Source organism: Rhinichthys klamathensis, unplaced genomic scaffold (genome assembly GCF_029890125.1).
Source record: "Rhinichthys klamathensis goyatoka isolate OS25496 unplaced genomic scaffold, OSU_Roscu_1.1 h1tg000059l_1, whole genome shotgun sequence".
Lineage (NCBI taxonomy): Eukaryota > Metazoa > Chordata > Actinopteri > Cypriniformes > Leuciscidae > Rhinichthys > Rhinichthys klamathensis.
The window spans coordinates 8,656,454-8,800,632 of record NW_026606604.1 but is presented as its reverse complement, the minus strand read 5'-3'; the positions used below and the strand labels follow the sequence as shown (position 1 = coordinate 8,800,632).

The window sequence follows — 144,179 nt, the reverse complement described above, 5'->3', positions numbered from 1 at the left end:
ACATAATATGATTCATTTTAACAGTTAGGGGATTATACAGCATTAGCCTACTTAGGCTATATAACATTTCCCAGGTCTTCAACCGTAAAAACAATAACGGATCAGTACTCACATATCTTAGATCTTTACTCAACCAGTTCAAAATAAGACAAAATTCATGTAGTCTATTTGCTGTCATCGTCCTCCTGCCACATACTCTTTTTGATAAAGACCATAAACTAGGGTTCCTTAAATCCGGTCCTGGAGGGCCACTACCCTGCAGAGCTTAGCTCAAACCCTGATCAAACTCACCTATACCTGTGATTTTCCAGTGATACTGAAGATCTTGATTAGCTTGCTCAGGTGTTTGATCAGGGTTAGAGCTAAACTCTGCAGGGCAAGATTTGAGGAACCCTGTCATAGAGTGTAAAAAAAAAAATATGGACGACGTGTCTCCACTTCCTTTCACTATAGAAAAATTAAGTCAAAATAACCCAGAAATAACAGTTGACATTGTGCACCGATTAGGTCATTTGGAGCCCGGCAGTAGTGATCCTGAGCTGGAGCTGCGGTATCACTCCCGCTTCAGCAGACTCAATCGCTAGCACAGCTGTCAATCATGACGTTACGCCCCGTTTTATAGCATCGAATAACTAACTAAAACCAAACTTGTTGAGAAAAAAAAACTAACGCTTGAACATACATCAGAATGATAAGAACTACTGATCTTTGGGAAAAAATGATTGGCAGTATAATTGGTTTCGTTTCCCATTCGATTACATGGAGAGGGTGGGGTTTATGACCTAAGCTGCAGCCAGAATAAATGCTTTGGCTTTACTTTTCAGGACGCAGCACACTTGAGCTGTGTTCGAAATCGCCCCCTATACCCTCGTTCACTATTCCCTACATTACTCCACCAATATATTTTGGAAAATGGATGGATGCATGGATGATTCAGGGCGTTATGGGTGCATTATGGGTATTCTCTAGCCGTTGAGCATACAATAGTTGTACACTCATTATTGTGGTGCTTTGTTGATTGAATGAGAGCACTCAATAATGTCGACTATGGTTTCGGACACCACTACAATTGCTTTCCCCTCAAATAGTGCGCGTATAGGGGGGGGGGGGGCACAGAATTGGTCATGCCTCGCTGGTTTGCATTAAGAAAAACACGCACACCGACATGTGAAGTTACGAATATCGAGCTCAATGGCCTCGACATTGCTGAGTAGTGGTTGAAGTAGTCGATTACTCGACTAGTCTATGCACGCCTAGTCTCGCGTAGCCAGACCTCCAGACTGACGGCTGAAGGTCTGGAATTCATTGCAGCTTTCTTTGGCCAAGGCCCGCCCATAAGGCCATTTGACCGACATGTCAAACAACCAGTTACAGTTCGTTTCGTTCAGCGTCACGTTTCGGGGCGTGGAAATGTCCCCACAACAACAGACCAGCGTGCAACAAGTCACTCAGCATAGAAAATCAAAGAAGGAGAAGAAAACTTCAAGAGTCTATGTCGTGAACCTCGCATACTTTTGAGAATCCTACGTTTAGCTGATCTTCATAAATGCTCATTGTCACTCATGTAAACACAACAGTTTTTCTTCCGCAATCACACGTCTGCGCTTTGTTTCCCGGCGGACCGAAAATAAACGCGACACTCGCGTCCCCCGGAAATCCGATAAAATTCAACCAATCAGATGACGACTTCGACATTCCTGAAGTGTTTCCAGTTAAGTGTACCATATGCATCAGACGTTTAGCCAACGTTCCGTGGGCATGACGTCTGAGGCTGAGACTAATGCACGCCCTAATGCAAACAGGAAAAAAAAAAAGGCAAATAGGAAAAAATTAAGGGAAAATTGGGAACAGAATTTCAGCAACAGAAAATGTTGCAAGTCAGATTCAAACTTAGTGTCAGAACACATACACTAACCACAAGGCCAATGCTCCCATTTGGAACAATTAATAAAAGGAGAAGAAAACGGTAACATTATATTCAAGCAATTTTTTTCCAATTCATTCCCAGGGAATTAAACCCATGACCTTGGCACTGTTAGCACCATGCTCTTCTGTTTGAGCTACAGGACAGCTTTTTGTCTGTGGAAACACAAAAAAGAGTTTTTTAAAACCTAAAATATGTCTACACGCGTGTCATATTTAAGTTATATGTATTATTTTTCGCTTTTATTTTTTGCTATTTTCAGAGCTGCATCTTGTTTGTGTATCCACAGAAGAAATAACAGCATGGATACAATACAACATGGGGTGATAAAATAATGACAGAATTTTCTTCTTTTTTGGAAACTATTCCTTTAAGTGTGCATGTGTTGAGCATACAACTGTCTTGACTTATGAATTTATGGGTGTTGACAGTTTTTATATAAAATTGCTGTAAAATGCTTCAAACAAATGTTAAGATTGGAGAAAAATTAAGATGGCGAAGTTTTATTGGAAAAATGTATCTTTTTGTCATTTGAAATTTAAGAGAGTGTGTTTCTTTGCATATGGAACCATTAGGAAGTGACAGCAATTCACAGACATGTTTGAGAGGTTCATTAGAACCGTTCTGAAATAGAGAAATCACCCAAAGGCCTAACCTGATCACCAATTTTATGATGGTTTCAACTCAACGTAACATATGCTCGACATATTCTAGAGAGCTGTGTTTCAAACAGCAGCATCTCCCAAAAGATTCATTCATCAGATTTATAGAGTAGCGGATTGAAAACAGGGAGACGAGTCTGTATTGTGTTAATGCGCGTTCACTTTTAGCTGTCTGTGACATTTTTATTAAGTTTCATGGAATGTGAGGAGATAGTCGAAGGGTTTTTTTTAATTGTGAATAGTTTGCAGATTCGAGATTTTAAAAACTTCTGGCTGGTTTGTACAAAAACTCTCCATATAGATCATTTTGAATGAACAGTCGCAAAAGGATTTTTGCTACAGACATCCGCTATTTGTTAAGCTTTTTTATGATGAAAGGCTAAAACTTTGAATAGAGGTTTCTGCTTATGCTGTATCTAAACATTGTTGTTTGAACAGTTTTGATGACAGATCTGTCTCGAGGGTTTCTCAAAGTTGGTATTTATATCTGTGCTTTTGCATGTTTTGGGGGGATATTCAGACATAAGTTGTGCTTAAGGTGTTTTACCCTCATTATCATGTCTGTGACTTGTCAAAAAGGTTGACACCTGAAGGCAATGACGGAACGAACATTTCAGGCAAAATTGTCTTTCAGAACTTGACACCATGCTGATTCCTCCCTCCAGTAGAGCTGCACAGCTCAGGAAGTGTTTGATGGTGATATAGATGGAGAAAGTTCTGAAGAAAGTCCCAGATTCACAGAGGGATTTGATTACCTCTATCCATTATCCACACAGTGAGTGATGGAGTCGCTAACCATCTGTCATCTGATTCATTTGCATCATCAACACCTGCCTGCCTGTTTATGGCTCGCCATCTTTTTTTATAATCATCTCAGTATTTTTTTTTACCACTTTGATGGAATCTGCAAATGTTTTGTTAAAACAGAAATGAAAGCACCCTTGCTTAAAGCCATGCTTCACTTCATTACGCTGAGGCGAAGCTGTTTTCATTTCACTGGCTCGAAATGGCACAATAAGGCAAGGAGAAATGTGCACTTGATTCATGATGCTTTGGCAGTGGAACTCTTGGAAATGTGTTAGAATCGCTCATGCTTAAAAAAAGTGCTTCTATTGAAACGACACTACATCATATTATTTTCAGTAAAAATTCTTGTTTAGCTGATCAACGTGTCCTTTTGTATCGGTCATGCTGACTGAAGTACAGCTGTGAGCAACCAAAATGTTAAATATTAGTCATCTAACATGAGAAAAGTGAGTTAACACAACTGACAAATCTAAAAATCAGTTTCAAAGATATTTTAATATCTGTATCTGACATTCAAGAATAATAAAAGCCTAAATTCAATCTCCTCATCATATAAAGCGATCATGTCTCTTCAGAAAATTTGGACTAAACCGCTCAATTCATATGGATTAGCTTTACACTCTAAAAAATGCTGGGTTGTTTTAACTCAAATTTGGGTCAAATATGGACAAACCCAAATGTTGGGTTAAAAATGTAATTAAAAAATGTACAGTTGAAAGATTTAAAAAAAAAATGTAAATTACATTTTTAACCCAACATTTGGGTTTGTCCATATTTGACCCAAATTTGGGTTAAAACAACCCAGCATTGTTTAGAGTGTACGATCTCTTTATGGACTTCTTGAAGCGTCAAAGTGGTAGTTGCGTAGCTTTCAATGGAGGGACAGAAAGCTCTCAGATTTCATCAAAAAGATCTTCATTTGTGTTCCGAATATAAACGAAAGTCTAACGGGTTTGGAATGACATGAGGGTGAGTAATTAATGACAGAATTTGTATTTTTGGGTGAACTATCAATTTAAGCAGGCATACGATATGATCACAGACCACTACGTTATGATTTAAATGTAACAACTCAAAAGCCTTTGACCATTCTAGAACTTTCATGAAATATTTTCAAAATTCTATTGCATGACTGAAATCCTTTTGGGGTTTAATTTGGTCAGTGTTTCAAAGAAGTGGGTCTGCACACAGTTGCCTTATTTGTTGAAAGAGAAAGGGAGAGATTTTCGCCTGAAATCTTCTTCACCATTAACTGCAGTGATAATTTATGGCACTGAATCTGGTGCCAAGAGACCATTTGGTCCTTGTGTCTGTGCCATTTTACAAAGACACACAGTCAGTCACACATACAGTACACGCACAGACATGCATTCTTTCTACATAATCACTTATATGCTGTTGTCGTTTGTTTACATTTAATAAAGGACATTTCATCATGTTTTTTTTTTTTTTTTTTTGAAATAAGATTGAAATATCTCACAATGTTGTAAATGGGCAAAACTGCAGTTCAGTGCAAAAAAATCATCATATTTAATGCGATACAACAGTTACAAACTAATAGTTTTAGCATCTGTTTTCAGCCTTAAAAAAGATCAACAGCTTTTCTATTGTTGACACTGATCTAACATTGTCTTATCAAATTTTGGACAGATTCATAAGAGTTACACAAGTCTGTGAAATAAACATCAGCTGAAATGGAGGTGTTCAACTTGTAGGAACTTGGGTCAGAACTGTGTGTCAAAAACGACTAAAGCATACCGTTCTTAATTGATTTTCGTGTTAAAATGTGCGCTGAACATCCAGGCAAAGACATTCATCAGAAATAGCCATTAACTTTACTTTAGTCTACATTTAACACAGAATACAAATGACTTTACTGTCCAACATTCGGGTTTAATGGCTGCTAAATGTGCCTGTGATTAGCCAACATCTACTTCAGACAAACTTCATGTAATTTGTCCAAATGGGAATAGGTCATACATTTTTAATATTAGGTTTTGAAATTCACATTAACGACCTACTAGATTGATGAGCTCTAGGGCCTCTTGATGTCACGCTCTCTGCCAACTAGCTGAAAATCAGCTTTAGATGGATTTGATGGTCAGGCTGAACGTAAAAGAGAATCGTATACCTGTAAAGTCCCGGCACAAAGCGAGTGAGAAAAAACCCAATCCAGACCTGCGAGTCTCTATTTAGTTTAAGTTAAGCTCGTGGGTCAAATGTAAGGGCCGAATAATAACAGAGAGATCAAGTACCCCGGAAACCTCATACTGAAAACACATTTGCGTTCCGTGCCAGGATGGGCACACTCCATGCCAAGTCTAGAAATAGGGGCGTTCATCTCAGCCAGGACGGGTGCCAAACTGACACCAATCTAATATGCAAATGAGTTGCTGGCTGATGATGTGGTTGCTTCTGTGGGGAGGATCACCTGCACCTCCTCTCACAGGACATGGTTTTCAAAGGGGTTTATCTCCTTAAACCCTCTAATTAAAATGAGAAATCCCTAAGCCACAAGCACTCATGCTAAAAAAAAAGAAAAGAAAGAAAGATTATTAGGAAAATTCTGTGTCCCACACCATCTGCGACCCAGGACTTGTGGAGTTTTTTCGGGAACGAGACGGAGAGAGCGAGCGGGAGTGGGACTAACGTATGACAACACCCTTTCTCCACCCGTTAGAGGGGTTCACACAGATAAATCAACATCGCACCAGCTCTACATTGTTCATTCCTAATTACCGTTATTATTAACAAGCAATTCATTCCAGAAACTGTCTCTGAGGCTCTCAGGTGTGAGTTACCGAGAGCTACTGAGTGAACCTTCATTAACAACTATAATCAAACAACCTCCCTCTGAAGCACGCCGGCAGAGATCTCGACATCTGTATCGCATGTTTAGCATGATCTCGGAAATGTGGGTTGCGTCCAAAGTCCTGCACTTTAATAGTGTGTGTATTCAATTATGTGGGTATTACAAATACATTTACAGACATAACAAGAACATAGATACCTGGACAAATATGTTACGCATTCCCATGCATCTTAACAGCATGCAGCCCTGGAAGTAGCCTACACAATTTGAAATCTGCCATCTTTGCCTTCACTCATGACAAAGCTGATTGGGTGATGGCACCAAAAAAATATGCATTAGCTCTTTGTTAATTATTATAAGTCCAATGCATGTTTTAATATCGCTACAATAAAGGGGCACTTGTACAATAATTATTTAATAGTTATTTATTTATATTATATTTGTATAAAAAAAAATGATTCAGTCAGAATGAACAGATATTAAATGGCTGTCAAAAGAGGAAGATGATCCTTGCAGCCAGATGGTGTGATTAGATAATTGACCAGCAGGGGCTAAAGGGCCAAGTCCAGTGACATGTGACAGGCTGCATCCAAATAGGCCTATCATACTTTCCTTCTAAATTTACATAGCAGGCGAAAACGTATATCCGAATGTATTCATAAAACAGAGGCCAAAAAGTACTAATTCAAAGCATTTTAAAATACTTGTTTATTGATATATGTTGTTCTATCAACAACCATGAAAACTTTTTATTTGGGTTTCGTGTAAAGCTATAGGCTAACGTACAAGGCCTACATTTAATTTTTTTTGTTGGAAAACAAAACCGAAAGAAAAAAAACCCCATTGTTTTCAACAAGTCAAAACAACAGTGGCGGCTAAGCTGCTTACCTGTTCATGACCATATTTTTCGGATATCCAATTTTCTTTCGTTATTGAGGAATATTTATGTCGCTAGTGACATTCCAACGCTATCTCACGACCAATTCGTACCAGTGAGTAAAATGTGACTGATTGGTCTAAACCCCAGTGACGGTTAGGTTTAGGGGCGGGGTCAGCGGTCATTCGCATGAATTCATATTGGGCAACTCGTAAAATATGTACGATTTAACAAAAATGTTTACTAATTCGTATGAGTGTGGTCGTATGAATTCGTACGAATTAGCCACCATCTGTAACCATGGACACAGCGGTGAGCCTCAAACCATTCGATTCTTCCGCGCGGAATAGGGGAGCCGATGCACAACTCACGTAATTACAAAACAATGTTCCTCCGCGTAAGTAACTTGTAGTTGGGCTTCAAACGCTAGATGGCCAAAAGTTACACCGTGTATCGAATTGAAAAGCAGGCTAGGCCCAAATTTACCAAAATAAACCATTTGTTGGTTCTTATAGCACTTACACTTAAAACAAATCCATTAAAAATATATGTTAAAATATAGTGGCCTAGGCTATTTAAAAATATGGTGCCCTAGTTCCCATGGCCTGGGATAGCAAAATGTCTAGAATTGCAGCATCAGGTCTATTGTTTGCCCACCATTAAACACCATAACAAGAATTTAGACATCAATTCATTTTGCATATAGCCTAATAGCCTGGCAGGACACATTAATCGTGTGGGCCATTCAAACTAACTGACCACAAACAGCTTTACCACTGTGGACAGATTGAATTTGGTCATCATATTTGGTATGATTCATCCTCCAATGATAGGATTTGGAACAGAAGTGTTGACATCAGAACACAGAATGAAGCATCACACGTGGACAAGGGCTATGATGAGTGATTGTGAACATGGTAATAGTAATTTACCTCCAACCATCCACACACAAATACACGCCCACAAACTCTTATACTCCCACATCTGTGCCATATACCACACAATCAACACAAGGAATTTCTTTTAACTGTTTAAATTTTAGAGTGTGTGTGTGTGTGTGTGTGTGTTTGTATCTATGTATGTATATCTGTGTCTCTTTGTGTGTGTGTGTGTGTGTGTGTGTGTGTGTCCCATACGCAGACTCGTACTGTGACCTACCAGAGAAAGACGGCTCGCTGCTGATCTGATCCGGGATGAAGTTCCTGGCGTTCAGCTGCAGACATCCGGCCACTAAGTTGGTGGTGGGTTGCGAGAGCCCTTTACACAGGGTCTGAACGAAGGTCAAGAGGTCAGGCCTCTTCCCAGTGCTCAGGATCTCGGAAAACGTCCAGATGTAGTTCTTGGCCAGCCACAGGGTTATACAACATATAGATACATAAATACATGCGTCCTAATTCAAAGTCGTCTAACTATGACTTTTTTTCATTATCATATAATTGCATATTTTAACTATCAAAAGTTGTTGATAGTGCAAATTATAAAAAAAGATTCATTTGTTAAAACTTTATAATGTTATACAGTATAGGCTATCTGTTTCCATGTTTTTGCTGTTTCACTTTTTTCCAAGTTTTTTTTTTTACTTTACATTTTATTTTAAACTTTATTCTTATGAAATCGGTTTCACAGATGTCATTGTGACAAATTACCCCATATAGTGTATGTCCCACTATGGAGAAAGAAATATACAAAGTGTCAACTAATAACTGAAAAAGAATTGAAAGAAAAAGTTTTGGTTAGGAATAAAACATTTATTTTATTGAAGTCTTATAAAAGGACTGTGGTAATAAGGCATGCGAGACCCTGTCAGTGATCACACATTTCATTTTGAACTAAAAACAAACACCGATCTAAAAGAAAGCAAGTCTTGTTGAGAACTTTCCACCGGCCTTATAGAAGCATCGAGAAGTGTTGCTGCTCATTTTTCAGCTGTTCGATCCTGACAGCTTTGTCTCTGGGGCAGCATATGTTCTGCCTCTCTGAAATATCGCCACTGTGGGGTTTATCTGACACCTCAACATCCCCACAGCAAATCAACTATCATTGCACACAATCGGTGAATGAGCATGTTGAATTTTTGCACCTGTCAAAAGCATTAATTGTTTTAAGACAACGTGATGGCTAATGAAATATTAACGCATTACTGTCTTTTTTTCGTTGAAAGCGTGAAAAGGAATCAATTAGCCTACAGAAATAAGTCTTGTGAGATCTATAGGCCTGCTACTAATATAAAGCGAACTTATAGAAAGATTGATGACTGTTATGCATTTGGCTCGGCATTTTATCCGAAAGTGGTTCACATTGCATTCACTTATTATTATCACGCATTATAGTCGGGAATCGAACTCACCACACACTTTTGACTGTGGGGTGAAATTATGACAATGCACATTCGCGGGGGAATCGCTGATTTCGGGATCCTGATCCGCAGTCTGTCGCTGTTTGGCCCCCGTCCAGCTCTCTGCTGAGAGATCCAACCCAGACAACCTTTACTCTCCTAAACCCAGTGCTGAACAACATCTCATTTTACAATTAACATTGACTAATGCGTCGCAAAGGCATAAACTAACGCACGAGAAGGATTGCGTGATTTTGGCAGGTAGGCCTAATCATAAATTAAATTCCTTTGTCCTCAGCTTTTCACAGACATTTTATGATCTCCTAGGCCAATTTGAAGGCTATACTTTGAATTTGTAGCTACTTAAATAACATAATAGTCTACATTATCTTTGTACATTTTTAAAGCGTTGTTTTTGTTCATTATGGTTTATAATTTCTAAAACGAAATGCGACATTGTATAATGTTGGTTTAATTTTTTCTTAGTCCTTTTTTTCTTGCGACACAGCGAGGTTGAGATATCTATTCGATTTCTTACAATTTAGATAGGCCTATGCATTTAATTTTTTATTATTTGCATTTGATTTTAGATAGCCATAGGCCTACATGTAGTCTATTCATTCAACAGTGTTTTCAACAGAGAACTGTATTTAATTAAACTTTATTTTACTGTACAAAACAGCTTGACAGTGTACAAAGACCAGTTTCAGTTCATTCAGTCATTTTCACACAAAATAATTAAAATAAAAATCCCGTTTGGTGAGAAAAGTCCAAATGCACGAATCCACCACTGTATACGTCCATGATATGAATGATGCCTGACAAATATATTAAGGCAGGTTTTCCTGTGACATGAGTTCACTAGAAAGCACACAGACATTTCCATTAGATTTTACATGCTTCAAATGCATTTGCTTACAGTGATTGTTCCGAGATTGTAGGCTACGCAATATCACCAATATTTATCGACGACTCTGCATTACAGAAAAGACAGAATTGCCAAACAATCTGTTGCATAATTACATCATCGTGTATTGTGATTTTCCTTTATCATCCTTCTGAAAATTATGCGTAGACAAATGCTATTTATTTGAAATATTTGAAAAATAAAGATGCTCAAAAATCAATTGTCCACATTAATAAAGTTAAATTTCACAAACTGAAATCAATGAAACAAACAAATTAATAACATACCATAATTATTTCGTTTTTCAGAATTACATCCATATATTTGTAAATATCGTCACCTACAAAGTAAATTGATTCAATAATGGCCTCTTCCTGGTGATCTTGGCGTATAAATAATAATAATAATAATAGGCAATGGTTGATTCAATTTATTTACCGACATATAAACATGTGCCTTGTGTAAAACATCACGAAATTTTCGTAAGTAATAACGAAAGTTTTATTCAAAGGAAATAAATAAATTCATGTTTTTAGTTTTTCATGTTACTTTTCATAAACGAATAAACACATTTATGTATTACAAAATGATGAGATATTTAGTCTTGTTAACACTTTTATATTTTGAACTTTGTGTGTAAACTGTTTAGACAAATTTATGTGTATAAATAAAGGGCCAGAATTATATCGAGAATTATATATTGCATAGCACCCTTAGCAATTATTGCTCTCATATTTTACTGAATGTTTATCGCAAATATTTAAATGAACTTATAATTAAATTATGCCTTTCGGGGCAAGAGACCTTATAGTGACAGATTTTTAGATCTATTAATACTCATACAGGCCATGAAATTAAAATGCACACAAACATGAAACTTAAATATCATCCGCGTAAAACACATTCTTGTTAGTGGATTGTTTTCCCATCAGACCACACATTTTGTCGAACAGTTAAAAAACAACAATTCATTTAGGAACACTGTAAGCACATCTTTCATTTAATCAAAAATGATAAATAATAAAACATCCGATTGTCCCAAATCAGAGAAGGACTTTATAAATAATACATGTGCGATTGAAAGTCCTGCATTTTCGGTCCTTTTCACTTACATTTGACTTTCTGTCATTAATTATGAAAAGTGTTTAATTCGTCTTGCACGGGGTAAAACTGGCCACGGAGATGAACGTCATAGGGGAAATGAAGATCTGACGCGCCTCTCGCGCTCTGGCTGATGGAGGAGCGCGGCGGGACCGCGCAATAGCGCGTGCCATAGTGGCAGCTCTTGCCGTATTCGATCGGCTCTTCTTGCTTGAGGGAAAAGATCCCGTTAAAGTTAATAGGAGGGCTTATAGGACCGTCGAACTGAGGGCTTCCGCATTCCGGCGAGACGCTTTCGTAGAAAGTCTCATAGGAGCTGCAGTAGTTGAACGGCCTGAAGGGTTTGACAGGATCTATGGAGGGTACAGAGGGTGTCACCACACCCGGACTGTGGTAGGTCCCGTACACAGACTCGTACTGCGACCTACCAGAGAAAGACGGCTCGCTGCTGATCTGATCCGGGATGAAGTTCCTGGCGTTCAGCTGCAGACATCCGGCCACTAAGTTGGTGGTGGGTTGCGAGAGCCCTTTACACAGGGTCTGAACGAAGGTCAAGAGGTCAGGCCTCTTCCCAGTGCTCAGGATTTCGGAAAGCGCCCAGATGTAGTTCTTGGCCAGCCGCAGGGTTTCGATTTTCGACAGTTTCTGGGTTTTGGAGTAGCAGGGCACCACCTTGCGCAGGCTGTCCAGGGCGTTGTTCAGGCCGTGCATTCGGTTCCTCTCCCTGGTGTTGGCCTCCGCGCGCCTCATCTTGACCCGGTCCACCCTAGCTTTGGTCATTTTCTTTTTCCGAGGCCCTCTCCTCCGAGGCAGACCGTTCTCGTCCTGTCCGTCCTCCCTTTCGTCCTCGTCTTTCTCCGAATCCTCGTCCTCCATAGCGTGGGAGAGCGTCTCCTCCTTTTTAAACGGCTCTTGTTTATTGACCTTCATTTCACCCACGCAGTCCCGTGGAAAGTTTGCCCCGAATTGGGTGTCCATTATGACAGGATCCTCAAACGGAAGAGTCAGCATTGTGCTCTTACTGGGGATGATGAGAAGATAATAGATCTTCTGAATCAATCAGCAGCGATTTAAAAACAACAGCCTAAACATTACCAGGTGCTCAATAAATACAATGCTGCACTAACATAACAAATAATTATCACAGAATTCCATTTGAGTGATACGGATCCTCTAATCAAATCAATGTACATTGACATAAACACAGCTGCAACAAACAATGCAACAGGAATAAAATATATAAACTTGTATTCATGTGTGATATTGCATGAGATATAAGCCATTCAAATCTGGTTAAAATAAAAGACATAGTCGTTCGGCACGGATGTCAATCCTTACCTGGAATATGATGTTAGATGTCAGTTTTCATATTTCCTTCATATGAACTTTTTTTTCCGCGAGGCGTTTTAGCAGGTGAACAGCTCGTGCGTTTTTCTCACCTCCCCACTGTTCTCCTTGTCTCGCGCTAAGAGAAATGACACTGATGCCAACTGCCAGAGCTGGTACCCATGCCATCTGCCGCTGACGTCACGTGGCACGGGTTGGTCACGTGACCGGCTCCCGGGGGACCTGTATTCCTCCCCTGATCATCTGGTGTGTGCCTCGAGCTGCGTACCACTGCAAAGCCACAAAGCAGCCTCAAACAAGGACCGACCACCAGCATCCACCATTAGAATCTGATGCCATGATAAACAGGAATGCTGTGAAGCGGTCAGGGAATGACATTTCTTAGTCTTTGCTGTTATAGATTTTCATGCAAACACACCTATAAGTGGAATTGAGACAAAAATAGTTTGTGATTTATATCAGGTATATCCTGTAAACATGGAAAAGGAATGCTGGTGAATGACAGCAAGAACTGGATGATTGATGGCTCTTGTTTGCTTGGTCAGCCTCTTCAAGGGCGTTTGCTAAATTACTGATCCTACTGTCTGTCATCATCGTACAGGCCATTTTCTGCAGTGAAGTTCACTTATATAAAGTGAAAACATCATGCTTTGACCAAGTAAATCAAATAATTAAGTTGAGATAAATTCACTGTTTGACAGTGAATAAATATAGCCAGTCAACAGGGATTCTGAGATTTTAAACAGCTGTTTTCGTTCTTATTTCTTCTACATATGAACGTAAATCTTTTTTTTTTTTTGTTTACACTCTCTCTCTCTTTCTCTCTCACACGCACACACACTCACACCATCCCTCCCCACCTCCCTCACACACAAACACAGACATCCACATTCACACCACTCAGTATGCGAATGAATCTAACGAAAACAGGTCCAGGTCACGTTTCACTCCACAAAGTTATACTGTGCATAAAGAAAAAGCTTATTTTAGGAGCATTATTTTGTTATTATTATTCAGATTATGACATTGTGATGCTTCCCCCTCAAATTATGCAGTGTATCCGGATGTTTTTTTATTTCCTTTTGGTCATTCTCATTATTGTAATATGGTTATACCATAATTTGTACTGCACTACATCTAATATTTTTATTTAAATTAGTATAAATTAAGTGCTATACAACAAATACAATTTATACATGTTACATAATATAAGTCTCTTATGCATTCAATGATCAAATACAGTAAAACAGTAATATTGTGAAATATTACTACAATTTGAAATAACAGATTTATATTTGAAATTTGGAATATATTTTATGTATTAATAAATGTCATTTATTCCTGTGATCAAAGCTGAATTTTCAGCATTATTACTCCAGTCTTCAGTGTCACATGATCCGTCAGAAACCATAATATAAGAGTTCAGCTGCTTAATATTTTTGTGGAAACTGTGACATTTTTTTAAAATTCTTTGATGAATATAAAGTCCGAAAGAACAGCATTTATTTGAAATAATAAATATTTTGTAACATTATAAATACATACACACCATACATATAAATATAAGTTAAATAAATTAATATTATAATTTTCTATAGTTATTTTTGGTAACGAGACTGATTTTTTGCATTATATGATAACTGAAGGAAAAATATGCTTAATTGTCATGAAAATAATGTATAATACTTTCCATTTCCATAATAACGGATGAATAATAATGTCCATCCTTAAAAATATATTTTCTTATTTTTTTATGTTTTGATTCATCATGTGACCTGAACATGTTCTTGACGAGTTTATTGCCAGATTCAGCCATATACACATGCACACACAGACTTTGGGTCTGGCCATCTCTGGCATCTGGCTATTTCTTGTAGCATTTATTGTCCAGAGCTTTGGCTCCTCCCACATTAAGTCCTGACACTCATGCATTCCATTATCAGTGAAAGCTCCTGCTGCTATTGAACCTGTGCCTGGCCCTCACTCATTCACATGCACACACACATTTATAATTCAAATCAGAAGCTCTTTAAAACCCCCCATGAGCTTTTATCCCTCTCAGATGGACAACACAAAAAGCATAGCACCTCATAAATGACACACAACACATTTCTGCTCCTGTGTGAGATTAATTGGCTCTTTAAACACTTTAACCAGAATTTGACAGATTTCACTGGTCCTGTTAACAGCAAGCCACCTATCAGACAGACACAATCCCTGATGCAGAGTGTTAGTCATGAGGGATCTTTGGTGAAATAGAGGCTGCTGTGTTTTTCGTTGGGACGGCCAGGTTGATCTGCACTTATCAGCACAACAAAAACATAATGAACACGGCATACAGATGCAGTTTGCTGACAGCGATGGCTCAGTCACGCATGATTGGCGGGTACCCTTGGATGCTGTTGTTTAGAAACACACACACACACACACACACACACACAGTCCCTTCTGTCCCCCTCCAAAAATGCCTCAGCTGGTGACGAGCTTTCCGGTTCAACACACACACCAACATCTGATGAGTCAAACTTCCCCATTTCAGACTAATCACTTGACTGCACTAATTGCAAATGCAAATATGCAAATTCATATTAATTAATTACTCTGTTAATTAGTTCTCTGGTCTTTTTGGGCAATAAATCATTGTGCTGCAGAAAGAAAAGGGGACAGGCCCATCCCGCATAAAAAATTTAGCATGCACACTCTGAGAAGGACTGGGCGAAAGGACCTGTAACATTATAAAAGAGCAAAGACCAAACAACAACAACACAAAGCAATGGCTGGGCCAGACACACACTCCCCTGACAGACCTGCTTTATACCCAGCAGACTCACAGTGGAGGACTGGAACATTCGGCTGACAAGAGCTGTCTGCCAGTGATTTCATTAACACATTATCAGCTTTTAAGGACAGTGTGATGCCAGGAACAGGCAGCAAATGAAGGCATGGATGTTCACACTTCAAGTGGCATGCTCACACACACACACACACACACACACACACACACACACACACACACACACACACACACACACACACACACACACACACACACACACACACACACACAGTATTAAGATCAGTAGCTCTGCTAAAGATGGTCTTTTGAGAGTTCTAGACGTCTGTTGATGGGCCTACTCGAAGCTTATCTCGAGTACAAGGATTTGATAAGGAATTACCGTCAATAAAAAAATAAATTCTAATAAAAGATAATCCCTCTCTGTTTCTTAATTTTTTTTTATTATACATTTTTAGAAAGTAATTAAATATGATCAAATATTTTTAAAATAATCAAACAGAGTTGACATACAAAGATACCCGTGTGTACGACAGCCACCGTGTTAATGGTTTGACAGTATGGTATATGCATAATTCATAATTCAGTTTTTAAAAATGAATTACATAAATTTTTCAGAGAAGGACGGACGGCTGCATGCAGAAGGACGATGTTGCTTAAAATTGCCCATTTTTTGTGAATTATGCATACATATTTCTATCAATTTCTATATATAAAAAACTAGATAGCCTACGTGTTATAAATAAAAATGAACTGCCTATATACAACAAAAAATATATATTATAAACATAGCCTATTTCAAATGTTTAATAAGTGAAATATACGTAAGTCCATTTTCCAAACCGTGTTTTTGTCTTACCTTGACTCACTATTACCCCTTTTCCACCAAAAAAGAACTGGTTCGGAACTAGTGCTGGTTCAAAGTTGGTTCGGAGTTGGTTCAACTTGCGAACCTTCTCAGAACCTGTTTGTTTTTCCACTGACTAGAGCGCCCAGCGAACGACGTCGTTACTTCACTGTGTACGTCGCCAAGCCATACGTCAAACGCTTGCAAGTACAACATTACTTTGGGATTATCTCTAACTCGTGTACCAAGAAGGCTTTAAAAACAATTGAAATATGTAAGTCTTTTAATCTTTTCCTTTGATATGTAATCTTTTATGATATGTTATGTACCCATGTCTTGTCTTTTTTTTCTTTCCATTTATTTGTTCTATATTGTGACTGTTTTTTTTCTTTGCTTACATAATGTTTTCAATAAAAAAAAACTAAAAAAAAAAACTAGAAACGCTTGCGCCAACTTCAAGCATAACAATTACAATGGCGGACTACATCGTGTTTCTGCAAATGTTTCTCCTGGCTTTGCGATCCTATATTATGGTCAGAAAAGATGTTTAGAACACATCTAAACCCGCGCCCAGCCCCCGACGTAAGCATGACGTGGTAAAAGAACGGTTCTAGTCCAGCAAAGAGTTGGTGCCGCTTGGGAACCAGTTTTCCTGGCCGAGAACCGGTTCTTTGGCTGTCGAAAAACAAAGAACTGGTTCGCGCGCAGGCACCGGCTCCGAACCGGCTCTCAAAATGCTTCGGTGGAAAAGGGGCTTATGGTATGCATCATATTTTGAAGCTGTCGGGACGGATTTAGCGGGAAGTGCATACCTTCGTCACCAGTCTGTGCGTGTTTCCGTCGTGTCAGTAAATAAAGAAAAGACGTTCCGGCTACTATAACCGCGTGTCAGATGCTTACAGTCTATGGTCAGATGCGGTGGAAGGAGTGAGGACATCTTATTTTGCAGGAGAAATCAGCTGTAGCCATGTGTACACGTCTCAAACTGTGGCTGCATCCGAAATCACTTCCCTAGTGGGCGAAAAATAGTAGGCCCTATGTGACAAAAGAAGTAACTTATCTTCCAAGTATGCAAAAAGTACCCGGAAACTTCTTCAGGCGAGATTCTGAAGTGTGGAAACGACGGACACTTTACTATCGCGTGAGGCCACGGGAGAGGATTTATGAATGGCAGTGAAGCAACGCTAACTCTGGTAGGTCACATGCATAGACTGTAAAAAATGGTCACATGATAATGACAACATGGCGAATATAGTAGGCCTATATATACACGTCCAGATTACATTCATACTACACACATTCATACTATAACATAGCCCTACTTTTTTTTAGCGGTTGTGAAGTAATTATTTAATAAGATTAACTTACAGAATAAGTTCCTACTCAAGAAAGTATGCGCTTTGGGATGCAGCCAGTCAGATTCATCAGCGCAGAGCCAAAGCACAACAAAAGTTATTACCAAAAAAAAAAAAAAAATCCTCCATAAGCAACTTGCAGTTTTATTTTTCATTTGAAAATTACGCAGTGCAGCTTTAAAAAGATGTATCTAAAGATCTTGTACAGAATTTCTTTATCAACAAAATAGTTGTATCTAGCCATCCATTCTCCAAACCTCTGTTGGTATACAGGTCTAATCTAATCTAATCTAATAAAATATTGTTAATTTGTGTAATTTATACTTATTGAAATAAATTTATATCAAGATTTTTCACAGAAGAACTTCATTGGGGCTGTGGCTCATCAACAGTTCTAAAGTTCACTTTTCTCATTAGAATTGCTGTTACATGCAACTGCATAGCCAAAGCAAAATATGCCTTTGATGTAAAATATGAACTTGTGCCATGCTTGAAAACAAAGACTTGATTTCCCCCTGTGATCTGCATGAAGAAATGATCTGCTCAGCGCCGCTGATCCACACTGTTAAGTGATTTTAATTTCACTCTTGTACCTAGCCAATGCTATAGTCCAGGGACTAGTGGGAGGGGATGGGGGAAGTGTGTGTGTGTGTGTGTGTGTGTGTCAGTGGTGTGGATGCATCGTGCCAGAAATGTTGATGTGACTGTGATTTATGTCGGAATCGTGCCAAGTATGTCCATCAGGGTGAACCCTCTCCGAGCCTCACCCTGTCCACATCTCTGACTCTGACCCAGTCTCTCAACACGATTGCTTAAATCGGATCTGGTAAGAAGGTAGATGTGGTCTAAAGCGATTTGGCACGGGTGAAATCTTTGGCATGGGTTAAATGGGTCCTACCCTCTCTTTTGGCCCTGTGGAGGCACACATTGGACCGCCGTTGTCCTTTACAGTCTCCTGCAGTCCCTTGCTGTTGTTGCCCAGTCCAGATTAGGTTCTTCTGGCACATCTCATGCTGGGCTTCTTCCTAAAACCGTCTGGCATCCGCTTGCGAAGCAACCCTGAATGTTGCGATGTTAGGGCCATATTTGGCTCCTCATGAGACCAGATCGTGTTTTTGTCCACATTTAAATGAAAGAAAAGATCCATTTTTGCGATCCGGTTGATGTAGAAAATAAAACTAAAATCTTATAAATGTCCATTTTACTAAGAAATAAGCACCACATATTTGCTTGGTGATAAGCGTCTTCATACAAAAATGCTGGACACATCCTAGATGTTTACTGGACTTTCTGCACTCTCTAGTTATTGTTACCTAAACGTTGCTGGAATGTTATGGAAATGTTATGCATTAGCATGGCCCCAGCTGCTTTTTTGCATGTCATTTCATCATTTGCCACCAGTGGCCTCTTCGGGCTGGTCTGATCATCTGCCCTGATGCAATGAGAAGCACTATAACAAATTCTGTTTTGGAAATCTGCCTCTCTTCACTCTTACCCAGAGAAACTTCATGTTTCGTCTGCTTCCTGAATTCGTACATGCTTTCATCTACATTACTTTTTGAGTCTTCAGCAGCTAATAAGACTCCCACAGTGTATTAGAGATGTTAATGATCCATGGCAGCAAGAGAAACGGCTAAAAACGTTGGTTTCTTTTAGAACAGAGATTTTAAATGCTATTCTTTTTTTTACTCCGCAAATCAGGAACAGACTGCGCGCTCATTAAAACACGCATTGGTATCTGCAAAAGACACACAAACACTTAGAAGTGTGATTCCACACAAGCACACACAATTTTATACAGATTTGTCCCATTTAGCGCAACCCGTATATTGTTCCTCAAGTGCCAAAACCCATCTGGCTCTAGTCGTTTTTATTTCGATGTACCCAATTTAACCCCAGTTGGTACCAGTGCAAGAATCCTCATGCTGGAGCCGTTTTGGACAGCGTACTGGACGGTTCACCCTCAGGAACGGACCTAAATGTCCTTGGTTTCAGCAGGCAGCTGTCCCCACTTAGGCCCTAATTTAATCTCCACTCTCCGACCCTCTGAGGCTCTCGTGAATGTCCTGGAAAACAGAATCTGGCAACACGGACTCTCTCTCTCATTCAAACACACTCGCTCTCTGAAGGGTTCCAGTGCTGATGTTTATTATGAAGGTATCTGGTATTTTTGATATCACAAACACACACTTCTCTCTAATGTTATGATATGTATATCTTTCGTTTGTAATATCTACATTTTCCATAAACGCAGATAAAAACGACACGACCAAAATTACTTAACAACGCCATTGTCATTGTTCTGCGTCTGTTGTTGCCTCCTCTGAAATGTTGTCCTGCTCTTGTTTTTAGGCAATCTGAAGGCCCCATCTGGTCAGCCTGGTGGGGTTTGGATTAGTCATGGTCTGGACCCTGTGACCAACCGACAGCCTCTCGAGGGTCTGCGTAACCCACCCACAGACAGCCTGTATCAAACTCCGTCCAAAACCAGCACAAGCACACAATGTCACATTCAGCCACCATCACCACCACCAACAATCACCATTCTGCAGAGATCAACACGTGATGGATGGAGTTCACACATAAAAGCTGTAAGTTATTGTTAAGAATATGAAATTTTCATCCAACAATATTCAATATTCCCTCTGAAGATTCAATATACTCTACAAAAAAGGCATACTGTAGGTCTATTTCAATTAAGTCAGAAAAATCACTGTCCGAAAGCTGCCTGGTGTACAAAGGTAGAGTTTTACATAACATCCCATCTTTAGACACCTTTTTAAAGGCAGCATAAATGTATCCTTCACTGACTATGATATCCCACAATCCTGTGTGCGGTTAAAAACTATTGATTATTAATTTCTCAATTTCTTATTGACACCTTCAGACACAATTTTATTAATTTCATTTATATTACATTTATTTAGATGGATTAATTACTTTATTTATAAAAACGATTTTCATTTTCAAATCCATTTAAATGAAATATTTTATTTAATTAAAATAACATTGATATTCATTTTATTTAATTTGCATTAAGTTGATGACAGTAAATATAATACATGTATTTTCTTTTTCATGTTATGACTGTTCTAGTGAGCAATAAGCACTCGAGTCACTAAATATGTGTTTGGTTATTTCTAAAGCTCACTTGAATTAGTTTTAAATCATTAGAAATGACAGTTTTTTTTAAAGCATGTCTGAAACTTTCCTTAGGATGTGATTCCCTTCATGCCAAAACACTGTCTGGGCATGTAAAGTCTCTTTGAATCTATATAAAATATTCTTTGTTCTAAATCTTTCTTCTAACAATAACACTCCACATTCATTTCTTGATGTGGAAGCCAGAGTAATTGTAACAGATGTTGAATGATTAAATTAGCAGTTGCAGGCTGCTCAAATATTCATGTTGCGTTGCGAACGTGTACCATTACGAAGAAAACCCATCGAATACTTGATTATTCTAGGCTTTTGTTTCCTTCACATAAGGCACAAATCTAGGTGAATGTGTCTTCTGTTTTCTGCGATGGCACTCGTGTGGGAGAAGGAGATGCCGTTTCCAGCACTGCATTTTATTCAGCTCTGAGATTCATGAAAGTTTAAGACACAGACTCTAAGTGATGTCATGGGAAGCATCGCACTATGAAGCGAAAGAGGGGAACTGCTCTTGTGCCCTGGAGCGGGACACTTCACACCCGTCTGCTCCAGATGTGCTCAGCGCCTGCCCCTGTCAGGATGTGTCAAACCCCCTTTTAGAATGTGCAAAGTCTGCATGGAAAGTCACTCAAGGACTTGTGGTAACAGGATTGAAATCCCTGAACATAAAGTAAGACAAATAAAAATTTATTTTATAAGCAATATTAATAACTTGTTTAACAGATCAGATACAGTGAACCCAGAAACTATTTAGACACCTAAGGCGCATGCTAAAATTAAGGAATGTTATTGCATCAGATATACATACACACACTTTGTGTTTTCATATTTTATAGGGACTTTCCATAGACATAATGATTTTTATACCGTACAAACTATATTCTATCCTTACAATAACCCTTCCCCTAAACCAAGCCATCACAGAAAACTTCAAAAAAATGCACTTAATATTATTTATAAGCTGTTTTCCTCATGGGGACCAAAAAATGTCCCAAGGACAAGGATTTCAAATATTAAATACATTTTGTCCCCATAATGTAGGGTTTACCAGGCCACACACACACACACACACACACACACACACACACACACACACACACACACACACACACACACCCAAGCATACAAAAAAGACAGAACGTCTTGTGACACTTTGTGGTTGTCAAACGTTATTGGGTCATGTTCATATTTAATGTGATGAACTACAGTTACTCTGAAAGCACCAAAACACAAGTAGATTAAAAGTAATTGAGCAAAAGTTTGTTTGTAGATATTGTTCTTTTAACAAAATATGTTCTGATAACATTAAATAGGTTAAACCGTAAACAATACTTGTTTATGTGAGACTTTTAGACGTTAAAATTTATATTATAACGTCTAAAAGTGATTGGGTTTCTTTGAGAAAACATTCAAATAAACAGTGTTCTGCCACACGCAGCCCAATCTGTGCCAGTCACCTACCTAGTTGTTTGTGAATAGTTTACTGGTCCATAGTGTGCACAGAATATTAATTCACACAGAGAAATGATCCAGTTTGCACCTTTTATCCTGGGAAAAAAAACTGCCGCACATTTGTATAGCTTAATTATGAGTGGTGGCGTTCAGTATTGAGAATGGAGGAGTCGTTTTCCTATTTCTGACCTTTAGTGACATCTAGTGATTCACAAACAGAACTGCAGTCAAGTCAAGTTGGTATAGCAACCATATAGCCAAGCCAACATTTAATAAAGGGGTCAAAATTGTCTAAATTTTTACATGCACACAACCTAGGCTACAAATAACAATAAACAGAACGCACAATATATATATATATATTTTTAATTCTAGCCTAACCTTTAAAATACATAAATATTTATAAATAATCACTCTTATAGCCTACACTCTAACAAATGATGGGTTGTTTCAACCCATATTTGGGTCAAATATGGACAAACCCAAGCGTTGGTTTACATTTTTGTATTACATTTTTAAACCCAACGGTTGGGTTAGTCCATATTTGACCCGAATATGGGTTGAAACAGAGTGTATGTGGATTGTTTTGTATGCAAACTCCTCCTCACACATTTACAGGTAAGAGGTTTCATATCAGTACTGTGAAATTGCACAAACTTCCTTTGAACGAACAGGTTAGGCAACAAATATCATGTTTCTGCATGCAGCAGCGCTCAAAAGCTGAAGCTCAATTCCTCTTTCAGTCTTACATGTGAATATTCATCTGGATTAAAGCAGAGCTCGACGACCGCGTTCACACACCGGCTTTGTGCTTCGGGTTGTTTTTCCTTGCGCTTTATTTGCATACGCGTTCTGCTTTTTCCCCTTGACGTGGACCAAATTAGAACCGTGTTTCTGTTTTTAGCTCGGGTTGATATAGTGATAAGTAACCTTAAAGCAGGCGTGCTGTGGTGGCAGCTGCTCAGTTTGGATCTCCTCCGTTAAAGCGCAGGTGAGTGTGTGTGTCTGTTGTGTGTGTCATTCTGCGGTGGATCACATCTTTATATTTTGCTAAGTTAATAGTCTTTGCTGATCATATGATTGTTTAAAAATCGATAGGAACTAATTTTCACACATGTTTTGTGGTTTCACGAAATCGTGTTTGTTTATTTATTCGAATTTGTCTTACATTTTTGTTATGAACAACATGGATTGCGCTGTTTTCATTATACGTTATAAAAAGCAAAGTTGGTAGGCATGTTTTGTGTGGGAAGAGTTTATTCAACGGTTTGCTTGCGGAGCTTTTTGTTTTACTTTTGACAGCATATTTATGACTACTTATAGGGGTGCCCAGTCCTGTTCCTCGAGATCAACCTTCCATTAAATTTCTTCTCCAACCCTAATCAAACACCTGAACCAGCTAAATATGATCTTCAGGAACAGTATTGGGCATCGGTCTTATATCAATGTATTGAAAGCGAAAGTCTAAATAGCAAATTATTAATATTAATATTCTGTCTACCAAGCTTTTTTTTTTTTTAAACCTTCATTACACAAAGTTTGGGTAAAATAATTAAGTGTTTATTATACATAATGTTACCATTTAGTAAATAAGACTCTTGTATTTAGATTTTACCTCCGGTTTCACAGACGAGGCTTAAGCCTATAGTCCTGGACTAAAATGCATGTCTGAGCTGTTTTAACTTAAATAACTTGCACTGACATATCTTAAAATATATCAGTGCCATTGTTTTGTCTCAAGAAACAAGATGCACACCAGTAATATTTATTTTCTAAGGCATGTTTATAAAAGCTACTTAAATGTCCTAATTGAACTAAGGCCTAATCCTGGATTAATTTAATTGAAGCCCTGTCTGTGGAACCGGGCCTTAGTGTTTTAGTGCCTCTTTTTTAGTGCACGTTTTGCAATGTTAGTTCCGGCACATTTGGCCCAACAAGGAAGCTTTAAATGATAAATATCCTTTTGCTTAACAGATAAAAACTGATAATTTATTCACCTCCAACAAAACTGAATCATAGTCTCAAGTCTTCTGTCTTCAAATATATGTGATGGTTTCAGGGATTCTCATTAGCTACATAAACGTGCAACCTTGTTAGATCAAATTTGATATGTTTTGATTGCGCAATGGCCTCGTGGATTAGGAACGTTTTGCAGTGCACAGAAACGAACAGGTGTTTAGGAAAGTACTTTTTTGTTTGTGTTGTGTTTTGGCCTTTTAGAACAGTTGCACCACACGTGTATATATATATAAGGGTAATTTAAATAATGTAGCATGAATGAATAATATGAATATAAATATGAAACCAAACACCTTTTTTTTCCTGACTCTCATCTTGGAGTTAAATGTATTGGTTTCTTTTAGCGTTTGCCCAGAGAAGATGAGCTCATAATGAGGTGTCTGCTCACTACAGTGGTTGTCTTTTAAATGAAGTGGACCTCATGACCACAGCGATGTCTACCAGTAAATCTGCAGCCAGAAGAGCTATTCTACAGACCTCACGGGTTAGATGGAAGACGGATCAGAGCGAGATTGTTCCGATTATCACTTCTGACACGAGTAAGTACCTGAGATGTTTGCTTGTTAGATGTTGTGCTGCTGAATGGAGGTTCATGCAGTTAGCAGCAAATGGCAACTTTCATTATTTCTCTTGATTCGTTTTTGGCAGTGTTGTTAAAATCACATTTCCATGGATCATTCATGCATCTTCACAGAAAATGCAAAGCAGTGCAGTGAACGCCCATGTAACCCTGGAGCTCTGTAATTCAGTGGATCAGCCAGAACTCAGAGATACTTTTTTTTTCTGTTTCTGGAGCAAGGTGAATGTTTCTCCTCTTTGTTTTGAACAGGGAAGTGTGATGAAGACAGCGTAGAGCGCTGGCTCACGACCATCTCAGAGTAAGAGCCGAATCTCACAAGTGTTTATTTCTCCTTCATTGTGGCTTTATTTTGGGATAAATCCTCTCTCAAAGGGTTTCAGCTGTGCTATTGTGCTATCTGTTGTTGTCATTTGAATTTCTTCCCACATTATATTCTTTAAAGCGTTTCCTCCTAGTGATGTGGTTACTAATACAGCTCGACTTCCTTGTTTAAGGGACGGTAAGAGACCAGAGGTTGTCCTGGAGACGGCAGGTAAGATTACATATATATAGGCTATATACAGTATATATGCACACACAATATATATTTGATTTTCTGAGATTGCCGGTGTTATGTAGTTATTTTACATTATATATGAATATACATTATATTTATTATAATTAATATATTTTAAAGTAATAACAAGAATATAATCTATAAAAAAATTATTAGATTTTTTATTTATTATTATTGTATTATTAATATTATAAAAAAACAAGGAACTCCCGCACACTATCAATACTTGCAAATGAGTATCAAAAAATGCCTGATGAAGGTCGTGACCGAAACGTTGCTAATGAAATTTTGATACTCATTTGCAAGTATTAATAGTCTGCGGGAGTTCCTTTTTTTTTTTTTTTTGATTTTTGACCAATCCATTTGGTCTTTTTTCCCACGCACCTATCACCTGCCGGTGTGCGATGGTGATTTCCAAATGATTATTAATATTATAAAAATATCATATCACTGAGTGATAATTCAAAAAATAATGTGTTGATTATGTTGAGAAAAGTTAAATCCAGTTGGGTCTCACAAAAGTAACTGTAGTCTGATTCCGTAGTAATCTGTAGTCTGATAGTTGCTGTCTATTTCAATTTATCGGTAGTAGACTGTTTGATAAATGTGTTAAATGCTCAAAGTATATACAGAATGATCTTGCGAAAGCCCGTTTAACCATGGAGCTCTAAACATTAATATACTGATATGATTCACAATGATTCAATTAGTCATGTATCTGTGATGGCTGACAGTGTGCTGGATTATACCATTATAATAGGTTTAGCAGGTGACTTGTTTTTTCACTTTTGTAAGTTCTGTAAATACTTTATCGTAAAACACATTGCTTTGCTTTCAGTGAAGGCTATAAGGAGAAATGAGAGCGGAGAAGATGATCTGGCACTGGGAGTGGAAGGTAAGCATTCCCTGTTTTGTATTGCTTGGATCAGTTAAACTAAATACTCTGCTGAAACGAGACATATGCGCGATATGAATGAGTGACACTGTTTGACGTCAAGGTTTGAGTTATTCTTTATAAAAATGTGGAGCATACAATGGCATATGGGTTTGTGCGTCTGTGTCTTGGAATACATTGAACTATTCAGAAGGCCTGTGCTAACCCTGGATTTTAAACATGGCAAACCTTTCCATATTTTCAAACACAAACACTGGCAAAGAGTGAGACAATCCAGTGCCTGCTGTCTTCTGCTTCAGGAAACTTCACCTGCTACTGCATTGTTTCCAGTTACACAGAAAAGATAAGGAGTAGAGAAAGACGTGATCTTTACTTTAACATGATTTACGCAAGAACGACATGTTCGTGGATCAACCTCCATATAGGTCTGGGAAGAAAACCACCCTATCAGATCAACGAATCCTATCAGATTTTAGAGTTAGCTTTTAGGGGCCTAAAACATATTCTTATCAAGTTCCCTTGATTTTCAGAGTTGGTTATGGTTATAGATACACTGCAAATAATATTCTTAGATTAAGATAGTAATGAAGGAAAGATAACCCAAGATGTAGTGTTTTTGTTTAACTTGCTATTCTGATACTATACTATACTTTCACAAATTCAAGTAATTCATCTTAGTGCAGCTTTCCTATATTTTTATTTTTAGGAGACAATAAATACACCAGGTGAGTTAGATGTATGCAGTTTTTAGTTTAAATAAGCCTACATGAAAATTGTATTTCGTAAGTCACTCTTTTCCCAGCATGCACTGGGGCATGAATAGTCAAGGTTGCATTGTTTGACTGTTTGCTATTTTCATTTATGCATTTTGTTAATTTTGTTACATTTAGCAACTTGATGTCATGTGACAATCAGGACTAGTTTGTTCCTGTACCTAAAATGAGCAGTCAGTTGATTGTTACCTTTCTCTTGTTTTACCAAGTCTCGAGTTCTGCAGGCATTGAAACATGGCATGTCTCATCAGTGTTCATGTGATGGGTATTCACATCTCAATAGTTTAAGACCACAATCACTTTGACATGCACATAGAGAAAACAAGATATTACATACATAATATTGAACAATTTAAAAACAAATAAATGGATTGAAACAACTTAACCGTTACGTAATCTACATTTTAATTATAATAATTGTTACATATTACATCACAGCAACTTGATATTAAGTTTAGTCAAGACATTTAGATTAAAGCTGCAGTCCGTAACTTTATTTGGGTTAAAATGATCCAAAATAAAATTGAGCAAGTACAGTGGGTATAGAAAAGAATCAGCCCCCTTTAAAATAATCACATTTTGTTGCTTTGCAGCCTGAAATGAAAACGGACAAATATATTTTTTGTTTTATTCAGCTGTATTTACAACTTATAACATCCAAGTAAAAGATATAATACCAACTTGTCAGAATTTTTTTTTTTACAAATTAAAAAACAGAATCACTGAGTTGGAAAAAGAATCACCCCCCTCCTAAAAATGACTTGTAAACCCAACCAGGCGTAGTTAATCACCTTCTCAATAGCACACAAAGCCAATTGACTTTCAAATGTGATTAGTTGTGGTCATTTTGATTAGCTCAGCATGAAACAAGCTCTTCCTGAAGCATTTCAGTCCTTGGTAGTGCAACTGAAGAAAACAATCAACTATGGTTGGCAAGGCATTGTCAAAAGATCTCCGGGATAAAGTTGTGGACAGGCAGAAGTCTGGAGATAGATACAAAAAAAATTCAAAGGCTTTATCAGTGCCTAGAAGCACAGTGAAGTCTATTATTAAGAAGTGGAAGGTATTTGGTACAACACAGACCCTCCCTGGGTCAGGACGTCGCTCCAAACTGGATGAAAGAGCCAGGAGGAAACTGGTCAGAGAGGCTACCAAGAGGCCTACAGCAACTCTGAAGCAGTTGCAGGAATTCATGACAAAGAGTGGTCATTGTGTGCATGTGACAACAATATCACAAATTCTCCACAAATGTGGCTTGTATGGGAGGGTTGCAAGAAAAAAGCCACTCCTCAAGAAAGGCCACATGCAGTCACGACTGAGCTTTGCCAAAACACACCTTGAAGATTCTAGGGCCACGTGGAAAAAGGTGTTATGGTCAGATGAGACTAAAATTGAATTATTTGGCCTCAACGCCAAACGATATGTCTGGCGAAAATCCAATACAGCTCACCATCCAAATAACACCATTCCTACAGTAAAGCATGGAGGTGGTAATATCATGTTATGGGGTTGTTTCTCTGCAGCAGGGACTGGAGCACTAGTCAGGATAGAAGGAAAAATGGATGGGGCAAAATACCGTCAAATTCTTGAGGAAAATCTGCTACTCTCTGCCAGAAAGTTGTCAATGGGAAGAAGATTTACCTTCCAACATGACAATGACCCAAAGCACACAGCAAAACCACACAGTGGTTGAAGGAGAAAAAGGTGAATGTCCTTGCATGGCCTAGTCAGAGCCCAGACTTAAAGGAGCACTTCACCCATTTCAACATTAATCTTTATTGAAAGTGGGTCATATATGTAGTCGAAATGTAAAAGAAATTTTGAATTTGGTGCCCTCTTGACCGAGAAAAGACAGAAAATAACTTTAGGGCGCATTTGTGTGTAAGACCACAACTCCCAGAATGCACCACGTTGCACAGCTCCGCAAGCCACTCCCACTAATCCAGAACAGCGCAAAGTCGCAAACATCAGAGAAATCACTCTTTCGTCTACTCTACAGGGCTAACGTTAGCTGCCACCAGAGTTAGAAATTCATTTCACACAAAATGTATAGTTAGTTGGCTGTGGCGAGCAGGACGAGGGACGTGAGAGCGGCGCGAGGCCGGTGGCGTGAGTGATAATGAACGACACCGGTGAGACGCACCGGTCTCTCTCGCGTCTCTCACCGAGGAGCGGACGCATAAAACGAGAAGCGACAGGGCAGATCGAGAGAGGAACAGGCCTGATTTTATGGTGTGTTTTGTTTCTGTTGTGTGTGGCCAGCATTGAGGGGCTGCTGGCTTATACTTTTGTTTTGTATTTGTTTATTTTACTATTAAAATGTTTAAATGTTCGCCGATTCCCGTCTCATTCTTCCCACAACAACGAACCCCGTTACATTGGCAAACTCATTAGCGAATTAGCAGCTACTCCTCGTTTGTATTTCTTTCTATATGGTGAATTATTGCATGATACCTGGATGTTCCAGTCAGAACATATGGGGTGCGACACTAGGATGGTTCACATCACAACACAAACGTCCGTGTGCACATAACTCCATGTCCGTGTCTGCCTCTGACATTGTTTCTAGAAGGAATTGGCATTTTAGAGATTATTTGCAGCAGACAGACTCTAGCTCGGTGTCCATAGGCGCACAGTTACAGCACGAGCACCACCAATTCGCTACAGCGCGAGCAAGCCCGGGCTTCTCGTCTGCGCCGGGCTGGTCTCCTGCGGCGGCCGCTGCCGCAGCCGACGCCGCCGCCTCTTGTTCCTCCATCAGCCTCAGCTGCTCTTCGCTATATTGTGGCTCGTATAAATAGCCACGAACATCAGTTTCGAGCAAAAGATTTTCAAAATCCTCGTCTTCCATATCGTGTGTCGTAAATTCAGGCATTATGGTAAATCAAACTCCTTGAGCGCTTGTTAGCTTAGCTTGCTGTCTTCCAAGCAAGATGGCGGATTAATAGTTTAGTTTCTTCAGGTTTAGTCCCACCCACTGATCTGTAATAGGCCGGTGGGGTGAGTGGGTCCCACGCCCTTGAATAATAATGAGCTAAAGGCTGTAGTTTTCTTAATATGCAATGAAATTTATCTTCCGTCCTATCGTGACGCGAAATGACGATATTTACGTCACGATAGGACGGAAGTAAAACACTTAAATCCTTTTTTCTCCCATCTCAGAAAAAAAACAAGCAAAATTCCACCATCATTATAATATATGACTGGGTTTCTAACAATACAAACCTTAATGCAAATGGGTGAAGTGACCCTTTAAACCCCATTGAAAATCCACAAACGGTCACCATCAAATTTAACTGAACTTGAGCAGTTCTGCAAAGAAGAGTGGTCAAATATTGCAACGTCTAGATGTGCAAAGTTAGAAGAGACATATCCCAACAGACTAAAGGCTGTAATTAAAGCAAAAGGTGGTTCAACAAAATACTGAAACAAGGGGGTGATCCTTTTTCCAACTCAGTGATTGTGTTTTTTGATTTGTTTAATTTTTTCTGATATGTTGGTGTTATATCTTTCACTTGGATGTTATAAGTTGCACTGAGTAAATACAGCTGAATGAAACAAAAACTGTGTCTGTCTTAATTTTAGGCTGCAAAGCAACAAAATGTGATGATTTTAAAGGGGGGTGATTCTTTTCTATACCCACTGTACATAACCAGCCAGTGTTCAAAACTATCTGCTTGCCTCCGCTCGATTCTAAATGGTAGATTGTGATAATGTTTTTAATTCCAGTGGTACTGGTGGATTTCCGCGGGAGATTCGAGCATGTCTTTGCGTCATTACGTCACATCTGTACACATAAAGAAGGAGTCTCGGCTAGTAGGCTATATTGCGTGTGAGGATGCTGGAGGTGGAGATTTATAGCCTTTTCTCACAGCACTTGATATAATTAAACTTATCAATTTGATGGCGGATCCAGAAAGTTCGAACGACAATCACCAGTGACAACAGATTCACCCGCTGTAAAATGCTAAAGACTTTCGACTTCGGAGTGGCTACTAAGAGACTGCAACCGGCCCATGCGAAAACAAGGATGAATATCGGAATGGCATTAAATGTAGTCACACAATGCTGATGTTGTTAACATTAACAATTTGAGAACAAAGTATAATTTGCACGGTTTGACGTGATATTATAAGCAATCGTTAGATTTAATCAGCGCGATTTACTGCAATGCTTTTTTCCCCTACGTTGGTCAGAACAAAAGAGGATGTTGCTTACTTGTTCAGATGACATTTTAGGGTGAAAATACTTATGTTGGTCATATTTCCAAAAAGTAGAATTTGTGATTCTGAATGCCAGTATCCACACCGGCTCGGCGACTGACAGGCTCACAGTCTCCTCAAAACATTGGATTCATCCGCGCTGTGCCGTGCCGAGGCACAACCCACGTAAAGTTGATAATTCCACGAATAACTGCAATTGCAAATTTCGAACAGAGATGGCGACAAAGAGGAAAAAACTACGGACTGCAGCTTTAAGTAGATTAATTCTACTTAAAAAAGCCATGCACACTATTGCCTTTATTTTATAAGCGCTATACAAACACTGATGTTAATGCAAGTACATTTCCTACTATACGCTAAGCCTTCCCATGCATGTTCCTCGTGTCCTCTAGGCACACAATGAGGTGTTATGAAAATTTGAAGAGGTTAACCTTGAGCTGACCTTTCACTTTAGACACCAGAGACTGTTACAGAAATCTCTTTTATGAAGTCACAAGTTAAGCTCTGACATGTTCTGACATTCTGTAAAACGCAGATAAGATTCTAGAGGTATTTTTCCCTAGTACTGAGAAATACTTTTTCAAAGAGAAGTTTAGAATCTTTGTCCACTCACATGGAAATGTATCTTTAGCCCAAATAGGACAAAATCTATTCAGACATTTACATTCTTGTTTGACTTTGTAATGCAGCAATTTAAGAATAAATGCAGAATATTACAAATACCGTGGTCAAATACAGTGACTTAAAAATATACGATGCATTAGCATGCAATAAACTGCAATCCCAAATTTGTTTGCTTGCTTGCCAGACATTCCTCATATCTGTTAACATTTCTGAATGTTCATATTCACGTCGACCACCTATAGTTGTTTTCTTTCCGCTCAGTGTGCTGTCTCTCTTCAGGGTTCTGTCTTTCTTCTTACGAGTGATGTTTTCTGTCCTGGGTTCTGTCTTCCTTTTCAGGATCACTTTGTAGGGAGTGTCTTGACTCTTGTCTGTTGTTGTTTGTCTCTGTTATTTTTCTAGGGAAAGTTGGTTGCCTCCTATGAATTTGTTGTTCATGTTCAGTCAGTTGTGCTGTCAGACACTCCCCTTTCTAGTGAACGAGGTGCTTTGGTTTCATAACACAATTTCAATGAAAGGTACAGGACTGAATGGACTGTTTCTCTTCGGAATCAGCAGAGATTAAACAAAAATGCTGGTTTAGGAAAATAAGTTGGGCACTTTGGATCCGGGTCCTCTTTTAAGAAGACATCGGTGTGCCCCTGACAACATGCTGAAGTACAGGTGTTTATGAGAAGACAGGAACATCAAAACAACAATGAAGAATATTGACCTAATATAGTTACTGCACCGCAGTCTGGAGGGGTTTAATTGAAAACGCAGATGTTTTCCGTCTTTAAATGAACTCTGCTTCTTCTGTGTTTGATGCAGCATCTTTATATGGCAAACGCTCTCTCAGGAATGTACAAGATATTTTGAGGTAAGAACACATTTGATATTCACTGTGTTTTATTGAGCTTGAATAACTTTGACTTTTGACACAACTTGGATCTGGCCGATATGATAAGCTGATAATTATTTGCATGTTATGGGCGAGATAAAAATCGTATACTATTTTGTTTAAATGAATCGAAACTAAATACAATCGTTTTCACACAATTTTACAGTATGAAAAATGTATATTCCTTTTGGGATTTGCTAAAGATTACATTTAACAGTATTATTAAATTATTCATTTTTTAAACATTAACTTTAAGTGAGTGTTAGATAACAGCAAAGGTAATCTAAACATAAAAATGGAATAAATGCATAATTGTAAATATCCAATATGGTACTGTTATAATGTGTATTCCTAGTTATAAGTTTTGTCTTATCAATTTCAGAATATTTTTATTAAATGAATAAAGAATTTAGAGCTCTTCTTATTTTGTAACAGCACTGTCATCTATCCACTGTTCAATTGCTGTATATAGATATATACATTGTACATCTGTGTTACACCAATGTGTGGGAAATTGCCTGAAGTGGTATATTTGTTATATGAATACATGTACATGTGTTTATATATTCTATATATCAGACAAAGTACTTTTTTAAGTGTGTATACGTGCGTGATGTAGGCTTGTTCAGGCACCTGCCAGAAACCTTAGTCATATTTCCCATGCAAATACTGAATTGTTGACATGCCACCACATGGGTTGCTGGGCTGGTTTGCATGAGGTGGAATGTCACTGATGGGGCAATGAGGCAAGAGAAGAACGATTCCAACCAGAAATGGGTGAGACGGAGGAAAGCATGCAGAAGGATTTGGATGTACAGGAAGGGCTGGTCAGCAGTGTTTGGTTTCTTTACTTGATGTTTGCTGATGTCATCCACTCGCAGGTCATCTCTAGATTCTCCTGGTCTGTCCAGGTGGAACAGTTTTGCATCGACTGTCTCGATACCATCTGATGTCAGGTCAGAACTCCTTAACCTCCTTCACAACCTATCAATCATTCACTTTAAGACTTTGGATTATTGATATTCATACCAATGTTGTTGTTGTTTTGTAGTGTAATGGACGTTTTGAACGTACTAAAGGATGACCCTGAAGAATTGTTGCTAGATTTGGGTTTTGGCACGGAGGAGCCCGACATCACTGGGAGAATCCCGGCCCGATTCCTTAATTACGAGTCCAGCGCTCGTGGCATTAGCTATCAGCTCTTTCTGGAAGCTCAGCAGAACCGAATGGATGTTGAAAATGCGGATGTCAGCAGTAAGCAAGTTTCCTCAAGTTCACACAAAAATGGAATAATGAGTTATTTACTCAACCTCATATTGTTCCCAATCCATGTGACTTTCTTTCTTCCGTGGAACTCTGAATAGGAATTTCCGTGCGATTTCTGAATAATATCCAGGCCATTTATTGTGTATAATGAAAGTGAATGAAGATTGAGCTCCAAAATGAAAAAAAAAATAAGCATCACAAAAGTAGCTACAGTATATGACTTGTTTTCTCTATATATTCATACATTAGTTTTCTTTGAGAAACAAGCCTTAAAAGACTTGGGGCCTCATTTATAAACGTTGCGTACGCACAAAAGAAGGCGTACGCCGCTCTCTACGCAATAATTGGTATTTATAAAAAGCAAACTTGACGGTAAAATGTGCGGTCCTTCACGCAAGCTCTGACCCAGGCGTACGCACAAAAACGGGTGAAATGAGAAATGGCGACACCGTCGGCAGATGGAAGAAACACGTGAAAGTGTGTGAAACTGTAGAGCGTTGTGTAAAATAAATGGCAATACTGCCTCTCATAAATAACACGAAGACTTCACAAAGCAAGTCTTACAATTAACAGCCTACACGAACACCCGTTTGATCGATCTGCAACAGAAATGCAAATTAACACATATTTGCAAAAAGAAAAGTGAAATATGTTCTGCAATAATATTGGCATGTTATACAATTCATCCTCATAAATAAGATAGTAAACAGAACGAAATAATGTACAAAACTGATATTCTCGCCAATGTGTCCGTCAGGCGGAGCAGATATAGATGCAATTAGATAGATAGATAATTAGGGAGATAGATAGATAGATAGATGTATTATTTGTCCACTGGGGAAAGTTGTTTTCATAGTAAAAATGTCCTCATCAGCTACGGAATCATGGTATTCATGCATATGCCTTGTTTGTTTTACTTTTGATAAAATAACGTATGACGTAGACCTATGTCTCAACCATTCAGAAAGCTGCAAGAAATTACATTTGCGCTGAACTATTTCCCATTTCCAAGTAGATTATAACCGACATCTGTAGCTTGTCATTTCTTTTTTATTTCGGCCACAGTCCGAGGTTGTGAGGCTACAGCATTTACGGCGTCTGCAACCTTTTGCCACTCAAGTGCCTTTTTGGCATTAGTAGCTAATGTCCACACTGTGCCCTCCAAACAACATTTTTCTCCTCTTTTCCACCTCGCCAACGACAACTTCTACTTCACATTGAGTGAAGTTACGTTTTTTTATTTCCTCTCTATGTTTGCCATGATTTCGCAATCGATGAATATTAACTTATGGGCGTTTCACGGACTATTTATGGGCAACTATGGTCGTGACATGAAGCCGCAAAAGCTGCGCTACATTTAGAATTGATTGTGATTTATTAAGGGAAAAATGCGTAGGATGTGCGTGCGCACGGTTTTATAAATCCGAATATTTCTGTGCGTACGCACGTCCTATGTGTCATCCGTACGCCACTTCTGACGCAAATCCTACGCAAAGTTTTATAAATGAGGCCCCTGGAATGTAGTGCACAAGCTGGACCACTTTTTAAATGATGATTTTATGGTGCCTTTTCATACTTTTTGAAGCTTGAAATCTCCAGTTCTAATTAATTGTAAAATCTTGGCAAAAATTTCAATTAAAATGTCTCTTTTTGTGTTCCATAGAAGAAATAAAGTCTTACATATAGTCTTACATAATATTTTGGAGCGAATTAACCTTTTAAATATCTGTTCTGCATATCCACACTCTCAAAAATAAAGGTTGAAGAAGAACCTTTAACATCCATGGAACCTTTTCAATGCACAAATGGTTCTTTTTTTTTAACTGTAAAAGGGTTTTTAGTTTTATGAAATGTTCTACAAAGAAAACAAATGGTTATTTTAAAAACTGTTCACTGAAAGGTTCTTTGGGAAACCAAAATGGTTCTTCTTTGGCCTCTCTCTCTTCCTCCCGGTGTTCAGATAGGTTCAGACAGCTCGAGGTTCTTCAACAAGTCACGACGACGTTCTCCTCTCTGGTTGGTGCTCAGGATACGGACACATCTACAGCTTCCCAGATGTCTGCAGAGGCCCGGGAGAGGAGAAAACGCATGGTCATGATTCTGCGTAGGGCCTCCAAAAAGAGCCTCAGCCAAGCCCAAACGTCACAGAACCAGCACACCATCCCTTCCGTGACCTCCTCAGCCCCATCCGGCCCAGAATCCACTGGCACACCAAAAGCAGATAAAAGGAACCCTTCAAAACGCATAAGGATGTCGGACAATAATCTCTTCCCTCTAAAAGAGGAGCAGAGTGTTAATTCGGAGACAGCTGCGCCGGTTCTAAACAGCCCGACGGCAAGAGGAACATCAGATCTTCAGAAACTCAACTTTGTCCCTTCAACTGAGGGAATTCTGCAACAACCTATTGAATCTTTCGAGCTGGAAGAGGTATTAAGTCTGCAGTGATATCCTCTGTATGTACTTCCACATTGTTCCTTTTCTAATGTTGATGACTGTTTTCCAGATCCAGAGTTTTGATGAAGGAAGCATTCCTGGGAGCTGCAATGGCCCATTGGATCCTGGAGGTGCATGTCTTTTTAAAAAAAAAAAAAATTTTAACCCTAAAACTGCATAGTAACATGCTCACAACTACTTAGAACACCTTAGCAACCACATAGCGACCACCCTGAAATTGTAGTTAGCGAGTTTTGTACAGACTAACACCTGTACTACACAAACATAAACTTTCATTTGAGATGTTCCTTTTACTTCTTGAAAAGCGAAAGTTTTTAAAGCTGTGGGTTCAAATAATTTACATGGAACCATTTCCATTTCTGATATTAGGCAAATGACTCATGAGATTGCTCAGTCATTTTCATGTGTGCAGTAGGCTACTACCTACAGTTGATGTAATGTTCACCTCAGTTCGGTGGAAAAATGAACTTGTTTGTTTAGTCTGATCAAGAGGCTTTAGTGTCCATCTGAATGCTTGTGATATGTGGCACATGCTAATGGCTCTTGGTATCCATGTAGGTGAACGAATCGGGTCTTACGTGATGAGAACAAACAGTTGTCAGTCTGATAGCAGTGGCTTCCAAGAGGAGCCCTTCATACCTGCGCTGTCCCAGCAGAACAACCCTGGACCAGAGCTCATGAAGGTAAGACAAGTTTCAGCTCGCTCTTTCTTTACATACTGCTGAGGGTTCAAGCATTGCATTAATGGTGGTGCCATCGAGTAGTTTTTATCTGCCATTATGTTGCCCTCCACCAAGGACAGCAAGCCAATTATGTTTATTTACTACTCCGTTCAAAAATTACATGAACATGAACTTGTGAAATTACTGTAGGTACTGTATTTTTAGTCAAATAAATTCAGCCTTGGCAAGCGTGTAAAAGACTTCTTTTGAAACTTTTAAATGGTTCCATTTCGTATTGCTATTGGTGCATAAATTATTTGCAGCAGCTTTACCCAGTAAAGGTAGATGTAACTAATGTGTGGAAGTAATTTTTATTGGTCACATTGATCTATAAATGCAATATATATATATATATATTAGTGCTGTTAAACGATTAAAATATTTAATCGCGATTAATCGCATTAATGCCATAGTTAACTTGCGATTAATCGCAATTAATCGCACATTTTTATCTATTCTAAATGTCTCTTGATTTCTGTTTGTCCCATTATTTTTTTCTCATTTTAATGCTCTTATCAACATGGAAAAGTGGATCGGCTTGCTTTGTATATGCCAATGTTGTTTTCAATAAAAAACATTTGCACAGTGTTCAATTTCACACTAACATTCTCACTTGGAGCAAATAATCTCTCAATGTAACACTGTCCATCAATAAAAGGGTGAAAGAAATACTGAGGAGGTCCTGATATTGACGAGGGGGCGGAGAATTCGCATCAGCTGTGTGTGTGTGTGCTTGGCCATCATCAAGTGGTATTTCAGACTGGACGTGCTGCGATGGTGATAGCTCAGTTCACAACGACAAAACACACAGATCACTTTGGTCTTGTCAATGGAACCATTTGGCAACTTTTTAAAAGTAAACTTTCCATTCAGAATCTTATTGGCATCCATTTCGCCGTCTCGCGCTCGTCATCCACTCAAAACGTAACGTTAACCTATTATTTGGCCGGCTCGCAAGCCCAAACAAGTGTGTGCGGCGTGCCTGTTGTTTTGTTTCCGGTCTAGCTAGATCTGCCTGCGCTTTGGTCGACTAAGCAACAAAACGTCCTTGCGCGGCGCAAGCCATTGAAATGAATGGGTTTCATAGCGCAGCGCCGCGCATGCCGCGTCCTGTTGCAAAAGCATGTGAAAAAACTACAAAGTTTGCTAGGCCAAAAAGACCGTTAATCTCGCGATAAAAAAAATAACGCTGTTAAAATGGGTTTGCGTTAACGCCGTCAATAATGCGTTTAACTGACAGCCCTAATATATGGTACTATTATATTCTTTGAGGTACCTTGGTAAATACCCTGGTAAATGAATATTATAATCACTCCTTAGTACTTTACTTTTTTATAAGGGATGACATCCATATTTTAAAAAGGTCACAATTTACTGTATCATGAGCGGCCTACCAATATTATCTGAAACCGTGCTGAGTTTTAGACTATCTGACAACAGAGTGTTTATGAAACCTGTTTGGAAACAATATCTGTAGCTGTTGTAGTCATTATTTTTACTGTTACATTGGTGTTGCTACTGAAGCAGGAATCACGAATTGGCCCTTTAAGGATATTTACCACATGCTTGGGTGTGTTTATGAATATTTGTTTGATTTCCTGTGCTCTTTCTGCTTTTTTGCAGATGCTGAATGCAATATCACAAGATAGCACAGAAGGTCAACAGAAGAGACCAGAACAGCGAGAGGCGGAGGATCCCTCCACATATGAACACTCCCCTACGACACACTCTGGAAAAACTGCAGACTCTGGAAATATATTTGACTCCGAGTCGGGAGAACTGAAGAAAATAATGACTGAAAAAGAATACTCTTTGCCATCAGATATTAGTAAAGTTAGCAATAATGATGTTTACACTCTAGCATACTTTGTTCAAATGGATCCTGTTGGTTATCAGACTGAAATTTATAACAGACTGCAAGGATCAGAAAGTCCAGGCCGACGCGTTTATAGGGAAGGCATGTCCCTGTTTGAGGAACTGAAATCTGCTGAGACAAATTCACGCTTGTGTCCTACTGATCTGAGGACAGATGTTATGGAAAATGAGGTGGACAGCTTTACAAATCATCTCGAAGTAGGCAAGCGAGATCCGGACATCCTGATGCAGGAATATCCGGCCTCTACCCAGAGCAAAACCGTGACCTCTGATGATACTTCTGGACACAATTCCCCCACTGCGCTTAAACTCAGGAGAGAATCTTTCTCCAGGAGGTCCCGGTCTGACGTGGTCACGGATAATGACTCAGGAACAGCACAGACACCCACAACACACACGCCGTTCACATCTGTGGACACATCTCCTCCTCACTTGTGGAACTCTGTGGAATATTCTGGCGATCTTGGAGGTTTGCGCACGCGGTCGATATCTCTGGACACGGGACTGTCGTATGAGGAGGAGGATCACAAATTGCAGGGAGCATTGTGGGCAGGGACACAGCGATGTTTCCATTGCGGGTCTCAAATCAACTACGACAACAGCTGGGCAAAACCTCAACCTGAGCTGTCCTCCAGTCTGCCTGTAAGTAGAAGTTGCTCTACAAATAATCATTATCCTACACTATGACTGACAGGTTTGAGGGAAATTCCCATTATGCTGTATATTGTACATTTTAAGTTATTAGGAATGCTCAATATATAGGTAACATATTGATTATTGGTTGATCTTTCATTTTTTTTAAATGATCTTATCAATATTGGTCAATAATAAATATTTCATTGTTCAAGCTCATTTTCCCTATTTTTATCATCTAACACTGGCTTGAATTAATCTTTTAAAACACTTATAATAACACTGTTAAATGGAATCTTTAGCAACAAGAATATTCAGTTTTCATACTGTACATTAAAAGGTGTGATGCCTAAATTAAATTGTAGCATTTATAACTGTTTAACTATTTAGACAAAATTTTATGATGCATTTTAAAACAGTTCATTTAATGATTATCAGCCATAACGTACTGTAAATCATTGTCTTTTCGTTATCGGACAGAATTTTGTTCTTGGTGTGTCCTTATGCATCAATGTTCTCATTCATGAAAATCATTCTTTGTTCATTAGAGATCGACTGAAATTTTTTATTTTTATTTTTTATAACCGATACCGATTCCAATTATGTGCAGGTTTATGTGCCCGATAACCGATATGCAGAACCGATATTTATTTACTGTTACACTTCTGTTTTTGACACAATGATTACAATACCTCTGAACTGAACAAATCGTTTTATTTTTTAACAATTTTGTCAATATCACTCCCTCCTTGCATACAAAACAAAACAACTCCTATTTATACACCAATAAATAGAGCGGTCTGAAAGAGTGCAAAAAATAAAATAATAAAGTGCACTGTTACTAGTGTCTTTTTCAAAATAAAAGCTTTGATGAGGTAAACAAGCTAATGCAGCACAAAAATAATTTGAATCATTTAACCCTCTGGGGTCCTTCGGCCCAAATGGACCCGAAGCATTTAAATAAAAAATTTTTTTTAAATCATAGCTTTATCGGAATGGTCCGAAATTTGGTGACTTTGTTGGTACTTGTTATATGAACACCCAAAAAATTGGGGACAGGATTTGAATAGTCTAAGTTGTTGTAAAAAAAATAGTCACACCCGCATAGGAAATGAATGGGAAATTGGCAAAAATGTGAAAATACAGAGTTTTTTTGCGCGTACAATCTACAAATCAGCCACGATCCAGAAAAAAAGCACACAACAGTGAAGGGGTGAATCTATAAAACATCAAGAGTGCAAAACAGACACATCCACACACACACACACACATACACACACACACACTTTTATACACATACACACTAATAAATTCAGATTACATATGGGTTTTGAATTTTTAAAATGCTCAGTTTGTCCACCAGATGGCATCCATCTCATTTCAAAAATTGCTTTCATGAGGCCTAGGCTTGACTCTAAAATGAAATACAGCTTTAAATTTTTTTTAAAAAAATTAAAAAAAATCTATTATATTCAATGGGGAAAAAATGGGTCATAATTATTGCATTAATATTAATTATAAATCATTTTTATTTTTGAAATTATCTCAAAACACCAAAAAAGAAAAGGAAAAAATATTATAAAAAACAAGTAAAAAAAAAAAAAAGATGATTTTTTAAAATAAATATTAATCCCACCCTTCCGGCCCATTTGGACCCGAAGGTCCTGAGTGTGACTCTGAAATGAAGGACCCCAGAGGGTTAAACCATTTCAACATAAAATGTTGCATTCGCAATACATAGGCAGTTTACAAACATATTTCTGCGTAACCATTTTTGTAATATGTTGTTACACATAAATTTGTTGTGCTGTTTCATGAACGAGGCCCATTGTCTTTAAATGTGGTTTCACCAAGCTCCTCCTGATTGATGTTGGAGGAGCTCCTCATTCGAAGTATAGAGTTCCATGGGTTCTTTACCACTCTTGAGTTTCCTCTGATTTTAAGAACAAATTAAGATTAAACATTTCTATTTTGGGAAAAACTCTTCTACCCCTTAAACATCTGAGATTAAAAAAAGCTTTGTGCCCTGCTTATGTTTAATGAGGTTCATTTGAATTTGTATAGTTCATTTGCATGTGTAATGGAAAACAGTAGCGAACACTGACCACTTCAGAATCTTCACAGCATTTAAGTGTACACACACGGAAACCCATTTTACGCACATCCTCGGTTACACAATTTAAAAAAAAAATAAAAAAAAATCCTTTTTCATTTTAAGTTTTAAACAAGTTTTTTTTTTTGTCTATATAATTTTTTTTTCTTTTTTTTTTTCTTGGTTTTAACTTTAATATGCTATCCCTGGTTGACCAGTTGGACTAACAGCTTATGGTACTAATGTCAACACAGTAGACCACCATGATCACATTTAACACTGGTGGATCGCTTTGGTTAAGATGTGCTGAACGTGTTCCAGCTGTTATGCTTCCTTTAAAAAACACATTTTTCCTGGTTATGGAATGTATCTCTCCCAGCAACAATATCCTTCTCTTTCACTTTCTAGTACTCTCTGGATGAGCTTGAAGACATGGTGAAATGTTTGAGGAAGTTCCGAACAGTTCTGACGGAAATTGAAACTAGACTAGAAGAGGAACAAGCATCCGTGCTCGGATCTCTGTCAGACTCCCACAGGTGAACTTTGCTGTCATTATGGATATCTCATTGATTTTATAGTGTTCCTCAATAGGGTGTAAACTGATTTTGTGTTTAAGGGAGGAAGTGGAAGATGTTTTTAGGCTACGAGCAGCTGTCAAACAGGAAGCTGGGACGCTTGAAGAGCAGTTGTCCGATCTGGTGCATCACTATGATGGTAGCATCAAAATGGTATTTAATCTACTCATATATGCTAAATATATGGTTTATAAACTAGGGCTTGCCACAGAAATTGACAAAAAATTGTTCCAAGTATTTCAATACAGAGCAAAACTCTTTCACTTTGTTACCAACCAACATCCTTCAGCAGTGAAGTGTATTGAATGGACAACAGAACAGCATTTATTTTGATCCCTGTACTGTTATGCTTATAGAAGCTGAATCGGCTCATGGATGAACAGTCACAGCTGTGCACCCAACTGCGAATTACACCCTCTAATACACCCCATTCAGAACCCACCTCGACCAGGAGTGTGGCTATTCAATGCTGCCTGCTGCCCGTGACGTCCAGTCCACAGAGATGTGTCCATCATCACTGCACCTGTCATGGGAATCAGGGAGCAGCATGTCGAGATCCACACCGGTTCCCTTGTCAAACCCAGTGGGAGGCCAATTGCAAACCAGACAGACTGGACTTAGTAGCTTTTATTAAAAGTGTAAGAAATATCTTATACCCTCATCGGGAATAATTGGATCTGACAATGGTTAACATTCTAGTGTTGTTAACTGTGCACTTTTATCTTTCAGCTGAAAAATTCATTACAACATTCGATCAACAGTAACTCACTGGAATAAGGTTTGCATTAATTTCAGTTCAGTTTCTGTTGACATTTTTCATATAGTTAATGTCTATATCTAATTTAACTAAAAGACAAAATAATTTTGGGATCTGAACCTAATTAGATTTTTTTAAGTGCAGACAAAATACAAAATGGATAATTCTGGTCTTTCCTTTGTTTTGTTGTAGTAATGCAGCCAATGCAGTGATGAAGACCTGAAGATCCTTATCAGTTTTTGAAGTGCTGACTCTTGAGTTCAGAACTAATAAAGAATCATGTATATAAATCACAATCGTGTGTCCAGATGAGTTTATATGTGCAGTGTGCACACACATCTTATGTAGCACGAGCCTCCTCCCAGTAGCCCTACGCTCTTTCCCTCTCCCTCCTTATCTCGTTGTCTGTAATAAACCACTTCACTTCATGGTGGCGCTGCACTGACCGTATAAGGAAACTGCTGCTGAAGAACTAGAGCTTCCTTTCTCCTCCAGTGGACGACACAGTGCTGGTTCTCCTGTCTGACTGGACGATGATCTGATGGTTCCTGAGACACTTTCCGAGAGTTATGGCCCAATCTCAGGAAACAGTGTCATTTGCTGCGGAAAATTTCAGTACTTTTAAAAATATTTATAAATAAAGAACGTTTAAAAACGTCAGTGAACTCAAAATAAATCATATTTTCCTAATGGGGAATCATTATAGACAGTGGCAGAGTCAGCCCATAATTAAAGTGCATAAATATTTATAATAGTGGTCTACAGTATTGCCTTCTCAGTAGCCAGTTTAATATTGGTACATAACTATAGTTTAAAAGTTAAAATTATAAACTGGCTACTAACCAATACCATTTCAAGGCCGTTACAGTAGGTTTGGCATTCATAAAATTCACAATTGACTAAATAGCCTACTGTGGCGTAACGAAATCACACATTAGTCATAACAAAACGTGTAAAAAATAACTTACCTTTTGCTTACAAACTATTCACTGTTCTGCCCTGCAACAGAGCGAACTTAAACTGGCTTGAACAGTTAGGCTACTATACGAAACTTAGCCTAACGTTAACGTTACCTGTTTGTAACATTATCAAAAACGCGTCGTTGTTACTTCCTCAAATATGTCAGAAATGTAAAAAAAATCCTTCTAATGGGCTCTATGCACGGCGGTATTTCCGGTGAAGGTCTAAGGATGCTGGATTACTTCCGCCGATCGTAGAGTCCAATGCTATACCGAGAATTTATATTGGTTTTTATACTCTATTGCTATACTAAAGAAACGTTAGTCACAAAAACAGACAAAACAGACACCCCCCCCCCCCCCCCCCTCCCTCCCTCCCTCCCTTTGTTTATGCTTCTGTGTTTATATTAAATAAACATAACTATATATAAAATTACATCTAAACGTATTAAAGTTTCGTTTCAAAGACGAGAGGACAGTATATTTTTAAGACTCTGCCATAATCCCGTTTTCCTCCGCTTTAAATCTCCCCAACCGGAAACGAAAGAGCATCCTTGCGTCAAACGCGGAAGTTATGCGTGCATATAGCCCATTCGTTGTACTACACCGTAAACTAGGGTAAATTTATCAAATAAAGTGTCAGAATTTAAACATTTAGTGAGAATGAGCCATGTTTAACGGCTCTTTCATCCCTTAGGGATCATGTGTAAAGTGCCACACTGTATCCTTATTTAATTAGACCAGGTTTTTACTTTTACATTCATGTTCTTGGCAGACGCTCCCTTGACTTATGTGGCGTTGGCATATGAATGAATGAATGTCGTGTTTAAACTGGGTAGAGAAGTGCATTAAAAATCAACAAAACCACTTCACACACTCTCCATACACACTAGACAAGGGAGGAGGAAACCCCATTCACATCAGAGGACAATAGAAAGACATCAAAGCCTGTCAGCAAACAATGTCCACATTGTTTTTAATTATTATTCATTTTCTCTTGTTCACGCTCTCCATTGTGCTAGTAATGAGAGTGTGTGGATGCGTCTTAAATTGCAGAAATGGTTTATTGTTATCTTAAATATTATTATTTATGAAGTAGGCCTAGAATGATTTGATCGAAAGCAAATCGTTTAGTGGGAATCACTGCATTGACAACATTCTGTGTTAACACAATCCATCTTAACCAGCCTCACCTCCAACATGTTCAAATCACAGCAGAAAGTGTTGAAGTAGTTTCATTTACCTCGATGACGTGCGTTCGTGGAAGCTGGGATGACTGACACATGACAAGGGCCCCTGTCACCATGACAACATGCTCTAATGGAGGCCCCTCCTCCTAAAGTACATAACCCCTGTCTCTGATCTGGCCTGCACTTGCTCCATCTCTCTGCTGCACCGAGGTATGGCCCTCTCCCTTTCTTTTAATACACATCTTTAGTTTCTTTCAGAATCTACATACATTTCAAAATATTTTAGCAAGACATTATATTATATTTAAATAAGTAAAATGTTTACAATGTTTATTCAGTGTGTTTAGACTGTTCAAAGTGTATTTTAAAGTATTGTATGTGTGTGTTTGTATATATATATGCCAATATATGCAATACTTTTAAAATATACTTTATTATCTATATGTACAGCACATATATGGCTATTTATGTGTTATGATTTAATTTTAGATGCACACATCAAATCAAAATCAATTGAAGCAAATCCTACTTATTTTAATATACTTTAGATATTTTCATTATATGTTTTATATGAATGTGATGTTTTTAAATATTATTAATGAGTATCTTACATTGCATTTGAATAAATGCAATATTAATATTCATCCGTGCTCAAAATGCCTTAAAATAAAAGTATAGATAAATAGATTTTTTTGTGTCCCAAAACCTGTTTTCCATTGCTGTCATATAATGAGTGATGAATCTGTTTCTTGTTAATTTATTGGGATGCATTTAAGTATCATATTTTGCAATGACATAATTACATTCAGAACCCAAATACCAATAACATGATCGTCATTTTGTGAAGCGAGAAGCAGCTTTTGTTGAATCAGTTTGCTACCATTCTCAGGTCTAATAATGCTTTCCAGTAAATATGACAGAGCCTTTGTCATGTACATGAGTGTGTGTGTGTGTGTTGAACACGAGCTGTTATCTGATACCTGAGCAGACTGCTGTGGGGAGCATGTCCACTGACTGTGTGAGGTCACTCTCAGACAAAGCCGAACACACACTCACCATGCACGAACATCTCTGTAAGTAGAGTATTATATCTGCATGCACAATGTTTTTTTTTAAGGAAAAGAAATACACAATGACATTGGAAGGGTCAAAATTTAGGTCAACAGCATCCACCGGGAGTAAGAAAGACGGGAACAGATGGCGACAGTCTGACTGATACATACAAACCAGTGCTTGTGAACCAGTTTCTGACATGTTCTCCCGCAGATGGGAACGCTGAAATAATGGACAATCAGAAGCACAGCTCCGAGGAACATCAGCAGGACAAACTGGGACAGAAGAAACCCCGCAGGAAAGACACTCCCGTTCTCAACAGCCCTCCACTCATACCAGGCAAGACTTTGATTTCTCGCTGTCATCTTTTCACTGTCACCCTCACGCCCTCTCCATCCATCTCTCGCTGTCTCTTTGTCTCAGTTCCTTGCGTTTGTCTTTCGCAGGCGTGAGATTGATGAAGACAGAGGCTCGAATGATTCATCAGGAGGATGAGGAGAAAGAGATGAAGAAGTAGATGCGTGTTCGAAACATTCGGTTTTCACTGTTGTTTGTGTTATTTTTGACCGTTGACTGAGCCTTCATTAAATGTAGGTTTTGCAGATATTTTTTTGAGTTGTCATGTCGTCATTTCAGTGCTATGCTGTAGAAACACAACTTAGAGTGAAGGAAACAACACTCATTTAATTACAACATTGCAGCATAAATATTGGAATGCATTCATAGCAGAAACAATGTCTGTCTACCAGCAGAACTAATACATTTATTCTGAAAGCGATATAGTATGTAACATGGTACATGTACAGGTGTGTTAGTATAAGATAATGTTTGAACAGGAGGTTACATTAAGGTAAATCTCAAGAAACCTGTCAATAACATGTTCAGGTCATATTTCACCCCGAAATCAAAAAGGAAGGTTGGGGACTGGGAAAGAAATTATATTTTGCTATTACCGTAAGCAGGTTTTGCTCCCTAATTCTCATTATGTTAATACAAAAAAGGAAAAGTATTCATACATCATGTTAGTGTTTGTTGTGCCTTTGATTAATGTTGATTTAAATAAATACAAAAATATCAAAATAATTGTATCAACACTTTTTAATATACATATTGCTGTTTTTGCAGCTTTGACTTGCCATAAGTACTCCATCAGTTTAAAATCAATTATTGAATATATATTTATATGTATATATATATATACACACACACACATAAATAAATAAATAAATATACAGTATATACTTGTATATACAGCAAGTGCTGGGCAACGATTAATCACATCCAAAATAAAAGTTTGTGTTTACATAATATGTGTGTACTGTGATTAATTATTTTATATATATATAAATACACACACATGCATGTATATATTTAAGAAAAATTTGTTATTTAGATATAAAATATTTATATATCATATAAGTAATGTATAAATATGTATATACAGTATATACATGCAAATATTTCTTAAATATATACATGCATGTGTGTGTATTTATATATACAAAATAATTATTCACAGTACGCACACATATATTATGTAAACACAAACTTTTATTTTGGGTGCGATTAATCGCTGCCCAGCGATATATATATAAAAAAATGTTGATACAATTATTTAAAAAAATATATATATTTAAAGAACATCTATTTAAAAAAAAAAACATCTTCGGGGAAACTGCTAAATTGTTTATAACAGTAATGTCACAATGCCAACAATCTTGTTGTATTGTCTTTATGCAAAATATAATTTTCTTGTTCTTTTTGATTTTGGGTTGAACTGAAATAACATCACGTTAACTACAACATCACTGCAGAACAGACCTATTGCTGTGTGTGTGCAGTGCTATCGCTGGGGTCCGGGTCACCTCCCCCGTCTCAGAGAGATGCTCTGGAGATGTCTGGCCTTGCTACGGGGGTCTGCGGGGTTGCTGTCCTCTTTCTGCGGCCGGGAGGGCAAGTAGGACTTGGCACAGTAACTGGGTTTTTTACTGTATCTGACCAGGTGGTATTTGCGGCGGGTCGTAGCTGCAAAAGACAGAGCAGAATCTTAACGAGGAGGCTGAACTATTCATATCTGTACATTTAAAAACAAAGGTCCGATATACCAAAAATAAAGACTCAAACTCATCATCTGAGCCCTTTGAGTAAAGATTTATTGTCACAAAAGTGCAATTAAGGAGCATTGAAACAAGCATGATCACATGACCACACCTGCCTAATGATTTGATATTTTTCTTTTTGAAATAAAAAGTAATGAATGCATCAACAGACATTAGTGTAGAAAAAAACAAAATTAAGATAAAAAACAATATCATGACAAATTACACTCTGGGAAGTAATAAACAGGTAAACGAAACAATTTGTGTGTATATAAAAATGTCTAAGAGCATGTTTGACTGCAGTGATGCAGTACACTAGATGGCCAACAGATGGCTGCACAGCACCATATGATTTATGTACTGCTGATCAGAATATTCTTTTATGAAAATGCTCCGTGTTTGAGTGACGGTGAAGTTAAACTGTACGTGAGGATTTCAAACCAAAAAAGTAATAAAAATAGCTTAGTTTTGACACAAACAGGTTTCCTGACAAACACGTATGTACTGAACACATGACAGTTAGCCTACTACAAAGCCGACGTAAACACTCATTAAGGCAGAATCTCATTGTGCCATATTTACTCATCAACTTCAATATTCTATAAATGTACAGCAGTTCACCTAAATAATCTCACATTCTGAGCCTAAACAAGGTTAAAAAGGACTGATATGATATGTATCATATTCCATCTGTTACCGCCTTATCATAACTCTCACTACATGCTTGATTTCTGCATAAAGCAACATGTCACCAACTCTAAATAATAAAGGTTTCAAAAGAGGGGTTTACCATAGAACCATTTTTGGTTCCCCAAAGAACCTGTCAGTGGGCAGTTCTTAAAGGATCCATTTGGTAACGCTTTATTTCAATAGTCCACTTTAGACATTCGATAAGTGACTTTGCAACTACATGTCAACTAGCAGTCATTATTAGTAGACTGTTTGCTTAATATCTGATAACACTTTATTTTGATGAACAGACATTCTACTGACTATAAGTAACTTTGCAAGTATATGTCAACTTATTCTATTAACCTGAACCCTAACCTAACAGTCTATTAATATTCTAATAAGAGTTAGTTAACATGTAGTTGCAAAGTTACTTATAGTTAGTAGAATGTCTAAAGTGTAACCAAACATTTCATTCTTAGAGTGAAGAACATTTGAAAATTTCTAAAGAAAATGTTCCATGAATGTTAAAGGTTCTTCATGGAACCATCAATGGCAATAAAGAACTTTTGTGTAAAATTAAATAGGGGGGCATTAACCCCAAAAAATAAAAAATAAAAAAAAAATCATATATAATATTCATAATATTTTATAATGGCACAGTATCAACCAATCAAATGAGCTTTGCAGACTGAACTTGAGCTTTTCCAGTAAAAAACAAATCTCTCAGATCTGAAGAAAACGTTGAAAACGAAGAAAAAAAAAAGGTCAAGATATGATTCATGACCCAGAACCAAGGACAACTAAACACGACACAAATGACAACAGAGAATAACCCACAAGGATCAGGAATTAATAACAGATTTAAGGCAATAACGCTTCTTTCTTTTTTTATCTTTCTTTCTTCAATGACTCTATAAGTATGCATTGAATGATGGCTTGCAGTGACCTCCAGTTAAATGACGTACAGACATTATAATCATCTTTGGTTGAGGCAACAGACATTTACACAGGATTTCGCTGCCTATTTATAACAGCCTATATTAGGAGGCCTTTACTTTTCTTTTCTTTTTTTTCGTTTTACATCATTTTTGTTTTCTACATTTGACCATTTATGTATGAAACTAATATACAGAAAGATTCACATGAACAGGTGCATTATACTGTGTGTGACACACACTCTGAGAAGATGGCCGGCACAGACAGAGACATAAATACCTCGCTAGGACAGTGAACTAAAGACTAATATATCCGCATGCAGCATCTAACACATCAAGATGCTCGTGCTCATACTTTATTCTATTTCTTCATTTACCAGATAAAAAAAAAAAATCCTTTTTATCTCTGTTAATTCTCAGAGATTTGAGTAAGCATGAATAGTACAATTCATCTATATTGTTCATACCAAATTTCCCTATAAACACTTCATAAATAATATAATATTTTATATACATCAAATACAAAAATAGAAGAGAATTCAAAATACAACCTAATGTCAAAATAAGTACATGTACTGCATTTTTAACGACAATGGTTGCAGAGGGTTGGGAAAAGAAATTGGCCTAATAGAATTGGCTCATATAAGAAAATCAGACAGATTTTTCTTTTAAAGGGCGGCTATTTTAATGCATACAGCAGGGTTCAAAATTCTATAGTATTTGTTCAATTTAATGCAAAAAATATATATTTAAAAATGATAATGTACTAAATATTAACAATTAGATTTTTTTCCTATGTAATTTCACAATATCCAGCTGATATAGATGCATGTTGTGCAAATCACATACGACAACATAATTTGAATATTCTATCAAAATTACGCCGTATTGTGACAGAACTGATTATTTGTGTGAATAATCAGTCTCAATGAGTTGAAAAAGTCTTCTATGATCAAAGTGACATTGATCGTTAAACTAACGATCAAACCCCCAATCACAAGAATCTCCTGAAACAGAGGACACACGTGATGGAAACTGTACAGTATCAACATCAAAACAGGACGGCAGGAACATCAAATCCACAACTAACACAAACAATGATAAAAATAAGAGGTAAATGAACACTAGTTCTGCAGACATTCTTTGACGGCCCGTTGAAGGTGGTGTGAGGGGCTGAAGCTCTCCCTCCGTTCACTGTCTGTGCAGGTTTGGCAGATGTTGCGCCGTCCCCGTCGGAAGAACATCGGGATGCTTTCCACAGTCATCTTCATGTGTGACAAGAGTTTCTAAAACCCACCGTGCGTCTCTCTGCGTTAACAAAGTCTCAGTTCTCTGATGGCCTTGTGCATCTCTGAACCAAAAGCTGGCAAACATCCTTAAGGTCGGATGTGAATCAAAAAGAGTATGAAAAAACGAATGCGAAGATTGTCCATCAGAGACAGAAAGATGTGATTTTAAGAAAGAAAACATCCTCAAAAAAGAAAAGAAAAAGATGAATAATAAAAAAGAACCACCAGGTGACAGCATAGCACAGGGTTTGGAGTCCTGCAGAAATGGAGCTGCTAGTTTGCATCGGCTGCCAGTGAAGACGAGGAGATCCCACAGTTACTGTGCTCGTCTTCAGAGTCTGCAGAGGAGAGCAGATATTGGCCACATTTAGAGCTCATGTTCCACAGCTCTGACTGATGGGACAGGGGAATGAGGTGATACCACAACTCACATGCCACGAGGTCAGATGGAGGGAATTGAACTTATTTTGATGAATGAACTGGTCTCTCCTTATCTACCGTTTGCTGCTGGATTCATAATGACTTTTAGGGATACTTCAATGACAAATGTATTCTATCATTATGCCGTTCCAAACCCACATGATTTTCTTTCTTTAGTGGAACACAAAAGGAGTTATTTTGCAGAATGTCTTGGCTGTTCTTTCATACAACAAAAGTGGGACTAAAAGCACCAAAGAAAGCACGGAAAACTATTAGTCATGTTAGGACATGCAGCAAACAATGATGTTTGACTTTACATCTTGAACGGTGGATCTTGTTTTGTTACAGTATGTTTGAAAGCACTCCAGAACAAGTACTTTTTGTCTTATTTTCCAGCTAAATGTATATATAAAAGTCCTTGAATCAAAATACACCATCGTTCAAAATATTCTTTATAATTAGTTTTGTTTTGTTATTCAGCAAGGACGCATTTAAACTGTTCAAAAGTGTCAGTAATCAGAAATTTATGTTACAAAAATGTATATTTCAAATAAACACTGTACTTTTGAGCTTTCTATTCATCAGAGAATCCTGAAAAAATAGTATCACGGTTTCCCACAAAAATATTAAGCAGCACAACTGTTTTCAACATTGATAATAATAATAATAATAAATGTTTCTTGAGCATCAAATCATCATATCAGAATGATTTCTGAAGGATCATGTGACACTGAAGACTGGAGTAATGATGCTGAAAATTCAGCTTTGCATCACAGGAATAAATTACATTTTTAAATATATTCAAATAGAAAATACTTTATTTTTGATTAACTAAATGCAGTGAAAGAAAGTCATACAGGTTTGGAACAACACAAGCAGAGTAAATGGTTTCCTTTTTGAACTATTGCAAGAATGAGAAATGCAGAGGTGGAAGAAAATGCATCAAGGTGTCAAACCAACATAATGTGTTTTTTTTTTTTCTGGGAGGAAATGAACCTGAAGTGACTCTCCTGCAGTTAGCGGCTGAATCCCAATCGACATACTATCTGTTCTACCTACCTAAAATCATAATAATGTTGAAAAAAGTATGCTAAAGGTGCCTGGATAGCAAACTACTTACATTGGATTTTTAGAGGATTGTATTCCTGGATGTTTTTTGGATCAGTGTGACTCCCAAGATGATAGTTTCTCTGATGTGTTATGGGAGTGCAATTTTATGATGCTGTAGTCAGTGTAGTACACTGTGTCCTACTCCTAACCAGATTCAACACAATAAAAACTCAATAAAAGCTCTTCCATAGTAATTTGAGTTTTTGTTCTAACCAAGAACAAGACGATCTGTGCGCCACTTATTTTAGACTTCTGTCATAATGATCTGGGTAGCTCCGCCCTCAGTGAAATCTCATTGGTCAAAACATCAGATATGTCCTCATTTGCTGTAATTTTGGTTTTCAGCTTGGACATGTTTATACGCCTGGTTAGAACACAGTGTTCATTGTATAAATTAGGATTCAGCCACTATGTGATGCAGTTAATAGCCGTTAAAGGAGTTACCGTCTGATCTCTTGCTTTCACTGTCGTCACTGTCAGGTGAGTTCAGTTCCTCGTTTCCTGACATTCAGATAAGACACGCGTCACTAACCGAGTCTGCTTATGGCATACAAACAGACAAACAAACAAAGAAAAGACAAGTGCTTTTCTAACATAAGCACCCATTTCGCCTGCTACACTAACTATTTAACAGCATTATTGCTCTCTGTTTTTTTCCTGCAAGGTTTTGTTTGAATTTGTCAAGTGTGCCCTAAGTTGCCAAAAAAACTAAAAACTTTTTTTTAGCTACAGTAAAAGATGAACATAAATGCATATACAGAATTCAGAATACTGTAGCACACAGTGCTTTCAAACCACAATACAAGCTACATTACAGAGTAACATACTAGTAAGTAACTAAGTAGTATACACTAGTTAGTACACTAGTTTGAGGACATTAAAGGCCCCGATATACTTCAAGCGAAAACGAAGAATGAACTGGTAATTTTTAACAAAATCAGGCCAAAACAAAGTTCATATCGGGAGTTTGAAAAAGCACACACTGGAGAGGTGCTTTATAGTAGAAAATGAAGTTGTAATTCTAATCAAAAGTAAAACGGTCACTGTTTTTTATGTTTAATACGGTAAAGCTGCTGCTTTAAAGCAATCTATTGTATAAAGTGCTATATAAGTAAACGTGACTTGACTTGACTGGAGTGCCGAATTACAGAGCTTGTGCAAACAGATTTACATCATATGCTTTCTTAACTGCTGTTTTCTCACTACTGTTGTTTGTGCTGTATTGTGTGGTATTGAGATGAAAGCGTGCATCACATTTTTAAACATTCATCTAACGGCACACTCAGAGTGGGCAGCGTTGGGATGTTCGCTAATAGTATACCGCTGGTCACGTATTTTGACCTTCTTTTCACCTTTAAGCAAAGAATGAAAAGGAACTTTCTTTGCCTTGAGTATATCGGGCCCTAAACAGTAAACTACACATTAAATGGCAATCTATACACCATACTGCATCCTATAAATATTGTGTGTATTGTATACACTATAGAGTACACTCCACAACATTGACCACTCTACACATTATGAGAAGAAGAATTAGAGTGCGCTACAAGTATACTAAAAACTATTAAGAACAAAGCCACCTTATTTCCAACATGTAAAAGTTTGGATGCGACAGTGCTTGGTTACAACACAAACAATGACAATGGTAAGCTAGGAAAAAAGTGGTAAAGCAAGTATAGTATAGCTTATGATAGTAATAGACTGATATATTGGCATTGAAATATTGTTTATCAGCATAGTATGATAACAGTTCTTTTCCAAAATCTTGTTTTGCTTTTTTTTTTTTATATTAATTTTGAGGAAATGTTTTAAATGAATTAAAATTTATTAGGAAATATAAAATTAAATAAATACAAATTCTGACATTATTTACACATATAAATGTAAAAAACCCGAAATATTCTATTGTTAAAATTCAACATAGTATTTTTAATTATTATTTATGTACTTTAAAAAAAAAAATATTTACTTCTGCTATCATCCAGTCAGTCTCTAGATATCGAAATTGGCCATTATCATAACCCATATCAGTCAACCACTAGTTTATTTCATGTATAATGTAAATCAAAGGTCACCAAGTACTCTAAAGTATCAGTCAGTACAGGTGTTTTGGTTAGGACACAAAAGGCACCACATTTTGTTAAGAAATATGAACATAATATTGCAAATAACAGTAATTGTAAAGAACTGTTGTAAACTTTGACACTCACCATTGTGTGCTCGCAGAGTGTTGTCCGTGTCACTGCTGGTCTCGGGCTCTTTGGCATCAGACGCTGGTGTTTGAGCCCCATTCACCCCCCCTGGGTCTTTATTGCCCTCTTCCTCTCTGGGCTCCTTGTTATCAACTGTAGCTTTGCTTGAATCTTCTCGATCTGTCTTTGCATCCTTCTCTTCTCTTGTGTCTTCCTTCAGTTTGTCTTGAGAATTCACACTCGAGTCCGTGTTGATTTTGTCTTCTGTTTTAGTATCAACATCTTTGCTGTCACTGCTGTGTGTGTCTGTGTCCGTTTTCTTTTCTTTCTCCTCGATCTCTTCCTGTTTAGCCTTCTCTTCTAGATCTAACACACACAAATGCAGGTCCTTATTACTGAATATGGGTGACAGGATTTGTCGTCGCACTATCAGGCTTCTGATTTAAATACACTATTGTTCATATATGGTCAAATACTGACAATTTATTTTTTAATGTGTTTGAAAAAAGTCTCTTTATTTGATCAGTATACAGATTGTACTATTGTGACATTATTATTAATTAAATGTCTATTTTAATATATTTTAAAATTTATTCCTTTGAATAATTCCTGAATTTTCCAGTCTTCAGTGTCACATGATCCTTCAGAAATCATTATAATATGCTAATTTGAACATTTCTTATTATTATCAATGAGAATCAATGTTGACTCCCTGACGAAGGCTTATATGCCGAAATGAGTCGGAGTGTTTTAAAGGTTTAAGATGACCAAGCCATAACAATAAAGGCTTTTTAATTTTTCTTAAGAGAGTGCCTTGGAGTTTCCTGAATTTTTGCTACATTATTATAATCAATGTTGAAAACAATTTTCCTGCTTCATATTTTTGTGGAAATCATGATCCATTTTTTTTCAGGATTCTTTGACGAATAAAAACGTTAAAAGAACAGCATTTATTTGAAATATAAATCTTTTGTAACATTACAAATGTCTTTACTGTAACTTTGATCAATTTAATGTGTCCATGCAATTTCTGAAAAGAAAAAAAAAACCTTACTGACCCCAAACTTTTGAATGGCAGCATACATAAATTACAAAAAGAAAATAACAATGCATTCAAAATGTTAAACTATATGATCCACTCCAGTGTATTCTTTGTATTGAGCCAAGAGTTCAGTCTGTGATGTATAGATCTTCTTTTGGTCAAATATTCAAATCAACAGAACAATCTTTTGGAATATCCTTGCATTTCTCCTCTCCTACATTTGCATAAGTATGACTAGAAATGAATGAAACAGGATGTATAATGTGACAGCAAGTTAATGCTATTGCCAGAAAACATTTTTTTTTGGTGATAAAGTGTTCCTCTGAGCAAGGGCGTAGGTTTAGGGGGGGACGCTAGGTACTAGTCCCAATCAATATTTTGAGGTGACAAATTTGTCCCCACCAATATTTAGCAAGCTCCTTTGAACTGCTATTTTGATATTTGCGCTGCATTTGGATCTTTGCGCTGCTATTTGGATCGATTCCAACGGCCAGGACGACTACAGTACAAGATACGCCGTAATTTGATTGGCGGCGGGGTATCTGACAGGCAGGCTACACGCGCGGGCCGGGACTACTTTTTGTGCTTGTACTCACTGGCAGCGAGCGGGTGGTGTGTGCGTGTGTGTGTGTGTGTGTGTGTGTGTGTGTGTGTGTGTGTGTGCGCGCGTGACGACGCCGACGGTAAGTTACCAGGGCTGTCTCTCTGCCTGCCATATACAAAGGCCAGAGTAAAACATTTTAATATTCCGTTTTTTTTGCCCCTTTTTGTACTTTGTAGATCAGCTATGTCACCCAAGAAGAAGAAAGGGGACATACGAAGCTTTTTCATAAAGAAGAGTGTAGGCAAAAATAACTAGCCACACAAATAATTAGCAGTAGTAGTGACTGACCAGGCTTTCAAATGCAGATTCTACTGTGGAAAATAGTATTAACTGGTGATCCTGGTTACCCAGGATATTGTTACAGTTAAACCTAGCTTCTGCAATCTTTCACGGTTAGGAGCATTAATTAGGGGTGTGCAGCACAGATAGACTCATAGAAGTCGCACTGTCATGATAGACGTTTGCAAGTCACTGAATGTTAATTAGCCTACCTTAACTTAGAATCTTGCAGTCATAAACAGTGGATCATCTGAGACATTTTTCGTTTCTACATTCTGTTTATGTAATGTATTTGTAGTGTAGCCTACTTGCTAGACACATATGTGCTGGAAAAACATGTTGGCAATGTTAAAAAGGCAAAAGTTAACACTGTTGGTTATTCAAATATAATGAATCATTATTTGATTGATAATATCCAAATAACAATATCTGGTAGGAGGGTTAAACTTGCTAGCCATAGGATAGACAACAGAATTAATTAACCATTTTGTATGCAGGAAAGACAGCATCAAACCACAACAGATTTACATTTATTCATTTAACAGACATTTTTTATCCAAAGCGACTTACAATTGAGAACAATAGAAGCAGTAAACCTAGGATAACAATATGCAAGTTTTATGACCCTTCCCAGTTTAATCTAATGCACTTTTCTTTTCTTTTTTTTTAAGAATAGAATATATCAATAGAATTTGATATAGAATAGAAGGGTCAGGATACAATATAATGAGATGAAGTAGATTCACTTCTGTATTGTGATATTCTGTATTGCCAGCAGTCTGAAATGACGAAGGAAATCGCCATTAAAGCACTGTTACTTATCTTACAACAAAATAATTCCCGCCGGGGGGGGGTTGTGTCCCCACCAAAGCTGAGACCAAACCTACGCCCATGCCTCTGAGATCTGCGGTCACGTCGTATGTCACTCCACAGTCATAATTTAATATTACAACATTTTTAATGTACGGAATATGTGCCAAATGGGGATCAAGAGTCATGCTATGAAGGTTCATGCTTGTTTATTTGTTAAGCTTGAATATTTTATTTATATTGAATTCATTTATATTTCTGAGACTAGATTTTAACAAGATGAGTAGTGCTTGCCCTTGCATACAAAGGTATTGTGAATGATGTGTGGTTGCCCTTAGTCTTAATGATTTTCTGGGGCCGTATTCACAAAGAATTTTATCTTAACACTAGGAGTACTCCTAAATCGCACTAAAATATTTTAGCTAGGAGTTTTCTCTTAAAAGTTATTCACAACGCCTTTCAGACCTACTCTTAGTAAGGAAAAATGACAACTACTAAACTAAGAGTGAGTCTTCGTTGCTATGGATGACGTCAATTCTCATGCACGAGCAATGATCACGGTGATTGGTTGTTAGATGACAGGGCCATCATGCGGAACATAACACAGACGCAACAAATCATGGAATTACGACATCTAAATATGTCTGTGTCCTACACAAAATAATAATAGTAATGTCATCGAAATGCATAATGACATGTTTGTGCAGGCCCCAGTGAAGTGTAATTCTAAAAAGGCAGAGAGAGAGAAAAGTCGTGAATTAAATTAAATTAAATCAAGGTAGCCTAATACCCCAATGAAAACCACCACTTGCCTAATAATGAAAACCGACACTTGCATTAACACTTGCTTGGTTAATTGACATCCTATTAGCCTAAATAGACTACTTAAAGCAAGGAAATGTTGCTCCTATTGAAGTAATGTAATAGTTGAATGACAGTGGATTATGAACTCGCCAAAACGGAAAAGAAAGCCCAACTGGACGCAGGATCAGTTACTGCTGCTGGCCCAGTTGGTGCTGAAAAAAAAAAAAACATAATAAAAGTGAAATTCGGCACTAGGATATCAAGCTAAACTAAGCGTGAGACATGGGAGAGGATTTGTTTGCAGATCAATGCAGCATTCCCGCTTGTGTCGCGAACCCCGGACGACTGCGAGAGGCGCTGGTATGCGCTACGATCCTTTGTGAATAGGTCTTAGTGAGTTAGGAGTCCTCTCGACTTCTTTTAAGCTGTCCCAGACTTAGGTGCTACTTTTAGGGCTAAAATGCTTCGTGAATTACTCTTAGTGAAAAAAATTAGGAGTCCTAAAGTTAGGAGTGACACGCCCATTATTTTTAGGAGTTGGTCCTAAATTCGCCAGTTAGGAGCCACTTTTAGCCTTAAAATTCTTTGTGAATACGGCCCCAGGTCTCTAGATATGGCTTGGATCCATCTTCAAACTAGCTGCACAATTTGATGTATCATTTATGTGTGTTCAGCGTAAGTTACAAGCCAAATGTTAATATTTAGTGTTAGGGGTTTGTTTAAATCCCCAACCCTTAGTCTGAGCGGCAGTAACAAGCAGCACTAATAATTTACAGTGCAACATCTCGATTTATCTTGATATGAAAGTGTTTTTTGGGGTGTGTGCGTACATGTGTGCGTTTCTACCTTTGGCGGCTTGTGCTTTCCATTTTTCCCGGTTTTTATGCACTTCCTCGTTCCAGGTGACTTTGAAGGTCTTAAATTCAACAGCGTTTATGGAGCAGTTATGGGAAGTGCCGCCCTCCGAACCAGTGCTTCTCACACTAGACCGTTTCCCATCCGACGGGATGTTATTCAGACTGCACAAACACAGAGACATGGTTTATTTAGCTTATTTAGTAAATGTTTGTCTTTGGATTATATGAAAGTACATCACTTTTAAGTGTAATGTAATTAGTTGTCAAGCTGATGAAGGATACATTTTGATCAGTCGGTTTCATTTTTGATTTAGATCAATTAGCTGATAACTCATTCAGATTGATTTGTGAACCTCTTTTACTCACTGACAAGAGCCGACTTAAAATACTTTTTTTCCACAAAGTTTCAATTTACACAAGAGCAATATCTTGTTGGTACAATATTTTTGATCAGAGCGGATCTTCAAAAATATAATTTCACTGTAGAAATTGACTTTGAACACAGTATGCGTGACATGTCGTTTGATTACCACAGAAAATTATTTCCAGTCGACTTTTTCGGACTTTTAAACTGAAGTTCAGTACGTAATTCCTGTGGCTGGTTTTTGCTCCATGTAAACATTCCATTTCTGCTATCTTTATTATGCAAAATTACTGGCTTTACATGGTCATGAAAGAACTTTGATATAATTTTGGATAGACAAAGCTAATACGTGACTATCAAACCAATCTCATGTTAGCATGTATACTAATTCTTGTGTGTATTTTTTATCCCTGTGCAATACCTCATCTTCTGTTTGTTTTTTTATCTTCTGTTGTAAGTTAATTACTGTACACATGACTTTTGCTTGTTTCTACAAACTTATTTGAAATGTGAAATGTTTTACTTGTTATAAGTGTAATGCTTCTTTGCAGAGAAAAAGTATTCCTTTGCCATAAAACAAATAAAAAATACAGACCCCAAACTTTTGAATGTCAGTTCTTTAAATATGGAGCTTTTAATAATTGAATAGTGCAGCGCTGTTGCCGCTCACTCAATTGTCCTCACCTGGAGCGCCTGAATCCAGCCAGGCCAGAAGAGGGTGAGGCCTCTTCGATCAGCGGAGTCACTATTTTATCAATCATGTCTGTCAGCACAGTGAAGGTGGGCTCCACAATGAAATCAATGAAACCTGTTAGAAAAGTGAAACACAGCATTATAATACAGGGCATACCATATCCTATTAATTCACACACAAGCCTGATCACTCACCGATCTGAGACTGGGCCACCATGGTAGACTTGCGGTCACATAAAGGAGAGAAAGAAAGTCCAAGCTCTGCCTCCTTATCGCCCTGTAACACAAAGTAGAAGAGCACAAGCACCAATTAGCATTTCTGATTATGAAAGCGGTTATTTAATAGATTTGAACATTTCTGGTAGCACTTTATTTTATTCCTGTTCTGCATGTACATACTATGTACTTATTATAGTTATTACAATAAGTGGGTAATAGTTCTGAAACTCACATATTGTTTACATAGTAAAATAACTTTTATTTCAAAAGATCAAGACTTCTCATGATATGACCCCTTTAGTACCTGACCAATCCAGACGAAATAAAGATTTTGGTTCATTGCAATTCAACTGGAATCCCTTGTGTTCAGCTCAGCTGCATTCTCATTATTCCTCTGAATCAGCCCATAACACTTCATTTGCAAATATCATAGATAATCCTGAGAAACGATAGCTGTAATTATCTTTGCTATGATTGTCTTTAGGCCAAATAATAAAGCTACGACCTCTAAAGAAAATAGGCTTTTAACAAATTACGTTCCACAGGATGTTTTGCAAATCACACCTTTCACGGTCATCACCAATTTCCTTTAGCAACGCTGAGCGATATTTCATCCCGACCCTGAAATTACAATTATAATTTCCGTGGGGTGATTTACCTGCAATGAACTGATCAGTTATTAGCCTAAACGTCGATAAATCATATATTCAATTTCACTCTTGTAGGAACACCAAGATGGGACCGGTGAGATATCAAATCAGACAATGGCAAGTTAATTGGTTTGGCATAATAGGAGAGATAATCATGTCTTAAAAACACACTGTTAATATCAGAATTAGATCCGTTCTCATTTAGCAAGGAAACTGAACTCTACCGCATTGTATATTCAATCAAACAAGAAAGAAAACGTACTTGAGAGCAATTCTGAATGAATTTCTACATCTTCATAGAGATGCAAAAAAGCTGATGGAATGGAGTGAAGCAGCCGAGATTCAAATGTTGAGGTTAGAATGCGGGAAATGGATGTTTAGAGGAGATTAATGGGATTTTTACAGTGGCCGTTACAGGCTTGGAATGCAAAATAAGATTAAGACTCAATTTGAGATTAGATCAGAGTGCTGATGACCACAGAATGGGAATATGGACGATGAAATGACAGAGCAAGAGAGAGAGAGAGAGAGAGAAAGAGAGAGAAAGTGCTCACTGTGTGATTGAAGAACTATAAAGATGTCTACGGGACACTGTTCTCAGCTTCAGACAGCACGCCCACAGGCCATTCACGATGCATTTTGCACACAAAAATAGCAAGAGCTTACTCAAAAGCTCAATCGCCAGTCTGATTGTGAACACAATTTCCGGGAGTCGGGGTACACAGGGTTTTTATAGGCCCACTGGGAAACAAAGCTGTGTTTACAAGGTATTGGTCTGCTGCAATGATGAGCACTTTCTAGGAAGAACTAGGATGGATTTGCGGCAAATGAAATTCAGATCAGAGACATTTAGAGTTTAGTTTGAGGCACTTACTTTGTAGCTATAGTAAACAGGATATCCTTGAGGGCAACTGTAGATTTGAATATTTTGATTTGTTTACATATATTTACTGTAGTTTATGTATAAATTATTCAGCATTTATTCTTGTCAAATCAAGAAGAAAAAGAAGAAAACGTATTTTGCATTTGGATTTTTTTCCCCCCGATAGTAGTTTAAAGATAATTACGGGCATTTTGTCCTCAAATTCTAATTACCTTAATGCAATAAATAAATAAATAAAATTCTCATCACACTGTTACAGTGATAAAATGATCCTGTCTGGACACATTTATATTATTAAAATAAGAGTGCATTACATGAAGTAAAACAAATAATACCATATGTATAAATACTTTACAGTTTATTTAAATGAATATCTTTATTTTATATTTAATTGATTTAATATATTTTATATATATATATATAAATGTGTATATATATATATGTACATATATATATACATATGGTAACAAAATTGGAGGAGTGGAATCAATTATTAATTAATTAATTATTATTAATAAACTGTTAATAATTTAATGTATTAACTTATTAATATTTTAATTACTATATAATTATTTAATTGTTAATTTGTTCAAGTATTAATTCATATTATATCAGCATATTATATATATTTTTAATTTTTTACATTTATTTAGTCAAAATATAATTTCCTTTTTTCTTTCTTTTGATTTTGGGGTTCAATATGACCCAGAATAAGTTTGATAAGACTTATATGCTTCTATAATTAGAATATAAGACGTTACACTGAAATCCAAAGGTCTCGGGACACTGACCTGTCTGAAGAACTCCTCCAGCAGTGAGGTGGTCCAGCGGTGGTGCATGTTCCAGTTTTTGGCAGGGTGGCTGATGTCAGCGGTGTGCAGTAACAGGGATAAGGCCTTGGGTTTATCAATCCTGCAGAGGACAGAGATGTTCAGCCCCTCAGAGCTGTTATAAACACTCTGTCCAACCTCTCATTATGTGGATATGAATATCTGTAGATGCAGAAATGTTTTCGAATGAACAGTGTGTGATTATCTTCCTCCTCGTTACCCTGATGTGTGTGACCGAACTTACGCTTCTGGCTGCTGGAGGAAGTTCTTCATGGCTTTAATCTGCTGGAAGTGACAGGACATGTCAGTGGCCAGGACCATCTCGACCACCAGGGCCCTCAATTCTCTGAGAGAAAGAAAAGTTTAAGTAATACTTTACAGCACGTTACATTCAGTAAAGAACTCTCGTCTTATCAAGAACCAGTTTTGATGTACATGGTTTTTGATTTGATTTAATCTTTTGATTATATATAAATACATATATTTTGATTTGATATACATTGTACACTCAAAAATATTTTACCTTAATCTGGCACAGGACAGATCATACATTTAATTTCAGTCATAAAATAATTTTCATGTGCATTTACTGGATTTTATGTAATATAGGTTCTTCATTTAAGCATATTAGTTAGTTATTAGCTATTATAGGTTCTATAAAGCAGGGGTTTTCAGACTGGGGTCTCCCAGAGGGCCCTTTTAAATATTCTATTTTAAAAACATATTATATTATATTCATATATTTTAATATACATTTATAAAATAAAAATATTGTATAATATTAATTTGACATATTTATCATGATATATTATTCACATGATAAATTTGATATTTTATACATGAAAATATATAGCAACCTTTATTGGATAAGAAATGGATCCATTGCAAGGGGATGATTTTATTTAGTGGTTTATTGCATTAAAAAACGTTTGAAAACTCCTGCAATAAAAGCACCCAAACTAGAAAATAAGTTCATTGTGGAACTTCAAAAAAGTTCTCCTCAAGCAAGGTAACTGATTTAGCTAATTTGAGGTTTGCCACACGTTTCTAACCTCCAGTCATCTTTCGACAAATTGTAGAGGATGTTCATTTCATCGTCTTCCTGCAGGAGGCGATATGCAGCGCTCACGTGGTGGTTTTCCTGTACGGCGCGGTCATTGTATAGTATGGCTGTGTCGGATCTGTAAAACACAAGTTCTGTTCAAGGCCACTGATGTATTGGGTCTGCTGAACTGAATGAACCTGGTGTTTACTTTCAATAGTACCGGGTCTGTATGTGGAAGTTGTTGGTAGTGCCAGTGTGTTCGTAATCGTGCACAGCCGCGGCAAACAGCATAGCGAAGATCTCTAACTCAGTTAACCAATTCTGGAAGAAAGGAAATAACAAGAAAAATGCTGCAGAAACAAGAAAATCCCTTTAGATTCACAGTTCAATTCTGATTCACAAGCTTGATTTGATTCCGATTCTTCTGGATACATTTCAGCTATAATGTCCATAAAGTACAGGATAGTATTTGAGACTGATTCAAATCAGTAACTTGTCTTTTTAAACTATTCATTAAAAGTTATAAGAGTCGGAATCAGACTCCACTGCTTGCCCTGTATATTCTTGATTCACTAAAAAGGACTGGCTCAAAAGAGTAATTTGTTCAGGAATCCGACTCCAATGGTGACCCTTTACATTTTTGATTCACTAAAAAAGGACTGGCTCAAAAGAGTCATTTGTTAATAAATGAAACTACACTGGCTGTGTTGTAATGTTTGTTTTAAAGTGCAGACTTTGAGGACAACTCAATAGAAAGACGTTTTTGTGCCTTGCGACCACCCTAACAATCAAACACCAAAAAACACTCCAAACACCTTTTGTGTTAAACTTTCTTCAGAAAATATAAAAAACCCACTTCGTTATCAGACAGTTTAAAGCCCAATTCCGTATTCTTCTATAAATAATAATATCATTCTGCTGAACTGAAGATAAGCATACAGGAAACTAAATTATATTAGTTGTTCTTCTGCACATATATTCTTCTGTGCATAACATTATATTGTATTAGCACTAAATCACCAAAGAGCCAGAATAACAAAAGGAAATCATCAGTGGTGTAAATGCTAGGGGGCAAATAATTTGTCAGAACGCCATGTGAAGTCCACACATCACGGAGAGGTTAATGAGCCCGCTGCGGGAGTGACAGGAGCGTGTTTTGAGGCGTCGAGGGAGATTAACTTCCTATCGATTGGTATATGAGCGGCATCATGAAGTGAGAAAGGACTGTTCTGAGGGCCCCAACCTCAATAAATACCTCAAGTGCAGTGTCAGGCTTAATAAAACATACTTCAACAGCTCAGTTCACTAGAAATAATAATAATAAACAACCGAGGGGACTCGATGTACATGATTATTTTACCCAAGCACACATAAACATACACAAATCCCCGATGGCAGGACTGTTGATTAAATTCATACAGCATAGGAGACTTTTTTTGGGAAGAAGGTTTCTGGCGGTGCAATTCTGGACTTACAACCATGCCGGTCTTGAGCAGAAGGTAATGCACTGTCTGGGTGACGTCGGCAGCGTGGATTAGGTTATGGTATGGGTTTCTGTATTTGCTGTAGCCCACCTCCAAGGCCTCCACAAAAGACACCAGAGCAGAAACAGGGATCTGAGGAGATGCACAAAAAGGCCTTAAAATCGGCATGAAACAGAAGTTGCGATAGTCTATTCCTCCTGTATTTCTAAGTGAAACTGCTTCTCAAACAAGAACAAATTTAGGGTGAGAATTGGTTTTGTCAATCAGGAATTGATTGGATTTTCGGATGGTTGTGGTTTGCTATTGGTCGATCTCATGTGAGTGACAGGTTGCCCCGCCCTCGTGCTAGTCATCAGAGAAGAGAAGAGATGTCGTTTTAAGAGGTAGGGGAGGTATTTTGTTTAAAGATTACGAGGGCACATGAATAATGATGTGCACGGTAAATCATTTTTAATAAAATTCATTAAAAAATAAGAATTGTCAATTTTGATTTCATGGTGACTTTAGAATAACAACCCACAGTGTCAAATAGCCATTTGTAGATGATCATCTGGATGTTGGTTCCTTTGCTATGTAATGTCATTATTATGGTTAAATTCAAACATGCTGTAAATGTGATTTCAAAAGTGATGGTAAATGATGGTAAATGTAAAAATACATCAATCTTTCGCATGACCTTATTATTATTTACTCAGATCAACAATACCATGATATAACAAAGGAAACCACTCTGAGATATAGTTTTACGGTTTGAAATCTTGAACTTTTGGTCTTATAATGAAAACAAAAGAGAGAGCATCTTACCTTAAAGCGATTGATTAAATCATATCTGGTCAGAAGTTCATAAAAAATAAATTTCAGTGAATGTTCTGAACTGGCATCATTCAGTGTGAAGACGTCAAACGACCACGTGTCCACATGCTAGACCAACAACAAAACAGACAGATCTGTCAGTGTATTAACATCTTTACCATTATTATCATATCAAAACAATCAACATTTGTATTGTATCAATACATTTTTTAACATGAAATACACTATTGCTCAAAAACTCTTGAGGTCTGTAAGATTCATTGATGTTTTTAAAAGAAGTCTCTTATGCTCACAAGGGCAAGGCTGCATTTGGTTGATTAAAAAACAGTAATATTGTGAAATATTATTACAATTTAATATAACTGTTTTTGAGCATATTTTAAAATGTAATTTATTCCTCTAATGGCAAAGCTGAATTTGCAGCATCATTACTTCATGATTCTTCAGAAATCATTCTAATATGCCGATTTGGTGCTCAAGAAAAAGCATTTATTTGAAATATAAATATTTTGTTACATTATAAATGTCACTTTTGATTAATTTAATTCGTCATTTCTGAATAAAAGTATGTTTCATTCAAGAGAAAAAAATCACACTGACTCCAAACTTTTGAATGGTAGTGTATATAATCGTGGATCATTTTTAGTAACTTCCCATGAGGAAAGAAAAATCATAAATGAGATCTCTATACATCTTCTAAAGCTATGAAAAAGGCAACTTCATCTTATGATGCCTATAAACGTGATAAGATGTTCACAGTCCCGGAGTCTTACAAATTGCTGCTTTTGCATAATGTAGTAATACCAACCTCATTTCTTTTTTTATAACGTATAAATTACTTTCACCTCCCTTATAAACAGGGTCTATGATGAATGATGTGTGATTCTATCAATCTATACTTCAATCCTGAGTCATGAAATGAACCAGTAATAATACAGGAGATTTGGTCCACATTATGGCCGCCTGTGGTTTATCCATTAAACTGCGTTTTCGATTTTCTCTCTCTCTCTCTCTCTCTCTCTCTCTCTCTCTCTCTCTCTCTCTCTCTCTCTCTCTCTCTCTCTCTCTCTCTCTCTCTCTCTCTCTCTCTCTCTCTCTCTCTCTCTCTCTCTCTCTCTCTCTCTCTCTCTATCTATCTATCTACCTCCCTCTTCTTCATCTCTCTCTCTCTCTCTCTCTCTCTCTCTCTCTCTCTCTCTCTCTCTCTCTCCCATCCACTCTGAGTTTGACCCTCTGTTATTTCATCTCATCACTTTCAAAGAAAGTTCTATGTAGGTTTGATTAGTTGGTTGCAATGAACATTTGCAAAATGCTACATTAAATATTCACATCCTAAGATTGGAATATTTGTCCTGCACTCTGTCTCAGTCACGGCTCAGAGCTTTCCATAGCTTCAGGCTATGTGCGGCGATATATATGCAGATCCACTGACTGCTGTGAGATCAAGAGAGAGAGAGAGGCCAAAATCCTGCTGCGAAGCTACCAGGACATCCAGTACAAACCTGCAGCCTCATTTATAAAACACTCGTACAATCACATTTGATCTTAAAATCGATGTATTTGACTCTATTTTAAAAGTGAGGCAAAAACTGACACGAAAATGTTCTTATACAACCTTTTTCTGATGACTTAAAGTGATGCAAGTGAGTAATTCAAGATATACAACATTCACTAGCATTCAAAAGTCTGGGGTCAATATTTTTTTTTTTATTCAACAAGGGTGCATTAAATTGATCAAAAATAAAGACTTTTATAATGTTACATCATAATTCTATTTCAAATAAATGATGTGAAAAACTCTTTATATAAAACGAAGCCTAATTAGTTTCAGCTCATTATCTTCATTTTCTATTAAGATTAGGTGGACGGAGCCAGCAAATTTCTGCTATTGTTTGACAAGAACATCTGTATTAGTATTCTGTTAATTAGTCACTTAGCAGACACTTTAGACATTTACAGTACTTGCAGATAAAGCAATCCGACTTGCTTAAGGGCATGAGACTTATAGCGCACTGCAGGAGATCTCTATTTCATTTCTAAAGTTTGAACCTCTGCCCTTTGTGATACCAGCCTAGAGGCTTCACCACTAGGACACCACATTATTCAGTTCATTTGACTTTTATCCACACACCTCAGAAAAAGTTTCTGTGTCATGTTGCGTGTGGAATTTAAACGGGTTATGTTTACGAATGCTGGGTGTTCTAAAAATCTAGATATTTATCCCTAGCTTTACATGCGTCACAACAAAAATTTTATTATTTCATTTAAGTGCCCCTATTATTCTCTTTTCAGTGTTACCGTTCACGCAGTGTGTAATGTATATCAAATATATCAAAGTGCATGACAAAGTTATTGTATCCTAAAAGAAAGAATCGATTCTGAAATGGCAAATCCAGTCTCACTTCCATAAAAAATCCACGTAGCTTTGCAAAAAAATTGCATAATGCCAGCCTATGGTCTTCATTGGCTGCCCGCGAACGTCTACTTAGTGCTTTGACCCGTCCTCAAACACTGTGGTTTTAGCTGAGAAGCAACATGTTGTAGCAGCATGTCGTGTTGTCAACATGTCGAGAAGGCACTGTTCTGTTTCATTCTTACTGACCGCCAGAGGCAGTGTAAACACTATGGATTATCGCAGCGCCAGCTAGATAGGTCGAGAGAATATACCAACAAAGTCAAGTGGCGTGACGTATGCTGAGCCCTGGAGGGTAAAGCTACAGTAGCTCAGCACTCTACCTCTTTCGCTTTCTCGCCTAGTTGAGATAGGTTGTATTGGTTGAGTGACGCGCTGTCAAGTGCAGCTTACAAGAGCAGCGAGATCCGTCCTCACAAGCTGTGACAGCGCGTGTCTACGCTCTTTCAAGGATTTGGATTTTTTCAAGGATTTGGATTTAAATTAACGGCACTTGGTGAGTTTTGTTTTTTCATATTGCTTCGTCGGTAACACTCTGTGCCTTCTCGGTGCAATCCGGTGGCTTGTGTTTGCCGCGCTATGAGCCGGTTCTGGCAGGCCGCCATGTTCTTGTTCGGTCAGACAATACCTCAACAGTGTTCCATTTGAACCACCAGGGCGGCACGAGATCCCCAGGTCTCTATGGTTGACTCACGAGATCCTGACATGGTGTCAGCCACGACTCGCTTCACTGAGGGCAGCTCATATTCCAGGAGTGTGCAACCAGACAGCAGATGCTCTTTCCAGGGATCAAGTACATCCAGGAGAATGGAGGCTTCATCCAGATGTAGTGCAGGAGATCTGGCTACGATTTGGAAGAGCAGAGGTGGATCTTTTTGCTTCAGAGATGACCACCCACTGTCGCTTATGGTTCGCAAGGACAGAAGTGTCGAGCCCCCTGGGCCAGGATGCGCTGTCTCACGAATGGCAGAACTGCCTGCTTTATGCGTTTCCACCTACCCCTCTGTTATGGGAGACGTTGCACAGGATCTCCCTGTGCAAGCACAGAGTGTTACTCGTGGCACCACGATGGCCAGCCAGACCGTGGTTTCCTTTGTTGCTGAGACTTCTGACAGGCAATCCATGGAAGCTTCCCCCCAGGAAGGACCTCCTCTCCCAGTTGGAGGCCAGTGTCTGGCACCCGGACCCGGCTCGTCTGCAGCTTTGGGTCTGGCCATTGGGTTAAATCCTTCCCTGGAGCATTGTGACCCTGCTGTTATTCACACAATCTCTAATGCTAGGGCTTCTTCCACACGACAGATTTATGCTTCCCGTTGGAAGCTTTTTTCTGCATGGTGTAAGGAACGGGGGCTCGATCCTGCAACATGCGACATTCCGCGTGTCTTAAGTTTTCTTCAACGTTTACTGGAGGAAGGAAAAGCAGCTTCCACGTTGAAAGTGTACGTTGCTGCAATTTCTGAATATCATGTTCCAGTTGGTGACTCTTCTCTTGGCTCTCACCGTCTTGTCTGCAGTTTTCTGAAGGGCGCACGCCGTCTGAACCCTGCTCGGAATCCTCATTTTCCTGTGTGGGATTTGTCACTCGTACTTGCATTCCTGTGCTCACCCCAGTTTGAGCCCTTGCAAAATGTTGACATTAAATGGTTGTCCTTGAAGACTTCTTTTTTGTTAGCTATTGCTACTGCGAAACGAGTCAGTGAGTTGCACGCGTTGTCTGTTAGTGAACTGTGCTTGCGTTGGTTACCGGATGGCTCCGGGGTGGTTCTACGACCCAATCCTTCTTTTCTTCCGAAGGTCCTTCTTCCTCAGTTCATAAATCAGCATATTGAACTGGCCTCCTTTCAGACTTCTTCAGGGTCCGATTCAAGTGCCCAACTCTTGTGTCCTGTTCGGGCCTTGAAGTGTTATGTGAACTCTACTGTTCAATTTAGACGGTCAGACCAGTTATTTGTCTGCCATGGTGGTGTAAGGAAAGGTGCTCCAGTGTCGAAACAGAGGTTGTCGAACTGGATAGTGGAGACCATTACGCTGGCTTACAAGGCGGCAGGGAGACCACTGCCCTGGAGACTAACTTGCCATTCCACTAGGGCCATTTCATCTTCATGGGCTGTTTTTAGAGGAGTTTCCCTGGTGGATATCTGCACTGCTGCTACCTGGGCTTCTCCATGCACGTTTGCCCGGTTTTATAAGGTCAACGTTGCTGCTCATCATGCCGTTAGTTCTGCGGTTCTTCTGGAGCAGCCTTAATTTCATCAGGTGGGTGGCATTCCTCATGACTATGTTGGTATGTGTCATCCATAGTGTTTACACTGCATCTGGCGGTCAGTAAGAATGAAACAGAACGCTAGTTACGCATGTAACTGTGGTTCTGTGAATTCTGGATGACCGCCAGAGTTCTCTGTCACTCGTAATGCGCGAGAAAGGCGTACCGAGGTAGAGTGCTGAGCTACTGTAGCTTTACTCTCCAGGGCTCAGCATACGTCACGCCACGTGACTTTGTTGGTATATTCTCTCGACCTATCTAGCTGGCGCTGCGATAATCCATAGTGTTTACACTGCCTCTGGCGGTCATCCAGAATTCACAGAACCACAGTTACATGCGTAACTAGCGTTTTCTGCACTGTGAATCCACTTCCATATTTTCATATTCCAAAGAATGAGGACTCGCACTGGAATTGATACATTGTTACTGTTCGTAGCACTATGTATCAAGCGCCGAGGAAGCCTCCGGAGCTGAAGTTCAAATATGCTAATGAGGGTTTCGTTTCCAACACACGCTGTAATCTGTAGACCAATCACAACAGACTGGGTTATCTGACCAATCAGAGAAGAGGAAGCTCTCAGAAAGGAGGGGTTTAGAGAGACCGAATCCATTATTAAACCATTTCAGACACTGTGAAAAAAGAGGTGATCCTTCAATGTATATTATTAGAAAAAAAGTGTTTTTTGGACATTGGATGCATGTAAACCTACTGTAGCAGACCTCCAAACTAAATTAGGAACGTTTAAAATAGAATAATAGGGGCACTTTATTGTTTTATTTCAAATGTATTTTTTTTGACCATGTGAGAAATTCTGCATACTGTACTGTTCACAGCATAGTGTAATACTACAGGTGTATTTGCTATTCCGAACACAGCCTTAGAAGACAGCAAGAATTTTAGAATCACAATAGTCAACAGAACAAAATAATATTTTTAAAAGATTGTAGACTTATTACTGAAACGACTGTTCTGCCACAAATTGTGATATATGTGAGAAGCTGATAGGAGAACAGATGCAGCTGATAACAGCTCTGAAATGGCATTCTTGATTGAATAACAGCAGTTTGCTCGATGTACTGTATATACTGGACTATAATTTCATGTATTAAAGCGGAATATTTTGAATTTGCTCTTGCATTTTGCCTAATACACTAGCATTCAAACGTTTGGTGTTGGTAAGATGTTTTAAATGTTTTTGAAAGAAGTCTCTCTTATGCTCACCAAGACTACATTTACTTGATAAAAAATACAGTAATATTGTAAAATGACTGCTTTCTATTTTAATACATTTGAAAATATAATTTATTCCTGAGATGCATTACTCCAGTCTTCAGTGTCACATGATCCTTCTGAAATCATTCTAATATGCTGATTTGCTGCTCAAGAAACATTTCTTACTGTTATCACTGTTAAAAAACACTTGTTGCTTTGTGATGTTTTTGTGGAAACGGTGATCTTTTTTTAAACCAAGATTCTTTGATGAAGAGAAAGTTCAAAGAGAACAACATTTATTTGAAGTAAAAACCTTTTGTAACATTATAAATGTCTTTACTGTTACTTTCGATCAATTAAATGCGTCCTTGCTGAATAGAAGTACTAATTTCTTTTAAAAAAAACATCTTACTGACTCCAATTTTTTGCTATCCACAATAATGTATGATATTTATTTTTCCACAGTAATTTAAAGGGGTCATATAATGGTAAATGCACTTTTACAAGTTGATTGTACTGAAATGTGTGTTGGCAGTGTCTGTACACAACCATCATAAAATGATAAAAATCCATCCAGTGTTTTTGTTTTAATCTCCTTATATGTTTTCCCCTGCCTCAAATCAAGCCGTTCGACCTTGTGACGTCACTCCCACGATTGTTGATTGACAGGAGCGTTTCAACACAGAACCGCCCTCGCTCGTGAGGGAGCTGTCAATCATAGTCCGCGCAGACAGGCGCGGTCATTGTTTATATGCTGGAGCACTGTCTATGAGCAGAATGGCGTCTAAGCGATTGTGGTGTTCTGTTCTTGGGTGTAATAAGGAACACAGTCATTTTAATGTTCCTAAATCCGAACCGCTGAAGACGCAGTGGCTGAGTTTGTTTTCGAAGGGATTCCCCACGAGCAACGTCAATGCTTTCATGTTTGCGCGAATCATTTCTCACCAGACTGCTTTATAAACGAGGATCAGTATAAAGCTGGATTTGCTAAGAAGCTGCTCATGAAAAAAGGATCGGTACCAGATATTCGTGTTCCTGCTGCACCTCCAGAAGAACTGAAGTGAGTGTAACGTTTTATTAAACTTTATATTAATATATTAATCTTTGCAAATCGCCAGCTGCACGCTTCACAATGAATGCGTCTAAGGTTTACGCTTAGGGTACATTACAGCATGTTTTCTATGTATGACGTTCTCAATATAATTCATAATCCCACGTCTATACTGAACAACGCGTTATGGTTATTGTGTTATTGTGTTACAAATGGTGTATGCACAGAACAGAGAGGCGGGGTGAGCAAAGCTCATGATCATTTAAAGTCATATTCACTGAAACGGCGTGCTGAAAACAGAGCTGTTTTTGACCAGGTAAAATAAGTGTTTTCTTACAATACTAATGAGAATTTTTAATTAAAGTATATTACAAACTTTTAATTTAGACCCTAAAGAATCATATTAGCTTGTACAAAAATGGCATTATATGACCCCTTTAAATGTATCGTGTGTGATTTTGTGTCAAAAGGAAATGAAATCCGTGTTGTCCACATATACAGCATCCTATAAGACAACTATCTGACTATACCAAAAACCGTCTAAACTCCCTCTGTCCTGTCCAAACCGCATGTGTGTGTGTGTGCGCCAGGTAACCCAGCTGGCCGAGGGAAAGATCAATTGTTCACTTCGGTTGATTAAACAGGGCTGTTTGCCTGGAGACAAACCTTTGCCTTGTTGTTTCTCTCGTAAGCTATTATGCATTCAAAACGTGTCGCATTCACACGTTTCGCATTCATGCTGTGACCAGGTTGCGCGTGTGTTTGTGCATATGTGCATTTGAGGGCACAACCTCGAATCTGATTGGGCCGCTTCATTACCTTCAAGGCCGTGATCACGCTGGGCGGATAGCTCAGCCCCACCATGTTGGAGGTCCGTCGGTACATCCTGTCAGAAAGAGATAACACACTTCTGTCAATGTGTGAGAGCTTCTGGGAAGTGAAAAAAGGGGGAAAATCCCTTGTTTTTCTCCAGATGCCCTTTAACATTAACATTTTCGGAGCATGCCGTGCTGGAAATATAACACAAGATAGGAAATGCACAGCAGGGTCACAGGTCAGTCCAGATCAATCGATCCAGCCAGTCAGTCCCTGTTTAAAATGTATCAGCTCTGGATCAGTTCTTTGAAAGTATATAGGGTTTAAATTGGTTTACTTTATACTGGTAGCCTTGGAAAACCTCATACAAACCTTTCTACAAATATCCCAGCTTGCACTGCGTGCACAATGCTGCGAAATCGCGGCTTCTCCTCCGACCGTCTTAACATCAGCCCCATCTGACGTGTGAAAGTTGATGCCAACCAATCACGCACTTCTGAGGGAACCGAGTCGGACTGGATGTCACTGAGCTCATCTTCTGTATCCACCAACCGCCTGCAGAAACACACACACACACTCAAATATAAGACACGATTGCTGTCTGAAGACACTAAATGGGTAAGTCATGTCACTTCCGATCACGTCAGATGAAATTTCAGCCAAAACGCCTGTGAGCAAAAGTGATGGATAAAAATATACAATTCCACTTCAAAGACAAAGAAATACAAACTAACATATCTGATCACCTAAACACAACTTACATATGGAAGCCCATTTCTGCCATGTTAAAAAAAATCATGATTTGGTAAATGATAGCTATGATATAAAAAGTAATAATTATAAGATAAAATGCATATTATTACATTGACTCAAAATTATGACACAAAGTCATAATTGTAATATAAAAAGTTGAAATTATGACAAAATGTCAAATTTATGGCAAAAGTCATAGTTACAGGTATAGTAATAATTTCAACTTTGTCATAATTATGAGTCATGTAATAATTTAGTTTTTGTCATAATTCCCCTTTTTTTTTTATCTGTGTTTGAGTTTTACTATGATTTGTTTTTTGAGTCAGTGAGTTGATCATTAGAACCCATTAGTCAGATTCACGGCTGAATCATTTAAACTGGTTTTGTGAACAGAATCAATTTGTTCAATGAAAAGAAAAAAAAAGAAAAGATTTAAAAATTTGGACATTGCCAATTCTCTCATAAACATCCCAAGAAAAGGGTGGATGTCAAGTCTTTCTGCTAATAATTACTTTAATTGTGGTTTGTTCCTCTCACAATGTTATAAATGGGAAACACAATACAGCATAGAGATGAACTATAGTATGTACTATATTTATGATACTTTTATGGTGTTTTACATCCTTTTTGAAGACTGAAAGCCCCATTCATTGCAATTGCATAGAAATCAACAACAACAAAAACATGTACATTCTGCAAAATGTTCCTTTTGTGTTCCATGGGAAAAAAAAGTCAAACATGTTTGGAAAAACATGAGGATGAGTGAATAAATATAGAATTTTGTCTTTAATTTGATGCATGGCACATTTCCTTCTCAGATGGTGGCCAAATTTTCAATTTTGTCTAAAAAACTGAAACAAACACATTAAATACTGGAACACTCATTGCAGCGAGAAGACAGCATAACAGAACTGCAATCCGTCTTCTAGCTTTATTTTAAATCAACATAGGGGTTTAAGAGCAGCTTTAGAGATTAAACTATCTAACGCACTCTAGGAACGACGCATACCTCTGACACCTGACATCTGACCCCAAATGTGATGATTTAACATGTGAGGATATTCACAATGTGCGTGTCAGAGTTGTGCTTACCTAGTCTCTTCAATATAGACAGACTCCAAAACGGATGCAGCATATTCTAGGTTTTTCTTCAGGTCCACAACAGAAGCCTCACCTCTCTCCAACTGTTTCACCAAACATCTCAGCCTGAAATGGAAAAAAAGACAAAAATTGATTAGGAAAAATGTTATATTTGGATGTCATGGGCCTTTTGTCTTTACATAATAAAATAAATACAATAAAATGTAGATTCAAACCAAGTCTTGATGTAGATCGGATTAAAATTTTCAGTGTGCTCATCAGCTTTTTGCAGTTTGAGGCAAGTTTAAGTTTTCAGTAAAGTCTTTAAAAGTCAGTCTAAGCCCAAACTGTGAACATACTGTGTTTGGTTTGTGGCTACCGAATGCATTTTAGACAAAAAAGAACAGATTCATCCATCATCTTTATTGCTAAAGATGATAAAAGAGCTCTTTATTGCTGAAAGTCTCCAGATTCTTTTCACTACTCCGAAATGAACTGATGTGAATAAGCTGAAAGTCTAAACCAACTGAAAGTGTATTATAATAAAGATATACTGCGAAACACCTGCTTTGTCTTAGTTTAAGGTCCCCTTGCTAAATGAAAGTTATTTAGGCAAACATATTTTATACTTTTTAAGCAGCATTTTTTTCTCTGGATTCCCACTGGTCATAAAATGAGCAGCATGAAGTGCGCTAGCTACATGGCTGTAATTCAGTGAACAGTATGCGTCACTGTTTTGTTTATGAGCAACATAAAGCATCTCTGAAGTGATCTTCACTCATGCGGACAAAGGGCCACATCAAAAGGCCAACAGTGATGTCCCAGGTGTGAGCAGCAGAGAGACATTTTTCTGTATGGGTCTGGGTGTTTGCATGAATGGAGAACACAGGAAACAATTTGACCCAATTCCCATCCCAAATGACTGGACCACGCGAGCCAGAGCAGCATGCAGTGATGAAGCAGGGTGAAATCATGCAGTTAATCCACTGTGCACTTAAATTCATAGTTCTGTTCAATCATGTGCTTTTCTAGAGCAGCAGCAGGATTCTGCAATCGGAATCTGCTGATTAACTTTTGACAGGGCACTGTTCATATTTTTGGACATGGTAGCATGAAAATTCCATTGTATTCCTCAGAGTTCCATGTAAATAGTATGCGATATCAATATGCAAATGTTTGATTGATTGTATATATGATAATACACTGAAATTCATATACTATTGTATTTACAAAATACATACTACTGTAAATGTCCCCTCTAAACTTGGTAATACCATGGTACAGGTCCAAAAATCATGTTAAAAACAAACATAAAAACCCAACATTGTAGTACAATGGTAACATGGTATAATTACATGGTAATAACATGGTAGTACAATGCAACATGTCTAAAAATCATGTTAAAAACTAGTTTAAAAGAATGTCAACATTGTAGTATAATGGCACTTTTTGTGAACACTGAATTTTAATACAACCACAAATAAAAATAACATATACCAGTGTTTATTCCATACTGGTAGTAATGAATACGGACTCGACCAGTTGATATCTGAAAAACTAAAAGCACTTAATTTGTTTCTTTACTTTTTTATTGTAATATTGATTATTACTTTAAAGTGTTTATTTAAGTGAGAAAAAAAAAAAAGGTTTTGCTAACCAATTAGCATTAACATTTTTTTATTATAAAAAATAACAGTTCTGCGACAGTCCTGATACTGATAATAAAAATGGAATAATAAAATAAATGAATAAATATTTACATTGGTCAGTTTGGGAGTAGCTTAAGTTATGTTCATTTCTACCAAAAAATGGCACCTTGTGACTTTCCTCTCAATGGCCTCCTGTCTTATCTCTTCAAGTGGTTGGCAGCTGTGTTATTTGAATGAAGTGCTCTCGTTCAACTGAAAAGCGTGACGTCGGAACCAGGGTCGAGGACGCGCTGTTTGAACAATGTTATCAAAACAGACGAGGCAGAGCAGAAACACATTCCCCTGGTTCCCCAAGGAATCCCCTGCTTCAGACAAACACACAATCGATGCACCAATTCAATGACATCCCATTAGAGGATTAGTACTTCCTAGAATCTGTCTGGAGCAGAAATGATAAGAGCAAAAATTCTTTAAGCGAGCACGTCCGCTCGGCCAGGACTGCACAATATATGACCTTTCTAATACAGAGAAAGAGCCAGATTAGATGCTTATGATTAAACCATTAGACCACGGGATCAGATTTAGTAAGCATGTTTCAAATGAAGGACTGCATCAGAATTATGGGCTAAAGAAATTGAGGGACGTAAATGTGTTTTAGCCATGATTTCTGAGCTCTGTAATGTCTGTGAACGGGATACGCTGAAGCTGAAACGCATCAACATGTTGCAATTTCCTTGAGCTGAATCCTACAGGGAAATTGACTTTTAATGTCCATCTAACAGACAGGTGTCAACAGGGAACTGCTTTTATTGATTGTGTGTTTTTGTTCTTAAAACGGCATGTGTTGTTGACAAGGATGGATTATGATGTCAGCACACGCACTAGCACAACGTTTTCTACAGCATAATTTGAGTTTACTATAATCGTACGGTGGCTAACATCATGCAAAATTTGCAATTGTACTAATACACAACTAATGGGCTGGTCTGAGTATTTCAGAAACTGCTGATCTACTGGGATTTTCACACACAACCATCTCAAACTGGTTTCTTGACAATAAGTTCACTATACTCAAATGGCCAACACAGTCACCAGATCTCAATCCAATAGAGCACTTTTGGGATGTGGTGGAACGGGAGATTCGCATCATGGATGTGCAGTCGATAAATCTACAGCAACTGTCAAGTCAAGTCATGTCAAGTCAAGTCACCTTTAAATAGCGCGTTATACAATACAGATTGTTTCAAAGCAGCTTTACCGGGATAAACAGAAAAATAACGATTCAATGACGCAAAAAAAATTCAATTCTGCAATAAAGCAGCTCTAAAAAGAAAAGAGTGTCACAGATCAGCTGAGGTCAGTTCGGTTTTCAATCAGTTCAGTTCAATGACTGTAATAATATGATATACATAATACATAATATGATATAAGTTCAATGTCATCATGTCAATATGGACCAAAATCTCTGAGGAATGTTTACAGCACCTTGTTGAAGCTATGCCACAAAGAATTGAGGCAGTTCTGATAGCAAAAGTGGTTCCAACCCGGTACTAGCAAGGTGTACCTAATAAAGTGGCCGGGGAGTGTATATTAAGTGCATTGTTATGTACAACAGGACTGTGCGCATGCAATGCGTTGGCCAAGCATTCGTGACTGCATTTGCATATTTGCATTTGCACAGAGTATGTGTGTTTGGCCAAAGGCGAACTTCTGTATGCAAATATCATTCCATTCAATGCTCATTCACTGTCATATTTTGTCTGACAGACTTACAAATTCTGTTGTACGAACAGACCAGCAGTGATATCACACACTAGGCTTCCTGTTCATTAGCGGCTCCTAATGAGCATGCGTGCCGATGACTCATCATGAATGTTTGACTTCTGATAAACTCCAGCCTAATGGGTTAAAAGACTGCAATCTCTTAAAGAAAGACTTCTATGCACAACTCTATAGCTCTATTACAAAAACTTATGAGCTTCCCATAGACAGCAATTTCCAGCATTCAAAAAAGGTAAGCAACATTAATGGTTTTGCCTCCTAAGATAACTTTTTTTAGCCAAATGTGTGTGTGTGTGTGTGTGTGTGTGTGTGTGTGTCTGTGTGTGTAAATTAGTAAATAATAAATAAATATACTTTTTAATTTATATATATATATATATATATGTATATGTGTGTGTGTGTGTGTGTGTGTGTGTGTGTGTGTGTAAATGAGTTTTTAATTTATTATTTAAACACATATATATTCAAATATACAATATAAATAATATATTAAAATATGATAAACATGTATAAAAATAGAAACTTTAGTGTATATTTGTTAAATAGTTTATTTAATTTATCATTTTTTTCTTGTATATTTACAGACTTGGATGGGAATAACCTTGTCGTGTAAGTGCTGAAGTTTGTGCAGAGGCTCCAGATCTCAAAGGCGTCACAACCAGATTGTTCAATGGAGTATCTGATACAGCATGAACAGGGAAACACAATTAAAATGCAGACCTCTGGAGAGACGTGACGATGTGTGGGCTTCCTTGTCTGCCTTTTTTCACCTCTATGACACCGCAAGGTCACTTTTAATCCTTCCTTTAATCTTGTCTTCCACCTTTTCCTTTCTCTTTTAATGTATTACACACACACATACACACACACACACACAAATGAATTAACTCACATTGCCCGCTTTGCCAAAAACCAACACATCCCCTCATCCTTTCCACCCTTCCCCACGCTGAGAGATCTCCATCTTTCTCTCTCCACAAAAGGTCAGTGGACGGTCTGTTTTAAGGTCAGTCATTGAAGATATGAGCCATTATCACACTTTACTGACTTCTAGAAAATACACAAAAGCTGCTGAATGTCTGAGGACACAAGATTTGGTCAAGACGTCCATTGAACTGGCAGACGTTTCCTTCTTGAAATAGACACTCATATCTAAGCAATTACGAATTCTACTTAGGAAGTAACTTTGATTCACAATTAATTCAAAAAGAGTTTGACGTTATCATGTTGCAAACAGCAACTGAACAAAGTAAGACTAATTTAACATTGAAAAAATTATATTGGAGGAAAAAATAAATAAATAAATGGAGGACAAATGTACATAGAAAAGATTTGATAAAATGAAGAATGAAATTTAAATAGAATAAACATATTTACTAGTATTTAATTATTTAACACCATTTCTCAAAAATCTCTGAGAATTTAAATCTCTGCTACAATGCTGTGCATTCGTTTTTTGTTTTTGTTTTATCAGTGTGACTGTAAAGTTGTCTTGCACAGAACAGCATGGCTGCATGATGTTATGTTGTTGATGTACAGTAATGGGGTTATATGGTAATGCATGTTGTTGTGAGTTTTTTCTCACGGGGGACTGAATGAATGTGTTTGTGCTGAGTGGACTGTTTACTGTGACCTTGACGGAGCTGGTGAGCTCAAACTCTGTGATGCAGAACATCACGTGACTCTCTCGAGTTCCGGCACCGCTGAGGTTGCTGTGGTGATTTGCGATGCGTCAGTCGACTGGCACATGTAGCATTGAAACATATGTGGCTTCCACAGGGGGGCCCAAATGCCTTCCTTCCGCATAGTGGGGGACGGGACCACAAGGATATGCTGGTAATCAGGTCATAAACGATCAGTGCCTAAATCTAGAACCGGTCACCGGATGTGGTTTTAGAAAGGAAGACAGGTCAGCACCCCAATTTCCCATTAGTTCTTTAATTCCAATTCACAACTAGAGGCCCACAGGCAGGGCCGGCTCTAGCCCTTTGGTTGCCCTAGGCGAGATTGATTTTTTGCCAAAAAAAGAAGCAAATTATGACTTGAACTGTAATAAATTGTTTATACAAATGCTAAAAAAGAACGTTCAAGGATATTTCAATCTTCCTACATAGTTGCATTGTTTAAATACATATTATCTGACCATGTAACTTGTAGTAGATAAATTACAATTACTACCACCACTACTATTATTACTAATCCATTAGGCTGCTACAAGGCTAGGGGGGTACGGGGGCATGATCCCCCGTAAGAAAATTTTGTGCATTTTAATGTTAAATTCATCAATCTGGTGCACTTTGAGAGTTCAAAATTAAAAGCTCCAACCCATATTCAGTGTTCAAATTAAACAAAGAAAAATTCAAACCTCTTTTAGTTAGTGTCTGTCTACATTACATAATAATAGTTATAATATTAATCCCATGATAATACTCATTGTAAAACAATGCACTGAAAAATAAAGGAAACTTTCATAAGTTTTGTACTAATTTCTATACTAATAGAAAGAGTATTTTTCTGTACTTCACATTAAAGATGTGATTGGGCCAGCCCAGTGTCAATCAAGAAAACAACCAATGGGCCGCTGATCTACGCGTTTCATGCGGTGTCAGAAAAAAAGCTTCTTTTTTTTACCAATGCATTACACCAGCACTAACCCAGCGCCGCCGATTAAGCAAAACAAAACGAATGGGCTATTTCTATTTTAGCCCCCGGCCGCTTTTTTGCTTTATTTATCTTTTTCGACGACAACTCACTACTCGTGCCTGTTCGCTCAGCGCTCACGGCGCCCACGCGCGATATTATTGGAGGGGTCCCCTGTCAAAATTCTATGATGAAATCTTATGAGGGCGCCTACTCCGCTACACATACCGGTATACCCACTTTTTGCGCCACTGGCAGGCTTATGTAATTGCTCCACTCGTTGCAGTGTTAAAGAAGTACAATAAAAGCGGAAAGTTCCTTACGCGGCTCTGGCGCCCCCCCTAGGGTTTAAGGCGCTTGCGCCCTTAGCATTTGCCTATACTGCCTATGCCACGGGCCGGCCCTGCCCACAGGGACAAATACTCAACTGGGCCAAAGGCACCAGAAACCGCTTGGATTGAGAACAATGACATAATATTCTCCAGTGACTCCACCTTAACCTCCAAAGATCAAACCGACAAAATAAACAACTCATAAGCCTTAAAATCTTTTAAACCTGTTTGGTCTCAAATTTCAACAGCTAACACTTCTGGCTTTATTTCTGGCTACTTTGATGGGAAAAAAGAGGAATGGGATTAGGAAATGTTAAATGCCAGATTCACATTTGTGCTTATCTCAATGTGTATTAAAATAAAAAATAAATATTCAAGTTAACCAAAAATCAAAAGAAAACCCTACAAAATTTTGAAATCATAAAGAAAAAAATTATAGTAATTTTGTTAAAAAAATAAATATAAATAAAATAAAAAATTAGCTAAGCACCTCTCAAATTCACATTTATGTAAAAAAAACGAATTAATTAGTGTAATTATTGCAAATAATCCTGTCCAAAGACAATGAACTAAAAGTATTGTTAAAATTAAAATCAGCATTCAATACAACCATGATAACACTTTAACTTAAACTTTATTTACAACTGAAACAATATATGATAATTTTCTGCGGTTTAGTGAAGAAAATGACATTTCTCTGAGAAAATCTAAATAATGGGGATAGTTCACCCAAAAATGAAAATTTTGTCATCATTTCAAACCTATATGAGTTTCTTTGTTCTATTAAACACAAATCAAGATATTTTAAAGAATGTTGGTAATCAAACAGTTAACGGTATAGCCATTGACGCCAGTGGTGTAGTCTAGTTTTTTGTAGTGAGTATACTGTGATATACCAGCCCATCCCCCCCCCCACCCGCCGCCGCCACCACCCAATTTTCTACTGTTTAGTGTTAATCGCTATCTAACTCAGCCAGTAAAGAGCTACATTTAGCCTTAGATGTTATATGAATATGGTCCCTGAAGCACAGGTTTTATCAGCTGACAATTAAAAGACTTAAACATTATGAGCACAAATAAAAATTTACTTTTTAAAAACGTGTGTGATATTCCTTTAAAATTATGTTTTAATAGATTTGATTATTATTATTTTAAAAAGTACATCTTACTATGCAATTTCTTTCATAATTCCCTCGAGTTACTTTATTTCTCTCTACAAACTTTTATTTTGGTGGGTTGTAAATTAAAGACATTTGAGCTTCTGTGTGTTTTAATAAACTATTATTATTATTATTATTATTAGGCCTACTTGAAGTATACTCTACTGTGCAATAGTAATATATTTCTGTTATATTTTCATCAAGTTATACAAAACTTTGATTTTGACAGGTTGTCATGAAGACTAGTTTGTGAGTGTGTGTATATGATACGAATGAATGACGATAGTTTTATCAAATGAAATGGTCAAATTCTTGTGATGTGACTCTCATAAAAGCTCTGCGATGAAGTTCAAAAGTGTGCATGTCCTCCACATAGACGCTGAAAACACAACGCGTTCCGCGCGCTTCAGTGTGTAGTAGAGCACACATTGAGCGCTCATTCACAGAAACACGCAGAACATGCTTTAATATTCATAGACACTTAGTAGGCTACATATCGAGATTTGATTCATTGTATCATTACTTTTGATTTGTTCATTCAAAAATGGCCAAATTGCGTGACGTTACGCTTTACAGCTAAGTTACATTATTTTGTTGGTGGATTCCGCGATTCGATCCGTGTCGCTGTGCAAACACAGACGTCATGGCGGGCGGGCGGCGGGGTGAATTTATGAATGAAAGTTCTTTCACAAAACTATGTTGTTACGAATCCTCACGCTTTTTAAAGAGGGTATACGGAGATCTTTGACATTTCCTAGTGGGCATACGGAAATCCTTGACATTTTCTAGTGGGTATACGGCGTATACCTGCGTATCACGTAGACTACACCACTGATTGACGCCCATAGTAGGAAAAATAATACAATGGAAGTCAATGGCTGCTGTCAACTGTTTGGTTACCAACCTTCTTTATAATACCTTATTTTGTGTTTAATAGAACAAAGAAACTCATACAGGTTTGAAACAACTTGAGGATGAGTATGATGACAAAACTTTCATTTTTGGGTGAACTATTCCTTTAATGGTCCCAAAAAAGGCTTAGTTTCAGAAACATGCCCATGCACTTCTCTAATCTCAGTAGTGATAAATCTTTGCTCACCAGACCAGAGATGGATCTGAACCTGTCAGCAACAGGTTCAGTGTGTTAAGCCTCTCCAAAACCAAAAGCATATGGCGGATGAAGCAAGAAAAACGATGTTGGGCTGATCTTCTCAAGCTCATCGGGTTTAAACCTGTCTGTGAAGCACAACACTGTAAAAGCTTTATAAACCCTTTAATCAGGTTGGGAGAGAGCAGGACTAAGTGTGCCATAATCCCCTTTAACGGTTCTCTAATTGGATTCTGGCAGAATTACTTATGTGCACATACAGGATTGAAATGATGTCAGTGGCTCCAATAGCTTCCGCAAACTGAACTTTGACACTAAACCAGTGACCAAAAAAACTGAATGGATGTAATCCTGCATGTCTATTTTAAAAGACGAAGAGTTTCCATCATTTTGAAAAAAAAAAAAAAATTAATAATGTTTTAAAGTCACGTAAATTAATATGTGCAAACCAGAATATTTAATGAGGCAACTTTTTTTACTCATTAGCACTAATGTTTCCTAATGTGTACAGTCACAGTCACAGGATATCTGTTGCACTGTATTAACCAAAAGCAGGAGGGTTAGACCAACCTTCACATCACTAAAACACAGTCAGGGAGATAATAAACTAATTAATGGAGCCAGAAACGAGATTAGACAAAGAAGAACAGCAAAGAGAGAACAATGAAATACTTTAGAAGAAAAGAAACAACAGACTCCAACAAATGTCTACAATTATGCCACTAATCCAAAATATTATTTATTGTAAAATGTATTTTTGGCCTATTTTATCCAATTCACATCAACATGATCACTTTATATAGCGTTCATGTAAACACCACGTTCGGATTCATCAGTCGGAATGATTTTAAACAAAAGGTGTACATGTAAACGCAGCTAATGTTTGAGGGGGAATCGAGCGAGAAGAATCGAGCACTGGAATTACCGATGACTCGTTTCAGGCAGTTCAGAATCCGTTCTATCTTTTGGAAAGCAATTTGCAGACCTTTTACATTCACAAACAGCTATATTACACACTACACTTTAAATAATTAGTGACTTCTTCTGTGTCCTTTTGATAATCTCTCATCGTCCTGTCTGTGCCATTCAGAGCATGTACAGAGTGATCACTGAGCTCTGGACATGATGGCATCACCTAAGGTTTAGTGTAGAACAGGCTTGGAAATGACTGATACTAAAGAGCAACACACATAAGCAAGATTTGCACTCTCACGCCCTGAAATATTAGTATGAGCATGTGTTGGAGTGTATGATTGCTGCACTTTTACATGGATTTTCTTTCCCCCACCAGGCAAAAATTATAAATCTGAGATTAACTTTAAACTGAGATTTCAATCATGTCTATAGAACTTTAAAGGGATAGTTCTTCCAAAATGTTTAATTCTGTCATCATTTACTTAACCGTCATCATGTCATCTGTCATAATTTTTACAAAACTGCATGACTTTCTTGATTGCTTGCATTGTCGAATTTTAATTTTATCACCCAACTGCTATAAATGCCTATACGGCATGAAGATATTAAGATACTATAAACATCGACATCATGATTTTCTGTTAGGCTGCTTTGAAAAAATGTGTATTGTGACTTTCTTCTTTGGAACAAAGATATTTTTTAAAAAGTCTCAGTGTTTTTGTCCTTTTTAATGAATGTAAATTTAGGTCCAATGTTGTTTGGATCCCATCATTCTTCACAATATCTAAAGTTGTGTTCAACAGAAGAAAAATGACATTGGGGTGAGAAAATGATAACCGAATTTTAATTTTGGGTTATCTATCCTTTTAATTCTTTGGTTCAGGGGTTAGTTTGAATTGCTAACCCAAAGTATGAGCAGTAATAATAGTTATGCTTGCCTTAGCAAACACCACTAATTACTGCAAACAATATTAATGGTCCTTTTTGTGGCCAGGTCTGTAATGGATTGGTTTGTAACTCTAACTGCATATGGACAACTAGCAGTCACAGTCAGGCACAAACCTCCTGAGATAAATGTCTGGTGCCTCTCCAGTCACACAGACACACATGTTAATGGTTAGTGCAATAATTAAAGAATTCAGTTTGTCAGATTCACTCCATCTGTCAGAAATCATTTTCACACTGTTTTAATAACACTTAGTGCCCTGTGTCTTCTGAAGCACTAAAACAGATTCATGCATTAAATAGGTGATATGAATGCATAGGGTGAGTAATAAAAAGACTTGAATGCTTTTGGTGTGCAAGCTGTTAATCAGTTTGTAAATGCAAGTGGGATGTCAGCTTTACACATTCAATATAAATATAATTTAAATAAAAAAAAACTGCAAGTGTGTGCAAAGAATTATGAGTACACTCTTAAATATAAAAGTTTCAAAAGGGGATTTTCGGAGTGATGCTATAGAAGAACCATTTTTGGTTCCCCTAAGAACCTTTCAGTAAAATGAGTGAATAATTTGTATTAATCTAAAGAAAATAACCTTTTTCCACAATAAAGAACCTTTTGTGCAATGGAACAATTCCATGGATGTTAAAGGTTCTTTATGGAAGCACTTATGCCAATAAACAACCTTTATTTTTAAGAGTGTGAAAAATTATCAACACAGGAGAATTTGAGAAATACCTCTAACTGTGAACTTGCTGACATGGGTTTCGCCTCGATTAAACCAGAAAACATAGAGAGGGAGATTATAGTTTGTACATGCGTGACTCTCTGAGAGGATCAGAGAGGGAAAGTCCATTGCCGTTCAGCACCATTACACGCCTACACCTTAAAACTGTGACACATCATAATCAAACAAAGTATTACAATTTTTGTAAATTATTTATTCAATTACAACTTCAAATATTTCAGTGAAGTTACTCATTAATATTTCAGGGAAGTTTTGTTTCCCCTTGGGCAAAGATAGATTTCAAATCGTATACTTCCAACATTACTTTATGCAAACCCATTCAGAGCTTTTAAGTGGGAGTTTATAACGGAAGAGTAAGAGTTTATGATTTTATAATAATTTTGAACAATCCCGTTACAATTTTACACAAGAAATGCAATTTAAAGTTTGAACTTTTAGTTCAGTTGTGCCGACTTAACTCTGTAATAGCATATAATATTTTTTAATTGTTTTTATAATAATAGCATATTAATATTTTTTTGTAATGTATCAAGTTAGAAGCTTTTCTGCATGAATTACAACATTAGCTAAGATAATTTCTTTAATATATAAATAAGCAAAATGAGCATTGTACCTGAAATACAGTATATCTAAATGAAACAGAATGAAACTGAAATCGAACCAAACTAATGGTAATAATAATTGAATCAAATCAAATCATATTGAATCGAATCAAGTCTTGGTGAATTAGAATCAAATCAAATCTGGAGATGCACCCAATTGAATCAGAATCAAATTAATATCAAATCAAGTCAAGTCAAGTCAAAATCAAAATCAGATAAAAAACAACAAAACCAAACCCTACTGAATCGAATCAAGATGTGCGTATGAATTAGAATCAAATAGAATCTGGGAATGAAATGAATCAAAATGAATCAAAATCAAACTATGGATGAGTACTTATTAGCATGTTTCATGAAGTATGAAAGCTATACTTTTCAAATGATTTGACTTGGGCTTTATTCAATTTAAGCAAGTGATGAAATCTGCGAACAGCTGTGATGAAAAACAGTAGGATGGAAAGAGATTTTTGAGCTGGCACTCACAAAAAAGGAGCGACTTGGGCTGATTTGAAGTGACCATCTGTGGCATAATGAAAATCATGTTTGCAACTTCGAGTCTCGTCACGAAACAGCATTTATCCGCGCTGCCACGGGCGTACACAATGCGCTGGCAGCTTTGAAATAAAGTGCAGCTTGTTTACCGAGCGCATACTAAGCACCAAACCGGGACACAATATCTCACAATTGTTACTGCGGTATGAAGGTCAGTCAAAGCTTCAGGTTACAGGTCATACGCTGAGTTTAATTGCCTTCCTAAACTAAACAGAGAGAGGGCAGATGGAAAAAAAAGATAGATAGATGGGGAAAGGGAAAGAAATTCATTAAATATTCAACTCCTATTTTGTTCAGTAACACTTCAGTGGAGACGTTAGATTGATAATTGGTAAAGATTCAACCGACACTCAACTGTCACTCAACCCTAACAATCCCATTTATCCTGAACCCCCCCTTCGCATTTCACTCTCTGGTGATGAAATGAAGGTCACTGATACACAAAAGTACACAATCACTCACGTTTGCGAGCGCACGTACACACTTCGTAAGACGTTGTTCTCTGAATAATTCCGTATGGAAATTTGATACACAATAGTGCATAATCTGATTATTTAACTGATTTGATGAATTGCACATTCCACTTGCTATTACTATTCAGGTTCACTAAGACAGCTTTGAAATACGACCTGGGCTTGACTGTCCTGTGTGTTATATATAGCGTGTGCTACGTGGTACAGGACAAATAGGGTTCCATATGACTATGGATCTATAACCTTGCCGAATGACCTGGTCGCCCACAACCAATCCCCACAAACTAAGCAAAAACTATAGCCTTACTGATGGATATCACAGTAAATGATTCTGCTTACATAGTACTAAACCAAGTATTCAATGTAAATCATTCAAATTCATCTTCTTTGCTTTCATTCAGGATTAATGAGTGTAGGTAATCTGAGGTTGAAGATTTGCAGCACTAGCAGAGATAAAATACAGCTTTAATGATTTTTCCACATCTGAGAGTAAACCAGGGCATTAGATGATTACAGCACAGAAATCACAAGCACATGATGTTTCTTTGCCGTAAATGAGAAAGAAACAGCCCAAACTTCAATGCTGGTGATTTAGAAAAGTATTTTTTTTTTTAACTAATCAATAATTTTATCCAGGAATGATGCATAAAATTGATATAGTGATAGTAAAGACATTTATAAATTACCCCAAATTTTCAACATCAGCATAATAAGAAATGTTTTGCGTGCATCAAATCTTAGAATCATTTCTGAAGGATCATGTGACACTGAAGACTGAATTAATGATGCTGAAAAAAAAATTCAGCCAATGATAACTTTAGGTCAATCTTTCCTCATTCACATAGATACAGGGACTTAGCTATTATCAAAATTGCTGCCAAGTGTGCTAAAATGCCTTAACCCTCTGGGGTTCTTCGGGTCAAAAATGACCCGAAGCGTTTAAATAAAAAAATGTTAAAAATCGTAGCTTCATCGGAATGGTCCAAAACTTGGTGACTTTTTTGGTACTTGGTATATAAACCCAAAAAAATTGGGGAAAGGATTTTAAAAGTCTAAGTGGTCGTAAAAAAAATAGTCACACTCAGGGTCTTCGGGTCAAAAATGACCCCCATAGGAAATGAATGGGAAATTGGCAAAAATGTGAAAATACAGAGTTTTTTTGTGCATACAATCTACAAAACAGCCAGGATGCAGAAAAAAAGCACACAACAGTGAAGGGGTGAATCTCTTAAAACAATGGGTGACAAATTTTTTTCCATTTGTTCTCTTTATAATGCAATGTTCAGATTTGACTGTATTATAAAGTAAAACTGCCACTTAAAATTACCATTTAAACCAACCAAAATTTTTATTTTATTTTTAATTAAAAAAAATGACAAATATAGTCTTTGAGAATCTGTTATTATATATTCAAATCAAAAACCTGAAAAAATTAAACAATATGTGAAAAAATCACTAGAGTGTTTCTACCATAGGTTTCTACAGAGAGCTGTAAATCCACTAGTGGTAAAAATGTGCTATTGCGTGATAAAAATGCTCAGTGTGTCCACCAGATGGCTCCGATCTCATTTCAAAAATTGCTTTCATGAGGTCTAGACTTGACTCTAAAATGAAATACAGCTTTAATAATTTTTTTTTTTAAATTATATATATATATATAAATTTTCTATTATATTCACGGGGAAAAAATGGGTCTTAATTATTGCATAAATATTAATTATAAATTATAAAATTATCTCAAAACACCAAAAAAGAAAAGAAAAAATATTATTGAACAAAAATATATTTCATTGATTTTACTCAAATAAAATGTATCTTAATGCCGCCCTCCGGGTAATTTTTGACCCGAAGGTCCTGAGTGTGAGTCTAAAATGAGGAACCCCAGAGGGTTAAAGGGACTTTGGCTACATGTCTCGATTCAGACAGATCATGAGGCAGCTCAGAGTTCATGAAAAAGTCCTGGCACTGCTGGACTGCGATGAGCTATTGGCAGAAGTTTCCGCGAATCTGTCCAGTCTGGGAGGAAGAGCCCTGTTCCTCTGTAACTGTGGAGACAGATGCAGCGGTGGCTTATGGGTGGCGTAGCCAATGATGCTAACAGTGGGTGAAAAGTTTAATGGCCATAACAACACACCATTTACTGCCCGTCATCACTAATTAAGACCAGAGAGGCTGGTGTGGAATTGGCCAGGATGGGGAAACTCTAAATACAGCTGCTGTTGTCTGTTGAGCAGCTGGGCAGACAGAAACGGTTGACTCTGTTGTGTCTGTTCTGTCCAGGTCACTAATTGTCTCAGTGGCTGGTGCTCTGGTGCGATGGCAACCAGAGGTTGAGGGCAAAGTGTTGACACAGCGTTTGCCAGGTCCATCTGGAGTCTTTCAGAAAGGTCCAGACCTCCTGAACTGCTCTCTGGGGGACAGAATCAATGCCCAGTCTGATCTGATTCATTCATACGACAGGAAACGACATAATACAATTTCAGAAGTGCACAACTGAACCTTTGTTAAGCTCCGCCCCATTTGGTTAATGTACTCAGACAAGCTTTAGATCTGGTCAGTGATATTTTAAGTTGGACCTTAGCAAAGGATAAAATGGCATTAGTGTAAAGGTTCCTAGAGTTTCTACAATGTTTGAAAACAATTCAACCCATAGGATTTCAAGACTTGCATTAGAAAAAGACTAAAAGTGTTGTCTGATAAATGATGGATGACAACAGTTGCTACGATAGGATTGGTCAGTGACATTTTAAGGCGGGCTTAGCGAAGGCTCAATTAGAGGCAGCATATAGATCCTCACTTAACTCCTCCCTTGCTATAGAAACTGATAAATGTCTGAGTTTAAGGTCAAGAGCTTTGTATTGCTGCAATTATGATTTTGATAGGTCATTATGCCACAGATTGGAAATTTTCCACGCTGTAAACTCAGTTTCACAGTATGTCACTTTGCCAGCTATTCCCATGTAGCCAGACATCTTACTTTATTTCACACTGAGGCCATCAGGGCTCCGTAGAAGAACTATGAAAATTAAAATGATTCCCAGCACTGAACGCAGATTCACTGATAGCACCTTAATAACAGAATAGATGGCTGTCTATTTCTCCGTCACCTCATTTCTCGCATCAGCCCGATGGCAGTACTCAGATTTGATTCAAAACAGTCATATTGTCTGATTTCCAAGAGCCAAAGCAAAGTCAAACCTGGCACTGATCATCTGAAACATTTCCAAGGCTGGCAGAACACACCGAATGGTTTAAATTATGCTGAAATGAGTTTCTGTAAAACCATAAACCCTTCCATCCCTCCTGTTTCTAAAGACAAAGTGGCAGCCATGAACGAGTTCATCCTAACAGACTTAACCAATATAATATAGAAGGTTCCCAATGCAAAGCGGAGAGCCTGGTAAAGTGACGATAAACTAGAAACACAGGTAGAGAAGCATTTTGCTAACCTTCACTAGCTACTACAGACTATTTAGTCAGCAAGATGATTTCACTTTGCAGATTAAGTGGCACGGAAAACATAAAAACATGGGATAAAAATTGTCGGCTGACGGAAGGAGATTTATTCACTAATACCACACATGACATTTCACCAGAGCTTTAGCAAGTACAAAGCATTCTGGATTAACATCCCTCTGTATCGCCTGATTATTGACATCACATGATGCATAATTATTTTAATTCGATTTTTACTCTTTCTGTTCAAAATGTGCTTGGTGCCACACTGCAAAAAAATCCTAATCTGAAAATATTTGAATCTATTTTCAGTTAAATTATCTATAAAAAAAAATCTTGAAGCAACACTGCAGAAAATTGTTTGAAAAATCCATTGCAGTAAAACAAAATGCATTTATCTACATTTAAACTGTTGGATTTATAGATACATTTAGTGGAGAATAAAGAGTAAATCCTTCAATGCGAGTCTATGGGATCTTTCTAACAGTTTTTTGTCTGCCTAACAAAAAGTCTAATAACTTTAAAAATGAATATCACACCAATTCTCAATAAGCCACATGATTTGAGATAATTTCAGGTATAATGTTTATGGTTTTATATCCCTACATATTGACACTTTCCTTCAGGAAGCACCAATAATTACAATGTATGCTCTTCTAAGGCACACGAAGGATTACATATAAGATAGAAAAGACTATACTTCATACCTGCATGTGTATTCATAGTCGGCAGCAGCAAAGCCTAACAAATCCACTGTGTTTTGTGTCTCATCAACCGGCAGAAAATATCAGCTTTAAAGCAAATCTCTCCCAACATCAGAGTTAAACACCTCATATCTGAGTGGCATTTCCAACTAAAGGTCTCCGCCAAAGACAAATAATAAAGATGCCGTTTTCCTCTGTGACAGATAGACACATACTCTCGGGGCCTGCAAAAACATTAGTAAAATGGTCAATTCTGAACAGAGTTTGAGGAGTTCCTGACATTGTATTATTTCTTCATTCTGTTTAGTGACACAAAAAGTTACCCACTTCACCTTTAAATGAACTAAATATGAAATAAACGTAATTCTGGAAAGATTATAGTTTAAAGCTGATAGTAAATAACCGTTTTGAACATCAGCCTCATTCTGCTCCCACGACCCCGGCCCTCGTGGAGCCCCGATGTGCACGACAGGTCATCTGTGGCCAAAGTCATCACAGCTGTGCTGATTTTATGCAGCTGAAGAGCTGTGTGAGTTTGGGTCAAAGCCAGATCGGTCTGCTCCAGGAGAAAAGAGTGTTTATCCCCTCAACAGTATTTTTGCTGTGAGAGAGTTGCAGTCGTTTAATCAGTATGCCCTACAGATATCTGCATGGGAATGTAGAGCGAGGTCAGAGGTCACTGTACATCCCTCATGCACAAAACAACGACCAGGAGCAGTGTACTAAAGAGCGTGCAAATGTTGCAGGGAGGCTTCTGGGTTTCAGCTTGCCTGAGGTGCAAACTGCTGATTTTCTTTTGTGCCATTACTTCGAACACATCTATAAATCTTTTTGATAAACACAGCTCAAGTCCCAAGGTCACGACTTCCTTTCACAGTTCTACGGCCTCCAACCAGGCAAGCTATTTTTCTGCAAGTCATCCGAACCAGCCGAAGCAGAAACTTAAACTCAAGGGAATAAAGAAGACCGGCATAACTAAATTATGATAGGTTTTGTAGCACTTTACCTATTGAACTTTACAATACAAAAAAAACTTTTCTTAAAGGCCCTGAAATGCACAGCATTATTCAATGTGTTGACGTATTTTCCACTGAAACAGGGAGACAGGGCGGGGCATATCAAACAGCCAATAGCGTTTAGTTTATATCACAGCTCGGCCAGAGCTGTTGAGCTTGGTAAAGCCACAGTTTCCTCCTAATCTCCTCCATATCACTTTAAAATATAGCATTCTGTGCAGAATTCAAATGGGTCTGGTAGATTTTGAGGTCTGAGATTCTAGAGAGCAATTTGATTGGACAGAAAATCTGATGAAAAGCTTAAGTGCAGAGTGATGTCATCAAAATCATTGATCTATTTTGGTGGAAGTGAGACGGTTTTGAATGCTTATATCTTCTAAATGCTAATTTTGTCATTGTTTTGGAGTACACTATAGCTTATAGATAACAGTAAGGCTGACATTAAAAAAAACTTTCATGGGGACTTTAACAGAGTATCTTTTTACACTGGGTCCAATTAGCTCATCTTGTTGGCAAATAATATTTTAACAAACTCCGCCCACTGTCTAGTTGAGCCAGACAAAATGACAAAAGAGACCAAGCTGGTAGCTGGAAGAGTGGCTTTGAGAGTAAGGACAGTGGATTTCATGGAAAGGTTTTTATTTTAAATCAAGGCACCACAGGTGAACAGGGTAACAACGAATATATCACCATCCTTAATCAGTTGATTAATCACAGTATACACTAAAACAACTGTTTTGTATTACAAATTTTCTGGAATGCCATGTGCAAATGAGCCATTATCAAATAAAATCAGCACTAATTAGCATACATTTCCAGAACAGAAATCTGAACATTGGATAAAGCAACTTTCAACATTTTTATTAGGGTTGGGTTTTTTTACAGAAGGTATTTTTGTCAAGACCAAAATATAAAAATAAAATAAAATTTTCACTATTATACATCAGTGGTAAAGATATATAAACACACCCATAAACCCATTGTGGTATGCATGGAAATCAACACAGATGAATGTTAGTCAGTAACTGTATCCCATTTTATTGTGTGGGAACAGCAGGGAATGAGGGGTCGTCGTTGGTCCGGAAGGGATTGCTCCCTGCTCTGGGAGATAAACCCAGACTCATTTCTGCTCTCCATCTCACTGCCGGCAAATTGAAGGACAGATCAGAGCCAAGCGTACCCACAATCAGCACTTCACTCTTCAACAGAACGGCACATTTAATCCCCGCAAACCCCTTTGGGCGCGGGACTCTTCAGGAGTCTGGAATTATATACTCAGGCCTATGCGGGAAGCACATAAAGAAAGATGGCAAATGACAATAGCATCCATTTTGTCTCCCTGTTTGGTATTCAATTGACAAAACACACCAGTGACGCAGCTCCCGTGGGAGGGCTTTGGTGTTGTAAGGTGAAATCGCTTGTTAAATATGTCAGTTTTTGACTGGAGTAATTATCTTGTTAATTATCAGGTGTGGGGGCTGCGATTCAATGACTGTGAAGCGATCAATTAACAAGCTGAAATCAGTCAGTGGAGGCATGACGAGACAAGACCTCAGGAGCCGAATGCATTTAGCTAGTGCAAGAAACCCACAAGTGCCAAAACACAGCACTGGATCGCTGACTGACTTAATCTTCTGAGATGTTATTGTGTAAAAAGTCTAAACGCTCCTATGCGAAAGAGAATTTTCGTCTGTCAGTGGTTTCTAAATATTTATCTCCGGTTCATTCCAACTTGGCATTGTTAATCGGCTTCACATGTAGTCTATCAGAACGACACGACAAAAGAGCTGAATGCGGACAGACTGTTGGGTTCAAACCACATCAAAGCTAGTTTCCAAGCCACAAAAAAAAAAGTCCCAAAAGAACGTCATGATAACGTGTAAACAAACCCCATCTGCACAATGCTCGGGTGGGTTTGAATGCCCTAGTGTTTATTGCGCCATGTGTGAGAAACAGATTGAAGTGCCGTCGGGCTGCAGGAGCCTGTAATGGCTGTGCTGTCTCTGACTGGGAAGCCAGTCCTAATTAGATCATCAGAAAAGGCCACACTGATGGCCGTTATACACTCCCTCGACTCAGTGGCTCTGATATCAGTTTGGGTCAAGATGCAAACAGTGGACAAAACGCTGGTGGCAGTACAAACCGGCCAAGAGAAACAGTATTTTAGTCAAACGCTCACTGTATTGCTGACTTTGGCTATATAAAAAAATCTATGAAATAAAATGATCTCTACGAAGATTAAAAATCTCTTTTACAAGAGTGTCCTGGCCAGGACAGGCAGCTAATTAAGGAAAACAAAAAAAAAGTTAACAAAAGAAAAATCACAACTCACATCAAAATACAATAAATGCATAAAAACAGTGCCAGGTAAATAAATAAATAAACAATTAAATACATACATTTGCATATTTATGTATATATATGTACATGTATGCATAAATCACAGTTTAAAATTGTGGGGTCAGTAAGATTCTTAACGTTTCTTATGCTCTTATTCATGCACAAAGTACTCATTAATTGGATCAAAATACAACAAAAACAGTAATATTGTGAAATATTATTGCTGATAAATATTATTTTATTATTTATAATAAATATGTATTATTATAATTAATATAGTTAATAAACGCGTATTATTTTAAATATTATTATTATTTAAAATAACTGCTTTCTATTTAAATATATTTTAAAATGTAATTTATTCCTGCATGGCAAAGCTGACTTTTTAGCATCATTCCTCCAGTCTTAAGTGTCCCATAATCCTTCAGAAAGCATTGTAATGGATTTGGTGCTCAAGAAACATTTCTGAATTCTGATTATAATCTAAGTTGAAAACTGTTGTGCAGCCATAAGATTTTATCTTCAAAAACCTACCGGCCCATATCAAAAGCACTGTGCACTGACCAAACACTTAACATCTCTTCAACTACATCTGAGAAGTTCAACACAGCAATGGTGAGCTAAACCTCACCGGCCACCTTTAAAATCTAAAGAACATCCTCCTACTTACAAAGAAATGACTAATGCTAAGAGGTTTATAAGGGAATGACCAGCCGAGTGTCTTTTTCAGGCATATAATACATTAAAACAGTGTGAAATATAACTAATAATAGCCAAATGAATGAGTAATATCATCAGATTGTCTTTTTATAAGAATATCTTTAGTTGTTTATTTTAGAAATGTTGAAGTGCATGCCGAACTAGCTCACAGTCATTTAGTCACGAAGCCTGACTCATTTAGTTCTGAGCCTAAACCACAATGTTAGTGTGTCACAGACCGGCCAACACTACAAAAACCACAAACCCTGTGCAGTGTGACCCAATTGAATTTGACCTAGAATTTAGTTTCTCTTGAAGCTATAAAATACGTTACACATACGACAACACACTTCAGTCAGATCTTTTGCCATCAAAACAATTTCCAACTGGCATTCAATGTCAATAATATTGCCTGAACCCTGTACTAGGGGCTGATTTGACTATATTAAAAATATACATTTATGGGAAATCTATTCCAGTGTGGGAAAGAGATGCATTTGAACATGCAAGGATCCCTCGTGACTTAACAGAGATCATCAGGAGACATAAATCCTGTGAAGGAATAGAGTGATGGTGATAATTACATCAAATTAAACAGCTGCCACGAACAGCCCCACCAGTGCTGTATTTCGCCTGAGAAAACGTCATCTCTTCCCATGCCTCCATTTATATATATACACACACACACACACACGAGAAAATAATTAGGACAATGCTGATTTAAGCTGATTCTTATCAAATGTTCTCACTCAATCTTATGGCCACAAAACTGTTTTGCATAGCCAATATAATGTCTAGTCCACGCTGGAGCTTATTATGGCCAACAGTTGCCAACTTATCTAGAAAAAGATTGTTTGAATGACATATAAAGCGACCAAACAGTTTGTTTTAATAATAATAAAATAAATAAAAATAACTATTTAAAGAAATAATATTACTTTTAATTAAGCAAATATATTTAAATAATAATATATTAAAAATGATCAATAATAGCTTGTCAGTTTCTACCAACATTTGTATAAAAAAGTCAGAAAATGTAACATTTTCTTTGATCTGAATTTTTGTCCATCTAAAAAAGTAAGTGCTGATTATTTTACAGACATGACGAGAAATTCAATTCTGCTCATGATCATCTAGTTGCTAGTAAGTGTCTGTGGTTGTGCTGTTTACGTCTGAAACTGCGCACAAAATAAGTTCATAAACTGGGTTTGGTGAAACAAAAATAATGATCAAGAGAGATAAAAATGTGATCTGATGTCTGAACGCCTTGTGACCTTTCACCTTTAAGGACTCATAAGGCATATATCCCTCAAGCCCTATTCAAACACAAAAACACACACACACACACAAACACATGTACTTCCTTCCACCCCTGCACACACACACACACAAGTATTGACATCTCCATCACTGCCCTTCCAAACCATCAAAGCCTGAAACACAGACATTCTCATGCATGCACACACACACACACACACACACACACACACACACACACACACACACACACACACACACACACACACACACACACACACACACACACACACAGAGAGAGATATAAACATGCAGCTTGTGTGTGTGTGTGTGTGTATATGAGTGAGTGAGTGAGAGAGAGAACACACTGTCTAGATCAAAGTCGTTACTGAGCGGTTAGAGCTCATTTTGTTTAGTCTCTATTGATGTCAAAGGACGTGTGTAGCTTTTTTGCATTGTGCTTGAGTGTTTTCCACACATACACATTGAAATATAAACACACCTACACTGATATATACGAGAGTTATATCCGTACACACAGATAGTACTATGGTAGTACACACAGAAAGTACTATGGTATAGTAAAGGTATCAAATGGTAATGTCATGGTACAGTACTCTGATGAGTAATATGAAATACTATGAGAAATGCTTTGGTATGGTGCCAAAGTACCATAGTATTATCATCTAATACCTTCACTGTACCATCATGGTTCTGCCACAGTCAATTTCTGCTCTCATATGCTAATGCACAACTGCCCTCCATTCACTTGTGGTAATGAAAGAAAACTGATGTTTATTTCTTACTGACAACCAGTAATTAAACCCAATGCCAAAACCCTGTTCTGCTTTTGGTCTCTGTTTTTAGCACAAAACACATGAGAAAACTGTGACCATACTTGCGTACAACAGATGTGGATCTGCTGACCTGAAACAGAATCATACACACCTGGTTTCTGATTACAGCCAATTTCAAGCAGAAAAAAACCCATCAGTTTATACAAGGAGTTTGCAAACAGTTTGATTCGCTCGTTTTCCCAGCTCATGATTCACGTTGAGATGATGAGATCTGTCGTATTCACACCAGTCAGAGTGAACATCTTACCTCTGTGACGTCTTCTTATATTTCCGCCTGAAACAAAAAAGAATTGACATTTCAGTTCGGGTAAACGCAAATTCAATTCAGTACATAAAGCCTTTAGGCTAGTTGTCACATATGGATATTTCTCAGCAACTTTAAGGTTTGGGGTCAAAAGTCCAAATACAGGATAATTTTTTTTTGTTAATTTAATCCATCAAACTAAAAGAACAGTACTTGTTCACCACTATGGCAACAATGTAATAAAAACAATAAAACCACACTTCATAAATGTCAGGTCAAGTTTTCATTTGTATTTTAGATGTTGTAATTTTTTTTAGAATTGATTAATTCCAATATTTTTTTTTGGCCAAAACAATAGTTTAATATTCTTGTGTTACTTTGCTGTTATTTCATTAATTTTTCTCGGTTTCATAATTGTTTCACTGTGTAATTTGTGCTGAAGATCCATTAAACAACATATTTGAAAATAGGTTGTAGATGGCTTTTTTACATTGCACAGCATTTCATATTTCAAAGACATTAGACTATATCTTCCCAAATCAGTGTCAATAAACAGATGGTTCCCATTGTGACACAATTTACTCCATATAATATGATATTGTGTCCAACTTCATAAAAAACAATCAGTAAACTAACTTTTTCCAGGGTAATAATGTGTGAAAAGTTCAATAGCTTATTTTAATGCATGTGTCTATATAAAAAAAATTATTTAAAAAATAATCCCACCCTGACATATTCACTGCAGTGATAAGAATGACCACTAGTCACAGTCTCCCATGTTTAATTTCACATACTGGTAATCAGAGTTAACAATCTATTCAATATATATATATAAATTCTACAACGGTCATGAGTTCAGATAAAAAAATATTCTACATTAACATCAATGCATTCAAATGCTTGTTTCATTAAGGCATCCATGACGTTTCTGTAAAAAAGGAAAACAATGACCCTTTTATGACGGACATCTGAACATTTGGTCATCTTAATCCAGTTACTTCATGAATGCTCGCTCTGTCTTGCACGTAGAGAGGAAATGCCACTTCTTTTAAAGCAGCTTTTGGTAAAATATCTGAACTGCAGCTGCTCTCAAGTCATATGAAGACAGACGCTCTGATTGGTCAACCTAGAGACTGATGACATCACCTTCAGTTCCATTGCTGCCATTCATGTGATCGGTGAAGAGATGAGTGTTCTGAATGGATATGAATGTGCAGCTACCTTTAACCTTTACCCTCAGCTTCCTGTCTTTCATCTTACATTCTTCATTCATCATCATCATCATCATCATCATCGAAACCTCTCTCTTTGCTCTTACCGCGAAGAGCGCCTGCCTTTATTACAGCCTTAAACTTTTATAGGTGTGTGTGTGTCCAATGGTGTCGACATGGGTCTCATTTCCCTTGGAGCCGCCAAGGGCACAATTAAATTCTTAATACGCTCAATAAAACGGGGTTAAAAGGGAAATAAAGCTGGAAACAGAGTGACCTTGCCTTTCTTCGGTTCAATTCCGCACCGAACAACGCCCAGATCTTGACCAGTGTCGTTATTACAATGTTGAATGGCCTTTGTTTCAGGACAGATAACAGCTGTCTGGTTTCCCCATCTGGGTTCAGAGACCCCGGGCTGATAGCAACTCCCCCAATCACGGTGAACGCAGTTGTCATAAATCTAAAACGAATCCTGGAAGATATTTTGCTGTTTATAACCGGGATTAGCATTCAGCGGCTTAATGTGGAATGACACAGTGAGGGATTAGATCAATCCATTCAACGGCAAACAATAAAATCCCCCCGTGATGATAACATACACGGTCATTACGGTCCAAATAAATTCAGAATAAGCTTTTTTTTTTTTTACTGGCAAGAAATGAGACAGCGATAGGAAATAAGTTGCACATGCAAATATTTCATTCTGTGCTTTCATGGCACTTAGTCGTGACACTCTTGTGAGCACGCAGGCATGTTTTTCTGCAACATTAGCACCTGAACTTCACCTCCGGATCACATGACATCAATAAAATAAAACATGCAAAACAAAAAATGCAACTTTGAGATGGTTCTGTATAGTCTATTTAGTTGCCTTTATTTACATGATCTAGATTCAGTGGGAAATTCAAACATTACATTTCCCTTCTGTAATTCCTCCACAAATATGTGAGCTTTGCAATTATTTAGTTTTAATATGCTAGATCCATTTGAAGTCTAGTTTTCAAACAAATGCATTTGAAATGTTGATCAACTTGAAACACTTTTAATGGAAGATGCGAGGCTGGTTTTGTGTCTGGGAACCGAGCCACACATGAAGAGGATGTTTGTGTTGAAAGTGACCCGTTAACCCTGACCTTTTCACAAATATGCCGCCATCACATTAGAACGCCATCTACTGCAAATCACACATTGAAAACATGAAAAGAAGTTAAATTTTTCATAATAATTTGTTCTGTATAATTCATTTACTTAATGCACAAAATATATATATATTTTTTTTTATCTTAGTTTTCATTAAATTATCTATTAGTATCTTTTATTAATTAAAATGATAATATTTAATATTCAAATTATATTATTTTAATCTTTGTAATGTATCATTCTTATTTATTATGACTGTTTACCTCACATTTAAAAAAACATTTATATTAAAATATAAAATATTTTAATTAATGTACTTGCATACTTCATATTACTATAAAATATTACCATTATTATTGTGTAATTTTTTAATAATAAATTATTTTATTCTTCATATTCTTTTACTCTTTGCAATGTATTATATTCTTATTTTATTTTATTAATGTCCTCACAATGACCTCACAATAAACACATTTTATTATTACAATATTATTTATGCACTTTTAGATTTAATATTCCTATAAAATATTCCTATTATCATTGTGCTCTTTTTTTAATGTGTTTTAGTCAAATTCAGATTCATAAACATGTTGCTCACTCATGCAGAGAAATAAAAGTATGAAACTCTACTCACAGTCCTCGCAGTCTGAGCCAGATCTTCTCAATCTGATCTGCCTGTAGGTACTTCAGAGAGTTGTTCTCGAAATCCTCAATCTCTTTGGTGGGGGATTCCATGTCAAAAAAGTCGACCAGGCAAAACGACATGAACAAGTTTGTATCTGGACAGCACGGACGCAGAGGCAGTTTGTAGAGGCAGCAGCAGCAGACGCCGAGTGTGTCACAGAGACAGCTGTAGCACGTCCCTCATCCTCTCTCTCTCTCTCTCTCTCTCTCTCTCTCTCTCTGTGTGTGTGTGTGTGGTTGTGGGCTTGTGTCACCAGTTCTGGTCAGGTGTACCGAGAGGAGCGCGTATGGCAGCACTGCAGGGGGCCGCTCTCTCCCCCTCATGAATATAAGGCAGTAGAGAGGAAGAGGAGGAGGAGGAGAGGAGGAGGAGGAGGAGGAGGGGAGGGGATTAAACAACTGCTGTTGATCTCTGTATCAGAGTCTCAGCTCTATGCAGCCACACACACACAAATGGAGAATAAAACCAATGCAATGGACTGCTGCACAGTCTGGGATGAGTGGAGAGACATAAAGGACAGGAGGGAGAGAGAAAACAGAGAAAAAAGAGATAAGAAGTTGAAAGAGGCGGACTTGGAGGAGAGGATGTCTCTAGAGTATAAATGATGTGTTTGAGACTGAGAGAGAGAGAGGCTCAGACTGGCATAGTATGTAAACAGGAGGGAAAAGGTAGTATTAATAATGCCTTAATTAAAATTCTCAATAAACAATACTTAAATATTTTTATACCATGGTCTGTCTGAATACTCAAATCTGATTGTCTGGAAGGTGTGCAGTAAACCTGTGCAATAAACTCACAGCTTATTGTTAAAGTGCCCCATTATGCTTTTTTGAATATTACCTTTCATGCAATATGTAATATAGCTGTCTGTGAACGGCAAAGTTGTAAAGTAGAAAGTGCACGATAAGTTATTGTCTCCCAAAAGAAAGAATCGACTCAGAACCACCTAAACGACTCGACAGGAATTCCAGTCTCACTTCAGTGATCCTGCTGCATACATAACGCGGTAACACATTTGCATAATCCCCGCCTATGGTCTTCATTGGCTGCCCGTGAACAACGTCTACTTTGACCCGCCCTCAAACACCTAAGCTGGTTTGTGTTGTATACATGTCGAGAAGACGTCGTTTTCTGCTCATTAATGCAGAATGTCTGTTGTTATTACTTTGAGTAATAATGAAGAATTGAGCAAGATTTGTTTTACAAACTTCAATGTTACATCATTCATTCACGTTAGTGCTCGGCTAACATCTCATAATCTACCTCAAACTGAGTAGCGTATCACTGAAATGCGTCCTGCTCAAGCCGTCCTTGCGATGGAGGTTCAGGTTGAAAGACTAGTTCTTTAATGTTTCATCATCGGACTCACGCTTGGATTGGTATGTTAAAATCAACGCAATCGTTACTGTACAATCGCTGAGCTTTAGGAAGACTCCGGAGCTGAAATTCAGTTATGGTAATGAGGCGTTTCGTTTCCGACACGCACTGTAAACGTAAGACCAATCCCAACAGACTCTGGCCAATCAGAGTAGAGCAGGCTCTCGGAAAGGTGGGGTTTAGAGAGAATGAATGAATGAATCCTCGGACGAGTCGTTTCAGAATCACTGAAAAATGTAATGTGATCTGCAATGTATATTATGAAAAAAAGTGTTTTTTGAACTGATGCATGTAAACCTGTTGAAGGAGACCTCCGAAACAAAATTAGGAACCTTTAAAATAGCATTATAGGGGCACGAGAGAGACGCTGAACAGACGCAGATAATTCACTCATGCATCTCTCTCTCTCTCTCTCTCTCTCTCTCTCTCTCTCTCTCTCTCTCTCTCTCTCTCTCTCTCTCTCTCTCTCTCTCTCTCTCTCTCTCTCTCTCTCTCTCTCTCTCTCTCTCTCTCTCTCTCTCTCTCTCTCTCTCTCTCTCTCTCTCTCTACAATGAATTCAAATAAATGCTACAATTCATTCATTCAAAATAAATGTAATCTTACGCATTCTTACGATTTGAATGCTCCTCCACGTGGATTATCCCTTACATATACCTTAAATAAGTGTTGAATTAAAACGCACTATTCATTTTCAGTGGTTATATTGTGTAATCATGTGTTGTAGATTGTAATGCATTACACTCTTTAATGTGAAATCAACATTTACACTATTTTCTTACATAAAACATGTTCCTGATCTTACTGCAAGTAATATAATGGCAAACATTTTCCAAAAACATGTGTCTGTCTCTCAAACACTTTCCGTTTTAGCTCTCAGATATCAACAAGCCTTATTTTACAAGCCTTCTTATTCAACCACCTGGATAATCAAGACTACTTTTTATCATCCAATCCGTTTCCGATGAATAAAATCAAGTCTCGCCCTACGTTTTCATGTCGATTATCCTGCTTCACTTCACAATGTTTCACATTAGTGAAATAAAATAGGCTGCAAAATGCAATTTCATGCTGATTTTAAAGGTACAACCAAGAATACAAGAAAACAATAAAAGTCTTTTCTGGGCCAATTATAATTAAGTATAACTAGATAAAAATATGCACTTTTTACAGTGTATTCATGGCAATGTGAAATTGGAAGCCATTTCATTTCAATATGTAATGTATTTTGGAGTAGACTCAGCCCTTCAGACGGTTTTGTGAATGAAAAACCCCAAATACAGTGAAACTATAGCACATTCTGTATAAAAATATCTGTCAACCATAAGGTAAACAATGAGAAATATAAAAACTCAGCTGTATTAAACAAAGAGAGGCAGCGCTGGCTCATAAATGTCACTGTGTGTAAAACAGCAGATGGTTAGCATAGAGATTGTATCTCTGACTAAATACCAGCTACGGCTTGACGTGAAAATACAAATGATATCTTCATAACAACTGGAAACACAATGGACTGGCACAGCAGAGGGAGGACGCCACAACCCACTCAGTTAAATCAAGACAGCATTAATATCCGACTGAGCTTTAGACTAAAGCACCATTAGATCGAATCGTTTTGATGGTGGTTAACCACACTCCATTAGCATCTGACGCTCAACAGAACATCTGCTCTGTTTGGATTCTTCTTTGATGCATATGTGGATAATTAATTATTATGGTGATTTAAAAAAAAAAGTCTAGAAGGAAGTTATTCTTTGTCGTTTGAGCTGTGGGCAGTTTGAAGTGCGCTTTATTGACCAGAATGACTCGAATCGATGAGGATAAGACTGAACAAGACTTGAAAGTCTGAAGTGAAGGACGTCAGGTGAGAAATAGTAGGTGATGAGAGATATGTGAGAGGGGAAAGGTGTAGGTGGTAGAGATGTTGAGAAGTGTGACCAAGACGATGACCACTGAATTCAGCATGGGATTCTGTGGTAATACTGTTTTTGGTGATCACAGGGAATCAGCTGAAGTAAGATTAGTTCAGAGCAGTGAATAATTCCATTAACACATTGAGTCTTGAGCCAAATACTCCTATATGACACATTACACTGGAACAATATTTGTATGTTTTGGCAATATAGTAAAGCTTTACTGTCATGCAGATAAACATATGATTTTTGTAATGAGAAATGGTGTTCCCAACCCATTTTACTCCCGTAAATGTGTTTAGAGGTGGTACAAAAAAGGGGTGGTGATGGCGCAGTGGATAAGACACATGCCTTTGGTGTGAGAGACCCGGGTTCGAATCCACTGTGAGACACCAATGTGTCCCTGAGCAAGACACTTAACCCCTAGTTGCTCCAGAGGCATGCGACCTCTGACATATATAGCAATTGTAAGTCGCTTTGGATAAAAGCGTCAGCTAAATGAATAAAAATGTAAAAATGTAAAAAAAAAAGTACAAATTATGAAATTTGATGTCACAAAAAGCCCACAGATAATTACCTCTAAAAATAATTCTGACTCACACAAATATAATTCAATTGTAATTACAATATTTGATAATTTCATTTATTTATTTATTGCAAAACTGTGCAGCCCTTTCCTATATCTCTATCCATGATATTGATCCATTATAGAAGGATGAGGGATGGGTGTATGGATTCTATCTATACAGATGCACAAACAATATCAAACTATACAGATAAAATAGTACTGAATTATATGTGTTACACACAAGTGTTACAACTAGACCCTCTGTCTGTTACAATTAACCCCGCAAATGGGGTAAGTTGTAACATTTACACTTCTGTCACTTACAGTGCAACTGTACGAAAATGGTAGGTCCTAGAAAAAAACTTTAAGTGTTCATTTGTAGCGGAGATGTGTATGTTGCTTGTGTAAAAAAAAAAAAAGATTAATCTAACTTAATTTTTTTAATAATTGAGCCAAAACCAAAATGTGTTAGGTTGTGCCTAAGAGAACCTCTCCCCTACACACTATTCTCATCCACTTCCATTGAAGTGCATTACTGCGTTTCATTTTTCTTACTATTTTGTAGTCAACAGAATACCCAAATTTAACCTAGAAGATTAAGAAACACTTTTTGTCTATGTGCACATTAATTAAATACATATATAATCTCTGAAAGAAGCACAACTGGTTTACATTTAAAGAAACTAATTTTCCTACAGCTCATAATTACGGTAATTATCTAAACAGATGCTGTGTGTTAAGACTTGATTTGTTATTTGTAAAGCATGTCAAGAGGGAACTTGAGTACAGGTTAAATGTGACACGTCTGTACGATCCTCTTAGTTCTAGTTTGCATTCATGATGATGCTGACAAAGGAGATTCAACACAGTAATAACGAACGAACGATAGATAGATAGATAGACAGACAGACAGAACTAGCCATACTACAAGATTCTTCCACAGACATCAGTGCACATTCATTAAAAATACTATGCTCAAGTCAAAATACTTCACACTTTCTAAGCCCATGAAAATGAGGAAAAGAACCAGATAATGGCAGATGTAAGCATTAAAAATGAAATCACACTGTGAAACTTGTGCTCAATGTTCTAGATGGAGCAATGAACCAAGCTGTAATGCTGAATTATATTAAAACTCTTCATCATAAAAGCTTAAACTCGCCATGTTCTTTCCTGTGTGGATATCTGGCTCAGCAAAAACTCTCGCAGCACTTTTTATGAGAACGTTTAACTCAAATGAATGTTCTGCCATTAATAAAACATATATTGTCCATCCAAAATGATCAGATAATAATGACTTAAATGTTTATCTGTTCCTCAAAAAAATCCGGTTTAACTTTGGAAACAACTACCGGTAAGTGCAAGTCACATGTGATACTTTCAAGGTTTTTGATGTTTGACAGCTCCTCGTCACTATGAACTGTAGTTGAGCTTCAAAAATTCACAAATAATGGCATACAGTTTTAGAACAACATGAGGGTGAGTAAATATTAACAGAATGTTACTTTTTGAGTGAACTATCCCTTTAAGGTTTAGGAGAGAAACTACACTTCCCTAAAGTATGTGCTGTTAAGGGTGTTTTTAACAGTTGGATGTTGTGAGATGGAGTTTTTTAAATCAGTGTTGGGAAAAACACGCACAAAGCATGACTGCATAGAATTATTCAAATCTGACCTTCCCAAAACAAATTTGCAGGTAGAAAGCAAACAGCAACAGATCCAGACATGAATATTAAACAGACAACGAAAATGAAAACCTCTGAGGGGAGATAAACAGAATGCAGTGTGTGTTCTTCAACAAGCTGGAGTGGGCGAACTACAGGAAAGAAATCAGTGGAGAGATAAGTCTGACCTGTAACCAAACAATCAATGGCATTTATTGCTCAACATGTTAGGAATTCTGTAATTGAAATTTTATCGGTTTCATCATTCCATTCACTCAATTCATTTAGCAAGAACATAATAGTATAACTAAGAATGAAGGGAGAGGGAGGGAGGGAGAGAGAAAAAGAAATGAATATATCTGCATTATTAATTAACATTGCTGGCATATCTAATCATGCAGTCATTGGTCTGCCTGTGTAGATTGATGACCTACCGGAAAATTCCCAGTTCATTAAAAAATAATTGAAATGGTTATGTGACTAAAACCAAGTAGCGAATTTTTGTACTGTATACACCTTGGAATATTCATGACATATATTGCATATTAATTGCAAAAATAAACATGAATTAATATAAAAATATACCCTTTATAATATATATACTATAAATATATATATATACACTCACCGGCCACTTTATTAGGTACCCCATGCTAGTAACGGGTTGGACCCCCTTTTGCCTTCAGAACTGCCTCAATTCTTCGTGGCATAGATTCAACAAGGTGCTGGAAGCATTCCTCAGGGAGTTTGGTCCATATTGACATGATGGCATCACACAGTTGCCGCAGATTTGTCGGCTGCACATCCATGATGCGAATCTCCCGTTCCACCACATCCCAAAGATGCTCTATTGGGTTGAGATCTGGTGACTGTGGAGGCCATTTTAGTACAGTGAACTCATTGTCATGTTCAAGAAACCAATTTGAAATGATTAGAGCTTTGTGACATGGTGGAAGTAGCCATCAGAGGATGGGTACATGGTGGCCATAAAGGGATGGACATGGTCAGAAACAATGCTCAGGTAGGCCGTGGCATTTAAACGATGCCCAATTGGCACTAAGGGGCCTAAAGTGTGCCAGGAAAACATCCCCCACACCATTACACCACCACCACCAGCCTGCACAGTGGTAACAAGGCATGATGGTTCCATGTTCTCATTCTGTTTACGCCAAATTCTGACTCTAACATCTGAATGTCTCAACAGAAATCGAGACTCATCAGACCAGGCAACATTTTTCCAGTCTTCAACTGTTCAATTTTGGTGAGCTCTTGCAAATTGTAGCCTCTTTTTCCTATTTGTAGTGGAGATGAGTGGTACCCGGTGGAGTCTTCTGCTGTTGTAGCCCATCCGCCTCAAGGTTGTGCGTGTTGTGGCTTCACAAATGCTTTGCTGCATACCTCGGTTGTAACGAGTGGTTATTTCAGTCACTGTTGCCCTTCTATCAGCTCGAACCAGTCTGGCCATTCTCCTCTGACCTCTGGCATCAACAAGGCATTTCCGCCCACAGAACTGCCGCTCACTGGATGTTTTTTCTTTTTCGGACCATTCTCTGTAAACCCTAGAGATGGTTGTGCGTGAAAATCCCAGTAGATTAGCAGTTTCTGAAATACTCAGACCAGCCCTTCTGGCACCAACAATCATGCCACGTTCAAAGTCACTCAAATCAACTTTCTTCCCCATACTGATGCTCGGTTTGAACTGCAGGAGATTGTCTTGACCATGTCTACATGCCTAAATGCACTGAGTTGCCGCCATGTGATTGGCTGCTTAGAAATTAAGTGTTAACGAGCAGTTGGACAGGTGTACCTAATAAAGTGGCCGGTGAGTGTATATTAGTGCGGTCAATTGATTAAAAAATAAACTAATTAATTGCACAGTCTATTAAATAGGTATTTCCCCTTAATCTTAGCCATTAATAATAGCCATTCAACATTACAGTATTGAAAGCCATTATTTTTAAATTGTATTTGGCTTTGAAAAATATAAGGACTTTTAATTTAAGTACACTTAAAACAATCTTAAATTATAAACACAAACTATAAATTGTATATGCATAAACTATAAATTAAATATAGATTAACTCTTATTTCATCCTACAAAAGTTAATCAGTGAAGAGCAGTGAGTGATTTCTCTTTGTCTTTTGTTCTTTGATTTACAATGAGACAGACTGGAACAGGTTTATTAGGCTGCTGTCACTTTAAACCCCGAGAAGCGGCTTTCTGTGCGCAAACAGCCGTTTCACATACAGCGCGCCAATTACCGAATTGAGTTCTCTTTTATGTCTTATGGCGCTTGATAGTGTGTTCATATAGCCTACTGTAACGCTAGTTGCCAGAAAAAAAAAAACAGATGCTGCGGTAATTTTGACAGCCCTAGAGTTGACAGAAAATGACCCCCCAAAAAACCCAAATCAGGCATTGAAAACCTGCAGTCATTACGTTCTTAAACTTCTGTGTCATATACACCAATAACAAACTGACTAGTGATATCCACTACCTTAAATTCAAGGGCACCACAAAGCCAAAGGACACAAATACAAAGCTCGACCGGACAAGCTAATTAACATCCAGCCAGTGCATGAATTATTGAGTTTTTAATCCCGTCAGCTCACAGTAGGGTCTGCACCGGGCAGGTCAGGTGACTTATTGTGGGGGGTTGCAAGGGAGACACTCATATTGAGTAACAAGCCCCCTAAACATGACAGCCTCTGCTCTTTGAGATTTGTAGGTCAGAGAAAACAAATACTCTCCAGGGCCTCCTTTGTGGAAGAATGACAGGATAAACAAAGCTTTGAAAAGAAAGGTTGGAGATATCTTTTTCAGGTGATTAATAACCCGACATGCACTGCCCATCAATACGCTGACTTTTAATTGATACCCAATCTGCAAATAGCTGCATTTGAATAGATAATGAAATATGAAATAAAAGTCAGAAAAATGTAACTTTTTGTTTATTGAACCTTTAGACAAAATATAAAAAAAGTTTGATTTGTGTGTTTTGTTGAGTTTCATATTTGATAGATCAGGCTTTTATGTTTCATTTAGTATGATATAGGAGAATATGGAGCTCGTACTCGAGGAGGGAAAAAAGGCCTCAATTTTATTCAGAGGCCAAAACTAAGCAAAAATGTTGACATATATTTACCCCATATGTAATTCTGATAGCTTGTAATGTAAATCAATGAGTTCAGAAAAAGAACAGATTAACAGACAACTTATAAATGCATTTAATGCACATGTATCAGTTGTTATTTATCGCCCAATAATGTCTTAGTAAGATGATATTTAAATGCTTAGTTTTATGATCTTTATTTCATTCTTGATTTTATGAAGCTCTGTAGATTTTATTGTGGAAAACATATAATGCCATGCAATGCAATGATGACTGAAAGATGTACAAATAAACATTCCTCAAAAGCCTGATGTATCATATTTGATACTCACATTTATACATGATTTTTATAATATATGGATTTAAAAAAAAAAATGGATACTCAAAAAATATGGATAATTAAGGAAACCTAGGCTGCTTCAGTCCATTAACTATTCATCTTTAAATATTACAAACAATATAAAAGTTATTCTTATATTTAATTCATAAAATTCTGTAAAGATTTCGCAGCAAAAACACATGTAATTTTACAATTATACTAAAAGGCCTTTTACTTTCTAAAAAGTATATACTATCAATCAGATGACAGAAGCCATATAGTAGATTGCAGATTATGTTGAAATTATCATGCCTTACAAATGTGTGTATCAAATATGATACACTTGGCTTTATAGGGTTAAAGGGATAATTCACCCAAAAAAGAAAATTAAAAATTAAAAGTGGAAAGACATTTTTGCATTCACTTAAACTTTAATGCTACAGTTAAATGATTTATATTTGAGCTTTAACTCCAATCACAGCTGGACTAAAGTGTTGCCCGACTGGCACCTGTCCAGCTCAAGTCTGAATGCTGTTCGCCAGCCGTCCTGTTTCCCTGCATTCCTGTAAGATCTCCCTCAATCTCGCTTTCATTCACTCAGTTCATTCTACTCAACGGAGCCGCACTCAACTGGAAAATTAGGTTTCTCCACTAAAATGAGCTCTGCCTGCTACAGACCTATCAGAGAGACGGCTGAAAGCTTGGCTAAAAGAGCAACGATAATCGAAAGAAAACTCGAGGCGCGCAGGCCGTTTGAACCAGATGAGAATGGGACGTCCACCTATGTACGCTCCCCCGAGCCCCGGCTAAAGATCGGAGGCGTGCAAAGGTCAAAACATCCATAAGTCAAGAGCCATCGCGGGCAGCTGATGTAAGGAGAAACAGACACTCTCCTGAAAAAAAATCCTGCTGTGTCTCGCACCTCAGACGTAATGAGTTCATTCAGAGGAGATGAACCTCAGCCTGCTGTGTTACACATGAATTTGCTCCAGAGGAAAGAGGGAGAGGGAGAAAGAGAAAGAGAGAGAGAATGGAGCGAGAAATGAATCCTCTTCTAACAACATCATTAGAAAGGAAAAATGCATAGGTGCATGACTGCAGCCTGTTTTCCATGCAGGAGAAAATAGACAGATAGTTAAGAAAGATTTGCAATAAACCATTATTTTGATAAGCAATTAATCTGTCAATCAGACAATCATTGCAGGAAGAACCTGGGCTCTTTTGACTTTAGCCAGCAATCATCTAGCAACTACTAGTAACCTGCTAAAAACTCAGAAAACCGGAGCAACCACACAGCACCCATTCACAAAATCCTAGACAGAGGGAATGAATTTCACAAGGATTTTCTACGGAATTGTCAAAAACAAGCACCTGAAAATTAAAAACATTCAGAATGAAATTAAATAAATCAGAGCTCAAGAGATCTGAGCTGTCATATAACCTATAAATCTCATAGCTCCAAAAAGAACTAGAATCAAGAACCAATTTATATCCATGGAGAAATTTCCAGGGTGTTCAACATTTCTCGACAGGTCGTGTAAAGGTGAATGTGTCTGTCATAGAGTAAAAGTCACCTCTTAGTAAATTAGAATAATAAATGCGGCTGACACTCAATCTGTGAGGGTCACGCTGAATCAGTTCAACTCTTTAGTCATGCAATTTCCAGATAAGACTAATGGAAGAACAGCCCTGCCAATCTTAATGTCTTATCCTTAATGGGGGGGGGGGGGGGGGGGTTCACAGTTTGATATAAGATAAGACTGGTCTTGTCTAATCACTCACTCAAAAGGTGCTTCATTGGTGCTCTCATTGCCCTTTTAATGAAGTTCAAACATCTCCTCACATTCACCCCAAAACAGCACCATAAAGGCCCCGATATACTCAAGGTAAAGTTCTTATTCAGTCTTTGTTTACGGGTAAAAAGGCGTCCACGCTGCTGGCCTGATTGTGTTCGAAAAGTATTTTGGGGCCTTAAAAGTAGTCAGTACAACTCGTGCACTATATTCCAGGTTATCAATACTAACTCAAAAACCATTGAATCGAGACAATGGACTGAGTTTAACTTGAAAACCTAATCAATCTAATTAGTTTACTTAATCAACTAGTTTAGTTCAAAGAACTGCCTCAAAAGTTTAAAAGACAAAATTTAAAACAAAGGTTATTCTGATTTTTATTTCTTCAGAGGACTTTGTATATAGTGCATGTGTAGCATATATATAAGTGCTGCAAATATAAATAAATTAGTGGACCAGTATCAGAAGATCTTAGTTTGGCTCAGGGAGGAAATGGTAGAGTTCAATGATACACAAGAGTCAGGACTGCAGTGCAATTGTGAATTGTATTACATATAAGACAACAAGTATTTACAATATTTACACGTGCACATAGGAGGTATTCAGTTCAAAGTTATTAATGATGAGCATACAACAATTTCAGAATTCACTCAATCATAAAAAGGTACTTGAAGCCGCCGAGACACAACCACCAGACGGACAGAGTCCAAAGAGTCCAGGATGGAACAGTTCATAAGATCAGTACCAATATATAGATGTATAAAGTGTCCAAAAGTGTGTGAAAATGTCTCTGAGGGTGTGTGCGCAGATGTAGCAAAGTTAGCAGCTGCAGCACCTCCTACCACACCGGTAGATGCATGCACTCCAACGCATCAGGGTTGGGCCTAGTGGCTCGCCATCAATGCACAGAACCTGGCCTGTACAAACAGGACCAATTAATACATCATTCTGGTTCCAAGCATCACAACTAATCACCATAATATAATAAAGTCATCATATTATCATAATCATTATCTCAGTTCATTCGTTTCATCATGTACATGATTCAATATAAATACTGCATATAGCAATAAATAATTTAACAATCAGCAAGAATACTCTTATAAATAGACAATATCAATAAATAACTTCAAAATACATTTCAGAATCAAAGAATAGTTGATTACTTCATAATTCAACAATATTAAGATTAATTATTAATGTTTTGCTCATTTAAATAAGCACAAAGTATATATATATAGTCAGACTCAGTATGATTAAGCAGAGCCAGCGCCAGCACTGGCTAACAGAACCATATACACATACAACACACTTTTAGCACCGTATAACAAACAATGACAACTCACCAGTTCCCACATCATTAAGTCACTCAACAGCAGTCATTTGCAACGGTAGAGGCAATCTAAAAGATTGGCATACATGATAGATAAACCAGCAGTTTAATTAATAAAATGTTTTACAGGGCTAAACGCCTACCTGCAGCAGCTCAACACACAGCTCGCGCACACACATACCAAAACAACAGCGCGCGGCCGTATTTAAAGGAAATGACGCAACACTCCATCTCAAGTCTCGCGATACTTCACGAAGTCTCGCGACAACGTGAACACAAAAAGGGAGCCGCGAATAAGGAGAATTTAAGGAGAATAAGGCAAAACCCATCTGGGTTACACCCTCCCCCTTTAAATCATGCACGTCCCGTTGCATAAAACTACAGAAGCAACTATTACAGTTTAGGGACAGAGTCTGCTGCGGCGGCGTGACTAAGGGCCTCTGTATAAACATTAGACAAGCTATGAAAAAGAGTTTGAACGACTGAAATTAATGGGTTGCCCAATACTGCATATTGAAGGCGTTGAAGGGGTTGACGCTGCCGCCCTGAACGTCTGGGTACTACATCAGATCCCAATGTATCACTGGGGACAGTAACAGAACTATGAACAATAGGACCCACAGATGACTCAGATTGGACCGGCTCACAAGCTTCAACCTCAGGCTCCAGCAGCACTTCAGCTTCAGGCACATTGATAGTCATTTCTTCCACAGGAAATTCCAATTCTCCTCCCACAGGTAGCTCCATCTCTCCTGTAACATGTTCGGTTATCGGTTCTGGTAGAGGACTTCCAGGTTCTTCCACAGGAGTTTCTACCTCGCATCTGGACATGGATGAATCTTCACCAGTGGTTGGCCAGGACTCTTCAACTTCAGGTAAGTGGTCTTCAAATGAAGTTGCGATTGAAGGTCTTAGTGCAGGTATTTGTGTAAAAGATGGAACAGAATCAGCGTCACTTGGGGCTGTCGGCAATGTCGACCCCACAATGTCACCGATCGTTGGTTCATGTTCACATCCACTCGCTTTTTCCACACTGAACTTCATTGGGAACTGAGGAAAACTCCCAAGGATGGTAAGTTCAGCATCCTCTGTATCCTCATCCTCAAAAACATCAACTTGGTCAGTGCAGTTGTGACTCTGGCTGCGAGTATGGGGTTTTTGAGCAGGAAAATCTTCTGGAAGATCCTCTGTAGCAGAAACCGATAGGAAGCCACAGGGTAAGAGCAGATCACGGTGGAGTGTGCGATTAGGGCCCCCCCTGGTCTCTGGTCTCACAATGTAAACTGGAAGATCCCCGGCACGTTTCACAACCACATACACCTCTTGTTCCCACTTGTCTTCGAGCTTGTGTTTCCCTCGGATTCTGAAATTCCGAACCAGTACTCGGTCACCAACATCCAAGCTTGCAGGTTTTACACGTTGATCAAACCGACTTTTGTTCCTTTAAGGTGACTTCTGAGCATTCTGGCACGTAAGTTTATAGCTCTCCTCAAGAAGTGATCTTAAGTCCTTCACATACTGGGAGTGCGAAGGAGAGGAAGAGTCACGGACTGGCAACCCAAAAGCTAAGTCAACCGGGAGCCGTGGTGATCGACCAAACAGGAGTTCATAAGGTGTGAACCCCGTTACTTCATTCCGCGTGCAATTATACGCATGGACAAGAGGTTTAACGTACTCCCTCCACTTAGCCTTCTGCTTGCTCTCAAGAGTTCCCAGCATGTTTAACAACGTCCGGTTAAAGCGCTCGACAGGGTTACCCCTGGGATGATATGGCGTAGTCCGAGTTTTCTTGATGCCGGCTACATCGCAGAGCTCTTTAATCAGCTTAGACTCAAAGTCTGGCCCTTGGTCAGAATGTAGGCGTTCTGGAATGCCATAGCAAACCATGAAGTCGTTCCACAGACACTTCGCCACAGTTTTGGCTTTCTGGTTCGCAGTTGGAATAGCGACTGCAAATTTGGTGAAGTGATCAGTAAGTACCAAGATGTTCTTGGTGTTGCTGCTGTCCGGCTCAAGGGTTAAAAAATCCATACATACTAATTCCAAAGGACGACTGGTTTGAATATTTACTAAAGGAGCTGCCCTTTCGGGAAGAGTCTTACGTCTTACACACCGACCACAGGTTTTGATGAAGTTCTCAACATTAGCGGCCATTTTTGGCCAGAAGAACCGCTGCCGCACCAAGTCCAGGGTTCGCTCTATGCCCATGTGCCCCATGTCACTATGGAGACTCTTCAGGACAGCAGCACGCAACACTGGGGGCAGAACAAGCTGAAGGACAAGTTTATCTTCGTCCTGTCTTCTCCGGTATAAAACTCCATCTTCCAACTCCAACCGATTCCACTCCCGTAACAACAAGGGAAGCTCAGGAAGTTCCTCTCGAACAGCGGAAGAAACCTTTTCTCCTGTCTCAAGCTGGTAGAGGACTTCTCGAATTGCTGGGTCGGCCCACTGCTCCTCTTTCAGGTCAGCGTGGGTCAGAGGGGAAATGACAGGAAGGCCATGCGACTCTTCCTCGGCAAAACAGTCAGGAATAATATTAGTATGGACAGAAAGAGACTCAACTAAGGTCACATCAAGTTGAGTGTAGTCAGCAGGACAGCAAGATCTGACAAGACTGCTCTGACAAATAGCAACCACAATGTCGGGGGAGATTTCTGCAGCTTCACCGGGGTCACACAGTTGCTCAGCTAGTCGGTTCACAAATTCCCATTCTTCACAGCTTACAGCCTTATCTGGCATTTCATGATAACGTCTGGACAGAGCGTCTGCATCAAAGTTGTGTTTACCAGCACGGTACTGCATCTTAAAGGAATACGTTGACAGCGCAGCTAGCCACCGGTGGCTTGTGGCGTCCAATTTTGCTGAGGTCAAAACGTATGTAAGAGGATTGTTGTCTGTAACAACTGTGAAGTTAGCACCATAAAGATAATCATGGAATTTCTCTGTGACACTCCATTTTAAGGCCAGAAACTCAAGTTTGTGTGCCGGATATCGAGATTCACTCTGAGATAGGCCTCGGCTGGCATAAGCGATAACCCGGAGTTGATCATCCTGTTCTTGGTATAGAACAGCTCCCAACCCGATTATGCTAGCATCTGTGTGAAGGATGTCGGGTAACTTTGGATTTGCGAACCCAAGGACAGGAGCAGATGTTAGTTTAGAAATCACTGTGTCAAAAGCAGTTTGACAATCTACTGTCCATCTCTCCCCAAAAGACTGCTTCGGGTCCAGGAACTTTCCAGCAGGACTTTTAACTTTGATAGACCGACAGATGGGTGCATAGCCTCTAGTAAGGCCATTGAGAGGTTTTACTATGGTGGCATAATCCTTGATAAACCTCCGATAGTATCCTGCAAACCCTAGGAATGACCGTAGCTCTTTAAGATTTCGGGGGACTGGCCAGGATTTGAGAGCTGATATTTTTTCAGGGTCTGTTTCAACACCCTTGTCAGACACAATATGTCCAAGATAACGTACACTGGACTGGAAAAATTTGCATTTTTCAGGCGACAACTTCAAGCCGAATTCCTTCAAGCGAGTAAGTACTCTGAGTAAGCGTTTCTCATGTTCCTCTAAAGTGTCAGAGAAGATAATGATGTCGTCTAGAAATACAAGGGCTTCCTTGAGATGTAAATCCCCCATACATTTCTCCATAAGTCTCTGGAATGTACTTGGAGCATTCGTAACGCCTTGCGGCATCCGATTCCATTCCCAGAAACCCAGCGGTGTGACAAATGCGGTTTTAGCCTTATCGGCTTCACTCATTTGAATCTGATAATATCCAGACTTTAGATCCAGAACCGTGAACCATCTGGAACCCGTTAATGCTGAAAACGACTCTTCAAGGTTCGGCAGGGCATAGGCGTCTTTCACTGTTTGTAAATTTAATTTACGATAATCAATGCACAGCCTAACATCGCCATTCCGTTTTCGGGCCACCACAATTGGAGAAGCAAATGGTGACTCTGACTCCCGGATAATGTCAGCTTCAAGCAGATCCCGCAAATGGCTTCGAACAGCTTCAATATCGCGGGGATGGATAGGCCTGGCTCGAAGCTTGAAAGAGGTTTCATCGTGGAGCTTGATATGGTGTTTTACTTGGTTCGTACAGCCGAAATCAAGGTCGTGGTAAGAAAACACTTCGGGCATTTGGTTGAGCTTGGATGTTACTCGCTCCTTCCACTCAGGTGGGATAGGTGATTCTCCAAAATTTAACTCCAAAGTACTTCTTTGGGAACCTCCTTGGACTGGAGAAGCATTTACGGTGTGCTGGGCCAGGATGGTAGGTGATGTACCAATATCAGCAATTACTGTCATTGGTGGAATGAGAACATCTTGTACAGACTCGTTCATAACGAAAACAGGAACCTTGTAGGGAGCATGAGTTGGAAGTGTGATGAGACAACTCTGGACGCATAGCCCACCAGGAAGAGGTGATATGGGGTGTTCAATCACAGCCCATTGAACTTTAGTTGGACTGTCTACTCTGGCAGAGCCTTCTAGAACAATGGTCTGACCAGAAGGAATCATGACTGGTGTCTGACTCAACAAATTCACGGTGCCTGCTCGCCCCACCTGGCTTTGTTGGTGCTTCAGTTGTAGGAGCTTTAGGACTGCACAGTACCCTTGGGCCGTGGGTTGAAAATTAGAGATGTCACTACTGGTGTATCGCTCATATAAAGGCTCCAGAGTATTCATACCAATAAGCACAATTGAAGAACCCTCAGGATGACCATCGGGTACAACCAAGGCAAGAGTCGGTATTTCAAGTTCTTCTCCTACGAACTCTTTGTGAAACCCTATGGTCACCTCTACATACCCCAAGTATGGCACTGACTGACCGGCGGCACCCTCTACCTGGAGTAAGTCGTAAAGTGGCTTCACAGAGTGATCGCTGAGACTCTGGTTGTAAAAAGAGACTGGAATCGTAGTGACCTGCGAGCCAGTATCCAAAAGACAATGGTAGTTCTGTCCAGCAATCTGGACGACTGCAGAACATTTTGAGCCTACCAGGCCCTTTGGAAGCTGTATGTTTGCATTCTTTATCTGGGGCTGTGACACTTCTACACACTTGACAATCTTCTTTCTTTCCCTGGGACGGATTTGGTCCCCTCTGGCCCCTGTCTGTCCCACAACAGGAACCGGACTCAGTTTAAATGGACGGAGTTGGAAGTGTTTTGTTGGTTGCTAGTGAACTGTTTCCTTTTACGAGCAACCAGGGTAGAATTGGGTTCATTCTCACACTGGGGACGGATGTGGCCATCCTCACCACACCGAAAACAATAACCAGGTTTGGCCTGAGTAGGTGTGGATCGACGAAGCTGCTGATTGGTGGCCCTGGCATGTGGCTTACTATAGGTGGAAGTCTTGGGAATAGCACTGGTCTTTGACTGGCTGGTCGTTAGCATGGCTAACTGTCGCTGGACGTCAGCTAGTTGTTGAGTCAGTTGCTGGGTGATGTTAACCAAAGCGGTAACTGTAGCCCCATCTTCAGGGTTAACACGAGCAAACTGGGCATGAGATGCAGCTTTCTGCCGTGTAGACCCCAAATATTGCTTCATTCGATGTGCCTTTGCTGCCTCTCTGTCCTCTTCAGTGCGCAAGAGGAGCAGCAGCTCAGCAAAAGTGGGTGGACAAGTCTTCTTTTGTTTTAGCTGAAGCTCAGCGATCAAAGAATTGTCCCAGCATCCACGACAGAACTGGTTCAACAAATGTCGATTTAGTTCAGACCCTATGACTCCTCCCCTCTTCATGGCGGAGTTCAGGACAACCTGGAGCCGTTGGAGATAGGCAGATGGTTTCTCACCGGTATCCTGAAATGTGTCCATGAATCTAGCAAACAGTTCATCCCCATCTTGAACAGTAGCATATGCAGAGTCAAGAGTGTCTAGATACACTATAGGCAGTGTGCTGGAACTCAATTGCTTGACCATATCTGCTGCTGGAGGAAGGAGGCTCTCCACTATCCTCCTGGAGCGATGGAGGTCGGACACAGATGAATCCTTCAACAGCAGTTCTACCCCTGACCGCCAGGTGTCGTAGTCAGCCTCATGAGTAGGCCTGGGAAGCCGACCTGAGAAAACCCTGATCCTCTGGTGATGTGCTGCACTCTCCTCATTTTTTACAATGTGCTCTACTACGTAGCGCTGGACCTCAGGTGGATGGACGTCAATGCTGGCAGTTGAATGTCTCATCCCCGGCTGCGTAGGAGCAGAAGGATCAATGCGGAGCTCAGTGACTGACCTGGGAGCAGCAGTATCCACAAGGGGAACAGGAATGACTGATGGAGCCCGAGTTAATGGCTTCACTGATGGCTCTAGCAGCGTGGGCAACTCAATACTTGGTGGGTCTTCCACATGAGGCTCAGAGCGGAGCTTGGAGACCGAAAGTCCAATCTGAGACATCATTGTTTTGAGCACTTCTGTGTAATCCACCCCAGTTAATTTGGCTAAATTCTGTAAATCAGACAAATACAACATAGTTTTAGCTTTAGCAAAGTGATCTGTACAAACAGAAGATAGCTCCAAAATGCAACATCTATGTGTCTTTTTAGCCGAGACCCATGTGTACGGCAAAATGGGACGTAGCGCTTCCAAAGCTGCACCACTAGTAAATTCAACAACAAGCACACCATCATACTCAGATTCAGTCTCAGAAATTTTCTCAATCTCATTGACTGAACCATATTGGCTCAAAAACTCAATGACTTCATCACTTTCTGGTTCTGTTATGCCCTCCAACAGCACAGCATTTGGTAATTTGATACCACGTTTCAAAAACACATCCATTATTGTTACTGAACTGCAATAAACCCAAATCAATACCTCAAATGTACATTAAACTCACCAATTCCTCCTGGCTGGCTCGCCAAAGTTATGTAGCATATATATAAGTGCTGCAAATATAAATAAATTAGTGGACCAGTATCAGAAGATCTTAGTTTGGCTCAGGGAGGAAATGGTAGAGTTCAATGATACACAAGAGTCAGGACTGCAGTGCAATTGTGAATTGTATTACATATAAGACAACAAGTATTTACAATATTTACACGTGCACATAGGAGGTATTCAGTTCAAAGTTATTAATGATGAGCATACAACAATTTCAGAATTCACTCAATCATAAAAAGGTGCTTGAAGCCGCCGAGACACAACCACGAGACGGACAGAGTCCAAAGAGTCCAGGATGGAACAGTTCATAAGATCAGTACCAATATATAGATGTATAAAGTGTCCAAAAGTGTGTGAAAATGTCTCTGAGGGTGTGTGCGCAGATGTAGCAAAGTTAGCAGCTGCAGCACCTCCTACCACACCGGTAGATGCATGCACTCCAACGCATCAGGGTTGGGCCTAGTGGCTCGCCATCAATGCACAGAACCTGGCCTGTACAAACAGGACCAATTAATACATCATTCTGGTTCCAAGCATCACAACTAATCACCATAATATAATAAAGTCATCATATTATCATAATCATTATCTCAGTTCATTCGTTTCATCATGTACATGATTCAATATAAATACTGCATATAGCAATAAATAATTTAACAATCAGCAAGAATACTCTTATAAATAGACAATATCAATAAATAACTTCAAAATACATTTCAGAATCAAAGAATAGTTGATAACTTCATAATTCAACAATATTAAGATTAATTATTAATGTTTTGCTCATTTAAATAAGCACAAAGTATATATATATAGTCAGACTCAGTATGATTAAGCAGAGCCAGCGCCAGCACTGGCTAACAGAACCATATACACATACAACACACTTTTAGCACCATATAACAAACAATGACAATTCACCAGTTCCCACATCATTAAGTCACTCAACAGCAGTCATTTGCAACGGTAGAGGCAATCTAAAAGATTGGCATACATGATAGATAAACCAGCAGTTTAATTAATAAAATGTTTTACAGGGCTAAACGCCTACCTGCAGCAGCTCAACACACAGCTCGCGCACACACATACCAAAACAACAGCGCGCGGCCGTATTTAAAGGAAATGACGCAACACTCCATCTCAAGTCTCGCGATACTTCACGAAGTCTCGCGACAACGTGAACACAAAAAGGGAGCCGCGAATAAGGAGAATTTAAGGAGAATAAGGCAAAACCCATCTGGGTTACACATGAGTCTCTTAAAGTCCACCTGTGGTAAAAAAAATCAAGCTTTTAATGTTTGTTTATACGTCTATGTGGTGTTTTTAATATGCTTTAAGACAAACCATGTGCAAATTCATAAGTCGACACCATTGCTGAGTATTTTCTCCTTAAAACTGCGGTGAACCAAAGAACCTTCTCAAAAACTGCGGTGTGAAATCGCTGGTGTTTCTCACGTCACAAACTATCTTGTAACCAATCAGGTCAACGAGTGGATCTCTTAGCTGGTGTGAGTGAGTGGAGGCGGGGCTCATAAAATTATTGACTACAGGGGGACTTTAAGACTACTTATTTCTTTGGACCAGTTCTATTAAAACTTTAAATATGTTCTCTTGAATCAGGCTGATATGATTCTCAAAAGGACAAGATTATCAGTGAATTAGTTTTTGTGACAATTGTGGCCACTATGAACAGATATTATGTTTGGGTGAGCTATCTTATTAATTGTTCATTTTGGTCATTCTATATGTTGTATGCATCTCTCTGGTGAAGGGTTAAATTCTCTCTATGGGACATCTGATGACAAGGAGGTGGGCTTTGGCTTGGCACATTGTGCTATCCCATCATGCCATGTTCAGACTGGTTACTTCTCAGCTGGAAGGGGAGACTCTCTCACCTGCAACCCATCACCCTATACCTGCCAAATGTGCCTTCCCAAGCACCCCAAGTGCACAATAACACACTAATAGAACATTACGGATTCACTGGAGCACAGATTTACAGTGGATATTTATAGCAGCCGATGCCTGGTGCTGACGTCAGGACTAATGCCATACGGTTCTCCCCTGCCTTCCTCTCACAGGGTGATTAATGAGGAGCTGCTCGCTATACAGAACATCACAGTCCACTGGAGACTCCCTGTTTAACACAGCCGGTCGCACCAGCAGACAGCTGAGTCCACATATCACACGGTTTCATCATTTATTTTCCTGTCATACACTTTCAGAAGGCCACAATGACAGGATTTATGCGTCTGACGTCCATGTGAAATCCGTTCGGGATACATGGAATGGATTAGGATGGTTAACTGAATTGCTGTGAAACTGGGGTTTACGGCATTGAAAAAAAGGGATAAAATTGTACCTTACGAACAACTGTAAAAATTTAAATATGTGATTCAGATTTTTTTTCCAAATAAAATAAAAAGTATGGTCAAGAAGTGTTTTTTTCAAAAGTCTGGACACACCAACTCAATCAGAATTTAAACAAAAATCATAATAATACATTTCTAGGATGCTTTTTAAACAGTCAGTAAGATTTTCTTTTGTCGTTAAAAAAAATATCATCACATTAATGCTGAAAGATCCTTCATCGTGATCTAAAAGCCTTTTGGTTAGAGCTAGAACCTTTTTTAAGACTGTAGTCTTTTACTACTGGAATGCCTGCTGTGATCTGAAACAGAAGTGATGGTTTGACACCATAGCTCTAAAAAAAATCAATAATCTTGTATAGGCCTGCCAGCTGTGCTTATAAGCAGAAAACACAAACACAAATCACTTTATGCGACATAATCACTGTATAATTCCTGCTATCTGAGCATGTCCATTCACCAGTTTGACCCTACAGTGCTTTTAGAGCTGGTAAAGGAAGTGGATTGGACTGATTGATCGAGAGCAGATATCAGCACAGATCGATTGATCGATTCACTAAGAGGTGTTAGTGAGATGTGTGATTCCCTCCAAACCTTATGGCGGTCTTCTCCATGGCATCGGGACTGTCGACAGAGGGCAGGTCATCAGCTAGAATCTCCTCTGGACTCCGCGGGTCAATCAGGATACCCCGCTTGTCTTTGTCCTTGATCCCGATGCCTGCTGTGATGGCGTTCCACAAAGCATTCTGTGACTTGGAACCTAATGCAACAATCAGAGATCAAAAGCTCAGAGGGGTGTAGACGACAGAATGCAAGACTGGGGCAGAGTGAAAAGCAGACAGAGAGATAGAGAGATAGAAAGATTGAGGAAGAAAAATGTTGTGTCATTTTTCTGTTCTGCCAACATGTAGTCGAGAGGTAACGGTTTGGCTGGTTACTTTGGGTAGACAGTCCCTGCTGGTAGATGCTGTAACTGCACCATTAAGAGGGCAAAAATATATATTTATTCATTGACTGTAGGGTTGGTTGTGCACCAGAATTTAATGTAAATTTAAATGTAAACATTTTTTTAATTGAGGTAGTGAACAGGAGGAAGAACTGAAATTTGAATTTGAATGTAATAAATTAGAAGTAAAATGAATTTAAATAAAAAAAAGTTCATATTACTGTCATTTTAAACAAGAAAGGTAAAGTTTGTAAGTGTATGGATGGATGGATGGGGTTGTACTGTAGATGGATGGATGGGTTGATGGATGGATGGCTTTGTAAGTGTATGGATGGATGGATGGTTGGTTGGGTTTGTAAGTAGATGGATGGATGGTTGGTTGGGTTTGTAAGTGTATGGATGGATGGATGGTTGGTTGGGTTTGTAAGTGGATGGATGGATGGATGGTTGGTTGGGTTTGTAAGTGGATGGATGGATGGGTTTGTAGATGGATGGATGGATGGATGAATGGGTTTGCAGATGGATGGATGGGTTTATGGGTGGATGGATAGACACTTAAAGGGATACTTCACCTCTGGAAAGATGAATGTGTATTTAAAATGGGTCATTTATGTAGAAGAAATGTGAAATTATTTTTGAATTTGGAGCTTTCTAGACTGAGAAAAGCCAGAAAATGTATTTTTAGCTTATGTGGATGAAAGACAACAACTCCCAGAATGCACTTGCTTCGCTGGCCTAGGAGGCCACGCCTACCGGTAACAGAGCGCAGTAGTTAAAGGGGCATTCGGTAACTCTAGCCACTTATTCGCTGATTTTCACTTTTCTTGTCGCATGTTTTCTCAACGAGCTCCCCCTACAGCTGTGGTGTGAATATTTCACAACACTGTCTTAAATTCACTTGCGGCTTCCTCCTCCCCTTTCTACCGTAGACGCGCTCATGTGCTTTTGTTATTGTCGGATCCGGTGTGTTGAACAAATGAGTCCCAGACACTCTAACTTTATCGTGTGGAGCTATGTCTACCGAGATGGAGGTGTGTGTGTTTCTAATTGCCGTAAAACAGTTCGTGTTACTCGCTCTTTCTCGCTTCTCACGAGACTTCCTATTTCCAACTTACCGGGACGGTAGTCCCTATGTTGCAAGGCTGGTTTTCCGCCTGGGAAGGCTGGGGGGAGCGGGGAAAGTCACCATTCTCACCAGAACAGGTTATTTAAACATCCAAATGATTTCTAAATGGATTTATTAAGTTGAAAAAGTTGCCAAGTGCTGCTTTAAACGACAAGTCTAGGCTACTAGTGAGTCTCCGTGATGAGTCTGCCCGGGATTTCGAGATCGTTCTACAGTCGCCATTAATTATGTTTACTGTGGCGAGCAGGACGAGACTGAGGGCCGCGGGAGAACGCCGCGAGGCCGGTGGCGTGATTACTGATGACGAGCGACACCTGTGAGACGCACCGGTCTCGTATCTCTCACGGAGGAGCGGGAATTTTCTTAGCAATGTTAAAACACACATCAACCGATCACTTGTTTAGCGTTCATGTAAACACTACATTCAGATTCACCAATCGGAATGAATTCAGTTAGATTGAAACAAAAGGTGTGCATGTAAACAATGAATGGCGACTGCAGAAAGCAAAAGCTGAACCCAGGACATTTTGTACGATCTCGACGGCCGGACATGTCCAGGAAAAAGAGGATGGTAACCCCTACTACTCAGCTTTCTCCACAGAACAAGAGCCTGCTAGCTTAGCTTCCAAAAAGAGATGTCTGACACTATGTGTACATTCTGTGAGTGAGATCCCACCCTCTATGGGCGGGATGAGAACATGCGGGACAGCCCCTACTACTGGCTGTAGTCTTTAGCCTCTGGCCAAAAAATCCTCCGATGGCGCAAAATGACGATTTTTGCGTCATCGGAGGATTTTTTCCAGACAAAAAATACACAAATCTCTCGTCTCAGGGGGATATGAGGGTGGAAAGCACGGCGATTTAAAAATACTACAGGTTTCCTACTAATACAAAGCTTAATGCTAAATCCTGAAGTATCCCTTTAATATTATTGTATATTATAATATCATTATTAGACACAAACAGATAGTAAGACAGACAGACAGGTAGACAATAGAAATATATGAAATAGATATACAGACAGCTCTGGTGATTAGGTCAAATAAATATTTACGAAACTGAGTGTCCATGAACAAACATGGCAGGATGAAGTAAGCATAATTTCAGTGCCTAGCCTAGCCTTCAGATGGCACACAGACAACATGAATGATTTCTAACACCTCTCATTGCTGTTATGATCACAGACCCGTGGGATTGTGAAGACTGTGAACTTTACTGTGTCACACTCATACCTGTTTCCTCACTGTGCAGGAAACAATTCTAAAGTAAAAGTGAAGTCAACAGCTTTCAATCACGTGTCTAATTGCACATACTCACGTGCGAAGCGTGCCAGAGGTCTTGAGCTGCTCTCTCCCGCTTCATTCGCCACTGTGGAGGGAAAGAACAAAACACAGACAGATGAGTGATGTAGACCTTTCTTCAACAATCATGATGACTCATCAGAAATCGCTTTTCCTCGCCACACATTTCAAGTTTGCCACAACCACACTCACAGAGTTTCCGAAAACAAACATAAAGAACAGAAATTGATTTTCAGATGAAACAGAAAAATAATATTGTTTGTTTATGTTGTTTACCTGATGCACATTACAGCATGCCTATAAACGAAGCATAAATCATTTCCCTCACAGTGTTATTTGCCTATCATTCATGAATATGCTATGGTAATTTGATAATGATATAGTAGAAGATGTTTTAATTTACTCAATACAAAAGTGGAATATTTTAGGAATTTGGCATTTGCCCCGTAGTGAGAGAGGCAGATGAGAATGAGTCAAAAGAGGGAAAAGAGAAAAATCATAAAGGAGATTTCTCTTAAACATAGGTAACTTAAATTTTGTAGTCTGCTGCTTCTCAGCAGTTTATCTGAGATATAATGCAGTAAAATATAGACACAAAATTTCTCATTAACGCACAAATTAGCTAGCTATGCCATTGCCAACTACATTCAACTTATCCCTGTAACGTTATAACTGTCACTTCACCTCTTATTTTATAATAAACATCTGAAAACAGTTGATACTTACATGAAATATGACTGTCCTCTGGACAGAACAGAAGAGAGAAAAACGTTTTATGCTGTTTTAGGCAAGAAATGGTGATTTATAGACAAGAAGAATTCAAGGTCACAGATAAATGTGTGTGACATTGAAAATACCACAGTCCTCCTCCATTTTCAATAAATGCAGACATAAATCCTGCTCTGGTTTAAACGCTATCGGCTGCTGAGGGGACATGTGGTTTTTATGTGTTTACTTTAAGAATTTCTGCTGGGAAAAAGTTCCCTGTTAAAATCCGTCGAGGCTTCCATGATTCTGAGCAATAAAACGGCCTCAGGATGGATGAGTAAAAGAAACCACATGAGGTCAACACGCAGCTGTGTTGTTTACACAGAGGAAGTGCTGCTGTATAAACTGAACGGACAGCTCCTCTCGCAGGCCACATAACCACACTGCACTGAACTAATTACATTATTAACAGTTGACCGCTGGAAGCACCGTTTACTCAATCCACAAGAGGGATTGAAAAACTAATAACTTATCAAAAGGTTACAGGCATTGAAATACATGAAATGTAAGATTACTTATATAAACTTAACTCCCAATAAAATTAGGCTATATAAAATAAAATAAATGTTATTTGAAATAGAATCCATTCCAATGAATAGCCTACATCATAAGTGTGAAATAATTGCTTCTTACTTCAACTAGTTATTTCAATTTGTTGCCAATGCAATATTTCTAATTTTCATTTAGTTTACATTTTTTAATTGATATTTTTTTATTATTATTTCAGAATGTACTGAATTTGCAAAAATGTTTAAACAGTATTAGTATGTGTTAACGATATCATCCTTGGTTCTATGGGGGATTTTTAAAAAGTTGGGTTTCCCACAAAAATAGCAATTTAACGAAATGAAAGACAGAAAAATCATGAAACACTGAGAATCCCACAGGTGAATAAAAGGGCTGAAAGAATGAGAAAGACAGAGAGGTTGTTAAGTGGGGACTGCCGGTCCGCAGGGGGCACAGAGGTAATGAGAGGGAAATCAGAGAGAAGCCTTTAGCACAGTGAGTTTGTCCAGCGAGTCAGTACTCAGGAGAAGAGGAAGGACTCTTCATTAGAGATAATGACTCCCCCTGGGCAGCTCACACGACTCCTCTAATGTGCTGACGACAGAAAGGCCTCCAGCGAGGGGCGCACGCCGTCACCCACACCTCCCCTGACAGGTAACCAAAGACCCCTTTTTCCATTTAATGCCTTGGATCTCCATATCTACGAGTCTGCATATGTGTGTGTATATATATATATATATATGTGCATATAGTTCTTATCATATATTATTGTTATATATATATTATTTTTCTAAATTTTCTTTATTATTATTGTATGCATATTGTTCTTTAATTTTTATTGTTAATATAAAGTAAAGCATTTATTTATTATTTATTATATGTAATTGTAAATAATAATTATTATATTATTACTTGTATAATTATATTTATATATAATTATAAACTTTACTAAATAATATATAATAATAATTATAAAATAAATAATAATAATTATAGTTGTTATTATTAATATTATTATACAAATATAAATATAATATAAATACATAATTTTCATAATTATATAATAATAATTTAGTAATATTAGTGGCAGTAGAGTTGTTGTTGTTAATATAATAAAAAATATTATATATATATATATATTGTATAACAATAATTATTATTATTATTATTAACATCATTAACATACAGATTTGGGGTCTCCTTAAGGGCTCCACACCTGACCCATGAGCCTTATTGACGGCTCCACAGGTGCTTTAATGAGGCCCCATTGGCCATTCTAAAGCACACACACACACACATGGCTCTATGGGGACGGGATGGGTTGGGGATGATTGTGAGGCAGAGGCAAGAATCACTAGGTCGTGACATCACATCCTGCCTCCGCCGGTGACCATGGAGACGGTAATCGCAAAGGCAGCATGGGAGATCCACTGGAGAAAACTCTTATCATTGGCCCTGTGCGTTTTAAAAGCGTGACTGTTGTGTGGGCTTTGCTTTAATGATAAACACAGGCTCCCGTGAGAATTCATCCAATCAAACAGAAGTCACAAATGGACTCCAAATGATCACTTTTTTCTTTTTTTTTACCTGATACCTTCGATTTGTGCACCGCTGTGGTTTCTCCATTTCTTCATCTCCTGATTGTGGTCTGTTATATAAGCCCATGACCTTTTAGGAGTATAATTACCACCATCCAATGTTCTGCCACCACAACTGTCATGTCATATTGGATATTGCTGTTCAAGCTCTCTTTGTTCTGTGCCTAAATCAGCTTACCCTGTCAGAAAATCAACGTCCTGATATCGTAACCATCACCATCTGACAGGGCATTAAACCAATTCAGGCTTTTTGAACGACACAGAGCATTGTCAATCATTTTGTGCCCAAAAAAAGTTGTTTCTTATGTAATCTAATTGTACTCAGGCGACTCAGAGACACCCAGAGACTGACTGTAAGACACAATCACTTTGTTGCTTTCTTGTTACTATGACAGAACAGAAGACAGGGAATTTGCATGCAAACTCAAACTGTCTTCAACCAATTTACCAAACCTTTGTGCATGTGTTAAGATGGCGTTTTCTTGAGACATCTCTGAAGCCTTTTCTGAAACCTTCACATATAAAAAAACACCACTGTAACTACACCCTCATGTCTGAGAGACACCATGACCTCTTTTAATAGCTCAAAACATACTAAATATACTGACGTATCGGGTTGATGATACCTGTTACTTAAACTTGTTAACACGCTTCAAATGTTCTTCATTTAAAAATGTTCGGGGTTTAAGAGACCCCCAAAAATAAAACATGATTAAATGCCACAGATTTCACATGCTAAGGTTTTGCTTGGTCTATTTGTATTTTTGTTTATTGGATGTTCTACAATGTGTTTTTGCTCAAACTGACCCAAAACAGACACAACATTACTATACTGGATAGCAGTCATTGTTCTGAAAATGGTAACTTTTTTGTAACATTTTTTTTTTATATTAAATGAATTCAAAATAACAACAATATTAATAATACATTGATGTATTATAAAAATGATGATGATTTTTGTTTATAATTAATAACAATAATATTTTTTATTATTGTTAAGAATGTAATATTTTTATAAATTATTATTAAGAAAGAATTTCTAACAATAATAAGGATGATTACTGTTATTATGAATTAATAATAATAATCATTACTATTCTTAACTTTATATTTCTGTTTATTATTATTAAGAAATAACTTTTGGTTTTAAAATCCCAAAGGCACTTGTAGCAGCTCCATGCTCGCTCACACAGAAAAAAAAAAATCAGTGCTGGCCATCGAAACACACACATCCACCCACACACACATACCTGATCAACTGTTCTTACCAATGGTGAAGCTGTAGCCATCGATGCTGAAAGTGGCACTCCGGCATTTTTTAAATCCTTGTTTTTTGGAGCTCAGCTCTGACATCTTCTCCAGTTTACTCTGTCCGTCTGCGAGAGGAGAGAAACTCTGGAAACACACTCCTCAGGTGGGAAAACGTACTGGGAAAGCAGGGAACGTCAAAGATCAGAGAGGATCATTAGAAAAGAAAGTCACAGGGTTGGCATCTGCTGCAGGGACCGCATCCCATCTGTAAAAATCCCTCTTGAGCTCATCATTCAGGCCTGTTTCTCTGTTGCCTGCCTTTCTTACACTGTAAAGAGAATAAACACACATGGGAGATCTCTCTCTCTCTCTCTCTCTCTCTCTCTCTCTCTCTCTCTCTCTCTCTCTCTCTCTCTCTCTCTCTCTCTCTCTCTCACACACTGTGACCCTTCCCACTGCTAAACTGTGCTTGATTATAGGCTCTCTCTCTCTCATTCACTGTTAAACTCACTCGCCCATTTACTTGAGCGCTAAGCATATACATTCACTGATCTGAGTCAGTGATACGTGCTGATGTTTATTCGTGTGCCTTCTTTAAACCTGTGTGGTTACTGTACGTGTGGGTGTGGGCGTGTGTGTGTACAGGTGAATGTGTGTCATGTGCTATTGCAAAAGGGCAACCTTTTTATGATGTTCAAACAAAACACTTTGTCAGAATTGCTGGTTGGATGAGATTAAAAGAAGGCTGTGGTGTCAAAAACAAAACAGAATCCATACAGGACCCATTCTGAATTACTTAATTTTAGTTTAATCAAATTAAAAATGTGTCATCATTTATTCCAAACCTGTATGACTTTTTTCTTCTGTGGAACACAAACGAAAATATTATGAAAAATATCAGTATAACACAGTTGTTTCCCCATATGTAAACATCTAAGACAACTCTTAAAAGCTCAGTTTCACCAGTCATTTGAAACGAGTAAGAATGCGAATTATAGTGCAACTCAAGAAGCATCGCCACTAGGGGCGCTATAACAGGCATTAGTGTAAACTGTCTTCTTCTACAGTCAGTTTTCTACTAGTCTGGATGCCAGCCCGAACCCCGCCCACAACATTTTTTGGTCGGGAAGTTCGGTCTGGACTCGATCCATTGAGGAGTAATTATGATCGGTTCAAAATTAGTCGGGCCAATCAAATTGCCAGGGCGGGCTTTATACGATGATGGACAGATGATCTGCAGTTACGTAATCATCACGTTATTAAAGAGCGCTTGGGTTGAACTGGTTTCCCTCAGAGATGACTGCAGCTGGAGAACTGAGATGTATAGATTCCGCTATCGCGTCTGTTTTAGAAGAAATCGACAGCGCATTCATTTTAAAAGACGAACAGAGAACTGCAATCAAGGCATTTGTCGATCGGAAAGATGTGTTTGCCGTCCTTACTACGGGATTCGGCAAAAGTTTATTTTATCAGCTGGCTCCGATGGTCAATAAGAAGATGGGACGCAATGAAAACCCTGCGGTCGTTGTGGTTTTTCCTTTGGTCGCACACTCGCACTCATGGAGGACCAAGTAAAAGAAGCAACACTCATTATTTTCAGACTGATCTCATGAAATGGCGTATGTATGACACGCCAATTCGTATTTCCATTTTTGGCGTGCTATCAACACGCATAATCGCTTTTCAGCGTGTTTATCAACGCCGTTGACTTAACGTTACATTACTGTTACTGTATATATAAATATATGACCTACCCCAACCCCGTCCCTAAACCTACCCGTCACTGGGGTTAATACCATTTATGAGTCTTCCCCTACCATCCTAGGAAAAATAATATAGCTCCCCAGATGTAGATCTACATTTTGCTTCGTTTCGCTCGGACATTTAATGGCGTGTACATACACGCGGAATCACTCAGACATTTAACGGCATAGACATACACGCAAAAGATGACGGTTCGTTTCTGCGTGGACATACACGCGGATAGCTCAAAATGCGTATAGATAACACGCCACTTGACTTGAAAGTGGCGTGTATGTTTACGCAAAGTCATGATGCCATGTTGTTATTTTACTACTTCTTCCAGCGTGCGTGCAGTTGAGTTCTGTTGAAAAACTATGCTAAGCAACTATACGTTGCTCTGATTGGTTGTAGGTCTATCCAATTGAGTACAGAGTTTTTTTTTTTCCTGGTTCGGTTAAGACACGCCTCATAATCAAAGCCCTTTGGAGCAGTATCAGACTCACATTCTGACTAGAATATGAGTATGACGAAGTCAGGCTAGTTTTCTACATGTCCCCTTAAGGAACGTGGTGGTGGTGGAAAAAAAGTGTCTGCATCCGAAAACTTAGGCAGCTGACTTGTTGCCTCGCTGCCTTATAGGCAATGCCTCTTCAGGCAGCGTTTGTGCACTAAGGTTCCTCACGAAACTGATTTCAGAAAACTTAATGATCTACAGCAAAATAGAGTGAGCTTTGGTGCGAACTAAACAAATATTTTAATACTACAGTAGTAGTTTCTCACTAGAAATCACATCAGAAGCGAAAAACATTGGTCAAAAATGTACATTTACACAAAAACTGACCAGCAACCGCAACTTTTAGACGCCATCTTTCTTTTTCTAGCTCAACTGCTGTCATCAAATGGAACGCACAGGATTGTGGGATATCAAAGGCAGCAAAGGATAAATCCATGCAGCCTTCAAAAATAGATCAGATGAAGGTATCTTAAGCTAACATTGGATTGGGACGTGCCTTGATGCCTTGGAACGCATCCTTCGAAGACAGCATTTTTAAGTTTTCGGATGCAGCCAATATGAGACGGGAGGCAAAATAATAGGTCAATGCTTTTGCGTTCTTTCGCAAATGTTTTGCGTTCCCCCAAGAAACTTCATGTTCACTCGACGCACGCAAAACCTTTTGAGGTGTCCCTTTAGGTCCTCCGTAGTTTTCTCTTTCTGGCCAACTATCTTAGCGGACCAACAAGCCAGTTTGTACACTGTGAACATATTCATAGTTAGCTACCTGAATCATAACACATTTGGTTTAATGGCACAGATATTTGAATGTGACTATCGCCCCCTATAGAGTACGGATGTCTGTTTCCTCCACAGTCACATGAGTAACAGGAAGTATTCAACAGGACGGTGCATTTAGTATGTGCAAGCCAAGAATTAGTGTTGTGTACTTGATATGTTTCTGTTCCACCTAACACTAGATTTCTATTGTACGAAAAGCACACATTTCTTACTATATCTTTCCAAACATGTCTTTTAAACAGGACTCTGAGCTCATTTGAGTGATGCAACCATTCACTGGTGTTATGTTACAACCCTGTGGCACTTCAATTCACTCACTGATTAGACTTCGTGATCTGAAAACCGCACGTACACGAACTCAAGCATCAGCCATTCTCTCTGTTTCTCTCTTTAAAGTTTTGAATTACATCTTCAAGGCACATGTAATTTGCTTTCATAAATGCATCTAATATCTGAAGATCTATAGTACTTGCCCTGTAGCTTTTGGTGCTGTAGATCTGATTATACAATCCAGATATTAAAACTGGTAAATTAGTTATTAGCCACTGCATAGAGAAATTGAACAAGCAAAAAAACAAAAACAAAATTGATATTAGATTCTTAAAGCTTTTGGATAGAGATCCCATATGAATTTACTGCAGTTTTATAAAAATAATAACAATTTAGGCAGAAACTGTGGTTTCCATGGTATTATTGTTTTGGGGGGGGGGGGGGGGGGCTTGGGGGGGGGTCTCCGCAATAATAATAATTAAAAAAACATAACAATGTTTCCATCTACAGCGTGTTCCACAACACAACAGGTGAAATAAAAACGTAACAAATACATTTCTGTCGTGGTATATGAGAGAAGACCATTCACCTGAAGGCTACGAGGCAATTTCGGTGTCACTTAGCAACCACAAAAATATGTGTCCTTTATATTTGAGTCTTATTGCTGTGATCTGTTTTCACTAGGATTCTGTACGGTGTCAGCAGGTGTGGGATCTAAATCAGATGAGCACGTTTAAGTGAAAATGAATGTTGTCTGGATATTGTCGTAAAGGAGAGGTGAAGGGGTTGCGCCATGCGTCTTGTGTTCATATACAGCGGTTGGCTCATGGTCATAATTAAACTGTCATATTAGTTCAATCCTATAGAGCTCTGACCCATTCACGCTGTATTAAAACATATAGCACCGGCTAAATTGCTGTGTGGATGTATGCGTGACACTCCCACATGACTGCAATGTGATCTCACACACACAAGCTGAGTGGACCGTTCCCATCCAGCTGTGTTTTTGAGCACCTGTTTTCCAGATCCCCCCTCACCCACCTGCAGAGAAAACAGAGACCAAAGTACAGCGTGATTATACCCAGAAACACCTGCTGCAAACTTGCTGAGATTCAAATCTGACAGAGTGATGATTCTGCATGTAGCTCTCTCTCTTTCTCACAATGCTCTTCCCCTGATGAGTGTTTACACCCCTGCACTATTTATAGATTTACACACGTGTGTGAAAATTTATCCACTCCTTTATTTTTAAATTGGTCCAACCTGATAGTTGAAAGCAGTTATTTTGTGGTTATTAAACTATTAAACTTTAGTCACCCTGCTAGATCCCCAGCAGAACACAAACAAACGTTTAGCAGTATGTATGTTAATGCTACTCTTTTCTATAAATTAAGTTACAAAAATCACAACAACAAAAAAACTCCACAGAAGTGGCCCACGCAAAATTTTTCATTTTTTAATATATAGTATGGAATATAAATCGCTTTTCACTGGAAATCTTCCTTTCCGCAGTATTCTTACATGTTACTCATATGATATCACAGCAATAGCAAACGTCAACGATCCAACCAATTCCCACTGGACAAAAGCCAAAAAGTCCCGCAAAAGTCCAAAAAGACAAAAGTCCCGCCCATGTTCTCGATAATATATCGAACTATATATAGTTCGATAAGCCATTTCACTTGGATATACACTGTAAAAATGATTTATCCCAAATTTTTTTCTTTTGTCAAATCAACTTAAGATAATTTATGTGGTTCAGATAACATACAATTTTGAGTTTCTATTAATTAAACCAAATCAAATCTTCATTCACTCAATTTTACTTAAACTTAAAAACGTAAAATTTTAAGGCAACCAGGTTATACTTACTTTTTAAAGTTAAAAATGATTTACAGCGTACATCACAATAGGGAAGAAAATGCTATCACAACTTCCGTTTCATGACAACTTTAATAACAATAACCATAATACTAATATTTGTGGTTGTCATGGCAGAAAACCGCAGTGAGCCAATAAAGCCTCTCTTTTGTTGACAACAGCAGCACTAATAAGTCACTAATAAGTCACATCAGTTTTATTTCTTTTAAATGTGCAGCCATATTATGGAAAAATGGACTTGAATTGAAAGAGGAAGAGATTTCTGAGAATAACAGCATTTCGTACGGTTTCTTATTAAGCTCTTGTATTGCGTTGAAATAAAATGCGCCTTGTCTATTTTTGTATGACTTTATACCTCAACCGTAACAGTCCTCATTCACGGTCATTGTATAGAGAACATCAGCATGAAAATTAGTCAAAAATCAATCTGTTCATCATATAAAGTGATCGAGTCTCTTCAGAAAATTTGGACTAAAGTGCTTGATTCATATGGATTCGTTTTACGATCTCTTTATGAACTTTTTGAAGCATCAAAGTGTCAGTTGTGTAGCTGTCAATGGAGGAACAGAAAACTCTCAGATTTCATCAAAAAGATCTTCATTTGTGTTCAGAAGATGAACAAATGTCTTACGGGTTTGGAATGACATGATGGGTGAGTAATTTCATTTTTGGGTGAACTATCCCTTCAAGAGATCTACAGAAGAAAGAAAAAACATACTGTTAGGAACAACATTTGGATTAGAAAATGAAGAAGACATTTTAGCTTTAAGGTGATCTCAAAATTTGATTGTAATATTCAAGGCAAAAAATCATCATACCAACAGATGGCTACCTCACACACGGCTGTGTAGAAAGCAATGGTGTTTTTCTACAGAAGTGCACCATATTCAGTCCACAAATTTACTCAAACAATGCAACAAGTGAAATAAAAACCCAGGGTCAGCACAGACTGGCAACTCTGACCGCATGCCAGAGAGAAAGATATACAACTCAAGGACGTTGAGAGCAGAATGAAGCAGTTAACTTCTCCATCTCTGACTCTGAGTGGGTGTAGCAAGATAAAAGCTTGGTTTATCTGATTCTGAAAAGACCATAGTCCACAAAACCCCGCCCAGGACTCTCAGCTCACAGGTTTCCATGGCAACCACACACAGCTCACAGGTTAAAAAAGTGCCTTTTGTGGTTTCACAACATGCATGAAACATTTAGCACATTTACAGCTGTTCGGACCCCAGTTGGAGCTTGTGTGGCTGGTTAAACTGTTTCTCTTATAAAGCCTGGTTATTAACCAGGTTTAAATGTTTTTAAAATAAAAATACTAAATGTATATTTAATATATAATTCAAATAAATAATTTAATTAAAATGCTAAAAAATGTTTAATGTGTTTAGTTTTTTAATATTATTTTAGTCATCGCCTTAGACATCACCGTTCTGTATTTTAAGTTGTTTTTTAACAGTAAACTTCCAAGGGGACTTGAAAAATAATTTAAAATATATTAACGATTTTTTAAATAAAAATGGTAATTATATATTTAATATATAATTAAAATAATGATAAGAAATGCAAAAAAAAATTAACATATGTTAACATAAGTTATTTATTATTATTTTAATAATCACCTTAAACATCACCTTTTTGTATTTTATCTTGTCCTGCATCAACAATTTTGGTTTTTATTGTAGAACGTACTAATTTCTCTTAAACTTCAGGAATCAAGAAATTATTTGCATTTAATTGTTTTTATTTATTGACAGTAGTTTTCACTAGTTTCTGTTCTACAAAAACAAAACTATATTTGTCATGCGGCAGAAGTACACAACAGAAATATTTTAGTGAGGGCTTCAAATATTTTCTGGGACAATGTTGGGCCTTGAAGTCGATAGGGTTGAATGCACTGCTCTAGAGTAGCAGGGAGCTCAAATATGGCTCACATTGTACTCATATTTGAGTCTGCAATGAAAAGTCTGATCTCAATATGAAATTAAGCACTCTCATCAAACGCTTCCAAATTATCTGATACCGTATATAACCACATTCATGTCATAACTCTATATTCTTATTGTGCTACGTCAACAACTTTCTCATTCTTGTCAATTTGTATTTCTCTGAATCAATTGTTGGAGAAACATCTCATAAAGCTGCTAATTAAAGGGGACCTAATTATGCTAAATAAACGTTTTATGTAGTATTTGAACATAAATGTCACCCCGTCCTCCTGAGTGAGCTGTACACAGCCGCCATGTTTATCTCCATGTTTTATGTATTCTTATTAAAGCTACAAAATTAGCAGTGAGTGATTTTCAGTTTTTATTTTGTTGTTTGATTCATATTAACAAGCATATATTGCAGTAGGTACTGTATATTACGCTGCTTTTCACTTTAATACAATACACATGCAATTTATTTACTTGCTGTTTATGTTCGAAGAAAATAACGACTGTGTGTTTATGTGTAAACTTTGTGTGTTTGACAGTTTAAACAATAACATGTGAAAGAGAACTTAGTTTAATACTCACGGGACGCTTCGGATGTGTGCGCTCAGAAAACCATACACTATATCAGATGTTTAGACTGATTTGGCTTTAAAACTCAGGCAGATAATAAACTTTCATAATGACGAACAACTGCAAAGTCACCTGAGCGTGACCACGATAGAGATGATAATCCAAACCAAACTGATGTTTTGTTAGTTTCTGACAGAGCTTCCGAGGCACGAGCTTTACAGGCTCCGCCCTCTTTTGGAAAGCGGGGTGGAGCAGCAGCTCATTTGCATTTAAAGATACAGTACATACACGAAAACAGCATGTTTTTCCTACCACTCAAAAATGAGCATTTACATCATGGCATAATAAATTATCTGTGTTGTTTTTTGAGCTGAAACTTCACAAACACATTCTGGTGACACCCTGACACTTATATTACATCTTGAGGCATAATGAGAAGCAAGTGAGAAGTCCACAGAGTCTCTGGTGCAAACTCTGAGCAACGCAATCTCCTCTGGGAGGTTCCAATTTAGACTTCTGCAGACCTTACATTGATCACTGTTGAAGTACTGGCGTATCACAGCTGTCTGAACGTTGAACGGCTAAATCACCTGTAAGTGCAATACAAAAGTCACGTGTAAAACAATCCGCTGTTTTCATTTAAGATCACAAAAAGGAGCCTGAGGAGTTTTCTATCGTACTCATGAATGTTTGAGGAGCTCCTAGGCCTTATTCCGAGGTGGAGAGAGAGAGAATAAGACGCTTTACGCTCCATCGGTTTAGCTCCGATTACTCGCTCATCCCAGTGAGAGCAGCAAACACTTGTAAGAAACACTATCGCTCCAACAACAGGCCTGATAAACCAATACACTTCTGTTACAGCTTCCGACACACTCGGCTGCGCTCGTGGCATCAGATGTCTTGTTCAAGAATTTGTGATTGAGCTGCTAAAAGCCTCGTGTTAGGTTCAGGCAGACTATCTAGCGGGTTTAACTGCAGGTAATGAGAAGAGTGCATCCGTGGGTCTATCCTGCCCACCTCAGCACTCTCCGACACCTCCACATCTCAAACGATGCCGATTTTAATGCTTCATTTAAATATCCTTCTCACTTGCGCATACAATTAATGCTGCCTTAATGTCATGTTGGAATAATCATATTTGATGAACCCACCCGAACGCCCCCGCAGTGTCGAAACTACCAATGGGATGTTTACAGACTTTCAGAGTTGGGGATGTTTAAGACAATTAATGGCTTTTAAATTATGCCACACATACCATAATAAAGAAATGAACTAAGTTTTTACAAAATACACATCTCTGCACCAATAAAACAGGCATAACTTTATGTTTTACTGCCAAATTAAATGCAATATCTAGGCCTAATTAAAGGTGCTCTAAGCGATGTCATGTGTTTTTTAGGCCAAAACATTTTTTGTCACATACAGCAAACATCTCCTCACTATCCGCTGGCTGCCTGTCCCCTGAACACACTGTAAAGAAACGCGATCTCTGTAGACAGCCCATGCTTCACAAACAGCACCAAAAACAAACTGCAGCGACCCGCTCCCCAAAACATAACAAACTGTTCCAGCCAATGACCGACAAGAAGGGTTTGGGGGTGTGGTTTGGGGGGTTAGTGTGCGGATGAGGAGGAGGGAGGGTCTAGCTAGCCTCCGTTTTGTTTGACAATAGTTCGAACGTCAACAAGAAGTGACGTCACCCAGGATCGCTTAGAGAACCTTTAAGATTTAATTTGTGACTTTTTTATTATATTACGTAGATGTTCAGCATTTCACAGTAAATGTTTTACCAGTTGCTAATTCTTTTTTGTGGGCTCTTAAAAGCATAAATGATAACACCTAGCTGTCTTTAGTCTGAACTAACCTTAAACATGTAACTTTAACAGTCATCTGTTGTTGATGATACAGAGGAATTTGAAAGTGAACACATGGAAAGATTGTGGAGCTTGACTTGAGGGAAAATGTGACTTTTCTACCCTGGAAATGAACGACTCTGAAGGCAGTGCAATCACAGTTCATAGACTGCATCCGAAATCACATACTTCCCTACTATATAGTAGGCGAAAAATAGCATATGGGACAAAAGAAGGATGTCCGAATTCACAGTATTCTATTGGCAAAAGTACCTGATGACCTACTAGGCCTACTTCCGAAGAGATTCTGAAGTGTGATATGGACACTTCACTATCCCATGAGGCCGTGTTTCAGTATTCTGCCCAACTCTGGGCACAATGCAGCACTGTATCTGTGGCTACATTAATATTACTGGCTTAAAAGGACGGAGAAAATGCTTTAGTTTCCACATGTTGACTCACACAATATTTTGGCACACATTCATGTGTCATCAGGTGGAAGCTTGCCAAATTAGGCAGATGGTAACACAGACCAGTCGTGTGACATGCCCACATCCTCAAAAAACTGCAATATTTGCTTCCAGTGTTTAATTTTAAAGACATTTTTGTTTACTTTTGTACAATGTTTTGTATTTAAATTCATTTCCTGTGTCATGAAGTCTTGTGTCAGACAAGACAATGTGGTAACGCTTTTGTGACGATGCAGCAAGGAAGAAGCGGAGAGAGAATCCAAATGCAAGCACTTTAATAAAACAAACAGGTAATCCAATGGAACTCAGGACAGGGACAAGAACAGCAAACAACTTCAACGACCGACAAAACACAACTGAAACACTGAGGTATAAATACACAAGCAGACAGGCTAAACAAGATAACAAGGGGGCGTGGTTAATCCGAGACACCTGGGAAGACTAATCAACATAACGGGGAACAGCTGAACATGGGACAAGACACATGGCAGGATCACATGACAAACAGGGAACCACATGACAGACAAGGAACAAGACACAAAACCCACACCGTGACATAGCCCCTCCCCTATGGGCGGCTCCCGACGCCCATAAAAAACAAAAAAACAATAGTTTAGGAGGGTGGTGAAGCGGAGGCGGTCTTGGGGGAGGGATGGAGGGTCAGGTCCATGCAGGGGAATGGGGCCAGGGCATTGCAATGGCGAACCTGGGTCGTGAAGCGTGGGCGACCAGGGCTGAGCAGGAACTGCAGACGACCCTTAGGGCGGCCAGGGAGGAGACGACCCTTCAGGCGGCCAGGGAGGAGAGGACCCTTCAGGCGGCCAGGGCGGAGAGGACCCTTCAGGCGGCCAGGGCGGACCAGATAGTTCCAGCGCCCAGGGCGGAGCAGGATGCGCAGGCGGCCAGGGCGGCGAAGACCCTTCGGGCGGCCAGGGCGGCGCAGACACCGGCTCAGGAACAGACGACACCGGCTCGGGAACAGACAACACACACACTGGCTCGGGAACAGACAACACACTCACTGGCTTGGGAACAGACAACACACACACTGGCTCGGGAACAGACAACACACACACTGGCTCGGGAACAGACAACACACACACTGGCTCGGGAACAGACAACACACACACTGGCTCGGGAACAGACAACACAATCACTGGCTCGAGAACAGACAACACACACCCTGGCTCGGGCTCAGGAACAGACAACACACATACTGGCTCGGGAACAGACAACACACACACTGGCTCGGGAACAGACAACACAATCACTGGCTCGGGAACAGACAACACACACACTGGCTCGGGAACAGACAACACAATCACTGGCTCGAGAACAGACAACACACACCCTGGCTCGGGAACAGACAACACACACACTGGCTCGGGAACAGACAACACACACACTGGCTCGGGAACAGACAACACAATCACTGGCTCGGGAACAGACAACACACACACTGGCTCGGGAACAGACAACACACACACTGGCTCGGGAACAGACAACACACACACTGGCTCGGGAACAGACAACACACACACTGGCTCGGGAGCAGACAACACACACACTGGCTCGGGAACAGACAACACAATCACTGGCTCGAGAACAGACAACACACACCCTGGCTCGGGCTCAGGAACAGACAACACACATACTGGCTCGGGAACAGACAACACACACACTGGCTCGGGAACAGACAACACATTCACTGGCTCGGGAACAGACATCACACACACTAGTTCGGGAACAGACATCACACACACTGGCTCGGGGACAGACAACACACTCACTGACTCGGGAACAGACATCACACACACTGGGTCGGGGACAGACATCACACACACTGGCTCGGGAACAGACGACACACTCACTGGCTCGGGAACAGACGACACACTCACTGGCTCGGGAACAGACATCACACACACTGGTTCGGGGACAGACATCACACACACTGGCTCGGGAACAGACAACACAGACTCTGGCTCGGGAACAGGAACAGACAACACACACACTGGCTCAGGGGAAGTGACGTGAACAGTCTCCGGATCCGCCATCTTGTCCGTAGACCCTGGCTCGGAGGAAGTGACGTGGACAGCCTCTGGCTGTGCAGAGGTGACTTGGACAGCCTCTGGCTCGGCAGGCGTGACGTAAAGGTCTGGCTCGGCAGGCGTGACGTGAAGCGAGGGCTCTGGACTGGACAGAACCAGTGATGAAGGCGGTTCTGTACTGGACTGGACCAATGGCGAAGACGGCTCTGGACTGGATAGGACCAGCGGCGAGGGCTCTGGGCTGGACGGGACCAGGGGTGAAGGTTCTGTGCTGGACGGGACCAGCGGTGAAGGCTCTGTGCTGGACGGAACCAGCGGCGAAGAGGGCTTGGTGCTGGACGGAACCAGCGGCGAAGAGGGCTTGGTGCTGGACGGAACCAGCAGCGAAGAGGGCTTGGTGCTGGACGGAACCAGCGGCGAAGAGGGCTTGGTGCTGGACGGAACCAGCGGCGAAGAGGGTTTGGTGCTGGACGGAACCAGCGGCGAAGAGGGCTTGGTGCTGGGTTCATGGGCTGTATCGGATGTGTGTGCTGCCCATACACACAAAACAGCCATGGACCCCACAATGAGCACAGTGTC

The 144,179-nt window shown here is 38.5% G+C and overlaps 5 protein-coding genes across 7 annotated transcripts; 3 read left to right on the top strand and 2 right to left on the bottom strand.

Annotated features, from left to right (window-relative positions):
* Positions 1–10,546: 10,546 nt before the first annotated feature.
* neurod6a (neuronal differentiation 6a) lies at positions 10,547–12,477 on the bottom strand. The gene has a single exon (XM_056249266.1). It carries the CDS (start codon positions 12,434–12,436, stop codon positions 11,453–11,455), a length of 984 nt encoding a protein of 327 aa, XP_056105241.1. The 5' UTR covers positions 12,437–12,477; the 3' UTR covers positions 10,547–11,452.
* Positions 12,478–23,074: 10,597 nt separating this feature from the next.
* On the top strand, positions 23,075–39,151 carry LOC130084187 (protein ITPRID1-like). Its single transcript, XM_056249423.1, has 13 exons — positions 23,075–23,367; positions 24,740–24,934; positions 25,225–25,273; positions 25,470–25,507; positions 26,370–26,426; positions 32,857–32,905; positions 33,808–33,882; positions 33,978–34,180; positions 36,153–36,619; positions 36,696–36,756; positions 37,205–37,329; positions 38,992–39,108; positions 39,146–39,151. The coding sequence occupies exons 2-13, from the start codon at positions 24,817–24,819 to the stop codon at positions 39,149–39,151; spliced, it is 1,365 nt and encodes a 454-aa protein (XP_056105398.1). The 5' UTR covers positions 23,075–23,367; positions 24,740–24,816.
* LOC130084096 (uncharacterized) lies at positions 39,083–43,363 on the top strand. Its single transcript, XM_056249265.1, has 5 exons — positions 39,083–39,885; positions 42,377–42,504; positions 42,585–42,696; positions 42,900–43,181; positions 43,273–43,363. Exons 1-5 carry the CDS (start codon positions 39,160–39,162, stop codon positions 43,318–43,320), a joined length of 1,296 nt encoding a protein of 431 aa, XP_056105240.1. The 5' UTR covers positions 39,083–39,159; the 3' UTR covers positions 43,321–43,363.
* Positions 43,364–45,239: 1,876 nt separating this feature from the next.
* On the top strand, positions 45,240–47,121 carry ppp1r17 (protein phosphatase 1 regulatory subunit 17). 2 transcript variants are annotated; one of them, XM_056249276.1, is made up of 4 exons: positions 45,240–45,659; positions 46,438–46,522; positions 46,716–46,841; positions 46,949–47,121. In XM_056249276.1, exons 2-4 carry the CDS (start codon positions 46,453–46,455, stop codon positions 47,017–47,019), a joined length of 267 nt encoding a protein of 88 aa, XP_056105251.1. In that variant the 5' UTR covers positions 45,240–45,659; positions 46,438–46,452; the 3' UTR covers positions 47,020–47,121. The 2 variants fall into 2 exon arrangements, with proteins under 2 accessions (XP_056105251.1, XP_056105250.1); XM_056249275.1 differs by lacking the exon at positions 45,240–45,659 and having other exon boundaries at positions 46,133–46,522.
* A 1,077-nt stretch (positions 47,122–48,198) lies between these two features.
* On the bottom strand, positions 48,199–131,919 carry pde1ca (phosphodiesterase 1C, calmodulin-dependent a). 2 transcript variants are annotated; one of them, XM_056249261.1, is made up of 17 exons: positions 131,552–131,919; positions 127,427–127,477; positions 124,632–124,797; positions 76,198–76,311; positions 74,725–74,907; positions 74,356–74,422; positions 66,588–66,704; positions 65,775–65,915; positions 64,520–64,620; positions 64,307–64,435; positions 63,499–63,600; positions 63,216–63,336; positions 60,868–60,949; positions 60,664–60,787; positions 59,605–59,777; positions 55,238–55,585; positions 48,199–48,527 (listed from the first exon to the last, which is right to left on the bottom strand). In XM_056249261.1, the coding sequence occupies exons 1-17, from the start codon at positions 131,634–131,636 to the stop codon at positions 48,364–48,366; spliced, it is 2,268 nt and encodes a 755-aa protein (XP_056105236.1). In that variant the 5' UTR covers positions 131,637–131,919; the 3' UTR covers positions 48,199–48,363. The 2 variants fall into 2 exon arrangements, with proteins under 2 accessions (XP_056105236.1, XP_056105237.1); XM_056249262.1 differs by lacking the exons at positions 124,632–124,797; positions 127,427–127,477; positions 131,552–131,919 and adding exons at positions 99,666–99,692; positions 102,648–102,913 and having other exon boundaries at positions 48,201–48,527.
* Between the last annotated feature and the right edge of the window lie 12,260 nt (positions 131,920–144,179).

Bases quoted from the DNA above. Each gene is read 5' to 3' on its own strand.
- neurod6a (XM_056249266.1), bottom strand. From the start codon at position 12,436: ATGCTGACTCTTCCGTTTGAGGATCCTGTCATAATGGACACCCAATTC.
- ppp1r17 (XM_056249276.1), top strand. From the start codon at position 46,453: ATGTCCACTGACTGTGTGAGGTCACTCTCAGACAAAGCCGAACACACA. The intron at 46,523-46,715 runs GTAAGTAGAGTA...GTTCTCCCGCAG, and splicing joins CACCATGCACGAACATCTCT to ATGGGAACGCTGAAATAATG. The intron at 46,842-46,948 runs GCAAGACTTTGA...TGTCTTTCGCAG, and splicing joins CAGCCCTCCACTCATACCAG to GCGTGAGATTGATGAAGACA.
- LOC130084187 (XM_056249423.1), top strand. From the start codon at position 24,817: ATGACCACAGCGATGTCTACCAGTAAATCTGCAGCCAGAAGAGCTATT. The intron at 26,427-32,856 runs GTAAGCATTCCC...TGTTTGATGCAG, and splicing joins TCTGGCACTGGGAGTGGAAG to CATCTTTATATGGCAAACGC. The intron at 33,883-33,977 runs GTCAGAACTCCT...GTTGTTTTGTAG, and splicing joins TCGATACCATCTGATGTCAG to TGTAATGGACGTTTTGAACG.
- LOC130084096 (XM_056249265.1), top strand. From the start codon at position 39,160: ATGACTGAAAAAGAATACTCTTTGCCATCAGATATTAGTAAAGTTAGC. The intron at 42,505-42,584 runs GTGAACTTTGCT...TTTGTGTTTAAG, and splicing joins TCTCTGTCAGACTCCCACAG to GGAGGAAGTGGAAGATGTTT. The intron at 43,182-43,272 runs GTAAGAAATATC...TTTATCTTTCAG, and splicing joins TAGTAGCTTTTATTAAAAGT to CTGAAAAATTCATTACAACA.
- pde1ca (XM_056249261.1), bottom strand. From the start codon at position 131,636: ATGTCAGAGCTGAGCTCCAAAAAACAAGGATTTAAAAAATGCCGGAGT. The intron at 60,950-63,215 runs GTCAGTGTCCCG...TTTGTGTTACAG, and splicing joins TGGAGGAGTTCTTCAGACAG to GGCGATAAGGAGGCAGAGCT. The intron at 48,528-55,237 runs GTGAGTGTCAAA...TGTCTTTTGCAG, and splicing joins CACTCTGCGAGCACACAATG to CTACGACCCGCCGCAAATAC.